The 140,501-nt window shown below is 53.8% G+C and overlaps 3 protein-coding genes across 5 annotated transcripts; 2 read left to right on the top strand and 1 right to left on the bottom strand.

Annotated features, from left to right (window-relative positions):
* Positions 1–39,017: 39,017 nt before the first annotated feature.
* Positions 39,018–46,616, top strand: Odc1 (ornithine decarboxylase 1). Its single transcript, XM_070015231.1, has 10 exons — positions 39,018–39,223; positions 41,407–41,595; positions 42,141–42,314; positions 42,474–42,646; positions 42,837–42,971; positions 43,462–43,543; positions 43,661–43,744; positions 45,093–45,255; positions 45,346–45,673; positions 46,135–46,616. Exons 2-10 carry the CDS (start codon positions 41,494–41,496, stop codon positions 46,277–46,279), a joined length of 1,386 nt encoding a protein of 461 aa, XP_069871332.1. The 5' UTR covers positions 39,018–39,223; positions 41,407–41,493; the 3' UTR covers positions 46,280–46,616.
* Positions 46,617–56,075: 9,459 nt separating this feature from the next.
* On the bottom strand, positions 56,076–131,013 carry Hpcal1 (hippocalcin like 1). Of its 3 annotated transcripts, none has more exons than XM_070015256.1 (5): positions 130,772–131,013; positions 72,894–73,019; positions 60,457–60,858; positions 58,706–58,811; positions 56,076–56,858 (listed from the first exon to the last, which is right to left on the bottom strand). In XM_070015256.1, exons 3-5 carry the CDS (start codon positions 60,832–60,834, stop codon positions 56,761–56,763), a joined length of 582 nt encoding a protein of 193 aa, XP_069871357.1. In that variant the 5' UTR covers positions 60,835–60,858; positions 72,894–73,019; positions 130,772–131,013; the 3' UTR covers positions 56,076–56,760. The 3 variants fall into 3 exon arrangements, with proteins under 3 accessions (XP_069871357.1, XP_069871358.1, XP_069871359.1); XM_070015257.1 differs by lacking the exon at positions 130,772–131,013 and adding an exon at positions 130,392–130,451; XM_070015258.1 differs by lacking the exon at positions 130,772–131,013 and adding an exon at positions 90,587–90,604.
* On the top strand, positions 129,223–130,882 carry LOC138822450 (collagen alpha-1(I) chain-like). The gene is made up of 3 exons (XM_070015211.1): positions 129,223–129,281; positions 129,378–129,611; positions 129,970–130,882. The coding sequence occupies exons 1-3, from the start codon at positions 129,223–129,225 to the stop codon at positions 130,880–130,882; spliced, it is 1,206 nt and encodes a 401-aa protein (XP_069871312.1).
* Positions 131,014–140,501: the final 9,488 nt, after the last annotated feature.

The following is a 140,501-nucleotide window of genomic DNA, read 5'->3' as shown; positions in this document are numbered from 1 at the left end:
CTAGATGTAATGTAAGATACCCAGCTTCACCAGTCCCGTGCTGATGTTCATGGGCAAGATTTCTAACCTGCAGTGGACTGGGCACAGCCCGTGGCTGGCTGAGGGTCGCCTGTTCTGTGTAATGGGAAAGCAACTCCCCGTGGACAGCCCGTGGGGCCTCCCGAGGGCTTCCCTGCCAGGAGGTCAGGTGTGCCCCGCGTGGGTCACTTGCACGGTCTCGGCTCCTCAGCCCAGCTCCTGTGAAGCAGGCTGTGCTGTGGAGACCACAGCTGCGCCCACGTGGGGGAAGCGAGCGGGGCTCAGTTGGGCTGGCTCGCGGGAGGGCTTGGGGCGGCTGGGTGGGACGGTTCGCAAATCCTCTGACGGAAGGAATCACTGTCTCTTGGGGTTTCCCCTCTGTCTGGGTGTGACATGCCTGCGTCTCCCGCCCCACTCCAGCTTTGCAGCCCGGGTTATGCAAATCACCAGCCAGGAGGCCGGTGACGGTGATGGTGACGCAGGCCAGTGACGCAGAGCCCGAGCAGACAGCATGCAGGCTGCTGACCCTGACCGGGCCTCCACCCAGGGCCTGCGTTCTCTGAGGTCCAGCTCTTGTCTTGGGTGGCTGTTCAGATCTGGAGGTGTCGGCCCCGGATCCAGCCATTTCCACTGGAGACCCCTACTCTGTGGAGCGAGGAGGCCCAGGCATCCAGGCTGGGGAGGGCACTGAATCAGTGTCTCAGCACCGGTCCTAAGATGACAGGTGCTGGTGGCCATGCCTGTAATCCAAGCTGCTCAGGAGACTGAGGTCTGAGAGACTCTTATCTCCAACTAACCAGCAAAAGCAGAGGAGGTATGGCTCAAGTGGTAGAGTACCAGCCTTGAGTGAAAAAGCCGAGTGCCCTGAGTTCAAGCCCTAGTACCAGCATGTGTACACACACACACACACACACACACACACACACACACACACACACACACACTGAAAATAATAGCGTGTCAGGATTGGAAAGGACTTTCCCAGTTACCTGGTCCCACATGCCACCTAATTTGAAGTGTGGATATTCTCTGCCTCAACTCTTTGGGGCAGCACATAGCCCTGCTTTGCTCAGAAGCTCCTTAACCTGGTGTGGTATCAGTAGGTATCAGGACTGTCTTGAAGCAGCTCATGCTGTGTGTGTGTGTGTGTGTGTGTGTGTGTGTGTGTGTGTGTGTATTGATCATGGGGCTTGAACTCAGGGCTTGGGTCATGTCCCTGAGCTCGTTCACTCAGGGCTACCCCTCTGCCACTTTGGGCCACAACACCATTTTTTGATTTTCTGGATAGTCACTGGAGATCAGAGTCTTACAAACTTTCTTGCTTGGGCTGGCTTCAAATCATGATCCTCAGATCTCAGCCTCCTGAGTAGCTGGGATTACAGGCATGAGCTACCAGCACCTTGCTAAGGAGCTATTTAAATGGCAGGTGGGGGAGTGGTGGGTGCTGTCCAATCAGTAAATATCTGGAGACCGAGGTGATGGAACCCTTCAAGTATGATTGATGATATTAATGATGATGATGCTGATGGTGCTGATGGTGGTGGTGGTGGTGGTGGTGGTGATGATGATAATGCCATCTGCTTTCAGTAAATGATGCACTTGGGTGGCAGCTTCCCAAGCCTGCAGGAGGTCCACAAGGTGCTGATTCTGAGATGGGAATCCCAGGAGACATAGTCATCTGGAGTTTCCCGGGTTAGAAGAGAGGAAATCTGATACGAGGTCAGACAGGCTCCAGGCTGAATGGCTTGACCCACCTGTGGGAAGACAGCCAGGAGTCTGAGATGCTGCCCCTCCCTTCTCTAGAAGTCCCCAGGCATGAGGGGACCTGGGTGGCCAGCAAGGGACAACTCCACACCCCTCGCTCACAGAGACACCACGCTCTCCTTTGATGGACACACAGGTAGGGATGACTCCCTTCATCTGGGAATTCCAGAGCTCTCGCTGAAGCTGAGGCCATGTCTGGAAAGTCTTCCTTCCAGAAGCCATCACAGAAATCTTACTCTGTGTGTGTGTGTGTGTGTGTGTGTGTGTGTGTGTGTGTGTGTGTGTGTGTTCCTATAGTAGGGCTTGAACTCAGGCTCCATGTTTCACTTAGCTTTTACCCTCAAGGCTGGCATTCTATCACTTGAAACAAACTTTAACTGGAAATAAAACTCTTGTCCAAGCCCAGCTCCAGTGGCTCACGCCTGGAATTGTAGCTGCTCAGGAGGCTGAGATCTGAGGATCACAGTTTGATGTCAGCATAGACAGGAAAGTCCATAAGACTCTTTTTTTTTTTTTTTTTTTTTTTGCCAGTCATGGACCTGAACTCTGGGCCTGGGCGCTGTCCCTGGGTTCTTCAGCTCAAGGCAAGTGCTCTACCATTTGAGCCACAGTGCCACTTCCGGTTTTTTTGTTGACTTACTGGAGATAGGAGTTCCACGGGCTTTCCTGCCCAGGCTGGCTTTGATCCTCGAGCCTTAGATCTCAGCCTCCTGAGTAACTAGGATTACAGGCGTGAGCCACCAGCGCCCAGCTAAAAGAGAACTTCTTTCTAACAAATTTCTAGAAACAAGAGAACTTCTCACACTCCTAAGGCTGACCGCCATTCCACACAGGAGAGAATCTTATCTCCAACGAAACTACCAAACTATTATTTGAGCACCAGCCTTGAGTAAAAAAGCTCAGGGACAGCCCTCAGACCTGAGTTCAAGCCCCAGGACCAGCACACGCACAGGAGGTGATTCTTCATCCCCGCCCCCCTCAACCTTCCGAAGCCCCTCCCCTGCCGCACATGGCACACGCCGTGTTCCGAGAGAGCATTGGGGTTACTGGTACTGTGTGGTTGGTTGTGAAGAGCCCAGGATGGGGCCCTGACCGGGCTGTGGGTCTGGCTGTGACTTTACTTCCTGGGAGGAGTTGAGGGCCTTCTCCCGGCCTGAGATCCATCAGCCTGAGATCCATCGCGGCCTTGAGTGAGGAGCCTGCCCCGAGAGCCTTTGCCATGGGCGTGGGAGAGAAGCTGATGACGTAAGGCAGGAAGGCGACACCCTCAGTCACCGGCATTCTTGCACCTGCTCAGGTGAGGGCAGTTAAATAAGAATTGTGTTGTGACGGGTGGGTGCGGAGGAAAAGCCCCTGGGTTGTGTGCTGGGAGGGTTGGCCGGCTCAGCCCCCCCCCACCCCCCACACTGCAGATTTCCATCCACAGAACCAAGTGCGTGAAGAAGCCAGAAGGCATTGGCATTTCCCTCGGTAACCAGGTACCAGCACCGGTGATTCTAGCTCCTCAGGAGGCCGAGATCTGAGGATCGTGGTTCAAAGCCAGACTGGGTAGGAAAATATGTGAACCCTAACCACAAAAAAAGCCTGAAGTGGAGGAGGCCTGGCTCAAGTGGTAGAGCGTCAGCCTGGAGTAAAATAGCTCAGGTGTCCCTGAGCTATCTAAGTTCAAGTCCCAATACCAACACACACACACACACACACACACACACACACACACACACACACACACACACACACACACACACACACACTCCCCAGGGACACTCCCCCAAGGTCATAGGGTAGGAAAAGGAGGAGCAAGGCAAGCGGTTTCCTAGGAAACGAGCCTGGCCTGTGCTCGCAGGAGCAGCAGGTGCTAGCTTACATGGAATGCGCAGTGTTGGTCCCCCAGAGGAGCCCGCTGGGCGGTCGTCAGGACTAGTGCAGCCCTGGCCACTGCTTGCTTCCCAAAGGAGACTTACCACTGACCCCCGACGTTTGCATGTGAAGGGTGGCTGCCCTGTGACCATGACAGTGACAAGTTCATTGTTAGTTAATTCATTTGTCATTTGTGGGGTTGAGTACGAACTTGGGGTCTTTTTTTTTTTTTTTTGCCAGTCATGGACCTGAACTCTGGGCCTAGGCACTGTCTCTCAGCTCTTCAGCTCAAGGTTAGCGCTCTACCACTTGAGCCACAGCGCCACTTCTGGCTTTTTCTGTTTATGTGGTGCTGAGGAATCGAGCCCAGGGCCTCATGCATGCAAGACAAGCACTCTACCACTGAGCCACCTTCCCAGCCCCGAACTCGGGGTCTTGCGTCTGCTAGGCAGGCGCTCTACTGCTTATCCATGCCCCCCCTACTTTTTATTTTTGCTGTCCTATGAATAAGGGCTTGCGTTTATGTCTGAGCCAGTCTGGACCTCAATCTTCCTATTTATACTTTTTCCTCCCCGCCTCCTGCCCGGTAGCTCAGCTGACAGGCACATGCCACTACACTTTGTTTTTTTTCATTGGGATGGGTCTTGAGATTTTTTTTTTTTTTTTTTTGCCAGTCCCAGGGCTTGAACTCAGGGCCTGGACACTGTTCCTGAGCTTTTTGCTCAAGGCTGGCACTCTACCACTTGAACTACAGCACCACTTCTGGCTGTTTCTGTGTATGTGGTACTGAGCATTTGAATCCAGGGTTCCATGCATGCTAGGCAAGTACTCTACCACTAAGCCACATTCCCAGCCTGGTCTTGAGAATTTTTTGCCCTGTCTAGTCTCTGACTTTGATTCTCCATCTGTCAAGTAGATAGGATTACAGGCAAGAGCCACCACACATGGCCTATGGTAGAAATTTTAGAAAATACAAAGAACTATGAGGAATAATAGAAACATCACTCATATCTCATTTAACATTATGAGCATCCTTTCTGGGTTTTATATGCATTTGTTTGGTGATTCTGGCGTTTCTTTTTTTTCTTGCTTTTTTTTCAGTCTTGGGGCTTAAACTTAGGGCCTGGGCACTGACCCTGGGCTTCTTTTCTTCAAGGCTAGCACTCTACCACTTGAGCCACAGCACCACTTCCAGCTTTTTCTGTGTATGTGGTACTGAGGCATCAAGCCCAGGGCTTCATGCATGCTGGGCAAGCACTCCACCACTGAGCCACCTTCGCAGCCTGATACCAGGATTTCAACTCAGGGCCTACATACTTGCTAGGCAGAAGCTCTACCAGTTGAGCCATGATCCCAACCCTTTTTTGCTTTAGTTATTTTTCAGGTACGGTTTTCCATTTTTGCCTGTGCTGGCCTCAGACCAAGATCTTCCTTCTGGAGCTGGGATTACAGATATGCATCAAGCGAGCGTCTTATTCTTGACCTGGATGTCTCGCGTGTTGCTGGAGCTGGGCTCAGACTTACCATAACCTCCCAAGTGGCTGAGTCTTTATTTTTCAAAGCAGTAGGTTTATGCTATATTGGGTTTGCATCCATTTATGCTACATTGGGTTTTCTTTTCTTTTCTTTTTTTTGGTCCGGTTGTGGGGCCTGAACTCTGGGCCTGGGCGCTGTCCCTCAGCTCTTCAGCTCAAGGCTAGCGCTCTACCACTTGAGCCACAGCGCCACTTCCGGCTTTTTTCTTTTTGCTTATGTGGTGCTGAGGAATCAAACCCAGGGCCTCAGGCATGCAAGGCACCTTCCCAGCCCAGGGTTTTATTTTCTTTAACTTTTTTTTTTTTTTTTTTTTGGTTGTGGGGCTTGAATTCTGGGCCTGGGCCCTGTCCCTGCGCTTTTCAGCTCAAGGCGAACGCTCTGCCCAGGCTGGCTTTGAACCGAGATCCTCAGATATCAGCCTCCTGAAATGATAGGCTATCATGATAGGCTATAGGCAGAGATATATATGTATTCAAGTGAGATTATGTCTTGAGGCTAACCAAGTGGGATTTGACCAGAACTGCTAAATCACAATGGTTCTTATTCCAAAATTGAAATACCAACTTTAATCAAGAGGTAGCTCTAAATCCCTCCTTCAATAACCAGGGGAATCAATCTCTACTATTTTGTGGAGAAGAGTATGTCCACTTCTCTCTCTCTCTCTCTCTCTCTCTCTCTCTTTCTCTCTTCCCACCTCCCTTTTTGCCAGTCCTGGGGCTTGAACTCAGGCTTGGGCACTTCCCTGAGCTTCTTTTTGCTAAGGCTAGCACTCTACTACTTGAGCCACAGCACCGCGTCTGGCCTTTTCGGTGTATGTGGTGCTGAGGAATTGAAACCAGGGCTCCAAGCATGCTAGGCAAGCACTCTCCCACTGAACCACCTTCCCAGCTCTCCACCTCTTTTTAACGTTCAAGTAAATGTAATTAATTGTTGGAGGTATTAGGATTTGAACTCAGAGCCTTACTAGGAAAGTAGTGTACCCCTTAGGCTCCTAGGCCTGAAGATCCCCATTTCTCTGTTTATCAAAATGTTAGTTGTGATTTAAATGGAGTATTCCACAGGCTCAAAGTTTATGACCCCTAAATCATAACAACGGGTGGGTTCGTGTCTCTTGGGGTAGGTGTGCCCATACTTGTGTTGGAAAAGCCTTGTTCCTGCCCCTCCCTGGACTCGCGCTCTCCATTTTCCACTGTCCCACGCTGGAGGGTCAGGCAGAGGCCATTAGCCACCAGAGGAAGCAAGGCTGAGCTCTCCCCAGGGCTGGGGACCGGGACGCCAGCCATCCACAGCACGGCTTTGCCAGGGGTTGAAGTGCGGGGCACATGCCCACACACTGCTGTGCGGATTGTTCCCACAGATTGAATCTTTCATGCTGGGAGGGGAATAGCAAATTATTTGATTGGATATTGTCAGCATTGTTGGGGGGGTGGAGAATTCCAGAACCATCCCAGGGATCAAGTCATTACAGAGTGGAAAAGCCAAGTGAGAGCGAGAAGCCCTGAGTTGAAGTCCCTGTACCAGCACAACAAACAGATGGGCAGTGGCGCAGACAGCAGGCTCGCTCGCACGCTGACGGCCGTGCCACATTGGCACGTGCCCAGGGCCTGACCTGGCTTCGCCTTCGGGACTCCACCTTGGAGACCTTCTGGGTGCCAGGTATGGCCTGGCTCAGAGTTCCCCAACCTTGATCTCTTCAAATCAGAGAAACAGCGGGTCATGTACCAGCCATTCTGACCTTGTCAGAGATGCCAATGTCATCCCCAAATCAGAATCCACTCCTCCATTCTGGCCCACAAAGAAACATCCAAAGAAGACACATGTGGCTGGGTGTGGGTAGCTCATGCCTGTAATCCCAGCTACTCAGGAGGCTGACATGTGAGGATCCCGGTGCAAAGCCAGCCCAGGCAAAAAAAAAGTCCATGAGACTTTTGTCTCCAGTTAACCACCAGAATACTGGAAGTGCTGCTGTGGCTCAAAGTGGTAGAAGAGAGTTAGCCTTGAGTAAAAAAAAGCTCAGGGATGATGCCTGGGCCTTGAGTTCAAACCCTGACCAACACACACACACACACACACACACACACACACACACACACACACACACACACACACACACACACACACACACACACACACACGAGTAGAACATCACACCCTTTGGGGCAAAAAAATCTTTGATCAAAGAAGAATGTTTGGTAAACGTGCCCAGCGTTCAACTAATTGGTTTGGAAGCAGATACAATCTTTGTAAGATGCTGTGCTCCTAAATTAGTACTGGTCAAGATGTTTGAAGTTCAGAGAGTGGATTCTCAGAGGAGAAGCCCATTTGAATAATTAGCATCTCGGGGTGTTCCTGGCCCTGTCTCCCAACATGCAACCCTCCTGGAGAGATGAAAGAGGCCCTGCCCCAGAACTGGTCTGGCTCTGCCGCCAGTTATATTGTACACTCCCCGGAATCTTCAGGAACAGGTGGCTAGGACCGCCCACTGCCCACTGGGGAATCTGTTCAAGGGACCAAAAAAGAAGCAGGCTGGAGGGAGGACTGGGGGGTGGGGGCTGGGTGCCCTGGGCAGCAGCAGGGTTCTCAGTTCCAGCACCTTGGACAGTTTGGGGCTGCCAGTCTGGGTAGCCCCAGATCCCAGGTGGCGCCCCTCCGTGCAAGGAAATGCTCTTCCCAACCAAAATACTTGCCTGAGAAAAATGGTCTTTTCTATCAAAGTGTGTTTCTCTGGCCTGGTGGCTACGCCGTTGTTCGGGGAAAGAGAAACTGCTTGGGGATAAGAAAGGATTTTGGAAATGAAAGGTTTGTCTTAAACTGAGTTCTTTTCAAGATGGAATTAAGATACACCTCAGATTGTACAAGAAATACCAGAGAATAATCAGGGTGTGGTGGCTCACACCTGTAATCCTAGCTACCCAGGAGGTTGAGATCTGAGGATCGCCAGCCACTCCAAGCCTGCCTGGGCAAGAAAGTCTACAAGACTCTTATCTCCAATAAACTAACAGAAAACCGGAAGTGGTGCTGTGGCTCAAGTGGTAGAGTGCTAACCTTGAGCAAAAGAAGCTCAGGGACAGTGTCCAGGCCCGGAGTTCAAGCCCCATGACCGACAACAATAAATAGCAAAGGGCGAGGATATATTTTGAGATTATTTGTATACTGTCGATTTTATTTCAAAGTCACCTTACAGAAATACATTTTACTCTATTCAAACTGGCCAATCATGAGCAGACGGTGAATCTGAGCTCAACCAATCAGAGCAGAGGGGCGGGATAAATAGGAGAGCAGCCTGCCTGCTCTGTGAGCTTGCACACACTGAATTATTTTTCAAATCGATAAAAATTGTCCTTTTCTGGTTCAGCTTTCTTTTTCATGGTTGGTTTTCAGCTATTTGAGCCATGCCTCCAGTCCAGCTTTTTGCTGGTTAGCTGGAGATGTAGCCTTCCAGACTTGTCTGCCATGACTGGCTTTAACCAGGGATTTGATGAGGGATTACAAGCTTGAGCCATCAGTGCCTGGCTAGATCATCAGTTTAATGTAAAAAACATTTATTCAACATACTTTTGTGTTTTAGGGATAGTTTGCTGTTCCTTTTAAATGCACATCTCCAAAATTGCCACAGGAAATGCAGGCATGTTCAGAGAGGTCTGATGTCCATCTTGTCCCCCTACTTCTGTAGTCCCTCCTTTAAGGCCAGCCTGACCACTGTCCCTGAGCTTCTTTTGCTCAAGGCTAGCGCTCTACCGCTTGAGCCACAGCTCCACTTCCAGCTTTTTCTGTATATGTGGTAACTGAGGCATGAAACCCAGGGCTTCGTGCATACGAGCAAGCACGCTGCCACTGAGCCTCCTTCCCAGCCCCTGGTGTTCTACCTTTTGAGCCACAGCTCTCCACTTCCAGCTTTTTGGTGACTAATTCAAGAGTCTCACAGATTTTCCTGCCTCAGCTGGCTTTGAACTGTGATCCTCAGAGCTCAGCCTCCCCAGTAGCTTGGATTACAGGCGTGAGCGCCAGCACCACATGCCCACCCTCTTAACACAAAAGTTTGCTTTCTCTTCTGTTGTTTCCCCATGAACAATAAGCAGTACGTGTCCAGCGGGACACATCTGTGCGCTTGTGCTTTTTGTACATCACAGGTAGTCGACCTCACACTCGTACTTCTTACTCACGCCTCCAAGGTCTCGTGAACATAACATGGAGGTGTTCCACGTTTCTGAGATCAAGCCTCTGTGACAGGCAAAAACACAGAGGCCCAGGAACTGAGTCTACTGGACCTGGCACTGTGGGGCAGCGGCCACTGGTCCCATCCGGGCTCCTGGCCCCCGCACTGGGGTGAGCACATACCTCCAGGCCCACTGAGGCAGAGCTGCCCCCCAAGACTGCCTCAAGACATATCTGGCCAAAGTCCTTGAGATCCCACCAGGCCCTGCCGGTCATCACAGGCCCTAAGAATGGATGCTAGAAACGGCCAAAGCAACCCAAAGTCGAACAGCAACCTGAGATCAAGCACTCCTATATAATGCCTACCTCTTCCTGACCTCTCACTCAGAGATCAGTACCTCCAAACTCTGCCTTGGGGTGCGGGGAGGGGCTCTTCCGGTTTGGGCAGAGGAGGGGCTGGGGAGATCATGAGTGTGCACTTGCTGCGTGCCTTAGCCTAGCCCCTGCCTGGCACTCCCGTGCCTCGGGCCTTCCCTGGCAGCCTGGGACCTCGGTCTGCAGATCCACTCGTCCATCCCACGGGCCGGGACCCACGCATTTCCTGGCATAGGACGGTGCTCAGCGTTTGTTTTGTTTTGTTTCTTCCCCTGATGGAGTCCATTCAGGACAAGGCTGCACACCAGTCAGTGAAAGGCGTCTGTGTGCCAGGGATGAGGATGGGCACCAGTCGGGTCAGAGGTCACCACCTCCAAGAGGGTCTGCATAGAAAGAGGGCGCAGAGCCCCCTCAGCGCAGGGCTGCCTGCTGTCAAGCCGACTTGGTCCAGGTCCGACTGGCTCTCAGGAGCTGGCCAGGCCGGGCAGCCCTTCCCTGGCCACTTCTTCCCCAAGCTGACTCAGCAGTGAGAGCCCAGAGGCCCCACTCTGCCCCTCAGCCCCGGTGCCCTCCTCCTCTGTAGAGGTGTGGGCCCTGAGCCATCGCACCTCTCAAAGGCGACCCAGACTTCCTAACCTGACTATGCGCAGGCCTAGAACCAGCCCTGCTTCTGCAGATCCAGGAGGCTGCCAAATATTATTAGTTGGAGGACAGTGGCTCACACTTGTAATCCTAGCCACTCAGGAGGCTGAGATCCAGAGAATCATGGTTCTAGGTCAATCTAGGCACAACGGTCCCGAGAGCTCTACCTCCAAAATAACCCTAAAGGAAGTGGTAGAATGCTAGCCTTGAATAAAAAGAGGCTCAGGGACAGCACCCAGGCCCAGAGTTCAAGCCCCAGGACCAGCAAAAAATTAAAAAAAAAATTGTTTCCAGGCCCTGGTGGCTCACACCCATAATCCTAGCTACTTAGGAGGCTGAGACCTGAGGATCATAGTTCAAAGCCAGCTCTAACAGAAAGTCTGAGACTCTTATCTCCAGAAAAGGGAAGTGGTGCCGTGATTCAAAGTGGTAGAGCGCTAGCCTTGTGCAAAAGAACTCAGGGACAGCCCAGGCCCTGAGTTCAAGCCCCACAATGGACCTTCCAAAAAGGCAGAACTGGAGGTGTGGCTCAAGCAAGCCAGCCAGCCAAGTGAGCTCCCACTGCAGTGATTTCTATACCAAAAGTTATTTTCTCCCAGTGTGGTGGCACATGTCCCAAATCCCAGCACTCAAGAGGCAGAAGCCAGAGAACCACAAGTTCAAGGCCAGCCTGAGCTACCAGCACAAACAAAAATTGCTCAACTTTCAGCTCCAGTCTCAGCCAGAGGGGCTGCCGGGGTTCTGGGTGAGCAGTTTCACCGATGTGTTCCATCTTGCCTCGCTCTTTTCTTGCAAGGGGATTTAGTGGCTGCTATTTCCTGAAAGCTGAAGATAAGATCAAGATCCCAATGTGTCGACTGTGGAGCTGCTCGGGGAAGGAGGAAGTGGGGGGGTGGCAGGCGTCAGCAAAGGGTGACCGCAACAGGTCCTGTCAAGTCAGGGGGCTGCTGAGCTGACGGCCTTGGCCCAGCAAGTCCTCTCTCCTCCTTCCTCTCTCTTCCTTCCTTCCTTCTTTCTTTTCTTTGTTCTCTCTCTCCCTTTCTTTTTCTTTCAGGACACTGGTTTGAATACAGGGCCTGGCCACACTCAGCTAAGTCTTTTTGCTCAAGGCTGGTGCTCTACCATTTGAGCCATACTCCTACATCCTGCTTTTTGCTGGGTAAGTGGAGATAAGATTCCCACAGACTTTTCTGCCCAGGCTGGCTTCTACCTAGGCTCCTCCCATCTCAGCCTCCTGAGTACTAGGATGACGGGCTGGCTTGGCCCTGTTTTCCACTCAAGTGGTGCCTGGAGAAATGAAAACGCTGCTGACACAGCACAGAATGAACCGTGAGGCTCCAATTCGAACCAGTCTCCTTTGAGAAACGTCACCAGGAATTGTGGGTACTTCATGTTTCTGAGGCCAGAGGCTGGGGAAGGCTGTGGCCCCAGTGTCTGCTCCCACGGTCAGCCTGGGCCCTCTCTAAAGCAGCCCTTCTTGGGGCTGGGAAGGTGGCTCAGTGGTAGAGCGCTTGCCTTGCATGCCTGAGGCCCTGGGTTCGATTCCTCAGCACCACATAAGCAAAAAGAAAAAAGCCGGAAGTGGCACTGTGGCTCAAGTGGTAGAGTGCTAGCCTTGAGCTGAAGAGCTGAGGGACAGCGCCCAGGCCCAGAGTTCAGGCCCCACGACCAGACTCCCCCCCCCCCAAAAAAAAGCAGCGCTTCTTTTACACCTGCCCCTTCAAGTCCTGGACCACATCTGACCTGTCAGACAGACAGACAGACAGACAGACACACACACACACACACACACACACACACACACACACACACACACACACGACATACCTGAAGAAGGACCTCTCCCCAGACTATAATAGGTTCTGGAAGAAGCAAGACAGACACATCCTTCTTCTCCTGTTACTGCTCATTTATTTCATGTTAAAGTTTCAAGTCCATATATATGTATATATTTATTGTTTGAGTGGTGAAATCATATAATTCATATATATGTATATATATATATATACACACACATATATATATTTCTTCATTATCAAATACACACACACACACACACACACACACACACACACACACACACAAATGAGTGGGGTACCTGTAGCTCATGCCTGTAATCCTAGCTACTCAGGAGGCTGAGATCTGAGGATCATGGTTCAAAGCTAGCCTGGGCAGGAAAGTCCATGAGACTCTTATCTCTAATAAATCATTCAGAAAACCAGCAGTGGTGCTGTGGCTCAAGGAGTAGAGCGCTAGCCTTGAGCTGAAGAGCTCAGGGACAGTGCCAAGGCCCAGAGTTCAAGCCCCATAAACAAACAAACAAACAAATAAGAGGGCATTCGTAGCTCACACCTGTAATCCTAGCTACTCAGGAGGCAGAGAGCTGAGCAGACAGGCAGACAAACAGTCCACGAGGCTTTTTTTTTTTGGTCAGTTGGGGGGCCTGAACTCTGGGCCTGGGCACTGTCCCTCAGCTCTTCAGCTCAAGGCTAGCGCTCTACCACTTGAGCCACAGTGCCACTTCTGGCTTTTTCTGCTTATGTGGTGCTGAGGAATGGAGCCCAGGGCCTCATGCATGCAAGGCAAGCGCTCTACCACTGAGCCACCTTCCCAGGTCTTTCTTTTTTCTTTTTTCTTTTTTTTTTTTAAATGCTGCTCCGCAGGCCTTAACTTGAGGCCGGGCACTGTTCCTGAGCTTTTGTTTAAGGCTCCATCTATCACCTGAACCACAGCGCCACTTCTGGCTTTTCTGAGTAGTTAATTGGAGGTTAGAGTCTCAGGGGCTGGGCCTGGCGCCTGTGGAAGTAGAGCTGTGACCTGAGTGGTAGAGCACTAACCTTAATGGAGAAAGCTGAGGGACAGCAGCCCCGCTCCCTGTCCCCAGCCCCTCAAAAAAATGTAAATTACAGGCTCGTGCCTGTCATCCTAGCTACTCAGGGGCTGAGATCTGAGGATCAGATTCAAAGCCAGCCGGGGCAGGAAAGTTCCTGAGACTCTTATCTCCAATAAACCACAGAAACAGCCGGAAGTGGGTCAGTAGCTCACCTTGAGCAAAAAAAAGCCGTGCCTAACCCCAGAGTTTGAGCCCCAGGATGGGAACAAAAAAGAAAAAAAAAGTCTCACAGACTTTCTGCCCCCACTGTGTTTGAACCATGATCCTCAGGTCTCAGCCTCCTGAGTAGCTAGGATTACCAGCGTGAGCCACCAGCTCACAGCCTGAGGTTCTTATCTCCAATTAAAGCTAGAAGTACAGGTGTGGCTCAAGGGTTAGAGTCCCAGCTTGAGGTGAAAAAGCCAAAGGAGAGTGTAAAGCCTGAGTTCCACCCCGGAACACACACCAGATTGAGGGTAGATAGATGGGAGAGAAATATCTAGATAGAGATAGATAGATAAATCCATAGATCCATAGATCGATCGATAGATATTCTGGGCACTGACTGCAGGTGCAGAGTATCCACCCTAAATATCGCAGCCAATCAGGGAGGCGCTGAGACCCACCTTCAATGCCAAGGTCATGCCCTCTCACACTGCCTCTGTGGCCCCCATTCGAGAGCCTTCCAGAGCCGTGGGTTTGTTCTGTCTGTTCCCCTTCCAGGGCTCCCAGCCATGGGACTTAATTAAACACTTCTGAAAACTTCCCGTGGAGATAAAAGCGGCCAGCAGCACCTAGCTTTTCCGTACACAGAGCTTCTCATCTCGAAACCTCAATCTATTTATCACCTATCTATCATCTATTAATTGTTCCTAAAGAAAGTTAGAGATTCTCTGCGCAGTGCCCAGGCAGGTGGAGACCTTGCTCCTTTTTTTCTTAGGAACTAGAAGCTGAGAGGTGCTGGGTGGGTGGCTTTGGGAGGAGACGGAAGTTTGAACAGGAACTAGACCTGGAGTCCTGGCAGCTGCTCATTTCCTCCTCCCTCAACCCAGTCCAGAACTGCTTCTAGCCTACCTCTGAGGTTACGTCTCAAATCCGCTCACAGACACCCTGCCCTCAGGAATTAGATAGGCTCTAAGCTCTCCTCCGAACGCTAGGAACTGGGCGCCAGTGGCTCAGGCCTGTGATCCTAGCTACTCAGGAAGCTGAGATCTGAGGATCACAGTTGAGAGCCAGCCAGAAAGTCAATGAGACCCAGTTAGCCAGCAAAAAAGTGCTGGAAGTAGAGCTGTGGCTCAAATGGTAGAGTACTAGTCTTCAGCACAAAAACCTAAAGGGACAATGCCCAGGCCTTGAGTTCAAGTCCCAGTAGGAGTATGTGTGTGGGCACACATACACACACACACACACACACACACACACACGAAGTGCAAGAACTTCTAAATTGGACAGCTGACCACCTCTCTTCCCTGTGCAGTTGGCCAGAGGGGCCAAAACCTCTCATGGGTCATTGTGTGATTCTAAGACATACTTACAGAAAACTATGCTGATGCCTGGCCTGCAGAGACATTTATTATTATTTGCTGGCATATAGCTAAACATGCTAATTATCCTGCTGCATTGATTATTGGCAGAGAAAAAAAAACACATTATAATTTTTTAAAATTACATGAATTATCCTTCAAGACATTTTTTCAAGAAAACTTTCTATGACTATATCTGCCTTTGTTTCTGCTTGTATAGAAATTAAAATTTTTGCCTTTTCCTGCAAAATTATCTTTTATAGTCTCCAAGAGCATGATAATAATACTTTGTACTCTTGCAGGGCCTTTTATCCAAGAATCTCAAAGCACTTCATAAACTTTAATTAATTCTTGCAACAAGCCCCGTGAGGGAGGTGAGCGTTGCCCCAATTTCACAGATAAGGAGAACAAGGCATTGAGAAGTCAAGTAATTGGCCAAAGGCCCCAAGCAGTGAGAAGCAAAGTCTGAACAAGACCACAAAACGCGGGCGCGGGTCCTGCTCTGCCCTGGGCTGCCCTGCCGGTCTCCTGCAGCCCAGGTCACGATGGTGGAGGGCCGTCCATCCATTGCAGGGCCTGTGTTAAATACACGATCTACAGCTTGTAGGCATTATGGGAAATTATTTGGGCTGACTCATGCTATCTCGGGCAAGCGGAGCAAAGCCTGCAAACCCATTTCTCAGATCCGAACACTCTTCCAGTGAGCCATCTCCACAGAAAACTCCTTTTAGCTTCATTTGGACTCAGCCAAGCATGTTCTGTGCACAAATCACAGCTCTTGAGCCTTGGAGGCCTGTGATTTCTTCTCAAAATAAGTAGGGGGGGGGTGGGCACCAGTGGCTCATGCCTGTAATCCCCGCTACTCAGGAGGCTGAGACCTGAGGATCACAGTTCAAGACCAGCCCAGGCAGGAAAGTCATCTATAAGACTGTTATCTCCAATTAACCACCAAAAAACCAGGAGTAGATCTGTGGCTCAAAGTGGTAGAGCACTAGCCTTGAGCAAAAGAGCTCAGGGACACGGCCCAGGCCCTAAGCTCAAGCCCTACAACCAACCAACAAAAAAAAAAAAAAGAGGGGGCTGAGAAGTGGCTCAGTGGTAGAGCGCTTGCCTTGCATGCTTGAGGCCCTGGGTTCGATTCCTCAGTACCACATAAGCAAAAAGAAAAAAAAGCTGGGAAGTGGCGCTATAGCTCAAGTGGTAGAGCGCTAGCCTTGAGCTGAAGAGCTGAGGGACAGCGCCCAGGCCCAGAGTTCAGGGTCCACGACCAGACCCAAAAAAAAAAAAAAAAAAGAGGTTCATATAGCAACTTTATGAGTAGCTATTGTTGGCCCCATTTTACAGATGGGATAAACTGAGGCTCAAAAAGCCATGTGAGGCTGGGCCCTGGTGGCTGACACCTATAATCCTAACTACTCAGGAAGCAGAGATCTGGGGCTCTTAGTTCGAAGCCAGGCCAGACACGAAAGTCCATGAGACTCTTATCTCCGATGAACTACCAAAAATCCAGAAGTGGAACTGTGGCTCAAGTGGCAGATCACCAACCCTGAGTGAAAAAAAAAAAACTAAAGGGTAGTCCTGAGTTCAAGGCTCAGTACCAACACAAGAAAAAAAAAAGAAGAAGAAGAAAAGAAACACTCAAGAAAGCTAAGTGGCGTGGCCAAGTCCCTCCAATCGAACCACTTTGAAGACCAAATGCTGGCTCAGCAAATGGTGGCTTGCTGCCACCCAGCCAGCCGACACCTGACCCAAAATTACGTTGCGAGACAGATACTGGTCCTGTGGCATCTCCAAAGGATACTAGTAGGAGAGAAAAGGGCTTTTATCTTCTTTTGCCAGCACCGAGGTTTGAACTCAGGGCCTCTGCTCTGCTCTTGCTTAGCTTTTTAGTTCAAGGCTGGCACCCCCCCCCCCCCCCGCCCTGCACTTGAGCCACACTTTTGGCTCTTCGTTGGTTAACTGGAAAGAAGAGTCTCCAGCATTTGTCTGCCTTGCCTGGCTTCGGCCCATGATCCTCAGATCTCAGCCTCCTAAGTAGCTAGGATTACAGGCATGAGCCACCAGCGCCCCACTTTTATTGTGAGGCTGAGCTGGGCTGAGCTGGTGTCTTCTGTTGTTAGATGCCTAGGACCCTCCTGTCTTCCCTGAGGAAGTCTGGTGGGGTGCAACCCCCAGAAAGGGGGCTTGGCTCTCCAGAGACCTCGCAGAAGAAGGCCTTCCTTGTCTGCTTCTGGCACCTACTCCACGCCCAGAGCAAAACCCACTCCCTGCGGCTCGAGCCACTGACCCAGCCCGGCGCCTTGTCTTTCTCTCCTCCAACGTAACTGTTAAAGTCAGACAAGCCTGGATTTGAGTCCTGGAGTTGTACTCACGTGGGGTTAATCTTGGGCAAGCCCTAACCTCTCCCTGCCTCAGTTTCTTCATCAGTAAATAGGACCTTCACAACGATCCAGTTAGTGCCTATAAATGTGAATAGCTCAGAGCCTGGAAGATCAGAAGTGCTCAGGAAGCCGGGAGTCTCCGCTCCCTCCTCCTCCTCCTCCTCCTCCTCCTCCTCCTCCTCCTCCTCCTCCTCCTCCTCCTCCTCCTCCTCCTCCGCTGCCCTTTCTGTCCTAACGCACTGGAACGATTTGGACCAGCACTGTTTGCTTCTCTTCTCTGTGGCTTCTGTGAAAATCCTAACCCAGCCGCGCTGAGCTCCACGTTCACCCAGCACGCATGTGCAGTCACGGCTGCTCCCAGGGCTGTCCTGCCTGGCAGCTCCCAGGGCCCCGGTATTGGAGGGGTCCCCTGCAGCGGGGTGTCACAGATCCCTCCTTGGTAAAGCAGAGTGCTGGAGCTAACACAGCCGCCCGCACGGTGGGCAGAGCCGCGCAGCCCTGTCTACTGCGGGAGGTGCAGCTGCACAGCTGCTGCAGGCGCTGACGTGAGAGGCCCACAGACTGAAAGACAAGCCAGGCACTGGTGGCTCACGTCTGTAATCCTAACTGCTTATGAGGCTGACATCTAGAAAATGGTAGTGTGAAGTAACTTGAGCAGAAAAGCTCATGAGACTTCGTGAACTCCAGTTAGCCAGCAAAAAGTGGAACTCCAGGTATGGCTCAAATGGCACAGCACCAGTCGAGAAAGCAAAGCAGAGTAAGTTCGAGGTCTTGAGTTCAAGTCTTGTACCGGTACAAGGAAAGAAAGAAGGAAGGAAAGAAGGGAGAGAGGCAGGGAGAAAGAAAGGAGAGAGAGAGAGAAGCCAGGTGCTGGTGGCTCATACCTGTAATCTTAGGAACTCAGGAGGCTGAGATCTGAGGATCACAGTTCAAAGCCAGCCTGGGCAGGAAAGACTGTGAGACACCTATCTCCAATAAACCACTCAGAAAACTGGAAGTGGCGCTGTGGCTCCAGTGGTAGAGCGCTTGCCTTGAGCTGAAGAGCTGAGGGACAGCGCCCAGGCCCAGAGTTTAAGCCCCAATACCCAAAAAAAAAAAAAAAAGAGAGAGAAAAAAAAGAAGGAAGGAAGGAAGGAAAAGGTAAGGAAGGAAGGAAGGAAAGTCTCATAGACTTTCCTGCCAGGCTGGTTTTGAACCGCAATCCTTAGGTCTCAGCCTCCTGAGTAGCTAGGATGACAGACGTGAGCCACCAGTGCCCAGATGGAAGTAAGAGTTTGTTTTTACCGTCATGAGTTTTTTTAGATGCTTCATGATTGTCAGGAGAGTGGATGGAATTGAAAAGTCCCACCACGCTGAGGACTATGTATTTATCATGTGGGTCTTTGTGTGGCCCAACCCATAGCAGCCACTCAATGAACATCAGCCATTTTTTTTTTTTTTTGTCGGTCGTGGGGCTTGAACTCGGCCTGGGTGCTGTCCCTCAGCTCTTCAGCTCAAGGCGATCACTCTACCACTTGAGCTACAGCGCCACTTCCGGTTTTCTGGTGGTTTATTGGAGATAGGAGTCTCACTGTCTCTCCTGCCCGGGCTGGCTTTGAACCGCGATCCTCAGATTTCAGCCTTCTGAGTAGCTAGGATTACAGGCGTGAGCCACCAGTGCCCAGCTTTTTTTTGGGGGGGGGTCTGATCGTGGGGCCTGAACTCTGGGCCTGGGCGCTGTCCCTCAGCTTTTCAGCTCAAGGCTAGTGCTCTACCACTTGAGCCACAGCGCCACTTCCGGCTTTTTTCTTTTTGCTTATGTGGTGCTGAGGAATTGAACCCAGGGCCTCAGGCATGCAAGGCAAGCGCTCTACCACTGAGCCACCTTCCCAGCCCTCATTAACTATTTCTGATATCACCATTGGTATTAATAACGGCTGATGTGGGCTGGGAAGGTGGCTCTGTGGTAGAGTGCTTGTCTTGAGCTGAAGAGCTGAGGGACAGCGCCTAGGCCCAGAGTTCAGGCCCCACGACTGGACCCAAAAAAAAAAAAAAAGTTAATGAGCCAGGCACAGGTAGCTCACACCTAGCTACTCAGGAGGCTGAGATCTGAGGATTGTGATTCAAAGCCAGCCCAAACAAGAAAGCCCAGGGTTCAATGAACCACCAGAAATCTGGAAGTGGAGCTGTGGCTCAAAGTAGTAGAACACTAGCCTTGAACAGAAAAGCTCAGGGACGGCGCCTAGGCCCTGAGTTCAAACCCTATACCAAAAAATAAAAATAAAAATAAATTAATGACCATGTAACACAAAATGTGAGCTCTAACATACACTACACGCTTAGTTAATAGTAATGTACACTGGCTGCGAAGGTGGCTTAGTGGCAGAGTGCTTGCCTCTCATGCATGAAGCCCTGGGTTCAATTCCTCAGTATTCCATACACAGAATAAGCCAGAAGTGGCACTGTGGCTCAAGTGATAGAGTGCTAGCCTTGAGTAAAAAAGAAGCTTGGGGACAGTGCCCAGGCCAAGTTCAAGCCGCAGGACTGGCAAAATAATAATGTACACAATTGATATTTTAATACTGGTTCATCAGTTATAACAGATACCTCACTAATGCAAGATGTCAATAGAAGGAAATATCAACTTTTCTGAAAGTTTAACTTTTAATTTCTTTTCTCAACTTTTTGTTGTTGTTTTTGTTTTTGTTTTTGGTCAGTCATGGGGCTTAAACTCTGGGCCTGGGTGCTGTCTCTGAGCTCTTCAGCTCAAGGTGAATATTCTGCCACTTGAGCCACAGCACCACTTCCAGTTTTCTGGTGGCTAATTGGAGATAAGCGTCTCACAGATTTTCCTGCCCAGACTGGCTTTGACCTGAGATCCTCAGATCTCAGTCTCCTCAGTAGCTCGGATTATGAGCTACCAGCACCCGGCTCCCGCAGCTTCTTTGCTCAAGGCTGGTGCTCTACCACTAGAGCCAGAGCTCCACTTCCAGCTTTTGGGTGATTAATTGGAGCTAAGAATCTCACCAGCTTTCCTGCCCAAGCTGGCTTTGAACCACCGTCCTCAGATCTCACCCTCATAAGTAGTCAGGATTACAGGCATAGGCTCCCAGTGGGGGACCTATTTTAAATTATTTTGTGGAAGTGGCTCTGTGGCTCAAGTGGTAGAGTGCACACTTTGAGCTGAAGAGCTAAGGGACAGTACCCAAGCCCAGAGTTCAAGCCCCACAACTGACAAAAAAAAAAAAAAGTTAAGCAGCAAAGCTTTGCAGACATGAACTGTTCAGCCGGATGCCAGTGGCTCTCGCCTATAATCCTAGCTACTAGGGAGGCTGAGATCTGAGGATCGAGGTTCAAAGCCAGTCCAGGCAGGAAAGTCCATGAGACTCTGATCTCCAATAAACCACTAGAAAACCAGAAGTGGCGCTGTGGCTCAAGTGGTAGAGTGCTCGCCTTGAGCTGAAGAGCACAAAGACAGCCCAAGCCCAGAGTTCAAGCCCCATGACCGACAAAAAAAAAAAAATTATTTTGTATGAGCCAAGCATCAATGGTCCATAATCAGAGATCTGATGACTGAGGTTTGAAGCCAACCCCAGGCAACAAAATTCCCAAGTTCTCATCTCCAGTTAAGCAGAAAGTGGTGGTGTGGCTCAAGTGATAGAGTACCACAGTACAGCCACTAAATAATTCATTACTTAATTATTTAAATGATTTGCAGGAGTTAAAGCTGAGCTGAAGCAAATAAAGCAGTAATAACCCTGTAAGGGAGGCAGTGGCTACTCCGGAGGCTAAGGTCTGAGGATCCTGGTCTGAGGCCAGTCCAGGAGGAAAAGTCTGGGAGATGCTTTGTCTTTTTTTTTTTTTTTTTTTTTTGGTCCAGTCGTGGGCCTGGGCGCTGTCCCTCAGCAATTCAGCTCAAGGCTAGCGCTCTACCACTTGAGCCACAGCGCCACTTCTGGCTTTTTTTTTTCTGCTTATGTGGTGCTGAGGAATCAAACCCAGGGCCTCATTCACGCAAGGCAAGCACTCTACCACTGAGCCACCTTCCCATCCCACTTTGTCTTTTTTTTTTTTTTTTTTTTTTTTTGTCAGATGTGGGGCTTGAACTCAGGCCTCGGTGCTGTCCCTGAGCTTTTGTGCTCAAGGCTAGTAGTCTACCACTTGAGTCCCAGTGCTACTTCTGGCTTTTTCTAAGTAGTTCCTTGGAGATAAGAGTCTCATGGGCTTTCCTGGCTGGGCTGGCTTCCACCGCAATCCTTCTGAGTAGCTAGGATTACAGGTGGGAGCCACCAGCACCCGGCTCTGAAGAGACTCTTATCTCGAATACACTACTCAGAAAAAGCCAGAAGTAGCACCTTGGCTCGAGTGGTAGAAGGCTAGCCTTGAGCAAAAGAAGCTCTGAGACCATTACTGGCATTTTACACGTGAACAAAGGCATAGAGCTGCAATTTGTGTAAGGCCACACAACTGCTCGCTTCAGAAGCTGGGATTCCAACTCCAAACCAAAGCCCTCCCAGGAGAAGAAAGGCTCCGGCCGGGGCTGCTGGCCGTGAGCCAACTCGCTCCCATGCACATAGCGATAGTGGTTCCCAAACCTGGCCCTGGCTGAGGCCCACAGTGCAGAGCTGCTTGCAAGCTAGAGGAGAACGCCTGCCATCTGATTGCTCCCTTCCCGAGTTAAGTCCTTTCCCTGTCTTGGCTTGATTCTTAGATCTGGAGGGATCCGAGCTTGTGAAGACCCCTAGCGTTCCTCTGGTCACTTGGCCCAGCTTCTTATTTTAGGGGTGGACAAATTGGGGTTTAGAATGGGGAAAGAACTTGGCTGAAAGTGCCTGACCAGGGCCGGGAGCCCAGACCTCCTGACTGCCAGCACGCCACCCTGCTGGGCTCGCTGGACAGGGGCTCACTGGTGCAGCTGCTCCTGCCGGGGTATGGGCCACATCCTGGCTCCTAAGGATATATGCACTGACACACGAGAGTCATCTTCAGCGCTGGGAGCCGTAGCTCATGCCTGTCATCCTAGCTACTCGGGAGGCTGAGATCTGAGGATTGTGATTTGAAGCCAGCCAGGGCAGGAAAGTCTCTGAGATGCCCATTTCTCACCAAAAGGCAAGAAGTGGAGCTGGGGTTCCAGTGGCAGAGTACCCCCCTGAAAAAGCTCAGCAACCACGCCCAGACCCTGAGTTCAAGCCTTAACACCAGCACACAAAAAGAATCCTTTTCCCCTGTGGGTGAGGGGGCCACAGGCTGCTCTGCTGGGTGGCGTCCCCGCGAGTTGTCCACGGGTGACATCACAGACGTGTGACAGTGGCACGCACACCTTCCCTGGGCTTCAGCTCCACAGCTCAGCATCTTTCCAGATGCTTCGCGCAGGTCAGCGTGAGCTTTACAATAGCTAGCTGGGTAAATGGGAGGTGAGTTAGTTTAATAAGAGGTTTGGTTTTATGAGGAACAAGAATTGCCTTTGTCCAGAGGCATGAAATAGTGGTTTCAAATGTCAAATTATGTCATGGGGTGGCGATGAATGCCGTCTCGCTGGAGTTACAGGGGTGCCTTCTTCCCAAGGGAGCCCAGAGACAAGGTTCCCACTTGCTCCGGAAGTGCTGAGTTGACAGACTGCAGGGATGGTCCCAAAGCCCGCCCGAGAGCCCGGATCGCCAAGGGTCAGATTGAAAGGGGACCACAGTCCTGGTGAGCTTGGATCTCCAGGGGTCAGGTGAAAGGGGACCACAGTCCTGGTGAGCTTGGAGTGTCTTCAAAATGCAATTACTGAGGGGCTGGGAAGTGGTAGAGCGCTTGCCTTGCATGCATGAGGCCCTGGGTTCCATTCCTCAGCACCACATAAGCAGAAAAAGCCGGAAGTGGCGCTGTGGCTCAAGTGGTAGAGTGCTAGCCTGGAGCTGAGGAGCTGAGGAGCTGAGGAACAGCGCCCAGGCCCAGAGTTCAGGCCCCATGACTGGCCAAAAAAATACAATTACTGACAGGCTCAGGTAAGTCATGCCTGTAATCCTTGATACTCGGGAAGGCTGAGATCTTAAGGATCGTGGTTTGAAGTTAGCCCAGGCAGGAAAGGTCCATGAAATTCTAATCTCCAATAAATTACCAAAACAGCAGAAATGGAGGTGTAGCTCAAGTGGTATAGCACTAGCTTTGAACATAAAAACTTAGAAACAGTACTCAGGCTCTGAGTTCAAGGCCCAGAACCAGCACACACACATACAAAAAGAGAATATGCAGAACAGCATGTATGTGTGTGTGTGTGTGTGTGTGTGTGTGTGTGTGTGTGTGTGTGTGTGTAAAGGCTCACTTTGCAGGGAGGGTAGGAAGTTCTAGAAACAGGGCTGGGAATGCAGCTTAGTAGTAGAGTGCTTGCCTAGCATGCATGAAGCCCTGGGATCAATTCTTCAGTACCACATACCCAGAAAGGGCCAGAAGTGGTGCTGTGGCTCACATGGTAGAGAGCTAGCCTTGAGCAAAAGAAGTTCAGCGACAGTGTCCAGACCCTGAGTTCAAGCCCCAGGACCAGGGTGGGGGGTGGTGGGGGGAGCAAGCAAGTTCTAGAAACAATAAGAATAGCAACAGTACATACATTGTAAGGTGCTTACTGCCCTCTGAGATGCACACTTTAAAATGGACTAAAATGGAAAATTTTATAAAGGTGTATTATATTACAATAAAAAAGAAGAAAAAGTTATACTAGATACAGAATTTTATTTTATTTATTTTTTGTTTTTGTCGGTCATGAGGCTTGAATTCTGGGCCTGAATGCTGTCCCTCAGCTCTTCAGCTCCAGGCTAGTGCTCTACCACTTGAGCTACAGTGCCACTTCCGTTTTTCTGGTGGTTTATTGGAGATGAGAGTTTCACAGACTTTCCTGCCCAGGCTGGCTTTTGAACTGCGATCCTCAGATCTCAGCCTCCTGAGTAGCTAGGATTACAGGCGTGAGCCACCAGCGCCCAGCCTGGATACAGAATTTTATAGATGATTATTTTCTTTTTCATTATACAATATCCCTAAAAAATTTATAAATCTAATTTTAAACACTAAGCAATATTTCTTCCAATGGCTATAAAATCATTTTATTACCATATTGAGGATTTGGAGCATTACTAAGTTTTGTCTGTGTGTGCTGTATTAGGGCATATTCTCAAGGCCTCAGGCTGTTTTTGGCTGTTTTGCTCAACATAGGCACTTTACCACACCCCTACTTCTAGCTTTGTGCTGGTTAGTCTCTCTATGATTTGTCTGCCCACACTAACTTCAAACTGGGATCCTCAGATCTCAGCCTCCCTGAGTAGCTGGGATAACACATGGGAGCCATGAGCTCCCACAAGTATTCCTCTTTTTTTTTTTTTTTGTCGGTCGTGGGGCCTGAACTCTGGGCCTGGGCGCTGTCCCTCAGCTCTTCAGCTCAAGGCTAGCGCTCTACCACTTGAGCCACAGCACCACTTCCGGCTTTTTCTGCTGAGGAATGGAACCCAGGGCCTCATACATGCGAGGCAAGCACTCTACCACTGAGCCACCTTCCCAGCCCCCTAATTCTTCATTACTACAAATGAAATATTGGGAAGAACTTTTGTGCCCAAAACGTGACTAGATTTTCAGGTTGCATCCTTAGGACTGATCGTAGGCTGCTGGAGGCCTCATTCCACTTTGCATCCAATGCCCTGCCTTCACTGCCCTCCGCTCCCGGCTATGGGTAAGAAAGACTCCTCACAGACCCCTGGCCTGAGCACCTACATTCTGTAAGCTCGGAGCCACGGTGGCTTCCCTCTTCTGCTGCTAGTGTCAGGCCCACCACCCCTGCGGTTCTCACAGTGCCGCTATTTCTGTTGGAAGCATGATCGTGTGATTCAGATTTGCCTCAGGGAACGTTGGCAACAGGGGACCTCTAGGTGGGTGTACAGGCGTGCGCACACCGCAGGCGAGTGTGTTCTAGAGGACGCGTAAGCCAGTGAGGTGCACATAAGGTGAAAAGGGCCCAGGGGGTAGAAAAGCAAGGTCACCTGGAGGGACAGGGGCAGAGAGACTTGTGAGCTGACCCAGGACACTTAGCAGTGATGGGGGGCTGTCTGGACAACAGTACACACCAGGCGTACCCCACACTTTGCTGTCACCTGGGATCCCATATATATAACCTAAATCAGCACCGAGGATCTGCATGGAATGGGGTGCGGGATGCCTGAACCTGGGGGCCCCCCCCCACGAGAACCTGCGGGGGGTCCCACAGGAGTTGGTCTCTGGGTGTTCTTCCATCCTAGCATTGTCATGTCACCTTGTGGTATCCTTAATCACCAACTTCCCCGCCGGGGAAGCAGAAAGCAGACAAGCCTGGCTGTGGCCAGAAGCATGCCATCCGGGAAGCAGGGCACAGAGCTCTGTACGAACATCGCCACTGCAGCGCTGGGCATTTGAGGACGTAAATTTCTTTTTCTTGTGTTGGTACTGGGGCTTGGACCTAGAGCCTGGGTGCCGTCCTTTTGCTTCTTCTGGCTCAAGGCTGGAACTTTACCATTCAAGTCACAACTCCACTTCTGGCATTTTTTTATTTTTTGGTTGATGGTGGGGCTTGAACTCTGGGCCTGGGCACTGTCCCTTGGCTTTTCAGCTCAAGGCAAGCGCTCTAGCACTTGAACCACAGAGCCACTTCTGGTTTTCTAGTGATTAATTGGAGATGAGTCTCAGGCTTTCCTGCCCAGGCTGGCTTTGAACCACGATCCTCAGATCTCAGCCTCCTAAGTCGCTAGGATTATGGGCTCCCAGCTCCTTCCAGCTTTTTTGATCCAAGTCTTACAGACTTGTGATCGATCCTCAAAACTCAGCTAGGATTATAGGTGTGAGCCACCTGTGCCTGGCTGAGAAAGTAAACTGCAACCAGAGAAGATCTCTGTGTAAGGCTTTTGGGGAGGGAAATGCACGTGGACAACGCAAAAGCAGGTACAAGGACGGGAAAGGATAAAGACTGATGAAACCCCTAGCCAATCAGGGCTTAGCATTTTACACTTCAGTTCATCACCACACAGCCCTACAACCATCTGTGTCTAATAGCCTTGAGAAAGAAGGTACAGTACCCAAACCCTGCAGCTGGCTTCGCAGAGAGAGAGCCAAGGTCTGCGCCTCCCCTGCGAGGCACCAGGCCCGCTCAGGAAGGGTGGAACACGGGTGCTGCCGCCCCAGGTGCAGGCTGTAAGGACTCGCTTTGTCTGTAGATCGTTTAAAAATGGTAATAAGCCAGACTACAGGCCGCTCCGCTGGTGATTAACACCATGCCCGGCAATTCTAAACAATGTCACTGATAAAACGCTTCTTTCTGAAAAACCCTTTTGTTCTACACAATTGCTGTGGTTACAGTGAAGTTTTAAGAGGATGCACATTTTCATTACTTACCCTGTCATGAAGTTCTTCCGCAGAGAAGTTAATTCCTAGGAGTCAGTACCCGGCTGGCTTCTGATTCACAGACTTGGCTGTGGATGTTCACCCCGAGTCTGTCTGTCTTCCTTCCTCTTTTTCTCTTTCCTCCCTCCCTTCCTTCCTCCCTCTCTTCCTTCCTTCCTTTCCTCTTTCTTTCCCTCTCCTCCCCTCCCTCCCTCCCTTCCATCCTTCATTTCTCCCTTCTTTCTTTCCCTCCCCTCTTTCCCTCCTTCCTCCCCTCTCTTCTTTCCTTCTTACCTTCCTTCCCTCCCTCCCTCCCTCCTTTCTTGTACTGGTACTGGTACTTGAACTCAGGTCCTCATGCGCTCTTACTTGGCTTCTTTACTCCAGGCACTTCTGGCTTTTTTTTTTTCTGCTTATGTGATGCTGAGGAATCGAACCCAGGGCCTCATGCGTGCAAGGCGCTTTACCACTGAGCCACCTTTCCAGCCCCCTGAAATCAATTTCAATTCTGTCATGACATCTGGAGTTGGAGGTGACATACAAACAGTGTGCATATTTTTAGTTTATATATGAAATGTTTAACTTAGGTAATATCTTTGAAATTGATTTTTTTTCAATTAAAGTTACTGGGCTACATGTGGTAGAACATAGCTGTAATCCTAGCTACTCAAGAGGCTGAGAAGCCAGGCGCCAAAGGCTCACACCTGTCATCCTAACTATTCAGGAGGCTGAGATCTGCAGATGGTGCTTCAAAGCCAGCCCGGGCAGGAAAATCTGTGAGAGACTTATCTCAAATTGACCACCAGAAAACCAGAAGTGGCGCTGTGGCTCAAGTGGTAGAGTGCTTGCCTTGAGCTGAAGAGCTGAGGGATAGCACCCAGGCCCAGAGTTCAAGTCCCACGATTTACCAAAAAGAAAAAGAGACTGAGATCTGAGGATCAAGGTTCAAAGTCAGGCTAGACATGAAAGGCATAAATGGATACCAATTAACCACCACAAATCCAGAAGTGGAGTTGTGGCTCAAGTGATGGAGCATTGGGCTTGAGCAAAAAGCTTAGCGGCTGGGTATCAGTGACCGACACGTGTAATCCTAGCTACTCAGGAGCTAAGATTTGAGAATCATGGTTTGAAGCCAGCCTGAGCAGGAAGTTCTATGAACCTTTTTTTTTTTTTTTTGGTTGGTCGTGGGGCTTGAACTCTGGGCCTGGGCACTGTCCTTCAGCTCTTCAGCTCAAGGCAAGCGCTCTACCACTTGAGCCACAGCACCATTTCCAGTTTTCTGGTAATTGGAGATAAGAGTCTCCTGGACTTTTCTTGCGCGGGCTGGCTTTGAACCATGATCCTCAGATCTCAGCCTCCTGAGCAGCTAGGATTATAGGCGTGAGCCACCGGTGCCCAGCAGTTCTGTGAAACTCTTATCTCCACTAAACTACAAAAAAGCCAGAAGCGGAGATGTGGCTCAAAGTGGTAGAGCACTAGCTTCGAGCAAAAGAGCTCAGGGACAGCGCCCAGGCCCTGAGTTCAAGCTCCGGTGCTGTCATGAGAAGAACAAACAAATAAAACCTGATTTCTGGGGCTGGGAAGGTGGCTCAGTGGTAGAGCGCTTGTCTTGCATGCTCGAGGCCCTGGGTTCGATTCCTCAGCACCACATAAGCAAAAAGAAAAAAGCCGGAAGTGGCGCTGTGGCTCATAGTGGTAGAGCGCTAGCCTTGAGCTGAAGAGCTGAGGGACAGCGCCCAGGCCCAGAGTTCAGGCCCCACGACCGGACCCAAAAAAAAAAAAAAAAAAAAAAAAAAAAAAAAACCTGATTTCTGCTCTTAACCAGGGTCTTGTAGTCAGCCTCTCACAGGCCTGTCAGTCGGCTCCACCCAGGCTGGACTCGGGGATGTGGCGGGGCGGGGAGAAACAGCAGAAAAGGAGAGACCTTTGATACCTGGGTTGTGTGCTGAGCTTGGCGTTTTATTTTTCTTTTTGTATTTTATTTTATAAAATGTTTCTATTGTAATAACGGGGATTACAGAGGGGGCCTGCGTTTTGAAGACATTATGGATAGTTCAGCAGCTGCTTTGTGGGACTGTGGGAAAATGTTTACTCAGACGCTGAAATGTCAGGTGCACATCTGATCTGACCTTCTACCCCGTCCCCAGCCATCCTTCCCCTTCCTCCAGGGAGCTCCTCCCTCTACCCCCACTAATGAGTAAATGCATACAGACAAGCAGCCAATGGCGATGCCTTTAGCGGGCCCTGCAGGAGAAGTGTCAATGGGAGCCAGGTGACCAGTGGGGACAGGCCCTGGAAGGGACAATCAAGGTAGGGCTGGGAGTGAGGGCCCCTCCCCCCCAGAGCTGGTCTCGGGACCCAGGGATTTCAGTGATGTGAGGATGCCAAGTGAAGATTTCTTGTGTGGACTTTATTTTCTGGCAGTACTGGGGACTGAGTTCGAGGCTTCCGTAGGCAAGCGCTCTACCACTTGAGCCACTCTACCAGTCCCTTTTTGCATTGGTTATTTTCAACATAGTTCCTGAGGCTGGGAAGGTAGCTTCGTGGTAGAGCGCTTGCCTGGCATGCAGGAAGCCCTGGGCTCAATTCTTCAGTACTACATACACAGAAAAAAGGCAGAGTGGTGCTGTGGCTCAAGTAGTAGAACACTAGCCTTGAGCAAAAGCAGCCCAGGGACAGTGCCCAAGCCCCATGTTCAAGCCCCAGGACTGGCAAGAAAAAACAAACAAAACAAAACAAAAACAAAAAAATGTAGTTCCTCACTTATGCCGGAGATGTAATCCTCCTTTTTTTTTCTGTCAGTCTTGGGGCTTGAGCTCTGGGCCTGGGCGCTGTCCCTCAGCTCTTCAGCTCAAGGCTAGCGCTCTACCACTTGAGCCACTACAACACCTCGGTTTTCTGAGTGTTTTATTGGAGATAGGAAGCTTGCAGACTTTTCCTGCCCAGGCTGGCTTTGAACCACGATCCTCAGATCTCAGCCTCCTGAGTAGCTAGGATGACAGGTGTGAGCCACCGGCGCCCAGCTTGTGATCCTCGGTTCTGTGCTGCCCTTTGTTGCTGAGTTGACAAGTGCGCATCGCTGTGACCAGCCACTGAGATAAAGCCTCTTAAATTCTGATGCTGTAGCTGGCCTCCAATCACAATCCTCCAATCTCTACCTCCCAAGCAGCTGGGATTACAGGTTTAAGCTACCCAGCCCAGCTCGGACCTTTTGCTTTACAGAGGCAGTCTCACTGTATTGCCCAGGTGGTGTCAAACTCTGGGCTCAGCGGGGTCCTCCCTCACCCTCCCAGGCGCTGGGCCCACAGCTTCAGGAGCATCACAGATGGCATGCTCTAGCACCAGTTCCGCTCTCCAGACAATCCGAGGAGTGCCAGGAAAAGCTCAGGATCCGCCCAAGTCACTCCCCCGTCCTGCATCCGTCTCTATAATCTAGCAGTCCTTATTTGGACAAGATCAGGGCAGAGCTCCCCCTCGCGCTACTGTAACAAAGAACCTGAAGCTGGACCCAGGCCTGAAATTCAAGGGAGGAGATGGGGGGGGGGGGATGCTTCCTGCCAATCCCTAAACGAAACTGCTGCTCCAGGCCTGGGCTCCAAGAGTCGGAGGAGTGGCTCAGTTGGTAGAGTGCTAGGCAAAGAGTGAACGCATCAGGTTCCAAGCATGAGTCCTGGTCTCAGACCGAAAAACACATGCTTGACTTACAGAGCTCCACAGGACCCAGGCTTCATATTCCGATGGTGCTTATCAGGCAAGGCCTCTGTGGGTCCCCTTGGATTAGACTCACCTTAATGACCTCATGCTCAACCATGAGAGCATCTTCCAGTTACCGCATCCCCCCTTGGGGAGCCTGAGTTAGAATTGGAGGGGGTGGGGAGAGACATGGGCCACTTCTCCAAACAACCTGGAAGGGAAGTGTCCTATCAAAAATAACTTGTTGAAGCCGGGCGCTGGTGGCTCACGCCTGTAATCCTAGCTACTCAGGAGGCTGAGATCTGAGGATCGCAGTTCAAAGCCAGCTTGGGCAGGAGAGACCGTGAGACTCCTATCTCCAATAAACCACCAGAAAACCGGAAGTGGCGCTGTAGCTCAAGTGGTAGAGCACTTGCCTTGAGCTGAAGAGCTAAGGGACAACGCCCAGGCCCAGAGTTCAAGCCCCACGACCGACAAAAAAATAATAATAATAACTTGTTGAGTCGGGCGCCGGTGGCTCACACCTGTAATCCTAGCTACTCAGGAGGCTGAGATCTGAGGATTACAGTTCAAAGCCAGCCCAGGCAGGAAAGTCTGTGAGACTCATCTCCAAGAAACCAGAAGAGGCACTGTGGCTCAAGTGGTAGAGCGCTAGCCTTAGAGCTGAAGAGCTGAGGGACAGCACCCAGGCCCAGAGTTCAAGCCCCACGACTGACAAAAACAAATAACAAATGTCACACACATGCCCCATGCACGCATGCGCCAGTCACAGAGCTTGAACTGAAGGTTTGGCTTCTTTGTTCAAGGCTGATGCTCTACCACTTAAACCACACTTCCACTTTTGGCCAGTTAACTGAAAATAAGAGCGTCTTGTACTTTTCTGCCTGGGCTGAGTTGGAATAGCAATCCTCTAATCTCAGCCTCCTGAGTAGCTAGGATTACAGACAAGAGCAGCAGGGCCTGGCCCAAGGCTTTCTTTTATCTCTAGATGATGCCTAGGCTTGGGGCAGCCACTTTGGATCTCTGAGGTAAGACATGGGCACCGAGGAGCAGAGCAGAAAGAATTCGGGCCTTTATGTTTGTGAGGTTCAGAATCACTCAAAGTGGAGCCTGCCTGGCAGGAAAGTCTGTGAGACTCCGATCTCCAATACACTACTCAGAAAAAGCTGGAAGTGGTCCTGTGGCTCAAGTGGTAGAGCACTAGCCTTGAACACAAGAGATTCAGGGAGAGTGCCCAGGTCCTGAGTTCAAGCCCCAGTACAGGCAAAATACATGCATACATGCATACATACATACACACACACATACACACACACACATACACACACACACACATACACACATACTTACATACATACTTAAAATGAAGGGGAAGCTGCCCTCAGCCTGCGCGCTCCCCAGCACTGGCCGCTCCTCAGCCAGAGGAGGAGACAGATGGAAGGAGTAGAAGTACTGTACTACCAGCCTCCCTGTGCTCGGAGGGGAGAGCAGGGCTGGAAGGGGCAACCTGTGCTCCCTGGAGGACCCCATTTCTTCACAATGGCCCCGCCTTCCTCCAGCCAGTGGCTGTCTCTAGAGGCTGCTCTCCTGGAGCCCCCCCCCCAGGCTGTGGCTCTGTGGAGACTCAACCCCCTCTCCCTCCCACCCCACCCCCACCCCACCCCGGCCGTTTTTTTTGTGCTGGTCTTAGGGCTTACACTCAGGGCCTGGGCAGTGTCTCAGAACTTTTTTTTTTTTTTTTGTCGGTCATGAGGCTTGAACTCTGGGCCTGGGCGCTGTCCCTCAGCTCTTCAGCTCAAGGCGAGCGCTCTACTACTTGAGCTACAGTGCTACTTCCAGTTTTCTGGTGTTAACTGGAGATAAGAGTCTCGAGGACTTTCCTGCCTGGGCTGGCTTTGAACGGTGATCCTCAGAGCTCAGCCTCCTAGCTGGATGACAGGCCGAGCGGCCGGCGCCCTGCTCTCTCACAGCTTTAGTTCTCAAGGGTACTTCTCTACCCCTTGACCCACAGCTCCACTTCCAGCTTTTTGATGTTTAATTGGAGCTAAGAGTCTCACAGATTTTTCCTGTCTGGGCTGGCTTTAAACTGGACCCTCAGCTCTCAGCCTCCTGAGTAGCTAGGATTACTGGTGTGAGCCCTGGTCCCGGCTCTGGTCCCCTTTTATCTGCAGTCCTAGGAAACCAAAGGCTCCCTGCAGTCTTAGACCTTCCCGTACAGTTCTGAGCTGTCTGCTTAGGCTCTCAGTGACACTGGACACGAGATGCTGGAGGAACCTTCTAGCTCCACTTTTGGCCGCTGATACCCTCTGGGCTTGCTGGCCCCACTGTCAGCATAGACCTGGCCAGGCCAAGGGAACCTGCAGGTGAAACTACCGCACATGAGGCCCAGATGGGGCTGCTCCTGGGGCTCCCTACTCCCCTCTCATAGCCCTCCCCCAAAGGAGAGCCACGTCCTGGTACCCTGAGCCCCTCAAGTCACCCCAGCCCTGGTCAAGCCTCCAATCCAGCTGCCCTGAGCTCTTTTGAATCTTTGCCCTCGGGCCCTCATGGTGGTCTGTGGCCTGTGCCCAGGTGACAGGATGTAGCAGAGCACAGGCCCCAGGACGGGTGCCTGTGACCCGTCAGCTGGAGCATGGGGACTTCCTTGGGCTCATTTCCTTCTCCCTGGCAGGGTGTGGTACAAAAGCACTGCTGGAGAGCCAGGTGTGGTGGCTCACGCCTGCCATCCCGGCTACTCAGGAGGCTGAGATATGAGGATCACCGTTCAAAGCCAGCCTGGGTGGGAAACACTGTGAAAATCTTATCTTCAAGCTGGGAAGTTGGCTCAGTGGTAGAGTGCTTGCATTGAAAACCTTATCTCCAATAAACCACTAGAAAACTGGAAGTGGTGCTGTGGCTTAAATGGTACTTACCTTGAGCTGAAGAGCTGAGGCCCAGAGCTCAGCACTCAAGCCCAGAGTTCAAGCCCCATGACACACACACACACACACACACACACACACACACACACACACACGCATTCATGGACACAGTGCTGCAGCACCCCAGCACCTCCGGTGCCTCCAGCCTCTCGTCCTCACTGAGGGGTGGGGAGCTCCCCACTCCTTCTAGGGTAGCACACACGCCTTCCAGAAGCCTCAGTTGTGCAAGGGCCATCCACAAGCCATTCCCTGCCGCGAAAGGAAGACACCAGCAGGATCTGGGGCTTCCCACAGGCGGGGCCCCGGAAGGGTAGGGCCTGGGAGGCAAAAAAAAAACAAAACAAAACGGGGCAGTGGCAAAACCCAGCAGAAGTGCTGTGACTTGCTGGGGCAGAGGGAGTCAGCGGAAGCCCGAGAGAAAAGCAGCAGGGAGGTGCTTTTCCCTGGGTAGATGGGAGGCTCTGCTGTGCCTAGAACCTGGCCCACGCGACCACCCAAGGCACTGCTGGCTCAGCACGCCCCGCACCCACAGGAGGCACCCAGCAGAGGGGCATAATGCAGGTTACTCAGGAGGCTGGGCTCGGAGGATGGCAAATACGAGGATGAGCAACTATGGGGATGAGCCAGAGGATAAACCTTTTGCCCTTCAGATTCCCGATGGCTCAGGGGGAGAGAGGCCTCTGCTCCAGTCGCTCACACAGCAATTACCAGTGACACCGTCTTCAGGACGGCTTCAGTTTGGGCATCTCTTTTTATTTTTGTGGGTTGTGGGGCTTGAAGTCTAGGCCTGGGTGCTGTCCCTCAGCTCTTTAGCTCAAGGCTAGTGCTCTACCTCTTGAGCCACAGTGCCACTTCCGGTTTTCTAGTGGTTTATTGGAGATCAGAGTTTCACGGACTTTTCTGCCTGGGCTGGCTTTGAACTGCGATCCTCAGATCTCAGCCTCCTGAGTAGCTAGGATTATAGGTGTGAGCCACCAGCACCCAGCTTTTTTTTTTCTTTTCTAGTCCTGGGGCTTGAGCTCAGGCCCTGGGCACTGTTCCTGAGCTTCTTTTGCTCAAGCCTAGCATTCTACCACTTGAGCCACAGCACCACTTCCAGCCTTTTCTGTTTATGTGGTACTGAGAAATGGAACCTGGGGTTTCATGCATGCGCTCTACCACTAGGCCACATTCTTATGCTGGTAGTAGGGCTTGAACTCAGGGCTTGGGAGTTCTGCTTAAGCTCTTTTGCTCAAGGCTGGTGCTCTATCACTTGAGCCATAGCTCCACTTTGGGCTTTCTGCTGGCTAATTTGAACCTCAATGCTCAGATCTCAGCCTCCTGAGTAGCAAAGATGACAGGTGTGAGCCACCAGCGTTCAGCTGCATTCTTGACTTGAACCTACCGACAACAAAGCCAGGCTGTAGGAAGCAGATACCGCCCAGCCATCAAAGGAGCCGCTGGAGAATCGGCATCCCTGCCACATCCTGTGTAGCTGCTCACCTGCCACCAGCCCCTCCTTGGCTCCAGGAGGCCCTGGACCAGTTTCTACCCTTTCGCCCGCTGTCTGGCTCCTTCCCAGTGAGCCACACCAGGGCTGGGGCAAGGTGTGGTCGTGATGCAACCGCTCCTTTACAAAGCAAACACCCTGCAACCTCCACACACGCATGGGTGTCTGCCGCTTCCACAAGAGCCTTTCAGAGCCATCACCGCCACTGACGCCACCATTGCTCAGAGCAGGAGAGTCTCCCGGGAAGAGGCCTTCCCCGCCCTGGGCAATCTTCCGGATTATGGGCACGGGTGGCACACTTTCAGCCTTGGAGGGAGGATTAGATTTCTGGAAACACCCAAAACAAGTCCTGGGCAAGGCTAGCGTCCTGGTGAGTGATGGTGAGCCGGAACACTATTTTTGGTCAAACATCCAGCTGTGACGAGGTCCTGTGACTGGTCCCCAATTGTACAGCTGTTCCAAGTTCCAGGACAGGTAGGAACCTAGTCCGCCTGCATCCTGGATACCATGAATCCTACTTCAGAGTCCACTCTTCCTATGCTTCTGGAGAAATCTGCTGAGGTAGAATACGACAATGGATGCCAAGCAAGGACACAAACTCATTGTCCAAAAAGTTCTGTGTCAAATATGCCAACACTGGGTAAATGAACACATAACAATGTGTCTACTACTCCCTTTTATGTTACTTCTTTCCAATGAAGGTGATGCCTTACATTTGTGATCACTATTCATTTTGTTGTTGTTGCCACTCCTCAGAGCACTGTCCCTGAGCTTCTTTTGCTCAAGGCCAGCATTCTACCACTTGAGCCAGAGCACCACTTCTGGCCTTTTCTGTGTATGTGGTACAAAGGAATTGAACCCAGGGCTTCATACATGCTAGGTAAGCACTCTACCACTAAGCCACATTCCCAGCCCTATATGTTTTTAAACCCTTTCATGTAAATAAGAAATGATGCTAAGCACTGGTGGCTATAATCCAGGTTACTCAGGAAGCTGGAATCTGAGGACCGCCATTCAAAGCCAGCCCAGGCAGAAAAGTATGAGACTCTTACTCCCAATTAACCAGCAAAAGGCTAGATGTTGGGCTGGGAATGTGGCTTAGTGGTAGAGTGCTTGCCTAGCATGCATGAATCCCTGGGTTCGATTCCTTGGTATCACATAAACATAAAAAGTTGGAAGTGGTGCTGTGGCTCAAGTGGTAGAGGGCTAGCCCTGAGTTCAAGCCCCAGGACTGGCAAAAAATAAAATTGCTGGAAGTAGAGGTGTAAGTGGTAAGAGCACCAGCCTCAAGCAAACAAAAAGGGAGAGTATGGAGTATGAAGCCCTGAGCTCAAGTCCCAGGACTGACCTTACCCCCACCCCCAAAAATTCTGCCTTCATCAGATACTCATCTGATGGTGTTAGAAGAATCTGTCAATGGACTGATACAGGGCTCTATTGGAAAAGACAAAGGTTTCTAGCATATCACTGTTGAAAACGAGGTTTTTTTCTTTTTTGTTGGTCACTGGGCTTGAACCCAGGGGCTGGGCGCTGTCACTGAGCTCAAGGCTAGTGCCCTACCACTGTGAGCCACTGCTACTCCCGATTTTCTCGTGGTTCACTGGTGGTAAGAGTCTCATGGACTTTCAGATCTCAAGCCTCCTGAGCAGCTAGGATTACAGGCACGAGCCACCAGCTCCAGGTGATAACTTGAGTTTTCATTCAGCTCAACAACCGTAGTTTACAGACAGGGAGTCGCCAAGGAGGGGACAGAGCCAGGGCTTCCTCATCAATCAGGGGCTGAGAGTCCCTAAAAAACGAGAGAAGGTTCTGGAATGTAGATGGCTACGGACACAGCTCTTAGTAGCAAGCCCAGTGTGACTTGGAGTGCTTCATTCACCCACTGTGTTTCTGCACCCCACACTCCTGGGCCTTGGGTTTCATCATTTAAAACGGTCCCATTGCCGGGGAGGGGGGCACGTGGCAAGCATTCCTACACTGAGCTCCCTCCTGCCCAGGGCTTTTTTTTTTTTTTTTTTTTGGGTCCAGTCGTGGGGCATGAACGCTGGGCCTGGGCACTGTCCCTCAGCTCTTCAGCTCAAGGCTAGAGCTCTACCACTTGAGCCACAGCACCACTTCTGGCTTTTTTCTTTTTGCTTATGTGGTGCTGAGGAATGGAACCCAGGGCCTCAGGCATGCAAGGCAAGCGCTCTACCACTGAGCCACCTTCCCACACCCCAGGGCTTTCTTCAAGGATGAAGCCTGTTGTAAATATGCTGAAAACAAAGTCCTGGGCTTTCACCAGGGGCAGATTTAGTCACCATCCTTGCCTGGCGGAGCCAGAGCCTGCCCACAGCATGCCTGCGGCTGGCAGGCCTGTGACCCTTCCCACACTTGGCCCTGCTTTGCCACATGGGTCATCAGGTGGCCTGTGCTCTGGGAAAACAAAAGGTGTCTTCCTGGAGAGCCCCCCCCCCATTCCTTCTCTCTCTCTTTTTGTCAGTGGTGGGGCTTGAACTCGGCCTGAGTGCTATCACAGCTCTTCAGCTCAAGGCCAGTGCTCTACCACTTGAGCCACAGTGCCATTTCTGGTTTTCTTGGAGATAAGGGTCTCTTGGACTCAGATCTCAGCCTCCTGGGTAGCTAGGATAACAGGTGTGAGCCACGGGTGCCCAGCTAAATTCTTCCTCTTTACCAATCCATGCAGTCCCCTATATGCTTCTGGCTGCCACTTCATCCCGCTCCATCTTTCAGGAAGAACTGAGCTCGCTCAAGTGGAGACTGAAAGGATCCATGAAAGGGTCTGTCACACCGATGCCAGGGGACCACGCAGAGGCAGCAGGCACAGGAGAAAGAGTATTACAAGGTTTATCAGAGGAGCCATATCTGCCCCATAGAGAGAGCACATGGCGGCCTTCACCATCTAGGCAGCAGCAGGGTCTGGGGGGTAGGAAGTGAGGTAGATGGGAGCTCAGGTGGGTCTGGGCAGAGAGAGAGAGGAGCCGGCTGTATGGCAGGAACTGCAGGGCTGGGAGGAGCTCAGGTCTGGGTGGAGCTGAGGACCCAAGGTGGGCATAATGTTTACAGAAACTACTTACAAGGATTGTGGAAAACTTCAGGCTCACTAGAAAAAGGTGCACAACCCATCTTTTTTCCTTTTTGTCGGTCGTGGGGTTTGAACTCTGGGCCTGGGCGCTGTCCCTCAGCTCTTCAGCTCAAGGCGAGCGCTCCACCACTTGAGCCCCAGCGCCACTTCCTATGACCCATCTTGGTCTTTGATGCGCATCCTTATCTTTTACGCTCAGATTCTAGACTACAGCTCCCCACCCACAGACACCCCCGCCTCCGGTTTCACGGAAGCCACACCTGCTCTGGGAAGACGGGGACCCTTCCTTGGCCCCTGTGCGCATGCGTTCCAGCCTGGCAGTGGGGACCCAGGTCTATCCCGAGCCCGCAGATTCGTGAGGCCATCTGCTGTCCTTAGCAGGCGGCATGGGCCACAGCCGAGGGGGGGGGGCAGAGCTGGGAGCACTGAGTCCTGCTAGGGATCCCCCCCACCGAGGACCAGGCCGGCCACCCCTTCTCCAACACGCCCTAGGACTGTCCTTAAAGTCCACGGCGAAACCTGAAAGGGAAAACAAACTCCCACGTCCAGCTCCTGCCCGGGGGGACGGCCGAGGGCGGCCGGGGTGAGGCCCCGGCCAGGGAGGCTGCAGATCGGGCACGGGGGCTGCGGGGCACGGATGAGCTGCACCCGCGGCCGGGCGGCCGGGGACGGGCAGCGCCCGCCGGGCCCCTCGGGGGAAGCCGGGCACCTGTCGGCTTCTCCCCGAGCCGGAGCGGTGTGGCGCGGTGAGACCGCTCCCCGGGGCCCGGCGTCGGCGGGCAGGTCGGGCCGCAGCGGCCGGAGTCCGCCGCTCGGGTCCACGGGGCCCGGCGCCCCGCCCCCGGCTCGCGCTCCCGCCCCGGGGCGCCGAGCCCTCCCTCGCGGGGAGAAAGGCCGCCTCGCACGCGCGGAGGCAGGCGCGGAGTCCCGGCAACCGCGGTCCCGGCCGGGCGCGCGCGCGCGGGCGCGTGCCAGGTCCCTCGCGGCCGGAAGTGCCCGCGGCGTGGTGCGCGTGCGCGGGGCCCGCCGCAGGGCGCGACGCGAGGCCGGGCGGGACGGGGGGGGGGGGGGGCCGGGGCGCGGGCCAGGCGGGAGGGCACGCGCGGGGCGGGCGGTGTCCCGCCGCGTTGACGTTTTACTCGCCCGCCCCCCCTCCCCGCCCTTCTTCCCTCCCTCTCTCCCTCCCTCCCTCCGCGCCCCGGGCCCGGGTTGGCAGCCGCCGAGCCCCCGCCCCGCCCCTCCCCCAGGCCTCCCGGCCGGAACCGATCGCGGCTGGTTTGAGCTGGTGCGTCTCCATGACGACGCGCACGGCGTATAAGTAGCGGCGCGGCGCCGGTCCGGGCTTTGTCAATCTCTGCTGCCGCCGCCGCCGGCCGCCCTCAGCCAGCAGCTCAGCGCCACCTCGGGCCGGCGTCTCCGGCGGGCGGGAGCGAGGCGGCTGACGGGCGCGGCGGCGGGCGGCCCGCGCTCCTCGGGCTCCGGCTTCGGCTTGGCTCCGGCCCGGGCGGCGGCGGCGGCGTCTCCATGGGGCCGGTGCGCGGCGCGCGGGCGCTCTGAGGTGAGGGCGGGCGGCGCGCTGCGGGCGGGCGCCGCGACCACGTGTCCCCGCTCCGGACCGACCCGCGCCCGCGCCCGCCGGCCGGACACGTGGTCAGCGGAGGGCGGGTGGGGGGGACGGGGCCCCGGGATCGTGACCTTGGGGAGCCGCGTCCTGCGAGCTCGGGGTGGGAGGAGGTAGGCTGCCCGGTCTGCACGCGGGGGGCGCGGCCCGCGCTCGGCCGGTGCCCCCGGAACCCACCCGGGCCCCGGGGCCACGTCAGCGCCGGGCTTCCGCGCCGGAAGCCGTGGCGAGGCCGCGGCTGCTCCGGCCGCTATTTCCCGTGGAGCCCAGCGGCGCGGGGCCGCGGCAGGTGCAGGGGAGCCGGCCGCTCCCGCGCCGCCTCCGCCGCCGCACCCCCGCCTCCGCGTCCCGAGGTGGTGCGGGAGCGGAGCGCAGCCGGCCCGGGCGGGGAGCCCCCGGGGCCGCCGGGCGCGGCGCGGCCCTCCATGGGAGCTAGCCGGCAGCCATGACTCGGAGCGAGCGAGCGAGCGAGCGGAGCGCGCGGCCGGCGCCGCGGCGAGCCCGGCCGAGGGCTTCCAAAAGGGCCGACCGTGTCGAGGGTCCGGAACCCTGGGTGAAGTCGGGGGGCGCCTGGGGGAAAGACAAAGGACGTGGGGGCTCGCTCGACTAACTGACGGGAGGAATTCCTCCTAAGTTGCTATCGAGTCGGCCGGGTCCCTTTGAAGGTTGCGGTCTCGGAAACCATCTGCGGGCGTTCAGACGGACTTTCTGCAGAAACCGAAAGGGCATCTTCAAGAGCGGCTCGCTGGTCTCTCTTTTTTTCCAGGAAAAAAAAAAAATCTCAGTAGAGCTTTAAACGATACAAAGAAAGCAAAGTAACTCACGGGCGGTGGGTTTCAGAGGAGAAAAGGCTTTCTAAGCCTCGAAAATGTCTAACAAGACCTTAAATAAAACAGCCCATTTGCCAGTCACTTGTAAATGGCACTTGGCTGGTTCCCCTGGGCTGAGCCGGCAGCTTGGGAGGGGGACAGGGCCAAAAAGTCACATTGGGTGGAGGCCTCAAGCCAGTTATGCCATGCATGGGTTGGATTGGTGGCAGGCCTGTCCCCCCTGGCCTCTACCTGTGGGCTGCTGCCTCTGAGAGGGGTTTCACAGAGGAAAAAAAGACCCTGGTGGCACACCTGGAATCTCAGGAGGCTGAAATCTGAGGCTCACAATTTCCAAGCCCGCTGGGCCAGGAAAGTCCTTGAAACTTATCTCAGTTAATCTAACCAAAAAAGCCCAAAGTGAATCTGTGGCTCAGATGGTAGAGTACTAGATTTGAGCAAAAAAAAGCCCAGGCACTAAGTTCAGGCCCCAGGACTGGCACCAGAAATGGGGTGAGGGGATGAGTAAGTTTTTGCTGCTCATAAGGTTAGCCAAAATGACCCCCCATGTGGTCATCCTAGATGCCATGAACACAGGTTTGGGGCCTACAAGTAGGGACAGCTAGAATCTCAGAAGTGCAGTTTGGTAGGCAACAGTGGTTAAAGAATAGCGATTTCTACTCAGTGAACAGCAACTAACAATACACTGTGTTGATTTGGAGATTTGCTTCTAAAAATACCTACACAGCTAGTACTAGCTCGTATAATTGTTAGAAAATGTATGATCGCTCAGTAATTCGATGCTTAGCTGCTTCTCTGCTGTTGGCCAAAAAAAATATTGTACATAAGACTAATGGTTGTGATGCTGGTAAGTTTCTAAGGAACTGAAGTTCTGAAAGACTGATAAACCTTCATCCATCAAACTATGTTGAGAGAAGCCTCTGCACCCTGCATGATGCAGTATTCACGTACTCTGCAGGTGTTTTGCAGGCTACTTTGAAGACAGACCACATTATGTATGGGAGTTTTAGTGTGCTCCTTTGAAAACACTGGGTTTTCAATGCAGAGTTTTATGAGGTCATGTCACTCAATGCCCAGGAGTATGTGATTCCCACACCATTGAGTGATCTACTTAAAATGTGGGCGCCTGACCTGCAGTCTCCCGTGGTGTGCTGTGTTACAAGGCCTGATGTTTCAGTCCAGTGAGATCCCCAGGTAGAGAGCACGTTCATGGAGCAGCACTGCTCTGCTGCTGCTTCACTCCCTGTGTTGGTGTTCCATGGAAGGTTTCAGCTTGCCACTTGTTTGTTGCAGGTTCATTTGTTAAGAAGAGGCTTGGCTAGAGCGTCAGAGTGAACTTCTTCAGCTGCTTGGAGCTTACTGCATTTCAGAGGCACAGCCATGAGCCACTTTAATAAGGAAGAGGTTGACTGCCATATCCTTGATGAAGGCTTTACTGCCAAGGACATCCTGGACCAAAAAATTAATGAAGTTTCTTCTTCTGTAAGTTTGTGAGGCATGTGCTGTGCTGGCAGCAGTTGGCACACCTGGCTTGTGGGAAATACCGGTGTGGTCTTGGAAAGAAAATGTAGTGATGTAATAAAGCCTATGTGTCTTGTTTTTGTGTCAGTATTGGGATTTGAACTCAGAGCCTGTTACACTGTCCCTGAGGTTTGTGCTCTACCACCTGAGCCACACAGCTCTACTTCCAGCTTTTTTGGTGGTTAATTGGAAATGAGAGTCGCCTGGACTTTTTTGCCTAAGCTGGCTTTTTGAACCACAGTCCCCAGATCTCAGCCTCCTGAACAGCTAGTATTATAGACCACTCACTAGTGTTACAGACCACTCAGTAGCACACAGCCAGAACATCCATGTGTTGTTAGGCAATCTAGAGTTTAACTGGCTGGGAACTGCCCAGTGTTAATGGTGACCACACGTCGTTGTTTATGATCTGATGGGTTCATTGAATGCTGGGAAGGAAAGGTTGAGAAGAAGCACCTGCTGTGGCTGCATGACTGTTAAGCTGCCTGTGTCCTTTACCATTGCAGGATGACAAGGACGCCTTTTATGTCGCAGACCTCGGAGACATTCTAAAGAAACACCTCAGATGGTTCAAAGCTCTTCCCCGAGTCACTCCCTTTTATGCAGTCAAATGTAATGACAGCAGAGCCATATTGAGCACCCTGGCCGCCGTCGGCACCGGCTTTGACTGTGCCAGCAAGGTAAGCAAAGAAAAGCAGGGTCTTTAGAGCTTTTTCTAGACTGATGGTCCTGTGTTGGTGGGGAGTTAAGAGTTGAGGAGGATGCCCAGGAGTTCCTATTTATTGTGTTTACCAGGCCCCACACACAGGAAGCCTGACACTGATGAGTTTTTTTTTCAGACTGAAATACAGTTGGTGCAGAGCCTGGGGGTGCCTTCCAACAGGATCATCTATGCAAACCCTTGTAAGCAAGTGTCTCAGATCAAGTACGCGGCCAGCAGCGGAGTCCAGATGATGACTTTCGACAGTGAAGTGGAGCTGATGAAAGTCGCCAGAGCACACCCAAAGGCCAAGTGAGTGCTCCTAGCACAGCGGCATGGGGTTCTAGGCACACGGCCGCCAGTTTATAGCTCTATACCTGACAAAAGAGGTCAAACCCTCAGCTGATGTTAAAAGCCACGTCAGCTCCAAATCCGGAGTGTCTAGCAGCGGTACTGGGGGCCATTTCTCTTGATTTTTGACCTTGGCTCTTCTCACTTCCAGGCTGGTTTTGCGGATCGCCACTGATGATTCCAAAGCAGTCTGTCGCCTCAGTGTTAAATTTGGTGCCACACTCAAAACCAGCAGACTTCTTTTGGAACGAGCAAAAGAGCTAAATATTGACGTTATTGGTGTCAGGTAAGATCTTGGCATACTTGGAGGTTAAGACAGTAAGCAATGTAGCTAGTTCTAATGTCAGTCATGGGGCTTGAACTCGGCCTGGGCGCTGTTCCTCAGCTCTTCAGCTCAAGGCTGTTGCTCTACCACTTGAGCCACAGCATCACTATCAGCTTTTTCTGCTTATGTGGTGCTGAGGAATTGAACCCAGGGCCTCATACATGCGAGGCAAGCACTCTGCCACTGAGCACCTACCTCTTTGGGTTTTTTTGTTTTTTGTTTTTTTTTTGTCATACCTGGGCACTGTCCTGAGCTTCTTTTGCTCAAACTTAGTGTTTTACCTTTTGAGCCACAGCGCCACTTCAGGCTTTTTCTGTGTATGTGATACTGAGGAATGAAACCTAGGGCTTCATGCAAGCTAGGCGAGCACTCTACCACTAAGCCACATTCCCAGCCCTCCTATTGGAATTTTGAGAAGCGTAAGACATGGTGTCTGGTTTTCTCACCTCAGCTTCCATGTGGGGAGTGGCTGCACTGATGCAGAGACCTTCGTGCAGGCTGTCTCTGATGCCCGCTGTGTCTTTGACATGGGGGTGAGTACACGTGACCCGTGAGGATATCGGCTCCCAACCTGGGATTTCCTGTTCCAGACATCTGGACCGCATTGCGGTTTCCACGCAGTTACTTGACTTGGGCTTTCTTCACTCTAGGCTGATGTTGGCTTCAGCATGCATCTGCTTGACATTGGTGGTGGCTTCCCTGGATCTGAGGATGTGAAGCTGAAATTTGAAGAGGTAAGATAAACAGGAAAAGTAATTGTTTGGTGTAACAGTGACTTCTGTCATATTTAAACCTGCTTGATAGTATTTTCTTCTCCCCTTTGTGGTTCTGGAATTTAAACTCACCTACTTACTAGAGGCCAGTGCCTTTACTGCTGAGCCATATCTCCAGCTTCAGTTTTTTTTGCCTGTGCCTGAGCATCATCTGCTTATTTAGGCTTCCTAACAGATCTTGTCTAGCTGGGGTAACAGGTGTGGTACCATTTCTAGCCCTGAGTCAGCCCCCTCTCCGTCCCCCACCCCCCAACTCCCGGTCCGTTGTGGGGCTTGAACTCTGGGCCTGGGTGCTGTCCCTCAGCTCTTCAGCTCAAGGCTAGTGCTCTACCACTGGAGCCACAGTGTCACTTCCGGTTTTCTGGTGGTTTATTGGAGATAAGAGTCTCCTGGACGCCCAGGCTGGCTTTGAGCCGCAATCCAGATCTCAGTCTCCTGAGTGGCTAGGATTACAGGCTTGACCCACCAGTGCCCGGCAAGAAGTCTTTGAGGTAGTGATTACACATTAGGAAATTAAGCTACGCAGGCCAGGCTGGGAAGGTGGCTCAGTGGTAGAGTGCTTGCCTAGCATGCAGGAAGCCTGGGTTCGATCCCTTAGTACCACAAACACAAAAAGCCAGAAGTGGAGCTGTGGCTCAAGTGGTAGAGTGCTAGCCTTGAGCAAAAGAAGTTCGACGACAGTGCCCAGGCCCTGAGTTCAAGCCCCAGGACTGGCTAAATAAATCGATGGACGCTGTTACAGTTGTGTGGCTTAGGCAGAGTTGAAAGTTGTTTTTTTTTTTTTTGGGGGGGGGTGGGGGTGGGGGGTCGGTTGTGGGGCTTGAACTCGGGCCTGGGCGTTGTCCCTTGAGCCTAGTTATTGTCAAGGCTAGTGCTCTACCCCTTTAACCACAGCGCCATTTCTGGCTTTTGAGTGGTTAATTGGAGATCAGAGATTCATGGGGACTTTTTTTCTGCCAGAGCTGGCTTCGAACCTCCATCCTCAAGTCTCAGCCTCCTTATATAGCTGGGATCACTGGCATGAACCAAGAGTGTCTAGCTGCAAAGCTCTTTCTAAATACCATATTGGCCTATATTTGCTAAACAAGGCTTTTTGGCGTGTGGACACTTGAGTGTAGTAGTTTATGCTGTACTGTTATTGGCTAAAAGCCTGCCCAGGACATGTGAAAGGGTAGAGATGTACCAGGTGGGAAGCAAAGTGGGCACTAGAGCTATGCAGGCTGCTATCCAGGGAGATGTTTGCAGACCTGCAACCTTCCTTCCCCAGATGAATTCCTGTAATGAAAGGTTACTTTCTCCTGTGCATTAGATCACCAGCGTGATCAACCCAGCCCTGGACAAGTATTTCCCATCAGACTCTGGAGTGAAGATCATAGCAGAGCCGGGCAGATACTATGTTGCATCTGCTTTCACACTGGCAGTTAATATCATTGCCAAGAAAATTGTGTGGAAGGAGCAGAGTGGCTCTGACGGTATGTATGATGACTGGGAGAGGCGTGGCAAGGGTAACTAACTGGACGATAGGGCAAAATGTGGTAATGTGGATGAATCTGTTTCTCTAGATGAAGATGAGCTGAATGAGCAGACTTTTATGTATTACGTGAATGATGGCGTATATGGATCCTTCAACTGCATCCTTTATGATCATGCACATGTGAAGCCCCTGCTGCAGAAGAGACCCAAGCCCGATGAGAAGTACTACTCGGCCAGCATTTGGGGACCCACGTGTGATGGCCTTGATCGCATTGTTGAGCGCTGTGACCTGCCCGAGATGCATGTGGGTGACTGGATGCTCTTTGAGAACATGGGTGCCTACACTGTTGCCGCCGCTTCAACTTTCAATGGCTTCCAGAGGCCAACGATCCACTACGTGATGTCACGGCCCATGTGGTGAGTGAGGCCCAGCTGTAGAGCATTTGTCTGTGCCTGGGTTCAGTCCCCAGCACCATGCAAAAAGGCAGGGGTCACAGAAAGAGAAGAGGTACCTTATTGAATTTGTGCTTGCCCTTCCTTGTCTAATTGAGTAAGAAATCATTTATTTGCCTTGGATTGAGTTACATACAGGAAATTCCTTTGGTTGTGCTGGTCTGTATTTCTTGTTTTTTTTTTTTTCCCTAAGAAAAATAGAACTGAAAGAAATTTCTAGTGAATAGCTCATGCCTGTAATATTTAGAGTAATGTGAGCTCGTGTGTGGAGTTTCCTCGTTACCAGCACTTGCTTGAGAGATCTGTTCAGTTAGTTGATTGCTAATGGTGTAGAAACCAAGGAAAGAAGACTCTGGTGAATAATTGTTCTGAAAGGCCGCCCCCCGGGAGCGGCAGGGTTCTCAGTGTACCTCTTCTCGTCTCAGGCAAGTCATGCAGCAAGTCCAGAAGCACGGCTTCCCGCCCGGCGTGGAGGAACAGGACGTCAGCACGCTGCCCCTGTCCTGCGCCCAGGAGAGCGGCTTGGAGCGGCGCCCGGCGGCCTGCACTTCTGCCAGTATCAATGTGTAGAAACTTCTTGTAGCTGTCAAGTGCAAGTGTAGCTTGAATTAAGGGATTTGGGGGGACCACTTAACTTAATTACTGCTAGTTTGAGCGTCTTTGTAAGAGTAGGGCTGGCACAGATGCAGCAATAACGGAAGACTAGGAGAGAGGGGGGTCACACTTTTCTGTGTTCCTATGGAAACTATTTGCATATTTGTTTTCTATGGATTTTTATTCACTTTTCCAACATGCTATAAAGAGTGCCCCTCGGCTGCCTAGCAAGCGTTTGTAGCTTGTACAATGGCAGCGAGGGTCAGAAGCTTAGTGTTGGGACTTGTTTTGAAAATAAAGTATCTTGAAATAATGAGACACTGGACAAGTCGTGCGTCCATCAGAGTGTACCTGTGCTGTGGGTTCACCGTGCATCCGTCAAAGTGTGCCTGTGCTGTGGGGTCGCTGGTCCCACCTACGTAGAAAGGAGCGGAGGGCGAGTGAGCAGCCATGTCCTGACTCGTGCAGCACAGATGACGTGCGCTCACCCACGGCTGCGCGGGCCGCTGGCCTGGGGTGGCCTGGTCAGCGCCCCCTCTCGCCTTCACTCGTCACCAGTTGCCATCAGTGACTGCGTTGTAGGAGCTTTACCTTCTCTGACCTTGATACTGGCCTGTGTGTGCTTTTGACTCAGCTTGTACCTCTGCTTTCCCAAAAGGTGGCCGACTCACACAGACTGCTGCAGACTCCAGCTTTTTGAACTCCTTGAGCCACCTTCCCAGCCCCCTATATGAATTTTTTTTTAAGCAGCAAGGTGCCAGTGGCTCATGCCACCAGCTACTCAAGCTCAGTCCTTGAGTCTGAAAGCGAATGGACAGTGCCCAGGCCCTGATGTGCAACCCCCCCCCCCCGCCCCCCCTACAATAACCACTCTGAGCATTGTGGAGTCTTGCAGCCCTACTAGAGGGACAGAAAGATGAAGTGGAGGGCTGGGAAGGTGGCTCAGTGGCTTGCCTTGTATGCATGAGGCCCTGGGTTCTATCCCTCAGCACCACATACTCAGAAAAGCCAGGAGTGGCGCTGTGGCTCAAGTGGTAGAGCACTAGCCTTGAACTGAAGAGCTGAGGGACAGCGCCCAGGCCCAGAGTTCAAGCCCCACAACCAACAAAAAAGTGGAGGGCTCCTGCCCCCTGGAGGAGTCTGTCCTGAGGAGGGGGGGCGGGGGAGAGCATTCCCTCACCATGCAGTGCGACCTAAACAGGCTGCTGGCCAGCCCTGGTTGTTTCTTTGATTATGAAGACTCCAAGCTGTGGCGCAGCACGATCACGTGAGATGGGCATGGTGGGAAGAAGAAAAGCTGTGGCAGTCACCGCAGCGTGGCAGCCCCGCACGGGGCCAGGCTTCTGCAGTGGGCTCACCTGTCATGAAGGAATGGCAGTGATGTTTATTCTGCAAGTCTGAGCTAGACACCGAACCCTGGGGAATGTAGGCCTCCATTTAAAAAAGATCCACAGGGTCCACTCGATAGGAGTTTACATTGAAAGGGCAGAAGTGTTCGCCCAGAAGGACTCTGGCGGCTTGGAGACCACCCGCAGCCCACCAGTGCTGTGACCAGAGGGGCTGGAAGCTTCCTAGCTAATCCCATCCTCCTGTCACTGTCCAGCACAGCTCCTGTCCAGCCTGGCCCAGCCACTGGGCCCAGTGTGTCCAGATGCTGGCAAAACTACACGGCCCGGGGACCTCTCCCTGCCCTTGAGTGTGGCGGTAGACAGTGGGCGTGGCTAGGGATGTCAGCGGCTACAGCTGGCCAGCCACTGGCCAGAGCTGCTCGGCCATACCAGCACTGCCCTCCGCTCTTAGGTTCTCATTTGCAGGTGTGTGGAGGCAGCGCTTCGCCCGCTTGCAGTACTAGAATGTCTACATCTAGGCTATGAGGCTGGCGCAGCCCACCGAGGGTCTGGTACAGACTCTGCCTGGGGGTGCTGGGGACCCCTGGCAGCCTCCTCTTCCACAGGCAGGGAGCCCACACCACTGTGACCTTGATAGCTCAAGGTCAAGTTTGCTGGACTTCACCTCAGACTAGATGGGGTAACTATTGGCAATGGGGTAATTGCCATGGATAAAAGTTTCCAATACAACGGATTGGAAGCATTTGAAATCAAAGGGACCAAAGGAAAATGGAGGCCGGGCTCACTGAGGATGGCGGTTCAAAGCCAGTCTGGGCAGGAAAAAATCTCTTCTCTCTATAATTAACTACTAGAAAACTGGAAGTGGCACTGTGGCTCAAGCGGTAGAGCATTTGCCTTGAGCTAAAGAGCTGAGGGACAGCGCCCAGGCCCAGGGTTCAAGTCCCACAACCGACAAGAAAAAAAGTGGGGGTGGGGGGAGAAAATGGCAGAATATATGGGAAAAACTCATTTCCTTCATAATGAACATCCATAAAGTAACATCCCACAGAGGGTGGGTGACACGTGCCCTGTTTCGCATGGCAGCACATACCTGTCCTCCCAGCTACTTGGAAGGTGAATGTAGGATTTTTTTGTTTGTTTTTTGTTTTTGCCAGTCCTGGGGCCTGAACTCTGGGCTTGGGTGCCGTCCCTCAGCTGTTCAGCTCAAGGCTAGCGCTCTACCACTTGAGCCACAGCACCACTTCTGGCTTTTTTTGCTTATGTGGTGCTGAGGAATCAAACCCAGGGCCTCATGCATGCAAGGCAAGCACTCTACCACTGAGCCACCTGCCCAGCCCAATGTAGGATTGTTGTCTGAGGCCAATCCGCAAAAACATAAGACCCTAGATGAAAAACTAAAGACAGAGATGGCAAGGTGGCTCAGTGGTAGAATGCTTGCTTGCCTTGCATGCATGAGGCCCTGGGTTCCATTCCTCAGCACCACATAAGCAGAAAAAGCCAGAAGTGGTGCTGTGGCTCAAGTGGTAGAGCGCTAGCCTTGAGCTGAGGGGCAGCGCCCAGGCCCAGAGCTCAGGCCCCAGGACCAACAAAAAACAAATACTAGAAGACAAAGTAGTGCTGTTGCCCAGTGATTCAACCCCCTGTACTGCCAAAACCAACAAAACTTTTTTTTTTTTTTGTCGGTCGTGGGGCTTGAACTCTGGGCCTGGGCGTTGTCCCTCAGCTCTTCAGCTCAAGGCGAGCGCTCTACCACTTGAGCTACAGCACCACTTCTGGTTTTCTGGTGGTTTATTGGAGATAAGAGTCTCACGGTCTGTCTTGCCCGGGCTGGCTTTGAACCGCGATCCTCAGATCTCAGCCTCCTGAGTAGCTAGGATTACAGGTGTGAGCCACCAGCGCCCGGCACCAACAAAACTTTTTGTTGTTGGTCATGAGGCTTGAACTCTGCTTGGGTGCTGTCCCTCAACTCTTCAGCTCAAGGTGAGCACTCTACCACTTGAGCCACAGTGCCACTTCTGGTTTTCAGGTGGTTTATTGGAGATAAGAGTCTCACAGACTTTCCTGCCTGAGTTGGATTTGAACCACAATCCTCAGATCTCAGCTTCCTGAGTAGCTAGGATTACAGGCATGAGCCACTGATGCCTGGCCCAACAAAACCCTTTTTGAACATGAAGCAATTTTTTTTTTCCTTTTGTGAGTGTGTGTGCACATGAGTGCATACAAGTCCCTGAGCTTTTTCACTCAAGACTAGCACTCTACCACTTGAGCCACAGCTCCACATCCAGCTTTTTGGTGGTTACTTGGAAATTAGATTTTCCTGCCTAGACTGTCCCTTTGAACTCTGATCCTCAGATCTCCGAAGAGGATTACCTAGGATTATAGGCATGAGCTACTAGCACAGGCTGGCAAGCAAATTTTTGACTTTCGATAGAAATTCCTGTTTTTCTTGCTTGTCAGACTGGCTAAGAGTTCTCAATATACTGAAGGCAGGTGTGATCAAACCACAGGTGGGAAATAAGGCATGATCTGGATTGGTAAACATGCGAATATAGAGAAAGTCACATTATCTTTGATCCAGCAATTCTAGGAATTTTTCTGAAACATTCTTCGAGACAACGAATTATGGCACTGTTTGTAGAAGAGTTGTTTAGACGCGTCATCTACTTGAGAGGGTACGGATGACATTGCTGGCTTGTGATGGATCTTCCTGTAGCAATGGAAAGTGTCAGCCACTGTTTGAACTAGCAGGGTGAGGAAACGCGTGTGCATCCCTCCTTAACACGTACTCAGAACATTTCTGGGAGAACTTACAAGAACCGGAGGCCTGGTGAGGAGAGCGGCCCAACCTGCGGTTCCGCGGCCGTGCAGATGTGCTGGCTTCGCAGGGAGGCGGAGATGCGCAGGAGGACAGCTTGGCCACAAGTTCAACTTGTGGACATGGACGCAGCGTTCAAACCACGCCTGGGACTCCATTATGCTGGTGTTCTTTCCTCCCCCTTGATCACGCTCTGAAAGCAGTGGAAGGAGTGGCCCGTGGGCTGGCTCGGGGAGGAACTGGCCAAGGCCTGGTTCTCATCTTTGCAGGGCTGGCTCATGCTAACCCAGCTCAAGAGATCAAACCCCAAGGACCAGAACATTTTGCTCCTGTGTCAGCCGATGGTCCTCCCTGCTGTCCCTAGAGAACATGTCCGCTCGGTCAGACCCGGAGGGGCAGATGTGGCCAGGGCACTACCCCGCACAGCCAGCCTGCGGCCACCAGAAGAATCACGCTTTTTGCAGCCTTCCCCCTAGCTCCCTGACCATGCCTTTGCCTTCCTGTGGGGGCCCACCAGCATTTCCAGGCCTCACGTGGGGTGTCCTGGGCTCAGGTGCTCCTTGTAGGCCACACAGTGAATGCTATGGTGGGGGCTGCACCGCCCTGTCTTCGCAGGTTTTCCTGTGTGTGTGTGTGTGTGTGTGTGTGTGTGTATGTGTGTGTGTGTGTGTGTGTGTGTGTGTGTGTGTGTGTGTGTCCTGGGGCTTGAACTCGGCCTGGTTTTCGTGTGTGTGTGTGTGTGTGTGTGTGTGTGTGTGTGTGTGTGTGTGTGTGTGTGTGTGTGTGTGTGTGTGTGTGTGTGTGTGTGTGTCCTGGGGCTTGAACTCGGCCTGGGCACTGTCCCTGAGCTTTTTTGCTCAAGGCTAGTGCTCTACCACTTGAGCCACAGCACCAATCCTGGGTTGTTGTTGTTGTTGTTTTTGAGTAGTTTATTGAAGGTAGGTCTCACAGACTTTCATGCCCAGGCTGGCTTCAAACCATGATCCTCAGATCTCAGCCTCATGAGTAGTTAGGATCACAGGCATGAGCCACCAGCACCCAGTTGCCCGGGTTATTCTTTGAAGAGTAGCTAGCTGGCCATTTCCGTTAGGGGCCAGCTGTTCTATACCTCACCTCCCTGCTGGGTGTGGGTCTGGCTCTTTCTTTGAGCCATCTCTGGACGAACTGGAGGAGAGGCAACCTTTCCCAAACAGCTTCCTGCCAACAAGGGATGTGGAGCAGACTCAATGAGCAGAAAAGGCTTCCGCTCTACGCCTAAGAGGCATCAGCAGAGACTGGCCTGGCCACTGTGGGCCTGGGGCTCTGGAGCTTGGTACCGGAAGCCTCATTCCTTCTGGGAACTGAGCCAAGTGCTGGACAGATCCAGCCCATCCTGAGCTCCCCCTTTTGGGCACAAGGTTCCACCACGCCGCCTCCTTGTCACAGAGGAAGGGGACAGGACCTGCCTGGCAGCCTCTTGTGGGACCCATAACATAGCAGATGGAGTGAAATCCCTGAGAATATCCTGCTGACAGAAGGAGGATTTCCCCACTCTCTGCTGGCTTGGGATGGGGAGGAAGCTGGCCACGGGGCGGGGAGTTTCCAGAGTGGGAGCCCGGAGCTGGGGCTGACAGGCAGGGCAGTAGCTTCATGGGTATGGGTATGTAGGGTCCTGGGGCGGCTCTGGGCCTGGTCTCTCCAGGTCCTCACCTGTCCTAGCCCCGTCGCAGGCTCAGCCTTGTGGCTTGATCTATAACAAGGTGGCTAAATTTAGGAAATAAAAATGAGATACGGCCTGGGACCTAGGTAAACCAAAACATTGTGATTTGTCTAACAGTCACATTTCTTCAGAGCCCTGTGTTCTATCTGGAAACACTACCAACCAACAAGACCTCTGAGGTAGGGGTGCCAGAAACCCCATCCTAGCTTCTAAGTGCTGTGTGGGCGATGCGGCAGACCTCTGGCTTCTAGGCCACAGCAGGCCAAGCTGCTGAAGTGTAGGCCGTGTTCCCAGTCATGACCACCAGGTGGCAGCAGCGCCTTGTGTTTTAAGCGTAGTTAAGGCAGCCTGGGCTCGGCGTGAGCCATGTGCTCTGTGAATGGAGACCCCTCATGGCCAAGGACTGCGGCCTCCAGAGAGGCCTGGACCCAGACCCAACGGCCGGGCACCTGGGGCTCTTAAGGAAGATCCGACAGATTCATCCTGATAAGCCTTTCCAAGCTCCAGTGGCCCTCTGTCCCTCCCCAAGCAACAGTCTTACAGGAAGAGGCCGGGAGGTCCTGTCTGGCCTCTGTTCCATTGTCCTTCTGCGACCTTAGCCATGGCTCCGAGAGCTGGCCCAGTCCCCCTACTGAGCCTGCCGCCCCACTGGGTGTCAGGCCTCTGTCCCGGGCTCCTGGTGCTGAGCTAGAGACAGGCCACCCGCCCTTGGCCAGCAGGCCTCCACATCCCTCCTGGAGCAGGGTCCCCTGGACTCGGGCTGGTACCCCCTTGGCCCTCAGTACTGAGCTCACGGTCCTTCCTCTCCCCCAGGGCACCTGGCCGACACCTCAGCTCGTAGGCAGGACCCCAGGCCGTGTCCAGCCACCATCGTGTGGCTCATTCAGCCAGCTGGAAGTAACATCCGGGTCTCCAGGCATGTGGTAGGCACAGGGTGCGGCTGCAACCAACGAGATGGGTACTGGGGCAGGGAGGAGCAGGTGGTGCACAGGGAGGAAGGAGAGCTGGAGAGCTGGGCCCATCCTGAGCAGCCTCAGGGCACACCCTGAGCTTGGGTTTGCAGGACAGGCCCACGGGAGGCCAGGGAAACGCACAGGCCCCACCCAGAGCCGCCTTCCTGACACCATGTGCAGTCCTTGCACCCCACGCTGCCTGGCGTGGGAATCTGGATGTCTACCTGCTGTACAAGGGACTCGCGTGCAGGTCCCATGGCACGTCTCCAGCCCCGTGACCCATGTGGAGCATGAGTGTTGCTCATCCTGCCTTGAAATTAGGACTGGAACTACTCAGCTCTTCTGGTCACTGCTTGCCAGTGGCAGAGCATGTGATCTTTCAGCCTCCAGAATCACATTTATTTATTATTTGTGGGTCATGGGGCTTGAACTCTGGGCCTGGGCGCTGTCCCTGAGCTCTTCAGCTCATGGCAAGCACTCTGCCACTTGAGCCACAGCACCACTTCTGGTTTTCTAGTGGTTAATTGGAGATAAGAGTCTCATAGAGGGCTGGGAAGGTGGCTCAGTGGTAGAGCGCTTGCCTTGCATGCATGAGGCCCTGGGTTCAATTCCTCAGCACCACATAAGCAAAAAGAAAAAAGCCGGAAGTGGCGCTGTGGCTCAAGTGGTAGAGTGCTAGCCTTGAGCTGAAGAGCTGAGGGACAGCGCCCAGGCCCAGAGTTCAGGCCCCACGACCGGACCCAAAAAAAAAAAAAAAAAAAGAGTCTCATAGAGTTTCCTACCGGGGCTGGCTTTGAACCATGAGCCTCAGATCCCAGCCTCCTGAGTAGGTAGGATTATAGGCGTGAGCCACCAGCACTGGGTGGCTAGAATCACATTTATTAAATATTATTTATTATTTATAATATTATTTATTAAATTAAATTTATTAAATAAGTTTCCCAGGATTAACCACCCACTCATCATTTATCCATCTACCTACCCATCTCCCTCCATCCATCCATCTATCCATCATTTACTCACCACCTCTCCATTTACCCGTCCCTCTCCACCCATCCACTCTCTCCAGCTACCCATCTCTCTGCATCCATTCATCCATCCACTCATCATCCATCCACCCATCCACCCACCCACCCATCCACCCTTCCACCCATCCATCCATCTACCCATCCAACCACCCACCCATCCACCCTTCCACCCATCCATCCATCCACCCATCCAACCACCCATCCATCCAATGTCACTGCTTCTATTTCTCTGAAAAACCCACAGCGCTCATTCTATGTCCTTCCATGACTATTTCCCGTAGCGGCCGTGGCCCGCCCCACCCAAACCCGCATCTTAGCCTCTCTCAGTCTCAGTAGTAGCCTTGTACACTCCCAGCACCTCAGGAATCTTACCCCTCCTCCAGGCCGGGTCGCCTGAGTCAGCAGCACCTTGCCTCTGTGCTGGGTCAAGCCCAGCCCCAGGCACCTGGTCTGGTCCTCTGTAGCGCCCCGCCCCCAGCCCTCCCCCCCGCCCCCCGCTGGGCGGCTGTGGAGGGGGAGGCTACTGGGCAGATCAACTCGCCCTTGCCGCTAAGAGGTGTGGACAGGAGCAAAGATGACCAGCCAACAAAGCAGCGAGCGCTCGCCACGCCATGCGGGACTGTGACCTCCCCAGGCCCTGGGCGGGAGGCTCCGGGGCGGAGGCTCCGGGGCGGAGGCCAGGGCCAGTGGGCAGCTTGTGGCCGCCAGCGTGGCCTGACTGGAACTGGGTACCTCCTGAGCCAGGCACCTCGAGCCTTTCCAGGGCGCTGGCCCGAGGGCGCCGGAGAATGGTCTCGTTAGTGAGGCCGCCGGGGAAGGTGCTGGAACATCGTCCTTCCTCTCAGAGGAAGGTCAGCGGCGTCTTCTGCCTCTGTACCGCAGCCCCCGGCAGCCGTGGGAAGAAGAGTTTGAGGACAAAAGCTGATTGGACATAGCTGTGTGCACCGTCTGTGTGCACACGTGTGTGTCCCACCCTGAAGGTGTTCAGTGACACACTGCTGATTAAAAAAAAAAAATCAGCCACACCCATGATGTGCCCAGGGACAAGCATGCCCCCACGAAGCCTTCTGTGGCTTCTTTTGTGTGTGTGCCAGTCCTTGAACTCAGGGCCTGGGCGCTGTCCCAGAGCTTTTGTGCTCAGGGTTAGCACACTACCACTCGAGCCACAGCTCCACTTCTGGCTTTTGGGTGGTTATTTGGAGATCAGAGCCTCACAGAGTCTCCTTCCTGGGTTGGCTTTGAATCATGATCCTCAAATCTCAGCCTCCTGAGTAGCCAGGGTTACAGGTGTGAGCCATCAGCGGCAGGCTCTGTTGAGTTTCTCTGTGGCTGAGACTAGATCCACAAATGACAGCAGAAAAGGTCTGCCACCTTGTGGCTGTGCTGACACCCCTGGCCACACGTCTCCTCAGGCTGTGGGTTTGCCACTGTGTTGATGATTAAACTTTGAGGGAGAGAACTGGGGCCAAGAACAGACATCTCTTTTTTTTTTTTTTTTTTTTTTTTTTTGTCCGTGGTGGCCTTGAACTCTGGGCCTGGGCGCTGTCCCTCAGCTCTTCAGCTCAAGGCGAGCGCTCTACCACTTGAGCCACAGAGCCACTTCCAGTTTTCTGGTGGTTCATTGGAGATTAGAGTCTCATGGATTTCCTGCCCGGGCTGGCTTTGAACTGTGATCCTCAGATCTCAGCCTCCTGAGTAGCGAGGATGACAGGTGTGAGCCACAGGCGCCCAGCTGGGAGCAGCCATCTTGTATTGCCACAGATATTTCTTGGTATTAGGCAGATATGAGGGCCCACGATTTGAAGCCACGGTGGAAGGGAGAGGCCACCTTCCTTAACAGCAGGGACACTGGAAACCCTGCTTTTGCTGGAGAGCCCTGACCGCACAGACAGAGCCCCCGCCACCAACAGAATGCTCAGAGGACTCTGTTTATTTGATCAATTTAATACGAGATTCCAGACCAATCAACAGGGAAGACGGAGCACACACGGCGGGCCGCGGCACGGGGGGCTCGGGGCAGCCCGGCACGCATGCATCTCTTGGTGAATAGGGCAGACCGTGTATATAAATACCACAAGACAACCGGGCTCAGGAACCACAGGCCAGGAGACCACCGGGCTCAGGGGAACCACAGGCCAGGAGGGGAGCATGCTGCAGAAGCAATCCGAGGCATTAAATACAGGACCTACACGTCACATCTCACTTCACCAGACACATAACTTATATATTAAAAGAGAGGAGACCACGGACTATGTACATGCGAGCGGCTTCGGTGGGAGGCGGAGCGAGGGGCGGGGCCATGCGCAGGAGGGACGTGGCCAGGCTCCTCCCCACCTGCCTTGGTCCCCACCTATCCCACAGTCTTCAGCCCCTGGGCTGAGGCGAACTACCCATCATGCCCTCGCTGGGAGTGGCCCTGGAAGGGGCTGGGCGGGCGGGAGGGGTGGATCGCACTGGGCAGGGGGAGGAAGGAGGCGCAGGCCCGGCAGGCACGGCCACCGGGACCCCCGGTCCCGGGAGAGCGGGAGTGACTGCAGGATGCAGCCACTGGTGCAAGCGAAGCTGAAACGGCAACACGAGGCTGTTTCTCCGCACTGTCCACAGGCCGCGGCCTCAGAACTGACTCGCGCTGCTGGGGTCGCACTGCAGCAGCCGCACGATGGACGGGTCGCTCTTGGCACCTTTGATGAATTCCTCCAGTGACAGCTTGCCTGGGGGTGGAGACAAGGGGAGACGGGTTAGCCAGCTCTCCGTGATCTTTGTAGAGTGTGTGTGTGTGTGTGTGTGTGTGTGTGTGTGTGTGTGTGTGTGTGTGTGTGTGTGTGTGTGTGTGTGTGTGTGTGTGTGCTGCTTTTTTGTTCAAGGCTGGCACTCTACGACTTGAGCCACACCTCCACTCCTGGCTTTTTGCTGCTTAATTGTAGAGGAGGATCTCATTGACTTTTCTGCCCAGCCTGGCTTCAAACTGTGATCCTCAGATCCCAGTCTCCTGACTAGCTAGGATTACAGGTGCTTGAACTCAGGGCCTGGGCGCTGTCCCTGAGCTTCTTTTGCTCAAGACTAGTGCTCTACCACTTGAGCCATAGTGCCACTTCCGGCCTTTTCTGTGTATGTGGTACTGAGGACTCGAACCCAGGGTTTCATGCATGCTAGGCAAGCTCTCTACCGCTGAGCCCCCTTCCCAGCCCCAGGGTTATCTGCGTGAGGAGCGCACACCATACACAAACAAACCTCGCAGGGCAGTGGACCTCTGACAAACACATTCTGTGAGGTCTGGGGGGACGGCCTCCGCTGTGGGGTACCCCGTCCTGAGCTAAGGGCCCCGGAGGCATCGTGCAGCCTCTCCACCACTGGGCCGGGCCGGGCCCGGTTTCACGGAGAAGCTAAGGAAGCTGAGAAGGAGGGCCGGCACAGGCTCCTCTTGCGATGCACATTTTGAATCTGTCGAGGCAGTGAGGCGGAGGCCGTGCAGAGCCTGCGGGAAGGAGTCTGCGCGTCTCCCTGCGTCTGGAAGCTTCTGCTCCTCCAGGTCGGCAGGGCCTCGTCCCCCTGCTGGGCTCAGTCCTTAACTCACCTGCCAGGGCACTCAAGACTCTACAAAGCACTTTCTTCTGCATTAGCGTGTTTTTAATCTCAGCACAACCCAGGGAGCGCATTCTTCTCTTAATGCTGCCTTTCTTTGTGGGTTAAAAGCAAATGAGTCCTGGCTCCCCGGCCAGGGACAATGAAGGCAGCCCAGGGCAGCCTGGCCGCGGAGGGGCTGCGGCAGCGGCAGGGCATGTCCTGGGCACAGCCCCTCTGAGACCGGCTTTTCTTTTTTTTGTCCGTTGTGAGGGCTGAACTCTGGGCCTGGGCGCTGTCCCTCAGCTCTTCAGCTCAAGGCTAGCGCTCTACCACCTGAGCCACAATGCCACTTCCCGCTTTTTCATGCTGAGGAATCGAACCCAGGGCCTCATGCATGTAAGGCAAGCACTCTACCGCTGAGCCACCTTCCCAGCCCCAAGACTGGCTTTTCTGACTTGGGACTCCAGGTCCCAGGCATGCAGCCTTAGGCTGACGAGAAGAAACGAGACCGGTCCTGCCTGACAGTTCCCTCTTAGATTCTCGGGGTATCTGAGCAGCCCTGAACCTTGGGGTGATAACCAGAGAGACCTGGTCAGCATCTCATGATCAGTCTCAGGACATGGTACCCTTCGATCAAAGTCCCCCATCCTGTAGCCCTGCGCACGCCTGCCTCCCCTCCCCCAAACACACCCGCGTGCCCCTCGCAGACAGCGAGAGGACCAGTGACATGCCCTCAGCCACGAGCAGGGGACAGGATGCGGGGCGGAGGATCCCTGATCCTGAACCCCACTCTCCCCTCAGTCTAGCCACAGCAGGGCTGCAGAAAGGAGGAGGTCCCCAAACACAGTACCTGCACCTGTCACATGCACACACACACACACACACACACACACACACACACACACACACACACACACACACACAGAGCGCCGCCCCTGCGCATGCGCACACAGCCCCAGGCTCAGCCGCCCACCCCTCCCCTCCCCACCCCTACCATCGTTGTTGGTGTCCATCTGCCTGAAGATCTTGTCTGTTCGCTTCTCCGGGGTGGACTCATCCTCGGGCATTTTCATCACCGATGACACCATTTTGTAGATCGCCTGGAAAGAGGCACACAGGTGCTCAGAGGATCTTCCTGGGTGGTGGGCCTTCCGCCCGGCACACGTGGACGGGGAGGGGCTCCCTGGAGGCCGGGGTCCTGGCCTCAGCAGGAGATGGGACGGGAGGGAAAGGCACCCAGACGTGTTAATGAGGTTCAAAAGCATGGGGACCACCCGGTCTGATGGTGAAGGCCGGGGGTGGGGCGGGGCCAGGGCCAGGAAGGCACGTGAGGAAAGGATGGTGCTGGCTGCCCTGGACCACGGCCGGCCCTCCGATCTGCAGGCCTGACCACTAATCACAGAACACACTCAGGAAAAAGAAACCACATCTGTATAAAACACACAGCTGCTCTCCACTGTTAGTAGGTGCAATCATAATTACTATCATCACTGTTTGTATCAGTAGCAGAGCTTGAGCTCAAGGCCTCACGCTTTTGTTTGGTTTTTCTTGCTCAAGGCCTGCACTCTAGCACTTGAGCCACTTCTGGTTTTTGCTGGTTCATTGGAGTAAAGGGTCTCTTGGCTCTGCCCGTCTGGACTGGCAGACAGATCAGATCTCAGCCTCCAGAGTAGCTAAGGTGTGAGCCACCAGGGCCCGGCTTGGCTGTTATTCTCTAAATGACACTGTGTAACAGCCATTCACAAAGCATTTCCATTGTTTCAGGTATCTAAGTCATGTGGAGATGATTTAAAGCATAAGGAAGCTCGCGTAGGTTGAATGCAGGTATTACACCATCACGCTGATTACCCACCATTCCATCCATTACCCTGACATTCTGGTATCTGCAGGGGGCCCTGGAAGTAGCCACCCACGGACCCAAGAGATGAGTGTAATTCTTAGCTTGGTAAATTCTCAGAATCATTTCTGAGCCTTGGATCTCACGCAATGCAGAGAGCAGAAACTGGTCTCTGAGCTCAGCTAGGGCCTCCTGTATTAGTGACCAATAAAATGCCTTCTTTTGCCATTGGTCTTTGCAAGGACCTATCCCGTCAGGTGACAGCTGGCAGGTGGCAGTAGCCAGATCATGGTGAATATAATGAGCACAGAGACAGCCTGGCTTGGCACGGGTGGCTCATGCCTGCAATCCTAGCTACTCAAGAGGCTGAGATCTGAGGATCTAATTTTGAAGCCAGCCCAGGCACTAAAGTCCATAAGACTCTCATCTCCAATTGACCACAAAAAAGCTGGAAGGATAAGCCAGGTGCTGGTGGCTCACGCCTATAATCCTACCTATTCAGGAGGCTGAGATCAGAGGATCACAGTTCAAAGCCAGGAAAGGAAAGTCTGTGAGACTCTTATCTCCAATTAACCACGAGAAAACTGGAAGTGATGCTGTGTGGCTCAAGTGGTAGAGCGCTCGCCTTGAGCTGAAGAGCTGAGGGACAGAGCCCAGGCCCAGAGTTCAAGCCCCACGACTGACTAAAAAAAAAACAACCCAAAAATTGGAAACGGAACTGTGGCTCAAGTGGTAGAGCACCATACTTGAACGAAAAAGCTAAGGCCCAGGCCCTGAGTTCAAGCACCAAGACCGGGGGTAGGGGGGGTAAAGGCTGGGGGTTGAGGGATGAGCTGGTCTCAGGGAAGCCCTGGTCCCCGGCATGCCAGGGACGTCCTGACCGTGTGTGCCCGCCCCCTCCCGGGTACCTGCACGATCTCCAGCATCTCACTGCGGCTGATGTAGCCGTTGCCGTCCAGGTCGTACATGCTGAAGGCCCACTTGAGCTTCTGCTCCAGCTTGCCCCGGGAGGTGACGCTGAGCGCGATGATGAACTCCCGGAAGTCGATGGTGCCGTCCCCGTTGGTGTCGAAGGTGCGGAAGACGTGCTCGGCGAACTTGGAGGCGTCGCCGTAGGGGAAGAAGTTGGCGTAGATCTTCTTGAACTCGTCCACGGTCAGGTGGCCAGTGGGGCAGTCCTTGAGGAAGCCCTTGTACCACTCCTGCAGCTCGTGGTCGGTGAACTCCGTGTTCTCCCGCAGGTCCTGCAGCACTTCGGGCCGCAGCTTGCTGTTCTGTTTGCCCATGGCGGCCGGCAGGGGTGACTACACCTGTAAGATGGCAGGGGTGGGGGAGCGTGAGGCCTGGCTGTGTGTCCGGTTCCACAGGCTGGAGGGACACAGACAAGACCACCATTGTGCAAACACCGGGTTACGTCGCCACTCAGGCCCTCTCTCTCGAGATGATGCTCTAGCAGCCTGTCGCCAGGATGCTTCAACTAAAACCACGCCAGGCCACTCTCGCGCCGTGGACTGACTGTCAAGTTCCCTCCCACTGGGGATCGACAGAGGAACCCTCTCCCTCAGCAGCTCAGGGCAAAGTGACTGCATCCACCGACCCAGTCTCTTTGTTCTGAGCAGTTCTTTTGGGCATCATGATATGTTTTCATCCTTAGAAGGCATATCCAGTGAGGGCCAGTGTGGTGATGCCTGCTTGTAATTCCAACTACTTGGGAGGCAGAGATAAGAGAATCTGGGCCAGCAAGGCAAAGCACAAGACCCTATCTGAAAAATAAGCCAGGCATGGTGTGGCACTCCTGTGATGCTAGCTACTCAAGAAGTAGACATAGTCATCTAGGGCCAGGCTGGCGAGACAGCAGGAGACCCTATCCAAAAAAACACAACTAAAAGCAAAAGGAAGGTGCGGGGCAGTGGTGCATGCTTGTCAGTACAGTGGGAAATAGGAGGATCACGGTCTAGGTGACCATTTGGTCAAACAAGTGAGACCATATCTCAAAATAATGTGTGCACAAAAGGGCTAACAGCATGGCTCAGCAACAGAGCACCTGCCTGGTAAATACAAAGCTCTGAGTTCAAACCTCAGTCCAACCAAAAAATAAGTAAAGAAAATCAAACGAAAGGACTTGAGGCACAGATGAAGAGGTAGAATACAAGCATGAAGCCCTAAAACTAATCTCTAGTACCATATGCGCACGTACGTGTAAGCGTGTGTGCGCGTGCGCACGCACACACACAATCCAGAAGATTTTAGAAAATAAATGACATAATTGGCCTTTGGAATCCTGCTCTAGGCGGGGTTCTGTGCTGCGCTGACGGTTCATGGTAGGAGCGGGGTCCCGAGGCTGCAGGTCTGGGCTGCCCCTGGGAGCAGCTGTGGGGGCGCAGCCCATGAGGCCTGGGTATCGGGCAGATCTGGGGACGTGTGGTGAGCGGCCCACGCCACCTCATCGCTCTGTGGCAGCGGCTGTGACAGCTGCGCAGGGGGCCATCGCTTCTGGGGCACACGGGAGAAGGAAGAGGGGAGATGCCTCCTCCCCCAGCTCCAAAGGCAGCGCGGCCAGTGGCGTCTGTGCGGACGCAGAAACCCCGAGCCGCAGGTGCTGGCTCTGTTGACAGCCAGGAGCCGCGCCCCTCCCCGTTGCTGGCGCTTCCCCTCCTTTATTCACCTTCAGCTTTTATGGTTTTGTTACACCTGCTTTCTGGATTGTTTCTGCTTATCTGTATGATTTCTTTTTGAGTTTTTTTTTTTTTTTTTTTTTGCCAGTCCTGGGGCTTGGCCTGGGCACTGTCCCTGAGCTTCTTCTTGCTCAAGGATAGAGCTCTACCACTTGAGCCACAGAGCCACTTCTGGCTTTTTCTGCTTATGTGGTACTGAGGAATTGAACCCAGGGCCTCATGCATGCAAGGCAAGCGCTCTCCCACTGAGCCACCTTCCCAGCCCCTCATCAAAGTCTTCAACAGGTTGATTCTACCAGACAATCTCCACATGACCTGACTGTTTCCCGTGGGGGCTGAGTTTGGCAGGAAGTCTCCATGGCAGCTACAGCCAGCTGTGAACGTGCAGCCTGTGGCCAGCTGTGAACGCGCAGCCTGCGGGCCAACTCACCAGCTGCAGCCAGGGGCACACGCGGAAGGGCTGGCCCAAAGAACCCCAACAGAGCACACACGCCCAGGGCCCCAGGGTGGGGTGGAACTGGGGGGCTGGAGGAAAGCAGCTGAGGGGGGTGGGGCTGAATGCGAGGTGACTACTTTTTTTTTTTTTTTTGGTCCGGTCATGGGGCTTGAATCTGGGCCTGGGCGCTGTCCCTCAGTTCTTCAGCTCAAGGCCAACGCTCTGCCACTTGAGCCACAGCGACACTTCCGGCTTTTTTCTTTTTGCTTATGTGGTGCTGAGGAATTGAACCCAGGGCCTCAGGCATGCAAGGCAAGCGCTCTACCACTGAGCCACCTTCCCAACCCCCGCGAGGTGACTTCTAAAAGGGCGTCTGGGTGGGGGAGCGCCCCTCACAATCTGCATGAAACAAGATAGTGTTGGGACTCCACAGAGTAGGGTGGAGGTGGGCAGGGCAGGGTGAGAATAGGGAGCAGGGAGAAGATTGTGGGGTGGAGGGGGATGGCAGGGGTGAGGATAGAGAGGTGGAGGAGGACACGGCAGAGGTGAGGATGGAGAGGTGGAGGGGTCATGGCAGGGGTGAGGATGGAGGGGAGGAGGGGGACATGGCAGGGGTGAGGATGGAGGGGGGAGGGGCACGGCAGAGGTGAGGATGGAGAGGTGGAGGGACATGGCAGGGGTGAGGATGGAGGGGAGGAGGGGGACATGGCAGGGGTGAGGATGGAGGGGAGGAGGGGGACATGGCAGGGGTGAGGGTAGAGGGGACACGGCAGCGGTGAGGATGGAGGGAAAGAGTACTCAGCACTTCCCAGCACTGATCCTCTGAGGGAGTAGGCTTTGCAGGTATCCAGGCTGCTGTGGCGCAGACGTGCACAGAACGAAGGATAAAGGTGATGTGACCTGGGTAGGGCTGCGCGCCAGGGACTCCCACCTGGAACCCTAGCTCCCCGGGAGACTGAGATCCAGAGGATCAAAGCCAGCCCAGCAGAAAAGTCCCAGTGAACCCACTGCCAACTAACTGGCCAAAAGCTGAGCTAGAGGAATGACTCAACGATCAAGTCTGAGGCCCCGAGTTCAAACTCTGGTACGGGCAAAAACAAAAAGAGAAGACAAGAAGCAGGACTCCCGATGCGCCATTCTTCCCTGGGTTTCTAGGAAGATGGCAATTAGAGTCAAACCACCAGCTATCCAACAGCTCACGCCTGTAATCTTAGCTATTCAGGAGGTTAGAAGCCAGTCTGGGCAGGAAAGTCCATGAGACTCCTATCTCCAATTAACCTCCAGGAAACCGGAAGTAGAGCTGTGGCTCAAGTGGTACAGCATTTATCTTGAGCAAAAGAGCTCAGGGACAGTGCCCAGGCCCTGAGTTCAAGCCCCACAACCAACAAAAACAAAAGCAAAAACTGCAGGACAAGCAGGGTGCTGCTGGTTCGCACCTATAATCCCAGCTACGGGTGATCCTCATCCTGGATTGAAGTCAGCCTGGGCAGGAATCTGTGAGACTCTCATCTCCAATTACCACCGAACAGCTGGCAGTGAACCTCTGGCTCAAGTGGTTAGAGCATCTTGAGCAAAAAAGCTCAGGACAGTGCCCAGGCCCTGAGTCCACCCCAATCCCAGCATCGTGACAAAACAAAAGTAAAATAAACAAACAAAAACTGATGGAGGGCAAGAGGGTCTCAAAGCCTGCTGGTGGCTGACCCTCCCAGGCCACGCCCAGGGAGGGCGGGACAAGGAGATCCAGACCTGGACGGGGTCCCACAAGGTGCGGCCGAGAGCGGGCAGCACCATCCTATCTCAAGGCAAAAGACCAAGGCTTTGGGGAGGCCGGGGCCGGTCTGCAGCAGGGTGCGGGTGAGGATGCCAGGACGGGTGACTGTAGGGCAGGGGTGGCCTCCACCTGTGCCTGTGCCCCCGGGGTTGTCAGCTGGCCTCTGCCCCTGCTGAGCTGTCAGGACAGTGTGGTGAGGCCTTCCTATAGTAACTTATACAGATGTCAGGATGGAGCCTACAAATGCCAAATAAAGCATTTGCCTCAGGCGCGGTCCCTGGGCAGGCAAGTCACAAAGGCCCTGTGAAATGTCACATGCAAAGGGCCTTATCTGGGCTCCCCTGGAGGCTCCCAGGCAGCAGCAAGGAAGGCAGGAGAGGCAGAGCTGCGACTATGACCCCATTATTAATTGAGCACATGAGCCAGTCTTATTGACACTCAGCTGTTTGGGAAGATGGATGACCAGAAGCAAGCTTTTCTGGGGTGACGCGAAGCCACGGTGCCAGCTTCATTGATCAGTGTGGCTTTCTTCTTGGGGGTGAGGGGCACCCGCTTCCTTCTCAGCGTCAAGGGGCTCTGAAAGGCCGCAGGCTTCGCAGCCCATTAAGGACCAGGCTGCGCGTGAACTCTGGGGCGGGGAGGGCGTTAATGCGGCTCTTAGAAGCATCTCTCCGAGTCTCAGCTACTCAGTTATTATTCTTAATGTGCTAAATTGTAAAGAAAAGGAAAAATAAACACACAGCCAGGGACCCCCAGAGTCGATACTGCCCTGCCGGCAAATGAAAGCCTTACTAATGGCAGAGTTGTAGCTGCCGCTGGCTGAGGCCGCAATGGCCCTGGGCCTGGCCCACTGCTCCACGGGTCAGCTCCAAGGCTCAGAAGACCGCCACACTCACACACTTGGAAGGGAGATGAGGGGGGACAGGGGACACCCAGACCTCACGAAGACCAGGGCTCAGGATGAGGTGGGAGCATTGATCTGTGTGAATCTGGGTTTGTGAACATGGGGACCTGGAGGCAGGAGCTAGGATGCGTTTAGCCCATCTTAGCTCCTTCTCTGGCTAAGATACACGCTTCCTGGGTTAAATGCCTGCCCTAGGATGGACTGTATTTCCCCCCAAAGAACGCAAACCTGTCTCTTTCTTTCCTCCAACAGCCCAGGCCCTAGTGCAATTCTCCCAGGAAAGAACTCAGTTCTGTCCAAGGGGTTTCCAGGAACTAGGTACCAGTGCGGTTGGTGGGAGGGAGGCTGCAGGTAGGTAAGTGGAGATGCATCTGGGGCCACGCAGGCTGCCATGTGATCAGGGAGACACTAGAGGGCACAGGAGAGCATGCTCTCCAGGCCTAAGCTCTGACACACCTCCAACCCTACTCTGCCACAGCCAGGATGGTGCCTCAGTTTCCCTATCCATAATCTAAGGCTGTTTTGTTCCATAGGGCAAACCACCAGTTCCTGAGCCCTGAAAAGGTGGCTAGTCTGAACTCCTATGTGTCCTTCGCATAACACAGACATTGTGGAATCTCATGAAAACTTTCTACCTTGGTTACATGTACAATAATAAATGGTTCCCTTTGGGATGCAGTGGGTTAAATCATGTTGTTAACATTAATTGTACCTTTTGCCTCTTACTTTTTTAGTGTGACTGGAGAAAAAAAGTTAAGAGCTCATAGACACCGAATGCCGGTAGCTGGAGCCTGGAATCCTAGCTACTTAGAAGGCTGAGATCTGAGGATCGCATCCAAAGCCAGCCCGGGCAGGAAAGTCCCTGAGACTCTTAGCTCCCATTAATCTCCCCCCAAAAAAGCCAGAAGTAGAGCTGTGGCTGAAGTGGTAGAGCCTAGCATTGAGCAAGAGAAGTTCAGGGACAGCACCCGGGCCCAGAGTTCAAGCCCCTGAACAGGGAAAAGAAAATCCCATATGCATGTGTTATTATATCTGTGTTGGTATATCTCTACTGGATGAGCTGGGCAGAGGTAGAGTATTAAGTGGCTGAAACTGGAGCCACCAAACAGGAACTCTTTTCAAGTTCATTAGCACTCTGTGGTGTCTTCTACTTGTACTATCCCTTAGTCACTTGAGTAAAAGATAAAGTGTTTGTATTTCACAATGCCTGTGAGTTTCTATTTCCAGATGCAGGGCACTTTGGGCCTCTACAAGAGGTCAATAGTAATAGATCTGAGGCCTGAGGCCTGCCAAGGTGTGGGGAGGGGCGTCAGCCACAGTGGCTACCCCACCTCTCCAGAGCAAGCTCAGCCAGTGCCCAGTCATCCTGGGGAAGGGAGGCTGGACCATTCAGGTTTCTGGTCCTCAGAGCTGCTGAAGAACATGTGGCTGCAGGCTGGACTTGTTCCTGTTTTTGTGCCCGTCCTGGGGCTTGAACTCAGGGCCTGGACCCTGTCTCTGAGCTTTTTTGCTCAAGGCTGGTGCTCTATCACTTGAGCCACAGCTCCACTTCTGGCTTTTTTGGTAATGGATGTAAGAGTTTCACAGCTGCTGGCTTTGAACCGTGATCCTTACATCTCAGCCTCCTGAGTAGCTAGGATTATAAGTGTGCGCCACCAGCGCCCAGCTGGACTGGCTCTTGTGAAACCTTCCTGGCCTTGTGCTCATCTCCAGTAGCTCTATCCCTGCCTCGTGATGCCCCAAAGCCTCCAAGAATACAAGACAGGGTGGAGACAGCCAGGCACGGCCCAGAATCCCCTCCCCGCCCTCGTCCACCACCTCCCTCCCCTCTCCGAGCTGAACTGCCCTGAGGTGGGACACACACACACACACACACGCACGCACGCACGCACGCACGCACGCACGCACGCACGCACGCACACACACACACACACACACACACACACACACACACACACGGAGAAAATTCCCTTGGGACACCCTGTGCCTCAGCAAACACAGGTTCATCCATGGTCAGATCCCTTCAGTCCTGCAGCGAGCTTCTATCCATGCGCCAGCACAAACGCTACTTCCCCAAGATACATTTCCAGACCTGCTACCATGGTCCGTGCCTTGGCAGTCCAACACTATTCTTCATTTATTTCTATGGTGACGTCCATTTTTGTGACATCATTTATCTTTTCCCTCCATTATGTCTTGAATGAAGAGAATGCTTCATTTACCCTAGGACACCCTGAGCAGCAGGTTCCAACCCCAGGGCCTTTGCATTTGTGTTCCCTCCACTTCTCTGCCCTTCCTTCCTTCCTTCCTTCCTTCCTCCCTCCTTTCCTTCCTTCCTTCCTTCCTTCCTCCCTCCCTTCCTTCACTTCCTTCCTTCTCCTTCCTTCCTTCCTTCCCTTCTTCCCTTCCCCTCCCTTCCTTCCTTCCTTCCTTCCTTGCTTCCTTCCTTCCTTCCTTCCTCCCTCCCTTCCTTCCCTTCCTTCCTTCCCTTCTTCCCTTCCCCTCCCTCCCTTCCTTCCTTGCTTCCTTGCTTCCTTCCTTCCTTCCTTCCTTCCTTCCTTTCTTCCTTCCTTCCTTCCTTTCCTTCCTGGTCAGGCGGTCCCACAGGTCTTGAGGCTCAGTCCCTCAAGCATTCGTGCTTCTTGAAAGGCTTTCTGGGGAAGCCTCTTCTAGGACCTCATCTCAAGTCACAACCGCCTCCCGCTCGGGTCCCTCTTCACACTTCCTCCTGGCTGGGGACGCATATGTGAACTGAATGCAGATCCCACTCCAGCATGGAGCTTGAACTCTGGGCTTGAGCGCTGTCCTTCAGCTCTTCAGCTCAAGGCTAGTGCTCTACCACTTGAGCCACTTCTGTTTTTCTGGTCGTTTATTGGAGATAAGCATCTCACAGCCTTTCCTGCCCAGGCTGGCTTTGAACCGTGATTCTCAGATCTCAGCCTCCTGAGTAGCTAGAATTACAGGCGTGAGCCACCGGCACCCAGCTAGCACCCAGCTTCTTGTTCCTGGGGGCCCTGTGCCCGGACACAGGGAGGAAGGAAACCTCTGGGTTTCTCCCTTCTCTGAAGGGAACTAGAGGCCACAGAAGGCTGCAGCTTGTGGGTGGAGGTCGGGACGCTCAGGGCAGGCAGCCCTGGCTTGGCCTGGCTGTGATTCTGGCTCCAGGTGCTGGAGCAGCTTCCTGGGGCTCTGGTGCTGGCTGTGTGGAGTCCTGGCCAACCCTCACCTGGGTGGGACAACCGGCATGTGCGGCCAGTTGTCTCGGCGGCACTAAGATGCTCAGTCAGGATGTGAGCCACAGCCTCTTCCCAGAGAGGAGCGAACTCAAGGCTGCCTGGCTCTGTGCGTCCAGCCAGAGCAGGCACCAGACACTGGCTGAGCACAGGCCGCCGTCCTGGGGTTTGAGCAGGGCCTGAGTCACGTGGCTGTGCTGGAGCTCCTAACCTGCTCTCGCCATTCCAGACCTCTGCGTGGCCCTCTGGAAAAGGAACCTGCAAGTCAGGTGCCAGTGGCTGACACCTGTCATCCTAGCGACTCAGGAGGCTGAGATCTGAGGATTGCAGTTTGAGCCAGCCTGGCAGCCTGGACAGCAAAGTCCATGAGACTCTTATCTCCAGTTAACCACCCCCCAAAAAAGCTGGAAGCGGAGCTGTGATTCAAGTGATAGAGCGCTAGCCTTGAGCAAAAAGGCTTAGGGACAGTGCCCAGGCCCTGGGTTAAAACCCTAGGAGGACTGGCACAAAACAAAACAAAAAAGTCCTCAGCTAGGCGCTAGTGGCTCACACCTGTAGTCCTGGCTACCCGAGAGGCTGAGGTCGGAGGATTGTGATCTGCCTCAGCAGACAGAGCTAAGAAACTCTTATTTCCAAGTAACAGCAAAAAGCCAGAAGTGACAATGTGGCTCAAAGGCTAGAACAGTAGCTATGAATGGAAAAGCCCAGCGAGAGCAGGAGGCCCTGAGTTCAAGCTTCAGTGTTAAAGTGAAAATGAGTGGAGCGGAAGGAGCTCAGTGTCCCAGCGGCGGGCGTGAGGGGAAGCAGCTGCTTGTGGTGCCAGGTGGCCTGGGACCACGCGTTTGATGACAAAAGTCCCTTCTCTCACGGTGCGTGGAGTGTGGGGGGCGTCTGTGGCTGCTGCCTGGTTTGGGCCCTTTTCAGGAAGGACAGAGAATCTTCAGACACTAAAAGGACATTGAGAATTACCTAGCAGCAGCTCCTGCTAAGGAAAAACTGAAGGCAGATCTGAGATGGACCGGACAGAACCTGAATGTGTATGGACACCCACCGATACCACACACATCACGTGCACAACTCTATCTACAAACATCCATTTCCCAAACCCACCCCCCCACGCGCGCCGGACACACCCATACCAGACACACACACCATATACCACAGCACAAACTACGCATACACTACACCTCCCTCCTATCGTACGCACATCTGTACAGACATGCACCAACACACAGCACACATGAGCCTGGCCCCATTACTGCTCGATGGTTCTTTCTGGCACCTGGCCCTTCCCGGCCAGCCAGGGATGGAACAGCTGGGATTTCAGGCCTGGAGCTCTAATCCCTGGAGAAAATAACATGGGCCACATTCCCGTCATCCCGTCAATTCACTCGCTGACTGTTCTCACAGGTGTGGGCCGCCAGGGGTGCATGCGGCCTGCAGGCCTGCAGAGGACCTGCACCTGATCAGAGCCACCTGGGGCCTGCCGTGGAGGAGCGCACCCTGTGCCCAGCTCCGCAGAGCCGGCGGGAGGCCTCGGAAGTGAAAACTGCTCGCTGGCACAGGGAGGGGTCCCCAGGGAAATCCAGCATGCTGCCCACAAGAGGGAATGGAAAAGTACTGTGCGACTTAACGGTGCAGACACAGCCAAGCTCGGGTTCTCCTCCTGGGGCGCAGGGGCCCCGCACAGCAGCTGGGCTTTGTAGATCAGCAAGTGCCTCGTTGCGAGGCACACTTCTGAGCCCATTATCTCTTTAGACCCCTCAACAGGCAAAGAACAGACTCCAATATAGAATGTGAACCATACAAAATAGAACAGACATGAACAACGCGGAACAGTCTAGAACAGTAAAGAACAAAATGAAATGAATGGAAGGAAGAACTGTCCTTTCTATCAAGATGTGTTGCCTAAAAGTTTCTGCTTTGGCCTGGTGGCTTGGCTCTTATTAAGGAGAAGAGGAACTGCTTTGGTGTGAGGAAGGGTTTTTGAAATGTAAGGTTTTGTCTTCAACTGGTTTCTTGGCAAGGTGAAATTACAACACATCCCAGACTGTTCCAAGAAATAGCGGAGGGTGTATGTTGAGATGGCTTGTAAACACCTTATGTAAATACATTTTTATTCAAACTAGCCAATCATGAGCAGACTGTGAACCTGAGCTCAGCCAATCAGAGCAGAGGGGCGGGGCCTGCTGTGTTAGGGAAAAATAGGGGAGCTGCTTGCCTGCTCTGTGTATTTGCTTGCCAGGTTTTTAGCTGATGGTGCAGCTTCCTGCAGAAGTGAATTTTACCTTGCTGAGATGATTTTTCATCTTCATGCCTATCATTGTGACTCCAGTAATTCTTTTTTTTTTTTCGGTCGGTCGTGGGGCCTGAACTCTGGACCTGGGCGCTGTCCCTCAGCTCTTCAAGCTCAACTCTAGTGCTCTACCACCTGAACCACAGTGCCACTTCTGGCTTTTTCTGCTTATATGGTGCTGAGGAATCAAACCCAGGACCTCATACATGCAATGTGAGCACTCTACTACTGAGCTACCTTCCCAGCCCCTCCAATAATTCTTTTTGCCAGTCCTGGGGCCTGAACTCAGGACCTGGGCATTGTCTCTGAGCTTCTTTTGTTCAAGGCTAACAATCTACCACTTGAGCCACAGCACCACTTCTGGCTTTTTCTGTGTATGTAGTACTGAGGAATGGAACCCAGGGCTTCATGCATGCTAGGCAAGCACTCTACCACTAGGCCACATTCCCAGCCCTCCAGTTGATTCTTGAAGATCATATTTATAACAATGAACAAATGTAAGGCATAGAGAGGAAAAGTGGAAAGAACAAAGAACAACAGGTATCATCCAACCTAGGAATTTGCTTTGCTCCTGTCCCTAGAAACTAGTGTCAGCCGGAACTACCGCTTTGCTCTTTTCCCCATCAATGGCAGAAAGCTGAACTTCTGCCAGGTCTCTGCTAGAGTGATGGAAGCATTCTCAGTTCATGGACCGCACACACCCCTACCAACATGAACTGTGGCCAAGTTTTGAATCCACGGCCCCCACTGAATGAGGTTTGGCCACATTCTAATAGGTGTTGGGTAGAAGTGACTATCCATGAGAAGAAAGGGCACAGTAAGGTTTACATGGACAGGATGGCTTCAATCCCCATCTACCCCTTCTCTGTGGTGTCTGGGGGGGGGGGGTTTAACAGGCTGACAGGACCAGGACAAACCTGCCAAACCTGCGCTCTGACAAGGGCAAACCTGTGAGGTGCTGTGTGGGGCACAGACCCAGAGGCTCAGCCCTGGCCGGTCATAGGAAGCCAAGCCAGGAGTCTCTTCCCACAGTCCAGAAACTTTCTCTTGTTTTGATAAACTTGGACACAGTGCCCTTCTCCCCCGACCCCCCCGGAAGCATCCCATTGCTATCTGACTCCTGTGTCTTTGGGAAGAAATCAAAGCAGGAAGTCACCCCCCCTAAGCATCAACCTCACAGCAAGTGCCGCTGGAGCCCAGGAGTGGGAGGTGCCACTGCCCTGGGCAGCCGTGGCCGCCGTGGCCATGAGCTTCACTACAGTGCTCACGTGGCCTCTCGCCATTTCTATTCCTGCACTCAGACAACGCGAGCCACAGACAGTGCAGGGAGTGCTGGGGCCCACACACGCACCCGCACAAGAGCGCTGGTCAGCACACACACCCACCGCTGCTCCGTGAACTCGCACTGTGAATTCACAGCGCTCCCAGGCTGGCCACATGAACCCCTTCTTTTCTCCCCTGACTGCCCAATCGGGCATGGTGTTCACGGTGAAGAAGGGAGGCAGTAATGCCAAGATGTACCAGCGGACGGGCGCCCTGTCGCTTCTGGGCCCGCCCACTCCCCTCCTGACCCTTCTCCCCAAGGACACGGGGCTGGAATCCACTTACACCAGGCGCAGCCACGAATGAGCCCCAAACCAATTAGTACACAAGCCAAGCACAGGAAGTGCAGTCATTGTGTGATGGGAGGGAGAAGGGAAGGAAGGAAGGAAGTCACAAGGGAGGGACCTCCAACCTCTGCAGTGGCCCAAAGTGGGGTCCTGGGTGCCCTCTGAGGGTCCGCTTCCTTGTCTTCGAATCCTCCAGCGGCTTTTCTAAGTCAGACAGCCCACTTAGGTGAAAACCCACTTCCCGGAGACCCCCCGAGACTTCAGGAATAACCCACTGGCAATACCTGTCCAATGCCGGCTGTGTTCTCAGTGATTCGTTCTGGGCTGAAAATCTGCACATGGAGTCTGTCAGGGCTTAGGTATTGAGGGTCACAACACATCCCAAAGCCAGCCCTGCACCAAGGCCTCGTGCTCACTCACCTGGGGCGGAGCGGAGGTCAGACGGAGTAGGGGTGGGGCCGGGTCGGTAGGGGTGGATGTGCAGAGCAGGGGCCGGGCTGGGTCGGTAGGGGTGGATGCGCGGCTGATGGCAGCTAGATCATGCCCCTGGAAGAGAAGAGCGGGTCATGAGGGATGCCGTGCCCACGCCTTCCTCTGCACTCGCTTCCCCTGTGCCCATCAGGAGGCAAAGTGTGGGCCACGCCAGCAGACGCCTGGTGAGACACTAGCCATCTGAAGGAACGCTGCCCCCCAGCCCCTTCCGGCCCCTCCGCGGCTGCTTCTCAATTGGCACTACGAGGGGGGGGTCCTCCTCACGCCTGGACTCTTCCTCGAGGGCCACATTGCCCAGCCGAGCCCCCACTCACTATGGGTGCTACCACACCCACCCCGAGTGCCACACTCCCCCCGAGTGCCCCACGCACGCCGCGCTCACCACCAGTGTCAGGGTCACCGTGACCCACACCCTGACTGTGATTCACCACCCCACACCATGAACGCCACAGGCCCCTGTCCGGCTGTCCAGCGCCACTCCCCACCCCCCCCCCCCCCCGGCTTCAGGGGACAGCCTGTATCACAGGTTCTTTTTCTTTTCTTTTTTTGTCAGTCTTGGGGCTTGAACTCTGGGCCTGGGCGCTGTCCCTCAGCCCTTCAGCTCACTCTACCACTTGAGCCATAGCGCCACTTCCGGTTTTCTGGAGGTTTATTGGAGGTAAGAGTCTCACAGCCTTTCCTGCCCAGGCTGGCTTTGAACGGTGATCCTCAGATCTCAGCCTCCTGGGTGGCTAGGATGGCAGGCGTGAGCCACCGGCGCCCGGCTTGCATCCCATTTTCTATCGGGGCTGTCCCTGTGCCTCTGGCAGCCGTGCCGGCTTCGGGGAGGTGCTGGGAGCTAGGTGGGCCGAGGGAAGCTCCTGGCTCCTGGCTCCTCCCTGCCTCTGCTCCTGCTTCCCCGGGCACACCCGCTGACCTCGGCACGGCCAGCGTCCGCCTGCACACAGGCAGGGCGAGGCGCCAGGCTGGGGCCGGGCGCGGGGGACACCCCTGGCAGCGCTCCCTGCCCCAGCGCCTCCGGGGCTCCCTGGGAGCTCCCTTCTCTTGAATTGCAAATTTGCTCTAGCACTGAGCCACGGGACCGCCAGCCACCAGCCACCAGCTTTTCGGTGGCAGAGAAAGGTGACAGCCACGGCAGGAGACAGCATGAGGGAGCAAGCAGAGCCATCGTGTGGGAGTGATCAGGCTGGGTTCTGGCTGGTGGCTGGGACTGTCTTACAAGACAATTGGCGTGCCTGTCTCCTTCCAGAAGAGCCCAAGGCAGAGGCCTGGGTGATACATCGAGAATCACTGAATGTGCCCAGCAGGCTGGGCAGGGAGACAGAGGCGAAGAAGACAAAAGCCCCGGGGAGGTGATGGGACCCGTGAACCCGTCCCGTGAACCCCCTGCCTGACACCCCACGCCGGCCCTTGGCCACCTCATTTCCAGTTATCAAGGAAGTAGTCCTGACCCCCGGGCACTCCAGCTCCTGGCAGGGTGGCCCGGGGCCACTCAGGGACAGCCAGAGGGAGAAGAGCAGAGAGGGGGTGTGCGCCTGCCCTGGCTGGCTTGCTCTTGTGATTTCCTATTTAAAATGATCCCAAAGGCCAGGCCTGCAATCCAGGTCTGAGGATCACAGTTCAAAGTCAGCCGTGGCAGAAAAGACTGAGAGTCTTATCTCCAATGAACCACCAAAAAAAGAGGGCAGTAGAGCTACGGCTCAAATGGTAGAGCACCAGCCTTAGGTGGAAAAACCAAGTAAGAGTTCAAGCCCCAGCACTTGCACAAAAAAATAAAGTATGCTAGCTAGAGTAATTAGGACAGAATAAATAGATGACATCTATAGTGAAAAGAATCTTCTCTATTTTCTTATTTCATACTTTATATATAGCAAGTCCTAAGGCATCTAACTAAAGAGCTTTCAGAACTATTGTATTTCTATACTCTGTGACTCAGAGTCAGGCGCTGGTGGCTCACACCTGTAATCCTGGCCACTCAGGACACTGGGAACTGAGGAGCAAGGTTTAAAATCAGCCAGGACAGAAAAGTTTGCAGACTCTATCTCTAGTTCAAAAGCGAAAAGCTGGACAGGAGGTGTGGTTCAGTAGTAGAACACCAGCTGTGAGTGAAAAAGCCAAAGGAGAGCATGGGACTCTGAGTTCAAGCCCCTGTACTAACATACATGCACACGTGCACACACACAAATATACTCGCAAGTCAAAAAAATTGAGAAAATAATTCCAGATTAATAGCAATAAAAGACTAAAATCCTACAGAATAAATCTAATGAATGAAATGCAAAAGTCCTAATCTAAAAACTACAAAACAGCACTGAAAGGAATCAAAGCAGCTCTAAATAACTGGAACAAACTCCATCCTTATAAATCAGAAGACAAATCTACAGCAGATTTTATAATTCCACAAATCATAATTGGATTACAAGTCATTATTAAGTTGCTACAACTTCTCAGACTGATGCAGATTCAACACAATTCTCAACAGAAGCCCAGCTTATTTTTTTATTTTTTTGTCAGTAGTGGGGCTTGAACTCTGGGCTGGGCACTGTCTCTGAGCTCTTCAGCTAAAGGCTAGGGCTCTACCACTTGAGCCACAGCACCACTTCCGGTCTTCTGGAGAGTAATTGGAGATAAGAGTCTCATGGACTTTTCTGCCCAGCCTGGCTTTGAAACAAGATCCTCAGATCTCAGTCTCCTGAGTAGCTAGGATTACAGGTGTGAGCCACCAGTGCCTGGCTCCAGCTTACTTCTTAGATACAAACTGAAATGTTGATTAAAAAAAAATTACATGGAATTGCAAAGTGGCCTGAATAGCCAGAACAATTCTGGAAAGGAAAAAAAAAAAACAAAAAAACAAAGGACTTGCAACTCCTCATTTCAAAGTGTACCTTTGGTAATGATAATCAGGATGGTGTGGTACTGGTGCAAGGACCAGCAGTATAGAACAAACAGAACCGCATATCTGTAAATAAAGCCACATTTGCGGTGAACTGACTTTTAAGGGTCTCGTGGCTTTCCAAGGGGAGAGAGGAGCTTTTCAAGGAACAGTGCTGAAGCACTGCACTGCGCATGCCAGAGAGCCAGAGCGCTGTGTGGGCCTCGTCCAACGCCGTGCACAGAGTTAACTCAAAATGATGCTGAGGAGGGGATCTGCTGGGCGCAGGTGGCTCACACCTGTAATCCCAGCTGCTCGGAAGCTGAACTCCGAGGATCAAGGCTCAAAGCCAGCCTGGGGAGGGAAAGAGCATGAGATTCGTACCTCCAATTAACCACCAAAAAGCCAGGAGTAGAGCTGTGGCTCAAGAAGTAGTAGAGTGCTAGCCTCGAGTGGAAAAAGCTAGGGAGCAGCAGCTGGGCTCTGAGTTCAAGCCCCAGGCACCCCCAAACAAAAGAAACCTGCTGAGGAGTCAGCCTGGAGGAAAGGCTCAGCTTCCTCCTGGAAAGGGCCGGTGTGGGCCAGGACACCGAAGACCCAGCGAGTTCTGGTCTTGGGGCGAGCACTGGGCCAGGTCCTCACGGTGGCCCAGGAGGCTGTGGAGCCTGTCATCTTGGCCAGCCAGCCCTGGGGGAAAACACCTAGAAAAGTCTTTTCACGTTGGGCGTGGCCTGGCCAGGCCTGGACTTCCCACCCCTGGCTGCCACCAAGACCTGTGGGAAACCGGAAGCAGCCCGGCTGCGTGCTGGCACAGGGCGTGTGTGCGCTGCAGAAATGACGGACGGCCTTAATATTCGAAATCCAGCTTAGCGAGGAAGCAAAGTCCTGCAGGGAGAGACACAGCGTGGGCCTGAAGCCAAAGGACAGCTGGGTTTTTCTGGATTGTGGTTGTGCTGAGGTGAGTGGAAATGACTCATTCCACCAGGCCCCGGGTATCACGGCCCCTGCCACCTTCTGCATCACGGAGGCCGTTTTCCATGGCTCAGCTCAGGACAGCGAAGACGCTGTGGCCCGCACAGGCCTCAGAAGCCCAGAGGACACAGGGAAGCTAGGTTCACACGAGACCCCTAGGCTACACGCTTACCTACACAGACGGGGCTAGGCCGGGGCAGGTGGCTCATGCCTGTAATCCTATACTCAGAAGCTGAGAAGTTCAAAAACCAGCCTAAGCAGGAGAGTCTGTGACTTTTCTTTTTGGTCAGTTGTGGGGCTTGAACTCAGGGCCTGGGAGCTGTCCCTGAGCTCTTTTGCTCAAGGCTAGTGCTCTACCACGAGCCACAGCGCCACTTCTAGTTTTTGAGTGGCTAATTAGAGATAATCTCACAGGGGACTTTTCTGCCCAAGCTGGTTTTGAACCACAATCCTAAGATCTCAGTCTTCTGAGTAGCTAGGATTACAGGTGTGACCCACCAGCACCTGGCTTGTGAGACTCTTATCCCCAGCTAACTACCCAAATGCTGAAAGCAGAGCTGTGGCTCATGTGGTGGAATGTCAGCCTTGAACACAACAGCTCAGGGAAAGCTCGGGCCCGAAGTTCAAGCCCCAGAACCAGCATACAAACACACAAAAAACAACAGCTATATCTGGACTAGAGAACGCTACAGAATTACCAGGCCCCACAGAAACAGGCCCTCAGGACACAGAGAACTGAGGCCTGAAGACCTGACACCTCTAAGCTCCAGCCGGCTTCTTCTGCACGAGGGGGCAGGAGACAATAGCTCCCTGCCATCAACACAGTCCCGGCAGCCTCCTCCAGCTACAGCTACTCAATGCAGAGGACCCTGGGCCAGGGCTCTAAGAAAGATGGAGACTGCTTGGTACTCTTCACCAATATTGTCAAAGAGCCCAAGGTGTTCACTGGGCAGACGGAGTACTCCCTTCAACACGGAGGAAGCCCAGTGCACGCTGGTGCTGAATTCCAGTAAGTCACTTGGCGGTCCTGGGCTAGTCCCCTTCTGGCTTTTTTTGCTGGTTAACTGGAGATAAGAGTCTCATAGACTGTCCTGCCTGGGCTGGCTTTCAACTGCAATCCTCAATCCTCAACCTCCTGAGTGGCTGGGATTAGACAGGAACACCAGTGCCTGGCTCTATGGCTCTCTGTTGTTGGTTTTCACATCCTCATTGCTGGCCTGCCCTCCCACCCAGGCCCTGGACAGGGACAAGGAAGGAAACCAGCTTCCTGGAAGAGAGGAAAGGACGCTCCCGACGCAGAGGGGCGCCCTGACAGGTGGCAGTGAGGGCCGTGCGCAGATGGATGGAGGGCCTACACCACCTTCAGCTCCCAGCTCCCGAAGCCACTTAATCAGGAACTTCAGAGCGCACGGGGCTGGGCTGCGGCGGCACGACACAGGCTGAGCCGTGTGAAAGACACATAAATTATTCATTGCCCACAAATGAGCAGCTTCTGCCATCCCGCGGCAGCCGCGGCGCCCCAACACCCCAAGTGCCAAGAATTCCATTAGTGACGGCTGGGCTGGCGGGCACAGGCACTGGCGGGGCTCGGCCTGGCTGCAGTCAGCTGGCCGGCCCTGCCCACGCCGGGGGCCAGCTCAGCCCCAGGGGGGCGGGGGGGGGCGGAGGGGGGGTGGAGGAGCGGTGCTGATTTTGTGCAAGGATCCGGTCTGGCCAAGGAAACCACGTAGAGCCCACAGTCATTCACATGCAGAGTCCCAGGCCCGGCCCTGTCCTCCCCAAGCTCAGGTCGGCCCTGGATTCTGCATTTCCATGAGTATCTGAAGCTGGGGCTGGGAGCAGGGGGATCCCGCAGCCACCCCAGAGACCATCCTTGCAGAGGGGCTCCGTGGATGCCGGGAAGACAGCAGACATGAACACAGCAAGGCCTCCTCTGCTGCTCCATTTTTCCACCTTCTGTGTTGCTTTGCGGCCAGTGCTGGGGCTTGAAGTCAGAGTCTGGGTGCTTCCCTCGAGTTGTTTTGTTTTGTTTTGTTTTTTGCTCAGGGCTGGCACTCTACCCCTTGACCCAACTTCACTTCTGGCATATCTGATGGTTAACTGGAAATAAAGTCTCACAGATTTTCCTGTCCAGCTGGCTTTGAAATGCAATCCTCAGATCTCAGCCTCATGGGTAGCGAGGATTACAGGTGTGAGCGCTAGTGCCCAGCTCTTTCCCTTTCTCTATCTTTTGTTCCTTCAGCAGAGTTCCCCCCTCTCTCCTCCCTCCTCCTCCTCCTTCTTTTTTTGATGATTAATTGGATTATAAGAAGCTCTCGTACTTTCCCACCCAGGCTGGCTTTGAACTGGGATCCTCAGGTCTCAACCTCCTGAGTAGCAAGGATTACAGGCATGAACCACCAGCGCCCAGCTTACTCATGGGGACTGTCAAAGGCGACAGGACCTTGGCCAGCACACTGCAAGCCAACAGGGTGCTTCATGAAGGGGGTCGGGTGTGCCGGGACGCTGGGACGGAACCGGGCACACCCATTCTTCACGCTGACTACGCCACCCTCCTGGGCAGTACAGAGGTGTTGGGGACTTTGTCCCTCTTCCCTGTGCCTCCATGAGGGGACTTGTGCAAAGTCACACCTGCTGGTATCCAGCCTCCTGCCCTCGGCCCCCATTCTTCCTCTGGAAGCGGCTTGTCTGTGTCACTAAGGAAATGGCCTCTGAGCCCGGCCGGCGCCTGTGTGTGGAGGTTCGCGGTGGCGATCTGGCCACCTGGGGCTGTGACATGCACTTTCAAGGTTGTGGGGATGAGGATTCCAGCCATAAAGGAAGCATGCCAATCCAGAGCTACCAGCAAAAAAGGCTGTCATGTGTGTGCACGCACATGCACACTCCCATACTTGTACACACTCTCACGCTTCTTCACCAGAGATTGCTGTCACCTTGACACCTCTTGCAATGCCAGACATTCTTGTCACTAGAACTGGGCAGCGGGGAGAAGTCCACTAGGATGTCCACTGGCCAGTGATGCTGTGTCAGTGTGGACGTCCAGCTCAGAGGACACCCGCGTGCCTCCCACCCCCATGGTCGCCTCTTGGACTTGCCTTTTTCCCAACGATTGGAACTATTTTCAGATTCCAGTGGCAAAGGACATGTGTTGGCCAGCTTTCTGTTACAGTGCCCAGGATGGCGAGCTTGTGAGGAGGGAAGGTCTGTTCTGGCTCACAGTTTTGGAGGTTTGAGTCCCTGGTCTCTTGTCCTGGCGCTCTGGGCCTGTGACAGCACCACGCATCAGGTCAGGAGCGCGCGGCAGGCGAGGGTGTCTCCCTCATGGCAGCCAGGAAGCAACGGCAGAGGAAGAGGCCAAGGTCCCCAAACCCGCTCCAACGCCACGCCCCAGTGACCTCACTTCCTCCCACAAGCCCCATCCCTTAAAGGCTCCACCACCTCCCAACCAGAGCTGCAGGCTGAGAACCCAGCTGCAAACACGAAGCTTGGGGCGGGGGGGGGGGGGGGGACACATTCTATGATCTAGACATACCCTCTTGAAGGGGACACCCAAAATGACGTCACTTCTCTCTACAAAGGGGGAAGGGGGCGCCTCAGCCAGCCCAGGCAAGGCTGGGACACACAAGGACTCGGGGCTCTCTGTCCGGCATATGGTGGGGGCAGTGCAGGAAGCAGCCACAGCCTACTGGAGACTCCCCAGGAAGCTGCCCGCCTGGCCAGGGAAGGCAGGCACTGGGAGGACACAGGTGGTCAGTGGCGTCTGTGGTCAGCCCAGCTCCCTGGGTCTGAACAGATCACAGCTGGAGGCTTGGGCCTGCTGCCCAAGGCTGGTTCCGGCAGGCTGGCCAGTGCAGGCACAAACAACAAAGTCCTGCCCTCCCCCTCCCCCAGCAGGCCCCTCCCCCCTCAGCCACACCCGTGGCTTGCTGGCCCACCAGCCCACACACCCTCTGGTCAGCTGGGGTGTGGCAATGCTGTCTCTGAAACCCAAGCAAGGCCAGGACATTGCAGAAGGACTGCTGGATTCATTCCGTTCGTTAGTTTTCTGTGGTACTGGGGTTTAAACGCGGCTTTATGCTTGCTAAGCAGGCACTATTTTTCATTTTGTCAGTCGTGGGGCTTGAACTCAGGGTCTGGGTGCTGTCCCTGAGCTCTTTTGCTCAAGGCTAGCGCTCTACCACCTTGAGCCACAGCGTCACTTCTGGGTTTTGAGCTGTTTATTGGAGATAAGAGTCTCATGGATTTTCCAGCCTGGGCTGGTTTTGAACTGCGATCCTCAGATCTCAGCCTCCTGAGTAGCTAGGGTGACAGGCATGAGCCACCGGCGCCCGGCTTGGACTTTTTAAAAAATTACAAAGTCACTGCGGCAAAGGGCAGAGCAGCCAGGGGCTGGGAAGGTGGCTCAGCGGTAGAGCACTTGCCTTGCATGCATGAGGCTCTGGGTTCGATTCCTGAGCACCACATAAGCAAAAAAGAAAAAATCCGGAAGTGGCGCTGTGGCTCAAGTGGTAGAGCGCTAGCCTTGAGCTGAAGAGCTGAGGGACAGCGCCCAGGCCCAGAGTTCAGGCCCCACGACCGGACGAAAAGAAAAAAAAGAAAAAGAAAAAATGGGCAGAGCAGCCAGCAGCTGTACACCCGGCCTGGCACACAGTCCCTGGGGGCCGTTACACCTGCACCGTGACACGTGTCCAGAGCTCTAGTGAGGCGTTAAATCTGCCCAGACCCCAGAGAACCTGGGTCAGGAGGCACACCCTCCCAACGAGGGGGTGCTTAGTTCAAGGTGCCAAGCCAGCCCTGACTGCAGCCAGGGCTGCGGTGGCCCCGCAGGAGCAGCTGAGCGTGCAAGCCGCCCACCTCGTCTGCCTTTCTCCAAACCAAAGTGCCAAGCCTGCCTTTCCTCTGTCTGGATCCCCTTGTCAATCTGCCAGAGATCCTGGAAATTTTCCAGGTATTTCAAGGCTATTTATCTATATATATTTTTGTGCAAGTACTGATTCTTGAACTTAGGGCCTCACACTGTCATTTGGCTTTTTCACTCAAGGCTGGTGCTCTACCACTTGAGCCACAGCTCCACTTCCAGCTTTTTGGTGGTTAGTTGGAGACAGTTTCAGAGACTTTTCTGCATGGTCTGACTGCGAACCATGATCCTCCAATCTCAGCCTCCTGAGTAGCTGGGATTCTAGGCAGGAGCCACCAGTGTCCAGCTTTTGTTTGGTCTTTTGTAATAGTGTCTCATTATTTAGCCTCAAACTGCATTCCCCTGCCAGAGCCTCCCAAATGCTGGGGTTACAGCCTGCGCACCACGCCCGGCTCCCCCTGGAGTTCTAGCTGCTCTCCAGCTTTGCAGCCTTGGCCACTGTGGTAAGCATGACACATGTTATAATGCGGCTGATGACATTACTGATGTGGTCAGGACAAAGTCATCGGGCATGAGATGTCCAGCCCTGAGGGTGACCCCCTCAAGGGCTCTGACGTAGAGCCACAGGACTGTGCGGTCACCTGACTGCACCACTGCCCTGTGCAATTTCAAGTATTTGGTCCGCAGCCAGGAGAAAACCTGGTGCATGAACCCGAGTCCAGCCATGTTGTTCAAGGGCCTCACACCCACCCCCTGCTGCCAGAGATTTCCACAAGACACCCCTCCCTCTTCTTCAAAATGTCTTTGGGCTGAGCACCAGGGGCTCACCCTGTAATCCTAGCTACTCAGAAGGCTGAGACCTGTAGAGCAAGGTTCAAAGGCAGCAAGGGACAGAAAAGTCCATGAGACTCTTCTTTCCAATTAGCCAGCAAAAAGCCCGAAGAGGAGATGTGGCTCAAGTGGCAAAGTTCCAGCCTTGAGCATCTGGCTGCTGGCTAAAGAGTGGTCTCTAGGGTGGCGTCTAGTCCCAGTTCCTGGCTCTATCCCTGGAGGGAGGGTGGCCTTCCGGGCAATGCAGAGGCTGGACTGAATCATGTCCAAGTCTGGACACTTCTACGATTTACCATTAAAAGTTATAGATATGGGGAATTTTAATGACATGGGAACTGGAACGGTATGGCTGTAAATGGAGAATGCGGGACATGAAATGAATATACACTGTGACGACAATTACATTTCCCCGCCTCTTCAGCCCTGTAACCAAACAGTGTCTACAAGGAACAGACCAGATGGCTGCTGCGGTTATCACCGAATTGCAGGGTGGCGGGTTACAGTTGCTGATTTCTTTTCTGTATTGTCCACATCTTCTATGATGAGCATTTGTCATCAATAAATGGCCCAGGGGCCCAGGGGACAGCAGCCACGCTCCAGCCCAAGTTTCTGGCCCAGACAGCACCGAATGGATGGATAGCTGTGCCCACATGTGAAAGTAAGTCTTAGCGAGGCGCTGGTGGCTCATGCCTGTAATCCTCTCCTAGGAGGCTGAGATCTGAGGGTCATGGTTCGAAACCAGCCTGGGAAGGAAAGTCCACCAGACTCTTATCTCCAACTAACCACCAAAATTCTGGAAGCGGAGTTGTGGCTCAAGTGGTAGAGAGGCAGCCTTGAACCAGAAAGCTAAGGCCCTGAGTTCAAGCCCCTTGACTGGCATGCATGCATGTGTGCATGTGCAAGTGGGCACCCGCACACCCATATTCAGACCATGAACGCCTACCTCGGCTGGACAGTGTGCTCCTTGTGGGCAGCCTGTGTGTACCCGAGAGAAAGACCACCTCTACAATCCCCAGAAACCAGCCAAGAGGACAACGCCGTGTGCATCCAACACTGAAGAAGAAGGCAAACACACAGCCCCGGGCCACAGGGCCACAAGGTCCCGAGTGGTGAAGGAGCCTGCCACCCGTGACTCTTTTCAACCCGGTTATTTTTTGCCAACTTTTGGGCTGATTGTTACATAACTCCTATAATGAACCTGTCTGATACAGTCTGTTGTCCCTGGGGCCCTGCCACGCTGCCCCCTCCCCCCCTCCCTGCCCTGAGGAGCCAGGCCGGGCTGGAGGGGAGGATCTGGAATGCTCTTCAGGAAGGAAGGAGCAGGGAGCATTTGGAGCTCGTGGGAGAGCGGAAGTGTTGCCTGGGAGCCTGGGCAGGCTCAGGCCAGGTTTCTCTCAGCTCCTGGGACTATAGGACTGGGCTGGATTTTCCTAGAGCCCAAGGCAGGAAATTAGACCTTTGTGCTGGGCGTGATGGTGCATGCCTGCAATCTGGCCTTAGGAGGCTTAGGCAGGAGAATCACAGGGTTGAGGCCGGCCTTACTATACAGTAAGACCATGTCTCCATTATTAGAAGAAAAAGAGGGGCCAGGGGCAGGTGCCTCACACCTGTAACTCCAGCTACTCTGGAGACTGAGATCTAAGGATCAAAGTTCTGAGCCTGCTTGGGCTTTTCTTATCTCCAATTATCCACCAAAAATCTGGCAGTGGCACCATGGTTCAAGTAGTAGAGCATTAGCCTTGAATTAAAAAGCTCAGGGATAGCACCAAGGCCAGAGTTCAGGCCCCCAGAACCCCACATACCTATGTGCAAGTACCCCTCCCTCCCCGCTTTACAATGTCAGGCCACAGCAGCGGGTGAAGGGACACTTCCGGAGGAGATGCTTCCAAGGACCTGAGATCCCAAAACTGGGCACAGGGCAGAATCCTGGGGACAACAGGAGGGCCCTGAGGGTGGGCCTAGGCTTCCTCTGGCATGAGGAAGGCTGGGGGTAGGTGTGGGTGCTGATGGCCCTCCGGGGAGGCCTGTCAGTACAGAAGGGCTGGGAGACAGGTGGTCCCTGGAGACTGGAGGTGAGGCCCGCCCCCACTACCCCCTTCCCCCCCTCCCCGCCCCGTCCCCTGGGAATGAAGGCCCTTTCTTTCTTATCCTTGGCTAGGAGCATGAAACATGGAGAGCCCACTCCTGGGGCCTTGGCGTCTGATAGCATCTACCGAACGCCACCCGCCTGCCCGCCGGGCCGGCCGGCAGACCAATCTCCGGTTTCTAGGAACATTTCTGTCACTCGTCACTTTGGATCACTTTAAATTTTAATTTTTCTATTATCAATTCAGCCGATAATGATGACACCGTACCCTCCCCGCTCATGTCTTATTCATGCAGAAGAGCAGTGCTGGGAACAGGCCGCCTGCATGCCTCTTCCCCTCCAGGCCCGGTTTTCCCAGACCCCTGGGACCCCTGGGCCCAGGCAGGATCTAGCTGTGCCTGCCCCCTCCCCCTACACCGCCCCCCACCTGTTCAAGGGTCAGGCCGGCTGGGGCGAGCAGCAGGGCCCAGGACAGAGGAAAGCTGACTGCCCGCTCCTGGGCCCCATGGGGCCTGGGCTGGTGATAACTCACCCCCAGGCTCCTGGTTCCGTCCGCAGGCAGCAGGCAGCCGCCATCCAGTGGGCAGCATGGGGAGGGGGCGGGGCACGGCTCACCTTCCAGGCAGATGGAGAAGCAGCGGGCTGGGCCTGCCAGCCTCCTGCTGCTGTGCCGTGCCTCTGCCTCGGTGACAGAGCTTGTCCCCTGGCCATCCCCTGGTTGCTTCCCTCCCTACCCAGGGAGCTCCCAGGGAAATCAAGTCAGGTGTTGGGCCACAGCCCTGGACACAGTGCTGGGAAACAATGCATGCTGAGTAACTGGAAGGAGGCATGGCGGGGGGGCGGAGGGAGGTGCTCAGCTGACTCCCAAGGAGACACACAGGTTTCTCATCCCTCACCTCAACCGACATGGCCCAAGGGGCTGCACTGCTTCCTACTGGGGCTCAGGTCCCCGGATGGGGCTTTTCTGACATTTAGCTTCAGCTACAGAATGACTGGACCCAGAGATAAAGTGACAATAAAATGAGCTGAGCTGGTGAAATAGGAGATGGATAGAAACTCAGTGTGAATGGACACGAAGCGACGTGTTCCCAGGCCTCTACACCGGCCACGGCGGCCACGGCACGCATCCCTCCACGTTTATCAAAATCAACAGGGCAAGGCGGGCACTGGTGGCTCACGCCTGTCATCCTGGCTACTCAGAAGGCTGAGATCTAAGGATCACGGTTCAAAGCCAGCCTGGGCAGGAAAGTCCACGAGACTCTTACCTCCAAGTAGCTACAGAAAAGCTGGAAGTGGCTCAACTGATAGTGCTAACCTTGAACACAGGAGTTCAGGGACAGCACCTAGGCCCTAAGCTCAAGCAAAAAGGATGTGAAATGGCCTTCCAAGAATGAGAGATATGTGCACACGGCCCACAGACTCAGAAGAGACAGCTGGACATGCCGGACTCCCAAGCCAGAAGAAGCAGATGCCGAGGGGAAGCCGCCCGGAGCCCGGCTGCAGTGGGGCGCAGCCTCAGGAGGACACCCCTCTCTAGCCTGTACGCTCCGCCGCCAGCCCCTGTGGCATTAGGACCAAGGGGCCTGCGAGACCCCTGGAACAACTTGTCTGAAGCCACCAAGCCCAGGCAGAAAGGCACAGACCGGGGGAAGGGGGGAGTTCACGGCCATGGACAGATGTGGACTCCAGGGCTGCGGCTTCCCCTCCAGACCCCGAGGACAGGGCTGAGACGTCAGGACTGAAGCAAACGCGTCCCCTCCCCCAGCACCTCTCCCGAGCCCACGGGACACCCCTGCCACCTGCCACTCTCTCACGTCCCGCTTACCCGCTCCCATCTGGGCCTCACAGTCTGAGCCTTGGGTCCACGGCCAGAGCCCTGTGGTGGGGTACTGCTTTTACAGCTGAGGACAATGAGAACAGGGCTGAAGACCAGCCAGGAGCAGGTGGCAAAGTCCCCTCTGAGCCCAAATTCACGCACAACACTATCATAGCCGGTACCCCCAGAAGCATCGGCCCACTCAACGAAAGATGTGTCCCAGATGTTTTCAACAGTACAGAGGTTCGTGCACCTCATGGGGCACCCCTGAGTCGATGGACACAAGGCCAGGCCAGTGGTCACTTCGCACTGCCTGGCTAACGTGTCCAGGTATCCTACAACAGCCTCACCTGAGGGCCGCTGCTGGGTTCTGACATGAAAATCACCCCAAAGTGATGGGTGCCGGCGAATCATGCCTATAATCCTAGCTACGCAGGAAGCTAAGGACTAAGGGTCAGAGTTCAAGACCAGCTGGGGCAGAAAAGTCCATGAGACTTCTACCTCCCACTGGCCACCAGAAAGCTGGCAGTGAGCCTGTGGCTCAAGTGACAGAGACCAATCTTGAATAGAATGGCTACGGGGCAGCTGCCGGGTCTTGAGTTCAAGCTCCAATAGCGCGCGCGCGCACACACACACACACACACACACACACACACACACACACACACACAGCAGGACTCACCAGAGGCCAGCACCTTCTCTGCTCCCTGGTGCCTTCCCTGGCAGCAGCCAGCTGAGCGCTTCTCACCTCACTCTTACAGAAGGGAAGGGAGCCACAAAGCAGGCGGAGGGTGAGACCCAGGCTGGACATCCTAACCCCATGGACTCCACGCATGCGCCCCTGGGCTCCGGCAGGCCTGGCTGGTGAACAGCGCGGCTTCTCCATCATCTCCCCCATCACAGACACCCCACCCCGTGGATCAGACTGGGAAGACGGAAAAGCAGAGGGAGTCCGGGAGAAGGTATCACCCACCATGCAAGGGAGGGAGACACGTAGACATGGAACCAGGAAAGGGGTGCAGGACTCACCCTGCACCCCCCAGTGATCCACCAAAGAGCACCAATGCTGAAAGAACACCGCCATCCCGCCACCCAGGGCCTAACCCGGCCGTGGCTAGAAGATAAGTGGACCAGGTAGGCGCCTGTGCGTGGAGATAAGGCTATACATAGACGGCCAAGTTGATTTTTCCAGGATGTCAAGAAGCACGCTCCCTGGGAGGATCAGAGGTTCGTTTCAAGGACACGTGGCGGTGGCGAGGCCAGAACCTTTTCCCTTTCCAAACTTCTGAGTCCAACTTCTTAGAGAATGGCGGGCTTGCGCTGCTGGCATCTGGGCCTCCTTTTAGCACCAGCTTGCCCTGGTGGATCCAGACATCACATATGATCACTCAACAGGCAACTGGTGGCAGCTTCCAAAGTACATTGGCAGACATACCGACCACCTCCTCCAGGCAGGCCTCGGGGGTGCCTCCTAGGGTCACCCTCAGGTCTTAGGAGAGCCGGGCACACACCTCCCTCTGGGCTGGGTGCCCCTCCCTCACAGGCAATGGTGATTTGCCACTCCTGAACTGGCCAGAGGCAGGTGAAGGCCTGTCCAATGAGTCTGAGCTAGGAAGCAACCACGGCCCAGGCACGCAGCGCAAGTATCTACAGCCACCCAGCCCCTGGAGCACCGCGGGCTCTAGACCAAAGGCCCTTGTCCCCGCAGATACCCCGAGGCCAGGGTAAACATCGGAGACTTCTCCAGAGATCAGCCATGGCGGCTGCCAGAAGTGACAGCCCCAAAGTGAACAATCCCATGAACGCAAAAGAGGCAGAGAGACCAGGCCACGGGTGAGCACTGGAGCGAGGAGCAGGCAGCGTGGCAGGCACCGGCCGGGCCATCCACGCCAGGCGGGAAGCGGGGCCAGTCCGAGTGTGGCTCTGCCGATCGGGGAGGAGCCTGCGGCTGCCGCCAGCTCAGGAGCTGTGTTGTTGGGAAAATCAAGTAATGACGGCTTCCTCCTGCTGTCTCTCCCACTTGGTTTAGCTGTCGGCTAAGAAAACGAAGACGGCTGTGGCGCTGACTTCCAACAGATGTAATCAAATAGTCTAGTCCTGGATTCTGCAGGCACTGAGACGTTGGTAATTCAATTCTTAAAATGTCATTGTGATGCCGCGGGCACAGGCTGAGAATGTTCAGGAAACACACATGCTTGTCTGGGCGCGCGCACACCGACTGACCTTGAACCCCAGCCCTGCGGTGTGGGAGGCCGGGCCCCCTGCACATGGCCACCACCGGAGGACCCAAGACGGGGGACAGTGGGGACAGTGGACAAACCCCATTCCTGGGGAGGGAGGTGCTCTGAGTCAACAGCACCAAGCCTAAGGGAGGGAACTCTCAAGCCCGGCTTACTGCTAAAATCCAGGCCAGGGCTGGGTACTGGGGACACCTATGATAGGGACCGCCTGCTCTTAAGCAGTCTCGTCTGCTGGAATACACACACGTGCACGCACGCGCACGTGCACGCGCGCGCGCGCGCGCACACACACACACACACGAACACAATCTCCCCCTCAATACCACCTCCTATTCACTCTGCAAATGTGAGATAGTTAATAACACGAATGAGATCACACTTGGAGACCTTTGCCCTTAGATGACAGAGAACTGGAAATCCCACTGGAGCCAGCACCATGCAGCGCAGGCCCCATTCTGTTCCCCTCCGCGTGTCTCGGGGCCTGGTCCTTCCGCCAGGCCATCCCCGAGGTGTCCCTCACTGGGTCAGGACACCCGTGTGTCTGTCTGCAGACCTCGCAGGCCTCTCCCTCACATGGACTGACCAGGTTCGAAGCTCTCTGGCCTCCTCATTGTGCCCTGGGAGTCTGGGTACCCCGTATCCAGGAGTGTACTTTTTCTGGGGATCGCAGCAAGCTCTTCCCAAATGGAAGCCTAGTGGTCCTCGTGCAGTCTCCGTCCTCCTCCAGGCCCGCTCTGTGACCCTTCCCCTCCAGGCCGCCCCACACCACAGGCACCCTAAGTCACCCCAAATCACCCTCCCTGTGGCGCTCACCAAGCCCAGGAAAGACGTCACTCGCTGCGCATGTGCTGTGAACCCAGCTCAAGCACTGGAGATGAGCGCACCAGCCAGCAAACCGCTGACGATGATCGCTGGGCTTCCGGGATGAGAATAAAAGGCCCACTGGCCACACTCAAGACTTCCATCAATCCCCGCTCCAGTCTTTCCATCGCCCAGCCCGCAGGAGCTCACACAGCGGCTGACCTCGGAGCTGGCCTGAAGACGCCTGCAAAAGCGGATCCCAGGCCCCTTCCCTTAGACCCCTTTCAGCAGGTGGGAGGGACCCCGTGATCTGCAATCTGCTGCCAGCAGACACACGGACCCCACTTTCCAGAAGCAGCCCATCACCTCCCACAACATTGGAAAGCCCAGGTAGGGTTGGGGGCAAGATGGATTGAGACATATTCATTCTGAGCCAAGCACCAGTGGCTCACACCTGTAATCCTAGCTACTCAGGAGGCTCCGATCTGATGATCATGGTTTGAAGCCAGCCTGGGAAGACAAACCCTGGGCTCATCTCCAACAAAGAACCCAAAAGCCAGAAGTGGTGCTATAGCTCACGTGGTAGAGTGTCATCCTTGAACAACAACAACAAAAATGCTAAGGGAGAGGACACAAGCCCCAAGTTCAAGCCTCAGTATTATTATGCGCGTGCGTGCGCACACACACACCACACACACACACACATAGAACTGATCTATTGCCCAATCGTTCACTCACATGGGGAGAGGCAGCGAGATCCTCGCCCAGTTCCTCCCTTGCAATAACTGAAGGCAATTAGTCAGCGGACAGCGACCCGCAGCAGAGCCTGTGGCTCCCGTGATCATCAGATCACAGGCCAGAGCCACAGCAGAGCACATGGCTCACAGGACATGCTCATTAGATCACAGGCCAATGTGAAAACCAGCTGCCTATCAGGGTTGGATCCACCAACCCCAGCTAGCTCATGAGCCCAGCACCCGAGAGGCCTGTGGATGAGCCAGGATAACCTCCCAGGTCACCATGCGGTGTCCTGGGACCACACGCCAGGTGTCGGAGCCGCGGGCAGGAGTGGAGTCCCCAGCCTCAGGGCAGCAGGGCCTCGGCTCTCCCTCCCACACTGCAGCCCCCCGCGGTGCAAGGCTCACCCGGCATTCCCAGACATCTGCTGCCAATGCTGCAGGTAAGGAAGCAGAGTGTGACTGGGCAAGTCCAAAGGCATGTGAGGGCAAAAAAACAGAGAGAACACGGGGCCGGGGAGGGGCCACGTTCCTTTAGGAGCGAAGCCACTGTCTTCTTTCATTGTCGTCTGGGGGTTGCTGTTGTTTGCTTTTGATGTCATTGTGCCAATTCTGAGGACTCAGGACTTCACCCTCTTGCTTGGCTTTTTCATTCAAGGCTGGTTAGTGCTCTAGGACTTGAACCACAGCCTCTCCTTCTGGCTTTTGGGTGGCTAATCGGATCTGTCTGCCTGGACTGGCTTCAAACCTGGATCCTCAGATCTCAGCCTCCTGAGCAGCGAGGATGACAGGCGTGGGTCATCAGTGCCCTTTCAACTTCTCCTCCCAGTCTTCTCCCAGGAAAATGAGGTGAGAAGAACCAGCAACAGCAATCCACCAAGGTCGGACAGCCAGCCAGCCAGAGAGCCTGGAGGCTCCTCCCCGCCCCCCGCATGGCCACCTGTCCCTTTGCCCACTCGACAACCACTACCGTGTTCCCAAGAACTTCTGAAAGCAGAACATGTTCCATAGCATGTTGCACTTCTCTTCTTCTACCTCCTACTAAAAGCCAGGGCTTGATTGGGCTATCTTCACCCCCAGATAATAGCTTCTGCTGATTAAAGTAGGACCAGAAGTCTTGAGCAATCAGGACAACGTTCTTAGTCAGAAACTGGAGCCACACATGCTCCCTTCCACAGAGGTGGCCACAGCAAGTGTCTGCAAGGTGGAAGAGCCCTCAGTGGGGCAGTGAAGCCGCAGGCAGGAGCCAAGCCCGGGATCTCCCGCAGAAGCCGAGGCCAGGCACGGCCCTTCCCCTCTCCTTCTGACATTTCCTCTTCTTCCGCGCTTCTGGTTTCTGTCTGAAGAAGTTGCTGCTATTTCATAACAGGAAGATAGTTTTGTTGTTCTGATTCTGGGGACGGGATTATGAAGGGAGGAAAAACACGATCCCTCGATTTTCTTCTGGAAACAGTAGGTGGGGAAAACAACAGGCGAAACTAACCACGCTCTCTGCAAACGCCTCGTGGGGCAGTCGTGACGTTTAGAACATGGGCTTTGTGCCGGATCTCCGGATCTCCGTTGGGGGGGATCTAATGATGATACCAGGGGCGGCTCTGCTCCCTTAACATCCTCCTGGCAGCCAACGCTGGGGTGGGGATGCTTGAACCAATCAGGGCAGGGCTCTGCCCACAGCCAGCCCCTGGGCTCCACCCCCTCCACAGCTACCTGCATTGGCTACAGCCTCCCGAGCCAGGTACAGATGGCGTGTCACACAGCTCACACGGCTCCGGAAGCAGCCAGATAAAGCAACACCACAAAATACATATGCAAGGGAGAAAGAACGCAATAGCTGACTCCAGAGGCCAGGCGAAGGGTTTGGGAACCTAGCCATGTGGCTATCACCTGCTGGTGGGGCCTCCGGTCTGCACACCTCTCCCATCCCGCCCCAGCCACCCCTGGCCTTCAACCTAAGGAGGTGTGAAGCTGTCCCCGGGCAGAGCAGAGCAAGGGGAGCAGGAAGTACAGGCAGGAGGCTCCCTGGCTACAGAGGAAGACAGCGCTGTTTTACTCCCTTTCACAAGGATGTTGGCGATGCTGTCCTGGCTGGCCTCCAACTCCTGGGTTCAAGTGATCCTTCTAGTATAGCCTCCTGAGTAGCTGGGACTACAAATGTGAACTACCTTGCTCAGCCAGTATCACTGTTTTTACATGTACAATGAGCTGGAAGCTGGTGGCTCACACCTGTCATCCCAGCTACTCAGGAGGCTGAGATCTGAGGATCACCGTTCAAAGCCAGCCCAGGCAGGAAAGTCAATGAGACTCTCGTCTGGAATTAAGCACCAGAAAACCAGAAGTGGCACTGTGGTTCTACGTGGTAGAATACCAGCCTTGAGCAAAAGAATTCTGAGACAGCGCCTAGACCCCAAGTTCAAGCCACATGACTGACTCAATTAATACTGTACAGAATGGAGAAAACACCTGTCTCACAGAATTGTTGTGGAATTAGAAGAGCCAATGAATGAGCAAACCTATGAACGGATGAGTGAATGAATGGATGAACCCGGCACACTCAAGGTGAACACTTCCTAGGTGCTGGCAATTGCGAGCACTGAAGCCATTTCAACGTGGCTGGTACCCTGGAGAGTGCACAATGTGTTTCCTTCCACAGAGGAAAGAAAGGAGAACAGGAATTATTCACACCACCATGTAACCAACTCTGCCAGAGAGCTGACACCAGATTTCACCTCGCAAAGCATGGAGAGTATTCTCGAACCGCCCTGGCTCCGGGGTGTCCCCTGTGGGGCTCTGGGCCTGGGCAGAGGGCAGTTCTAGAGCAGGGAAAGCTGAGCCCACCGCACACTGGACAGGAGAATGGACAGGAGAAGCCGCCTGTCGGCTGGGGAAGGGTACGGCCAGGGACTAGGGCTCAGCACTCAGGAGCTCCGCCCAGGTGACCCACAAAACTGCTTCCCAGGGTAGAGGAAGGCCACGCACACAGTGACGCAGGATGCACGCCTCCCTCGCTCTCCCTCATGCTGTCTGTCTGTCTGTCTCTCCCAATCTCTCTCCTCTCATTCTTTCTCTGTCTCCATCTGTCTTCTCTGCCCACCCCCATCTGTCTCCCTTTCCCTCTCTTTCCTCCTCTCCTTCCCTGCTTTCTGTCTCTGTGCCTCTCCTTCTCTCCCGCCTCCCCCCTGCAGGTCTCTCTGGAGCTGCTTTGGTTCTGTCTGCGTCTTCACATCTGGAGAACAGAGCGAAGCAGGCCGTGGCCTCTGCCCCGGCAGGAAGGTCTGTGGGCCAGTTCTTCTGCCAGCCATGTGCAAGGATGTTTTGCCTACAGACCCACAAATCAACACTGTCCAACTGCAGTTCCGGAAGGGGCGCCATGGCTCACCTTCCCAGCCGGGACCCTGCCCCCAGACAAGAGGAAAGAAGACTGGGGTTCTCAGGGGCCAGTGGCTCTCGCCTGTCATCCTAGCCACTCAGGAGGCTGAGATCTGAGGATCTTGGTTCAAAGCCAGCCCAGGCAGGAAAAGTCCATGAGACTCGTATCTCTAATTAACCAGCAAAAATTCTTGGACTCTAGGCTGGCTTGGAACTACGATCCTCAGATCTCAGCCCCCTGAGTGGCTAGGATTACAGGCATGAGCCACCAGCACCCGGCTGACTTTTTTTTTTTTTTTTGGTCGGTCATGGGGCTTGAACTCTGGGCCTGGGCGCTGTCCCTCAGCTCTTCAGCTCAAGGCTAGCGCTATACTGCTTGAGCCACAGTGCCACTTCCGGTTTTTGGTGATTTATTGGAGATAAGAGTCTCATGGACTTTCCTTGCCCGAGCTGGCTTTGAACCATGATCCTCAGATCGCAGCTTCCTGAGTAGCTAGTATGACAGGCGTGAGCCACCAGCACCGGCTGATTTTTTTTTTAATGTCATGAATACTATTCACTTTAGAAGGTTCTTTTCTTTATGCTACGCACAGAATGCAGAAGACGGATGTGTACCTGGGCAGAAGGCTGAGGCAAAACTAAGAACTCCTGGGGCTGGGAAGGTGGCTCAGTGGTAGAGTGCTTGCCTTGCATGAGGCCCTGGATTCGATTCCTCAGCACCACATAAGCAGAAAAAGCCAGAAGTGGTGCTGTGGTTCAAGTGGTAGAACACTCGCCTTGAGCTGAAGAGCTGAGGGACAGTGCCCAGGCCCAGAGTTCATGCCTCACGACCGACAAAAAACAAAAAACCTAAGAACTCCTCCAAAGGTTCCCCAAGCCCTCGCTGAGCAGGAGAGTCTGGGCTGACAGCAGGAGCGCCAATGAGCCCCTGGCCCTCACCTCCCCAAGGGGCAAGAAGTAAGGGCGGGCGCGGCAACGCAACCCATCTCAGGCCTCCCAGAGGGCGGCAGAGGCAGGGCCGCAGGCTCTGCTGGCGCGGATGCATTTGAGGGTGCAGTCACCCGATTCCAGGACAGGAAATCAGCCCGTGAGGAATGAGAAAGAGATGTAAGACTAGCCTACAGAAGTGGTCATGCAGGGGGAGGGATCGTGGTACAGTCAACATTCTGATCGGAGGACTGAGGAGGAGAAAAGGCAAGGCTGAGGGAAGAGCCCTTCCGGTCCGAGCTGAGATGGGGAAGGAGACACAAACGGGGCGGAAGGCAGCGCCGCTGGTGTCCAAGTTCTTGTTTTCTGGTTCATTTTGATAAAAGCTTCATATCTCACACACACACACACACACACACACACACACACACACTACTCACCTATCAGTGGCTATGGAGTCGGGCAGCCATCACCATGATCAATTGCAGAATCTGCTTTTTGGCAGTCCTGGGAATTTAACTCAGGACTGCTCACTTGCTAGGCAGATGCACTACCACTTGAACCACGCCTCCAGTCTCTTTATTGATGGTTATTTTTGGTACGGTACCTTGCTTCCTGCCCCGTGTCACTCTGGGGATGGCTGGGGTACACCACTGTACCCAGACTTTGTGATTTCCCTCACAGCTAAGATGACAGACGTGTGCAACCACACCCATCCCCTCTGGGATGCAGTCGCCAAGAACTTTTACCCCAGAGTTGGTCTCAAACCACAACCCTCCAATCCCTGCCTCTGACCAGCGAGGATTACAGGCTTGAGTCACCTCACCCAGCTAATTTTAGAACTTTGTATCTCCCTTCAAACCAACTCCATGCCCGTTTGCAGTCACTTCCCATGTTTTCCCCGAGCAACCGTGGCTCCTTGTGCTACCTCTGGTGGCGAGGTCTGTGGAGGAGCGAGCTTTCTGATAAATGGAGCCGCACAATGGGCGGTCTTTCCTGACTCATCTCCTAAATTCATTCACTTAGCAATTTAGCATATGGTTGCCACGGTAACAGCGCACCGTCCAGATGGACCACGTTTCGTCTATCCAGCACTCACTGACCGCCACCCTCCATTACAAGAAGTGCTGCCATCAACGCTCAGGTCCAAGTGTTTCTGTGGGCAGCGGTTTCCATCGCTTGGGCATCTGCCAGGGTGGAGTTGCGGGGTCACGTGGTAACATTATAGCTAAACTTTTGAGGAACTTCTAGGCTGTTTTTGAAAGCAGTTAAGAGTTCTGTTTCCATTTCTACCAGCAGAGAACTGGAGGAGGGGCGTGCACTGCATGACTTTCTCAGATGCCTGCATTGCGCAGTCTGAGTGGGTCTGAGGCAGAATCTCCCTGTGGATTTTTTTATTTGTGCTGGTCCTGGGATTTGAACTCAGATCCTCACACTCTTCTTTGGCACTTTTATTCAAGCCTGGTACTCTACCATATGAACCACAGCTACACTTTCTGTTTGTGGGTGGTTCACTGGAAATAAGGTCTCACAGACTTTCCTGCCTGGGTTGGCTTTGAACCATGATCCTCAGATCTCAGCCTCTTGAATAGCTAGGAAGACAGGCATGAGCTTTGAGCCCCAGTTTGAGCAAAAAGGCTCAGGGACAAAGCCCAGGCCTTGGGTTCAAATTTCAATACCAATACTGATAACAACAACAACAACAATGAAACTAGTTTGGGGAGGTGGGTGGGTGGGACGTGGAGAGGGAGACAAATGTTCAAAGCTTCATGTCTGTGCGCGGCCCTGCACCCCATCAAGGAGAGGGAGCGGTGGGGGGGGAGGGGGGGGCCACAGTCATGTGCACATTCTCGTAATACACGTGGCTCTGCGGGCGGACACGGCAACGCACCATGTGGGCTCAGGGACACAGTGGCAGCCGGTCCCGGGTCTATGGCTCTTGGCTGGCTGCCCAGTTATTCTGTGGACGGCCACAGATTATTTGCCCCCTCTTGGTTCAGGGTCTCGGGGAATGAAGAAGACAGAGGGGCAGGTGGGGCGGGCAGAGGAGTTACTATCGAGGGAGGCCTCTCCTGAACCCCCATTCAGCGGCTGGAAGGCCTGCGGGCCGGGAGGGGCAGTGGGTGCCATCCCTGACCACATTTTGCTCAAAGCTAGTGCTCTACCAGTTGAGCCACAGATGTTTGGGTGGTTGACTGGAGTCTCACCAACTTTCCTGCCCAGGCTGGCTTAAAGCCATGGTCATCAACAACAGCCTCCTTAGCAGCTATGGTGACAGGTGTGGCCACCAGAGCCTGACTCCTTTTCTAATATACACACACATACACAGATATGTGTGTGTAAATATACGTATATGTGTATATCTATATGTATACACACACACACGCGCGCACACGCGCACACACATGCACAGACACTTCCAGCTTCTTGGTGGTTCACTGGTGATGAGTCTCATGGATTTGTCTGCTCAAGGTTGGCTTCAAACCTTGATCCTCCGATCTCAGCCTCCCCAGTGGCTAGGATTACAGGCGTGAGCCACCAGGTGCCTGGCTCATGTATCTCATTTATATTCAGAAAAGTGTCCGCTTACCTAAAGTCTCCCGAAGACAGACAATAAAGGCCTCTGAGGAGGGCACAGTCTTGAGGGGCTGGACCACACGGCCAAGCAGCGGCAGTGACACTGCCACCCGGTCACAGGAAAGCCACCAAGGATGTCCGGCCCAAGGCCGCCAGGCTGGCAAGGGGCAAAACCTGAGCGTCTGTCTCTGCGCTGCTGGGGGAGGGGGAGGCAGCTAGGGAGGGGGAGTGTACGGAGCGGGAGAAGCTGTCTTACTCATTTGATTATAAAATATTTCTGAGCCACCAGATGGTAGGAGAGCGGCGCAGATGCCCGATGGCTTGTCTTGCTTCTCACCCAGGGCTCCACTTCAGGGCCTGCGCAGTGGCGTCCTGGTGCTTCTCCGTTCCACCAAGGCAGCCACGCCAGCAGCCACGCCGCTTCCCCAGCAGGGCTGCACGCTGCACCACCCTACAGCCGGGCGCCCCTGCTCTTCCCAGATAACCGGGCTCCAATGCGAATCCTGCCGCACCTGCACCTGAGGGGCTCTGCCCCCCCCCCCCACTAGCACACAGCCCACCCAGGCCAGGCTGCAGATCGAGGCCCTGTTACATAATTCATCCTTGGTGCTGAGCCCCGCCCCCCACACGGGCTGTCCCGGGGCGGAGACCCTGCTGGAACCCCGCTTCCCCTCCTGTGTGGGCCCCCTCGCTCCCCTTCTCAAGCCACCCCAGCAAAGAGGGACCCCATCTCTAAACCCCTGGGCAGGGAGGGGTTCTGTCTGCGTTCTTCTAGGTTAAGTCTGGTTCCAGCCTCATCCTTCAGACCTGGCACTGGCCACGCCCACCCCAGCCTCATCCTTCAGACCTGGCACTGGCCACGCCCACCCCAGCCTCATCCTTCAGACCTGGCACTGGCCACGCCCACCCCAGCCTCATCCTTCAGACCTGGCACTGGCCACGCCCACCCCAGCCTCATCCTTCAGACCTGGCACTGGCCACGCCCACCCCAGCCTCATCCTTCAGACCTGGCACTGGCCACGCCCACCTGAGCATCCTGTGTCAGGGACAGCCCCACACAGGCGCCACTCGAAGACACGCTTTCCGTGACAATGCTACAGGCATCAGGAATCCTCCAACTTCAGAAGCAGAAGGGAGGAAGGGCCTGGAAAACGCAGAAACAGCCAACATGGAAGCCTACCAGCGGATGCCCACCTTCACCCACCAGCTCCTACACTGGGCGGGAAGGGGGGAGGGGAGGAGATAGGGTGCTGTCAGTCCTTCACACACTAGTCTGAATTACTTTCCAGACTAGTATCCCCAGGAAAACGCCATTCAACGGGCCTTCTTAGTAAATGGGAGAGGAAAGGAAGTGGTTTCAGTGGGTGCGTAGGAGAGAGGAGTCTTTGGCAAGAAGGGCACATGAGCGCAAGGACACCACAGAGAATGTGAAGGAGCCAGTGCTCCCTTTTTTGTGTGCCAGTCCTGAGGCTTGAACTCAGGGCCAGAGCTCTACCACTTGAGCCACACCGCCACTTGCAGCTTTTTGGAGGCTGATTGGGAATGAAGAGTCTCTCGGACTTTCCTGCCCAGGCTGGCTTGCACCCACTCCCAGAGCGGCAAACCTTCTGTCCTGTAGGAGATGGAGAGCCCCCTTGCCTGCCCCAGGGACCCGGCACCCTAGGGACAGGGCGCGCAGGCAGAGGCCACGGGCAGAGCAGGAGGGGAGATGGGGTCCCCGGGAGCGAGCGAGCACCCAACGGTTCAACAGCCAGCTGAGCCATCTCTGCTCTGGCAACGATGTAGCCGGGCCACTCGGGGTGGAGGGGCGGGCGGAGGGAGAAGGGGGGGCAAGGGCCTGGAGGCAGAGAGGAGGCCGATGCCACAGGACGCACAATCACCCAGGGCTGGGCCCCCATTCCCATCCTACAGGCAGGCGCCTGAGGCTCAGGCCAGGCTTTAAACAGAGGGCAGCGCATCGCCGTCACAGCACGTACCTCTGGGGTCTGGCCTGGCCCTGAGAGGGCCCGAGGGCCCGTGGGTGCCTGTCCCCAGCACCTGCGGTGCCTCAGTACTGGCATGCTTTTGCACATTCCGTTCCTGACGCCTAGACCCATTCCTCCCAGGCCAAAAGTCCGAGGTCCCGAGAGGCCCAGAGAAAGCCCCGCCCCGGCCCTGGAAGGTGCCACCCCTGCCAGCCCCGCCCCGGCCCTGGAAGGTGCCACCCCTGCCAGCCCCGCCCCGGCCCTGGAAGGTGCCACCCCTGCCAGCCCCGCCCCGGCCCTGGAAGGTGCCACCCCTGCCAGCCCTGCCCCGGCCCTGGAAGGTGCCACCCCTGCCAGCCCTGCCCCGGCCCTGGAAGGTGCCACCCCTGCCAGCCCCGCCCCGGCCCTGGAAGGTGCCACCCCTGCCAGCCCTGCCCCGGCCCTGGAAGGTGCCACCCCTGCCGCCACCCCCCTCAAGTGGGCTTCTCGGTCCAGGAGTGTTGGAGCAGCGCTGTTTACCCAGTCCTCCCTCCCCCACCAAGACCGAGGGCAGCAGGCCAAGGCCTTGGCTGCCAGCCAGGGAGGACTGGCCTGGGCCTAAGGCGGGGCGGGGCACCTTCCCAGAATGCAGCGGGCCCCTGGAGGTGTGCAAGGCCCCCCGCCTCCCCCCAGCCCGTGTCCCCGCATGCTGACTTCCTGATCTCTGCTGAGCACCAACAATCCGTCTCCAGACCACAGGCTCCACCGGAACAGGCCAGGCCAAGACTCTTCTAATACCGGACCCTCCCACTCCGAACTTCAGGGAAGTCCTCTCACCATCCCTGTTGGAGATGGGGTCCCTTCTCCATCTTGAGTAAGTCAAACTGGCTTTGGAATTCTTCCCCACCCACAGCCCCAGAGCCGGACCCCAGGAAGACCAGAAAGCACCTGGAGATGTGTGTGTGTGTGTGTGTGTGTGTGTGTATATGTGTGTGTGTGTGTGTACATGTGCACCCACATACACAAGTACATGGGTGCCATTCCTGGGGCTTGAACTCAGGGCCTGGGCTCTGTCCCTGAACTGTTTCATTTGAGACTAGTGCTCTACCACTTGAGCCACAGCTCTACTTTGGCTTTTTGTGGTTAACTGGAGCTAAGAGTCTCACAAACTTTCCTGCCTGGGCTGGCTTCAAACCACGATCCTCAGATCTCAGCCTCCTGAGCAGCTAGGATGACGGGGTGAGCCCTAGCGCTGGCTCGATGTCTTTTATACATGCAGACGCTGGAGAGACGGGTCCAGCGGGGTGCGGCGCCGCCCGGTGCACAGCTCCTCGGCCGGGTTCACAGGAGCTTCGCGTGTCGTTGATTCTGAATTCATTACCCATCCAGACGCGTGGAGCTTTCTAGCAGATGGTCTGGGAGGGAGGTGGTAAGGGGGCTGTAGGTCAGAAGAGCCGGGTCCTCCCTGACCCCTGGTGTGAGGTGGAGGCTGCAGCCCCACAGACCTCAGGTTCCTGGGGCCACAGGAGCCCTGCGAAAGGCCACCCCCAAACCCACTTCCGCTGTGCTACAGATTCCAACTCACCCAACATAAAAGGCACGTGGATAACTAGAACTTCCCTCTGCAAGCCCCAGAAATGAGATGCAGTTTTCAGCAACATAAAAAAGAAAGTGGGTTCTGAAGGTATGAGGACAGACTCCATCCAGACACCGCCAATCACACGCCTGTCATCCTCGCTACTCAGGAGGCTGCGAGCTGAGGATCGCGGTTCAAAGCCAGCCCGGAGAAGGAAAGTCTGTGAAACTCTTATCTCCAATAAACCACCAGAAAACCGGAAGTGGCGCTGTGGCTCAAGTGGTAGAGCACTCTCCTTGAACTGAAGAGCGCAGGGACAGTGCCCAGGCCGAGTTCAAGCCCCACGACTGGCAAAATAAAAATAAATAAAATCAGCCATTCATATTTGTTTGTGGTCCAATTGACAGACTGGAACAATTATCTAATGTATCAGATGTATCACCACTATCTAAATCCAAAATTATTTTCATTATTCTCCCTCCCCCCAAAAAAAACCTCCAAAACGTTTCGCAGCCACTTCCATCCCCCTCCCCTCCCTGATCATCTCTGGTCTACTTTAGAACTCTTGAGATTGGCCTGGGCTGACAATTTCATTTCATGACACGCTGCGCGGTCTTACTGCTGGCTTCTCTCATGCAAGTCTGCAAGTTCTTCCACACGGAAGCATGACCCGTGCTTTCCCACAGCTGCAAACTATTCGCTGGACGAGTAGACCACGTTGTGTTGCTCTGTTCAGCTTGTTGGTAGAAAGCTGAGTGGTTTCCACTCTGAGATTCTACAGCTTTGCTTCCAAGTGTCCGAGACACGGCTGAAATAGAACTGTGGGGCCATTTCTGTGTTCCATCACTGGGGGTGTGGCCCTGCTCCCCAAAGCAGCTACCGCCCTCATTTCCCTGCCTGTCAGCAACGCACAGTGATGCCCTTTTCTCCAGATCTTTGCCAGCCCTTGTTCCTATCTTCTGGGTCTAGACATTCTAGGGATATACTCACTCACACTATAGGCTCTGTGTATGTGTGTTTCTGTGTGTGTGTGGGGGGGGTACCCTGGGGCTTGAACTCAGGGTCTGGGCACTGTTTCTGAGCATTTTTACTCAAGGCTAGTGCTCTACCATTTGAGCCATAGCTCCACTTACAGCTTTGGGGTAGTTAATTGGAGAGAGAGTCTCTCAGACCTTCTTGCCTGGCTGGCTTCGAACCGTGATCCTCAGATCTCAGCCTCCTAGTAGCTAGGATGACAGGCGGCAGCCACTGGAATTACATGTTTTTTAGGTGAGACAGAAAAAAGGAAAATAATCAACCTCCTTGGAAATTAAAGCCCAAGTTACTATTATTCATGAGTCAATTTCTCCTCTGATCTAGGGACCAGAGATTAGCATTTGTACAGTAGTCTACAAAGGAGTTGTGTAATTTAATTTGAGTTTCCATAGATTTCTGCCTCTGGATAAATCTCACTAAAGCCTATCAACGTTGGTCCACTCTGGACATTTTCATATAAATGGAATGATACAACACAGGACCTAAATGTGTCACTACTAAAGGAAAGTCACTGCTTTCCATAAACCGCACACCTCTGGGTGCTGTTGGCTAACAGGATTTGTGACGCTCCCTGACTTTTGCTAAAAATAGTTAATCCCTTCCCCCAGTCCAATGGCGCCCAGCCATAACTTAATACAGATTATGCCCTGTGCCCAGGGCGGTTCCACCCCCAGAGGGCAGCCCTGAGGTGCCGCAAGGATACAGCCAGGGTCCTGAAGGGACCCCAGGGCCCCCCTAAAAGCAGCAGCTGGAGAAGAGTTTGTTCCCAGCCTCCCAACTCAGGGGAGGCCAAGGAGCCGGGGCCGGGCCTTGCTCAACAGCAGCTCAGCTGCCCAGCCAGCCACGCCCTGGGCGCTGACCAGCTTCCAGGTTCACTGGCTCAGTGCTCACGGACTCCTCGCCCAGAGGCTGCCTCCGCCCTGGGCCTCCACTTCCCAGAGAGAGGGTGAGGAGCGGGGAGTGTAGGTCGGTAAAGGAACACTTCCTGGGGTCCACCCTGGTACCACAGGTGCTGGGGGCTCATGGCTGTCATCCTAGCCACTCGGGAGCTGGGATCTGAGGAATGCAGCTCAAAGCCAGCCAGGGCAGGAAAGTCCAAGAGACTCTCATCTCCATTTAGCCAGCAAAAGTCACAAGTAGCTGGGCACAAGGCTCCCACCTGCCATCCTAGCTACCCGGGAGGCCGAGATCTGGGGATCACAATTCAAGGCAGCCTGGGCAGGAAAGTCCACAGGACTCTCTAATTAACCATGAGAAAACCAGAAGTGGCACTGTGGCTCAAAGTGGCAGAGTGCTAGCCTTGAGCAAAACAGCTCAGGGACAGAGCCCAGGCTCTGAGTTCAAGCCCTGGGACCAACAACAACAAAAAAAACTCAATGACTTGCAACAAATCTGTTCACAAAGTCGTCGTCGTCATCATCATCATCATCATCATCATCATCATCATCATCATCATCATCATCATCATCATCATCATCATCATCAGGCAGGTACCTGTGGCTTATAGCTACAATCCTAGCTACTCAGGAAGCTGAGATTTGAAGATCCTGGACAGAAAAAAAAATCCCAGAGACTTTTAATCTCCAACTAATCAGCAAAAAGCCTGAAGTAGTATGGCTCAAGTGAGAGATAACCAGCCTGGAGGGGAAAAACAAAGATCTAAGAGAGAGGCCTTGAGTTAAAGCCCCAGTACACATACATGCACATGCACACACATGTATATGCACACACATGTACATGTCAAGAGCTGGAGATACAGCTCAGTGGTAGATCTGTTGCCTGGCATGTAAGAGGCCCTAGATTCAATCCCAGCCCTGGGGAAAAAAACAAACACACTGAAATCAAGCTCAAAACCGCAGTGGCCAGGGGTGAGTCTCACATCAGCCTTGCAGGCGGTAGGCTGCGGCCTTTCCCATGGCTCAGGGACTGGCTCCGACCCGGCCCACTGGCCCAAGTCCCCAGAGACCTCCCCGACAGCAGGGGACAGAAAGGTGCTAAACCAAGTCCCTCTGAACAAGCGCCCATAAATTAATTATGGCCAATTAATTATGGCCATCTGATTTATGATCCAAGCTTATGTCATAGAGGAATCAATACATTTTAAAATGAGGAGCATCTTTATCTACAACCACGGTGCACAGGAGTCTGCTGGAGCACCAAGCTCAGAGACCACGAGCAGGGCTGGTCCACCGGCCCCAGACAGTGCCCACAGAGCCCTGGCAGAGACCCCCTGTGTGCTGGGAGCTGCTGAGGCCTGGACCTGGGCAGCAGCTGCAACAGAAGGATGGTTCCAGGGAAAACAGACACCTACTGAGGTGCTGAGCCTATTATTAACAAACCGGTCAGAGCTGGTGCCGTGGCTCATGCCTGTAATCCGGACTACTCAGGAAGATCTGAGGCTAGAGGTTCAGAGCCAGCCCGGTAGACAAATCCGTGAGCATCTCATCTCCAGTAACCAACAGAAAACTGGAAGTGGAGGTGTGGCTCCAGTGGCAAAGGGCCAGCCTTAAGCTAAGAGAGAGTATGAGGGCCTGAGTTCAAGCCCCTGTACTAGGAAAGAAAGGACAGGGAAAGGAAGGAAAGGAAGAAAAAGAGAAAAAGAAGACAGCAGACAGGCAGAAAGAAAGAGAAAGTGAGAAAGAGAAGGAAGGAAAGGAAGGGGGTGGGGCAGGATTCTACCTGGTAATGTTTAGATGGAAGAAAATAGCCAGTGTCTTAGGAGATGGGGAAAATGGAAAACGGATCTAGGAGGTCAACTTCTGATGGGCAGGGCTGCCGTCCCTGCTCTGCCCCTAACCCTGAGTGACCTCGGTAAAGTCACTTCCTCTCTCAGGACCGTGTGCCATCTTCCACAGAGCAGGCAGGGGGGAGAGGAAGCAGACGCCATGTTGAGTCCCTGACAGTCCACAGGACAGGGGTCCTGCACCTGTCCTGGGAGGCCAGGACACATTCCTGTGGATGACAAGCGAGTGACAAGGTAAAGCCACCATGGCCACGGCTGGTCTCCACAAGCTGGGGGCGGTGGGGGAGGGACACCGATTTCCCAGATGCCTTTGGGCCTTTTGTAGATGCGCACTTTTTTAGCTGGTGTGCCAGCTCGGCGGCTGGCTGGGCTTTCTCTGGGTTGTGTCTGTCACCAGGGCTGGAGACACGGGGCACCTCCCTCAGGTATCCTGCCACCCCGGCTCAGGAGGGCAGCCCAGGTGTCACTGAGGGCCTTCCCCACGAGGCTGAAGAGAGGCACAGCCCCAGTCCAAGGCTTGGCCAGTGCCTGGCACAGAGGGAAAGCTCCTCCCAACCCTCGGCCATGGAGAAACTGAGGTGGGCAGGTGCCAGGGACAATGTCGGTCCCTCTGTCCCAGGTGAGGCCCCCCTCCACTGGTGACTTCCTTCTTGGTCACGCAGGGACCCAGCTCCAGGACCTCCCAGGATGGCGCAGCCGCGCCCAGCACCAGCGCTACAGCTTGAGAGGCAAGCAGGGGGGAGGCGGCCTTGGCCAGCGAGCTGGGCGGGAGGCGCCAAGGCAGCAAGAGGCAGGGAAGAGGGGCAGATGGCGCTTCCTAAACCAGTCAGTGGGCCTGGAAGACACACGGAAAGGGCAAACTGCCAGACCACCCAGCGAGCCTGGCGAGGCCCAGGAACCTGCATTCGCACATAAACAGGCAGGAGTCCCCACAGGGACAAACAAGTGACAGATGGGGCATCCAGAGGATGAGACGGGCCTAGAAAAGCAGCTCTAGAGAAATGAGTTCTTCAGGGCAAGTGCATCATTCTCCACGGACCCTCTTACAGGGTGCACATTCCCTGCCAAGGGAAATGGGCTGAATGGGGGGGTGAACCCCCAAATCCACGCATTAAAGGCCTTCGACTACAGAATGCCCCTACACTAGGACAGGGGTTCACTGAAGCGGCAATGGTAAAACCCGGTCACCAGGGGATCCTAATCCAGCGGGGAAGAGACCAGGGCACTCAGCAGCTATGAGACGAGATGGGGCCTGCCCGCGGATGCAGGCCCGCCGGCACCATGACCTGGACTTCCAGCCTCCAGGACTGGGGGGAAATCACATCTGCTGTTTAAGGCGCCAGTACGCAGGACCAGGGTCCCCGGGGCAGGCTAACTGCAAGGCGCTCAGGGGGCGCCTCCGAGGGACCCAGACCCCCAGTCTTCCTGTGCTCTAAAACCAACCTCCTTGTTGGTGGGCAGAGGGGGGCGTACTGAGTCTTGAACTTAGGGCATCATGTGCTCATTTGGCTTTTTTTAAAGCTCAAAGCTGGAACTCTCCCAGTTGAGTGACACCTCTACTTCCAACTTGTTATAAATACGCTCTTCAAGAACCATCGGAGTCACAATGATAGACACAACAATTAAGAATCATCTCAGCAAGGCCAAATTTACTTCTGCGGAAAGCTGCACCATCAGCCAAAAACCTGGCAAGCAATTACATAAAGCAGGCAGGTGGCTCCCCTATTTATCCCTAACACAGCAGGCCCCGCCCCTCTGCTCTGATTGGTCGAGCTCAGGTTCACAGTCTGCTCATGATTGGCTAGTTTGAACAGGGTAAAAGAGTTCACAAGTCATCTCAACATACACCCTCACCCTCCGCTATTTCTTGGAACAGTCTGGGATGTGCTGCAATTCCATCTTGCAAAGAAACCAGTTGAAGACAAAACCTTACATTTCAAAAACTCTTCCTTATGCCAAAGCAGTTCCTCTTCTCCTTAACAAGAGCCAAGCCACCAGACCAAAGCAGGAACTTTTGAGCAACACACTTTGATAGAAAAGACAGTTTTTCTCACAGGCTTTTTCAAAATTGGAAATAAGAACCTCGTGTGCTTTTCAGGGAAGAATCGTGATCCTCCTATCTCAGCCTCCTGAGTAGCGAGGATTATTAAGCTGGAGCCTCTGATGGCTGGCTAAAGCCAGTTTTTTAACCACTATCTTTAAGGCACCTCGCAGAAATATACATCCAGTTAATTATTAAAACCCTGCCTGATTGCCTGGTGGCTCACAACTGTGATGCTAGCTCCTCAGGAGGCAGAGATCTGAGGATGGTGGTTTGCAGGCAGCCCAGGCAGGAAAGTCTATGAGGCTCTTATCTCCAGTAAACCACTCAAAAATCAGAAGTGGCGCTGTGGCTCAAAGTGCTAAAGCGATAGCTAGCCTTGGGCAAAAGAACTCAGGGACAGCACCCAGGCCCTGAGTTCAAGCCCCAGGACCAACCAAAACACAAAACAAAAGCCAATTGCAGAAAGTCCACAATGAGCCATCTGCCCTCCTCGTGTGTGAAAGAACCTTGGCTGGGATCTTCTAAGCAAAGCCCACAGGCCACTGCCCAGGGACACCCGCGCACAACCCACTCGGAGACCACCAGAGCCAGGCTGAGAAAGGCGAGCCTGCAGCTTGCCACACGTGTCATGTGAGTCTCTGCTTTAAGAGGGAAAAAAGAAAAAAGAAAAACATCAAAAGGACCAAGATTTAAATGGCAGGAAGCATTTTGTGGACTACCGACCATCTGTGCAGGTATAATGAGAACACGAATTCCTGGCCTGGAGCCAGTCTCGGACCCTGGCCTGCCGGGGTAGGCCACACCCTCTGCCCTACGCCGGCCCATGAGCGACCCAGGGACTCAGCGGCAGATTTGAGGCCCAGCTTCTGTGACTAGCGCTGCTGAACCTGCACTGTCACCCCCTGCCGCTGGGAACCCGGGCCTGAGAAAGCAGGGAGGAAATCCAAGGCCGCGACAGAGTCTGGTGTTTTCTATCACTCCTGGAACAAACCACTGTCAGCTTCGTGTGCTACACACCATGATTTTACTTTTGATCAGGCCTGTCAAACGGACTTGTCTCCTGGGAAGGAGGGATCTGCGGGGGCCACATTCATTCTGGATGCTCCAAGCCTTTCCCAACTCCAACAGGCTGCCCACATTCCTTGACTTGTAGCCCCTTTCTCCACCTACAATGCTAGCAAGGTTGCACATCTTGGAATACATCCATTTGTCATACTTCCATTAGGCTGACTACAGCTGAGACAGGTGTGTGTGTGTGTGTGTGTGTGTGTGTGTGTGTGTGTGTGTGTGTGTGTGTGTGTGTGTGTGTGTGTGTGTGTGTGTGTGTGTGTGTGTGTGTGTGTACGCGCGAGCGTACTGGTATTGGTACTTGATAGCAGCACCTAGACACCGACCCGTGGCTTTTTTGCTCTAGGCTGGCACTCTACTACAACTTTACTTCCAGCTTTTTGCTGGTTAATTGGAGATAAAGAGTCTCAAGGACTCTTCTGACTGGGCTGGCTTCATTGACCTGTGACCCTCAGATCTCCACCTCCTGAGTAGCTAGGGTTACATGCATGAGTCACAGTGTTAGTGCAAAAAAGGGAAAAAAAAAGATTTACAATAAGCAATGAGCGCAACTCATTACAGAGGCTGGGAAGTTGCTATGTGTAAGCTGGGAACAGGAGAGCCAGTGGTGCGGATTCCAGTCCAAGACCCAGGGCCTGAGCATCAGAGCTCAGTGTGAGAGAGAGACACCGAGAGAGAGGAGTCGGGTGCCAGTGGCTCATGTTTGTAATCCTAGCTGCTCAGAAGGCTAAGATCTGAGGATCGCAGTTCAGTGCCAGCCTAGGTGAAAAGTCCATGAGACTCTTACTTCCAATGAACTATTCAGAAAAAGCCCAAAGTAGAGCTGTGGCTCAAGTGGTAGAGTCTAGGTTTAAGCAAAGAAACTCAAGGACAGTGCCTAGGCTCCGAGTTCAAGCCCCAGCACAAAAGGAGGGAGGAGGGAGAGCCAAACTGGTCATTAATCATTGGTGACAGCAGCTCTCTCAGAGGTACTGTTTCAAGTTCGGATACACCCAAATTTTGTTACCTGGGGACTCAACCCTTGGGCTAGTCTTTTAACCTCTGGGGCCTCAAGGTCCTCTGTGAAATGGGGTCCTAGCCATCTCCTAGCCATCTTCTGTGGTGCGTTCCTGGGAGGTGGGGGGCGTGGGGAGGGCTCTTCCCACAGCTGTCCCGCTCCAGAGCCCCGTGGGACAAATGACCTCCACGTAGGCCCATCACACTTACTAAATCTAATAGGCCATTGTAAATGAAGCTTCTGGAAATGAAAAATTATGGGTCTGGTGTTAGTCATAAATCACCCACTTGGGGAAGACATATATAGTAAGTCATTACCGCTACCACCATCTGCAGAGAACGCTTCCCAGAGGGTTAAGAGCCCAACAGCTTGGCTCCATAGAACTCCATACTTTACGCCAAGGTTCTGAGCCCAACGAGCCCAACGCCCATGGTGGCTTTGATCGAACAGCTCCTGTCCTAGTCTTAAAAATCAAATAGAGTGGTCACACCTGTAATCCTAGCTACTTAGGAGGCTGAGATCTGAGGATCGCGGTAAAGCCTAGCTGGGCAGGAAAATCCATGAAATCCTTACCTCCAATGAACCACCAAAAAGCTGGAAATGGAGCCTTGGCTCAAGTGGTAGAACCAGTCTTAGGTGAAAAAGCTAAGGGACAGCACCCAGGCCCTGAGTTCAAGCCCATACTAGTCTCTGTCTCTGTCTGTCTCTCTGTCTCTGTCTCTCTCTTACACACACACACACACACACACACACACACACACACACAGAAAAAGTTGACATAACCCTCCTACCAGGTTCCTCAGGCCAACACACCTTACATATTGGGGAATGGAAGTGGTGTGCTGGATGCAAGCCGCAGGGCTCAGCTCTGCCGGCTCTGGGCTCCACGGGACTCTCCTCCCCCCTGCAGGACTCTCCTCCTCCCCCCTGCAGGACTCTCCTCCTCCCCCCTGCAGGGAGCCCTCACACATTCTGAACAGCACCGCTCTCCGTGCAGTTCTAACACAAGCAGGAACAAAGCAAAGAATTCCTCCAACTTCAGCCAAGGCTGCGGACCACAGGAGTGCTGGGGATGGTAGCAGAGCCTTCCACGGCCGGCTGCTCGAAGGAGCAAAGGAGCGTGGGGCCTCAGGGAGGAGGAGACCCAGCGGCGGGGGTGTTGTAGCAAAGAGGCTCTAGTTGCCCATTCTCCATGATGTAGGAGCCCCCCCACACCCCCTGTGTGCCTGGCCACCCAGACACAAGCACCCCCTCTGCCTTCCTCCCTCCAGTTTCCCGGCAGAGCTGATGCCTGGAGTTGGTCTTCAGAGAAGGCGACACACGGGGCAGCCGGCTGGGAGGGAAGGGCAGCACATTTGGGGATGGCGGTGGTCCAGCACACGGGGGGCAAGGCTGCAATGGCCAGCTGCCCAGCCGGGGGCCTCGAGCATCTGCTGAGGAGCACGGGCCAAGCCTAATGGGGGAGGACACTGCCCAAATCCCGCCCAAAGGGAGAAATCACACACGTATCATTTACTGATGAATGCTGTGGAAGGCGGAAAAGCCCGGGGAGGCTGCGTGAAATCCTCCCTCTCACCCAGGGCTTGGCAGGCCTCTCTGATCTTACCCAAACTGGGGGGGCCAGTATCCTTCCTACCCTCACAGAGGGCAGCACCGGCCCGGGGGATCCCCAGCCAACGCCGCCTGACTCACGCCCAAACTCCAAGGAAGTCTATGTCAAGGTTTTGGTTTGGTGTGGGGAGTGTGAGTGTGTGTGTGTGTGTATGTGCGCGCACACACACACCAGTACTAGCATTTGAACTGAAGATCTGGCATTGTCTGCACAAGGTTGGCACTCTACCCCTCAGCCACAGCCCCACTTGCTGACTTTTTCAGGGGGCGGGTTAATTAGAAATTACCATCTCACAGACTTTCATGTCCAGGCTGGCTTCAAATCACAGTCCTCAGATCTCAGCCTCCTGAATGGCCAGGATTGCAGCCAGGTCAAGGTTTTGAAACCAGTGCCCACGGCAGGAACTCTCTAATGGGAGGGCGGTGTGCCAGGTGCCAGCCTCTCTCAACACCCACCCCCCCCCGCATTTCTGGGATGGGTGCAGTGCACCCCACACGCCCTGCAGTGGCCCCTATGGGCAGGGGACCCTTATTTAGAGAAGAAATATGGTGTATTGATTTTTCACACACAAGCAAGCCCAGAAACAAAGCTGTCTTCCCTGCCGCGGGCAGCCGTGCTGGCTTGCTCTGTGCAGGTGTTCTCACTGAGCGCAGTGAGGCCGCCAGGGCCCTGCGATGGCGTCTAGCCACCGCACGAGAGGACAAAGGGCAGGCCATCCTTTAGTGCCATGGCCTCTGTACGCCCAGGCCCACACTGCCGGATACATTCACAGACTGACCTGTGGATCATTCCTCACAGTTAAAAAGCTTCAACTTCTTCCTTTCCCATTAACTGCTTCCATGGGGGTGGGGAGAGGCCGCGCCACGTTCACGGAAAGGCAATGGACCGTGGGCCGCTGGCGTGGACCCCAAGGGAGCCGGAGCAGGGAGACTGAGGCGAGGTGCAGGAAGCCGGGAGCAGACGCAGATGTTTACAGGGGCGGCAGCTGCGGTGGTCCTGGCTGTCTTGAAGTCTCGGGGTGTCAGGGAGGCATTTGGCAGAGACTCCCAAAGACGTGGCAAGGCACTCAGTCAGCAGAGAGAGGGCAGAGTACCTGGTGGGCTCACCTGAGCAGGGGGAGATGAGGCACAGAGAACAGCAACCATCCCCAAATCTGCCAGCCCACCTCGACCCTGGCACTGCCACCCGGAGCCCAGAGTCTGGAGACAAGTCACCACCCGAGCCTCAATATCCTGTCTATAAAAATGATAGGAAAGGAGGAGTCCCTTGGAGTTCAAACCCAACGACCCAAGAGAACCATCCGCCCCGGACAGGTGCGGCTGACCTGCCAACTGTCACCAAAGTACAGCTGGACAGCTGGACAGGCGGGGCAGGCCGAGCACGTTCTCTATCTCACCTTTCGAATTCAAATTTCTCCCGTGTGAGCTGAAAACAGGACACACCAACAAGTCCAAATTAGCCGGGCACTTGCGGCTCACACCTGTAATCCTAGCTACTCGGACGCTGAGAATTGAGACTGGGGGGGGGGGGGATGGGGGCGGGGAGTTTGTAAGACTCGAAATCTGCAGTTAACCACTAACAGCACCACCAAACAAACACAGAAGTGAAGCTATGGCTCAAGTGCTACCACAATAGCCTTAAGCAAAGGTCAGGGACAGCCCCTAGGCCTTGAATTCAAGCCTTAGGACCAATACACATACACACACACACACACACACACACACACACACACACGCATGCACGCACGCATGCATGCACGCGAGCGCACGAAACAATTCAGTGAATTTGGAGACACCGAATAGCCACATTACACTCTAGCTGCACAGGAGAGCTGGACTAAAGCAAATAAATGGAGTAGAAGGTTACTGTGGTGCTGGATGAGTCTGGTCTAGACTTCGTGGGGTCCCCTTTCCCCCACCCCACACTGACAGCCCAGATGCACCTGCCCAGCTGGCCAGGGAGGACCCTGCTCACGGACCACTCTCCATGTCGCCCTGCTGCCATGGTAACAGCGATCTTCCCAACTTTGGCATTAACACAACCTCAGAGGGATCCAGGGCTCAAAATTAACATGACAATGAATCAGTATTTGCATTTAATTTGTTTTAATGGACTTGTACAGAACCTGAGGTCTGGGTTTCACCCTTCACAGGTTCCCCAGTGCTCCACACACTGATGTCAGCAAGATGCGGCCAGCACTGCAAAAACTCACTCTTAGTTCAAATACACCTGACTCCATTACCACCCCCTACACACACACACACACACACACACACACACACACACACACACACAGGCAACTTAAGAGATGCTTCCTCACAATCCTGGGAATTGACCCCCAACCCCCCACCTTTGCAGCTGTGCCCTCTCCCCTATTGTCTGCCGCAGTCCTTTGCACCCCCCGCCCCCATGTGCAGGAGGAAAGAGGAGATTCCATGAGCGTCTGGTGGAAGGCTCGCTGCCCCCCAACAAGCAGTGGCTCCTTCTTGTTTTTTTTTTGGGGGGGGGGAGTCCAGTCGTGGGGCCTGAACTCTGGGCCTGGGCGATGTCCCTCAGCTCTTCAGCTCAAGGCTAGCACTCTACCACTTGAGCTATAGCACCACTTCTGGCTTTTTTTTTTCTGCTTATGTGGTGCTGAGGAATCGAACCTAGGGCCTCATGCATGCAAGGCAAGCGCTCTACCACTGAGCCACCTTCCCAGCCCCCTTCTTGTTGTCTTAAGGCAAACAGGCACACCCTCGGGAGAGCATCATGTTCCTGCTCTGTCCCAGCACTGAAGTGACCGCGGCTCTCCGGAGCGCCTTCTGGGACAAGGCCTGAGCTCCAGGTCACTCTGCAGGCCTTCCTCACCCAGCCCCCAAGTCTCCCTGCTGAACCCCAGGCCACTGTGGCACCCCAGGCCGGCTGCAGATGTGCTGAGCAACAAAACCCCTGGAACAAACCCCTCCCCCTCCCCGTGTTTCTTCAGTTGGCACATGGGGGTGAGGGGCTGGCCCTAAGGTCGGTACCTGGACTTTGGGTCTGGGGTCTCAGAACCTGGATTCAGGATGGGAATGTTCAAGGTGTCTCTGTGACAGCGGAAGTCCCAGGAGGCCAGGGCTCCCTGTCCCTCCTGTGCGTCCCTAAGGGGTGCAGTGGACACACCACGGACACGTGTGGAACGAGGAGTGTGGGGGTTTTGGAGTTACTGTGCACAGATCCTGGTGGGAGGTCAGGTCGCGGTGCGGCTCTCCTCTCTCCCGAGGGGGTGGGGTGGCTGGAGCAGGGCACTTCCGGCCAGTGAACTCCCGGTCAGCTCCAGGACCAGGCACAGGAGGCGGGGGCCGCACCTGGCATGGGCCCGGCATCGCCCCTGCCACCCACCACCGCAGCCACCTCCACGCCAAGGGCCAGGCACCGGCCCCCTGAGACCTGACCCAAAGTGGAACACAAACAGGTTTGGTTGCTGCTCTCCAGGGACTCTGTCTCCTGGGAAGACACTTCCCTTAGGAAATGTCACCCTCCCTTCCTCCACCCCACAAGGTCCCCGGCATGGGGACCAGCTTGTTCCTGAGGGACAGGGGGTGCTGTCCAGGTACAGGTGGATGAGACCAGAAACAGAGAAGGAACAGCAGAAGGAAATGTGCTGTGCAGAGGCCTACAGTAGTGCGTACGTGGTAGGCAACTGCCAGCAGGGCCCAAGATGTTGAAGGAAAACATCAGCCAACTGGTTCAGGCCAGCATGGCGGTGCCAACCGGTGGCCGCCACCCAGGGGAGGGCCTTACTTCTTTCAAACAAACCAATCAAAATCTGACAAACTGCCAAAAGGGAGAGGGAAAAAGGTGGGGAGGGATGACATACAAGAGCCGTCCAATCACACGGCGGACACCCAGTCCTCTTTACAACCATGCTCAGAGTTTCGGGGTTTATTTCTTTTTTTTTTTTTTTTTTTGTCGGTCATGGGGCTTGAACTCTGGGCCTGGGCGCTGTCCCTCAGCTCTTCAGCTCAAGGCGAGTGCTCTACCACTTGAGCTACAGCGCCACTTCCGGTTTTCTGGTGGTTTATTGGAGATAGGAGTCTCACGGTCTCTCCTGCCCGGGCTGGCTTTGAACCGCGATCCTCAGATCTCAGCCTCCTGAGTAGCTAGGATTACAGGCGTGAGCCACCAGCGCCCGGCTGGGGGTTTATTTCTATACCACCAGAGAACACATCAATGCATCCAAGTCAGTCCAGGGGAGACACTAACCCTGGGGGGAGGGGAGCCCCTCACGAGCAGCTTGCTGGGCTAGGAGGAAACAGAGGCACGGAGCACCCACCTGGATGGTTCTTTCTTCATGACTTTTGGGTGGGATCACCAGGAAAAGGACGGGGGGGGGGGGGGAGCCATGGAGTCAGTCTTTTTCTGCTTCACCATCCTAAGCACGCACAGCTCAGTCAGTCCCAGGGTTACAAGGGCTGTTCCATTTCTGGAAATTCTATGAGCCTTCCAGGCAGGAAGAAGAGAGAGCCACCCAAAGTCTCTATCTTGGGCTTTGTGCTTCCTTCTCAAAGAGAAGCACTTTTAACTGGCCTTGAAATAACATAGCAAAGCCAAAACTCTGGGCTGGGGTTTTGCAGTCATAGAAGGAGCTTTATGCCTGCCGTTCCCTGTGTCTGAGGCCTCATGCCTGTAATCATAGCCACTCAGGAGGCTGAGATCTGAGGATCCCAGTTCAAAGCCAGCCTAGGAAGGCAAGTCCCAGGGATGAGACTCTTATCTCCAATTAAGCACCAGAAAACTGGAAATGGCACACTAGTCTTAAGCAAAAGCGCTCAGGGACAGCACCTGGGCACTGAGTTCAAGTCCCATAACCAAAAAAAAAAAAAAAAAGGAGCACTGCCCACTAGCTATGAGAACAGCCTCAAAAATCACACCTGCGCCGGGCGCTGGTGGCTCACGCCTGTAATCCTAGCTGCTCAGGAGGCTGAGATCTGAGGATCGTGGTTCAAAGCCAGCCCGGGCAGGAAAGACCGTGAGACTTCTATCTCCAATAAACCACCAGAAAACCGGAAGTGGCGCTGTAGCTCAAGTGGTAGAGCACTCGCCTTGAGCTGAAGAGCTGAGGGACAGCGCCCAGGCCCAGAGTTCAAGCCCCACGACCGACCAAAAAAAAAACAAAAACAAAAAATCACACCTGCTCCCCCAAACTGGACTCATGGAAAACGGGGCTTTCGCTAAGCCCTGGGGCCCGTGTGCTGAGGGCAGCAGCATCCTCCGGGGCTAGCAGACAAGGCGCCCCAAGTCACTGCTGCCCACACTTCCTCCACGTCACCCAGGCCCGGCTCAGCAAATGTCCTCAGACAGGTGACACGATCGCCACCAGTGACCAAGCCGGGGCGTCAGCAGCCCCTGGCTGGCCAGAAGGCCTCAGGAAGGAAGAGCAGAGCAGCCCCCCCCGACCCGCCGCCTTTGCTGCCTTGATGTCCAGGATGCTGTCCCAGCTGCCGAGCTGAGGACAGGAGGAAGGAAGCCACCAACATTGCACGACCTGGGTACCCCAGGGCGCTCTGTAGCCACCAACCCCCCCGCTTCCCCCCGCCCCCCGTGAAGGCAGAGGGGACCTGAGGAGACCCACGGGCCGACTGTGTCAGTGACAGTCTATAAAGCATGGCTGCACAGCGGGAAAATGCCCGTGAATAACACTACGCCAGGGCACAGGCACATGCCCCACTTCATACAACACCGCAGGAAAAGGCTGGCAGGCTGGAAGCAGGCCGACCAGCCCAGGGCCTCCCCGACTTCATGCAGTCGGTCACTGAAACAGTTTTAGATCTTTTTTTTCTTTTCTTTGTGCTGGTCTTGGGGCTTGAACTCAGGACCTGGGCATTAGCCCCGAGTTTTTGTGCTCAAGGCTGTAGTGTTCAACCACTTAGGCCACAACTCCACTTCCAGCTGTTTTGGCACTTAATTGGAAATAGGAGTCTCACAGGCTTCCTAACCATACTGGTTTTGAACCGTGACCCTCAGATCTCAACCTCCTGAGAGGATTATAGGCGTGAGTCACCAGCACCCAGCTATAGTTTTGGATCTTAACTGTCTCTCAGAAGCCCCTAAAACTACAGACCTGTCATCCGCTAGGCACAGCACTAGTTGATGCTGAAGCCCTTAGGAGACGGGAGGAAGAGGCATCATAGTAGCATGCCTTCAAAGAGATATTGGGACCCTGCGTCCTTCCTGCCTGCCTGTCCTCCTCTAGTACGGGCTCCTGCCATGAGGTCCTGTGTGCCACAGGTCCAAAGTGACAGGCCTTGATTAAAACTTCTAAAACCATGGGCCACAATAAACCTCTCCTCACCGGGTGGCTCATGTCTGTAACCCTAGCTACTCAGGAGACTGAGGATCTGAGGATCATGGTTTGAAGCCAGCTGGGGCAGCAAAGTCCATGAGACTCTTATCTCCAATGAACCACCAGAAAACTGGAAGTGGTGCTGTGGCTCAAGTGGTAGAGCGCTAGCCTTGGGCTGAAGAGCTGAAGAACAGCGCCCAGGCCCAGAGTTCAAACCCCACAACCAACAAAATAAATAAACCTCTCCTCATAGGTTGTCACCAGTATTTTGTCCCTGTCCAAGACAGCTGGCTCACCCAAGGCCTGTGCCCACATCACAAACTCACGAGCACAGCCCCAGCAGTCCCAAATTAAGGCTTGGCATACAGAATGTCATTGTTGAACTAATCTGTTAATTCCAAAGGGGACACTCATCACTCCTGCTAAAGCAAGCATCTCTAGCTATATTGAAAGATTTTATAGCTAGGCTCCAGTGGCTCTTGCCTCTAATCCTAGCTACTAATAAAGCTGAGACCTAGAGGATTGTAGTTCAAAGGCAGCCAGGGCAAACAAACCAGGAAAGTAGAGTCGCTGAGTTTAAATCCCTATACTGGCACAAAAAAGAAAGAAAGAAAAGAGAAAAGAAAAAAAAAAGCATTCAAGCTGGGCTCTGATGGCTCATGCCTATAATCCTAGCTACTTGGGAGTCTGCAATGTGAAGATCCTAGTTTGAAACCAGGAAAGTTTGTGAAGCTCTTACCTCTAATTAACCAACAAAACCAAACAAAAAAACATAAGTTAACTGTGGTTCAAATGGTAGAGTGCTAGCCTTGGGCATAAAAAAAAAAGCTCAGGAACAGCAGTTATGCCCTGAGCTCAAGCCCCAGGACCAGCATGGAAAGAAAGGGAGGGAGGGAGGGAGGGAGGGAGGGAGGGAGGGAGGGAGGGAGGGAGGGAGGGAGGGAAAGAAAGAGAGAAAGAGAGAGAGAAAGAGAGAAAGAGAGAGACAGGGAGAGAGAGACGGAGAGAGAGGGAGGGAGGGAGGGAGAAAGAAAGAAAGAGAGAGAGAACAAAAGGAACAAAAAGGGCTGGGAAGGTGGCTCAGTGGTAGAGTGCTTGCCTTGCATGCATGAGGCCCTGGGTTTGATTCTTCAGCACCACATATGCAGAAAAAAGCCAGAAGTGGCGCTGTGGCTCAAGTGATAAAGTGCTAGCCTTGAGCTGAAGAGCTGAGAGATAGCGCCCAGGCCCAGATTTCAGCCCCCACAATGAACACACACACACACACACACACACACACACACACACACACACACACACACACACACACACACACACACACACACACACACACACGGCAAGAAAGAAGAGAGAGTAACCAGAAAACAGAAAGATTTCATTGCAGTTTTGGACAGACAGTCTTGATGCATTTACCTTTTCTGGCAGGAAAAGGAAGGTTATATAGAATAATAAAACAGAACTGAGGGCAAGATTGTGTCAAAAATCACCATGTAAGTCAACTAAAATGTCTGACCTTTGTTTAGAAAAGTAGCTTAATTCACAGACACTTTTCAAAAATATCCCCTAAAGCGAGGTTGGTTCTTCCTCCAGGATGGTTGGGATACCCAGGAAACGAGGGACACACCTGGTCTCCATGGCAACATACCTGTCTCCAACCACAGGCGAGCAGGCTTCTTGCCTTGGTGTGGGATCCCAGAATGATCTGAGGACGCAGCATTTGAGGGAACCATTTTGAACAAGAATGGTTTTATTTGAAATTGAGTTTCCTTATGGTGAATTTCCTGAAGTTAGGTCCCAGCAGTGATGGAATTCTGCTGACAATTTTAGGGTTGTTTTTTATTTTCTCTTCAGATCATAAATACTCATTGTACTTGTAAAGATGTGGTTTGTTACGTATCTCTTGCGAGTCATTGAGCTGGTAGAAAAAAGCAACATGGGTTTCCCACATTTTACAGGGGTGCTACCTGCCTGGGGAGAGGGGAGCCGCCGCAGCCCCCTCTCTCTCCCTCACACCGCCATAAATCGTCCCTATTAGCAGGTTTCTCTGATAGCTGTCTCATTTTCCTAACTTCCCACTCCCGACTCAATATCCTAGACTCAAATTAAACCTCTGAAAAACAAGAGGAAATAACAAGCCTTGGGAGCAACGCCATCTGAAGTCAGGCTGGGCCGTAACAAGGGCAGAGATGGCCCTGCTCCCAGTCAGTGGATACATGCAGCCCAGCCGGCCCCAACTAGGCAAGTCTGTGAGACTTTGAGCTCCAATTACCCCCCCCCCATACACACACACGCAAAAGCTGGAAGGGTTGCTGTAGCTCAAGTGGTAGAGCACTAGCCTTGAGTAAAATGCTCAGGTACCAAGGCCCTGAGTTCAAGCCCCAGGGCAGGCACAAAACAAAACAAAAACATAGAAAATAGCAGGATCCACAAAGCCACTTCAGGGTCAGGAGAGTAGGGGAAACTTAAATTTAAGCAAACAAACAACAACAACAAAATACGTAGTGAATCATGAGCAAACCCTCCCTCTGCCACAGTGGAATGGCCATTTCTTGGCAGACTGGGACAATTACATTTTATACGCGGTTAGTGCATTTGCTCAGTATTGGATTTAGATTTGTTGAACATATTCTAATGACATATTAGAGTAAATGCCCATTAACTCAAGGAGTTACAAGTGTAGAGTGATGGGTTCCAGTCAGTCTGAGGACAAAGAGGAAATATGCCAAGCAAATTAAGAAGATAAGCACTGTGGGTAGGGATGGGAAGGAAAAACTGGGAGAGACAAAAGGGCTGACATTGTCCAAAAGGAATGTACTCTTTACTTGACGTACAGAACTGCAACCCCTCTGTACATCACTTTTACTTTAATTACAAAAAAAAGATAAGTGACTAGGAGAGGAAAAAGGAGTGGATAGTTGGACTTCCTTCTAAAACCACTTTTCCTTTCAAATTACAAAAATAATTCATGCCCAGTAGGAAATTTGGAATTATGGAAATACAAAAACAACAGAGAAAAGAGCCCAGTGGGCTCACGCCTGTAATCCCAGCCACTCAGAAGGCTGAGATCTGAGGATCCAAGCCAGCCCAGGCAAGAAATGCCTGTGAGACTCCAATTAAGCACCAAAAAGCCAAAAGTGGAGCTGTGGTTCAAGTGGTAGAGCACTAACTGAGTGAAAAAGCTGAGAGCGGGTGCAGGTGGCTCATGCCTGTAATCCTAGCTACTCAGGAGGCTGAGATCTGATTGTGGTTCAGTGCCAGCCTGGGCAGGGAAGTCTGTGAGACTCCTATCTCCAATTAACCCAGAAAACCAGAAGTGGTGCTGTGGCTCAAGAGGTAGAACACTCTCCTTGATCTCAGGGACAGCACCCAGGCCTCAAATTCAATCCCCACAACTGACCAAAAAAAAAAAAACCTAAGAGACAGCGAGCCCAGGCCCTGAGTGCAAGACCCAGTGGAAGAATGAGTAAATAAAAAGATACATACATACATACATACATTCAAACATACATACATACATACATACATTCAAACATACATACATTCAAACATATATACATATATACATACAAGAAAGAAACGTCACCCACAAGCCCATCACATTCAACCACTGTAACAGCTCAGTGTATTTCCTTCCCATTGGTTTTCTGGGACTTTTCCCCACCCTACACAGCAGTGACATAAAACTGTGTAATTCTCTATCTTGCTTTCTAGCCCTACACTTAGCAGAAATGCTTCCGCTCCTGATTTTCAACCCCTCTGCTAATTACTACTGTCTTACTACTGCAAAACAAGTTTTAGAAATTCACTAGACAGACCAATTTGAGGCAAAATCTGGCCAGTAGTGTGCATACTAAATATACTTTTGTCTGAAAATAATACGAATGACTCTGTGCTGTGCAACACTTCCTAGGTGCCTTTCTCTCTAATTTGTAATTATGGGAAACAAGGCGTGCAGTCTGCCAGTCTCCTGGATAATCAGAGGTGCGACCTCCTGAGAACACACAAGCATCATTAGAAAGAGGAAGCCAGCATCCCGGGGGTGGCAGGTCTTGCTAGACCATCCTGGGGAACAGGAAATCGATTCTAAAGAAGGCTGGGGGTGCTGAGTCTGAGGACTGAGCGATTCTAAAGAAGGCTGGGGGTGCTGAGTCTGAGGACTGAGCTCACCTGTCTTCTTCATCTCAGATTCCTGGGGACAGGAAGTTAAAATACACACAGCCCCCCCCAACCCCATTCCACACATCCATCTCTCAGTACTACCCATTCCTTCTGACTCGAAATGTCCTCTCTCTCTCTCTCTCTCTCTCTCTCTCTCTCTCTCTGCCGGTCCTGGGGCTTGAACTCTGGGCCTGGGTGCTGTCCCTGAGCTTTTCAGCTCAAGGCAAGCACTCTACCAATTCACTCTACCAAATCACTTCTGGCTTTCTGTTGGTTCATTGGAGATAAGAGTCTCACAGCCTTTCCTGCCTGGGCTAGCTTTGAACCACGATCCTCCGATCTCAGCCTCCTGAGTAGCTAGGATTACAGGCATGAGCCAGGGCGCTCGGCTTTCTCTGCTTTCTTTCTTATGCTAGTACTAGGGCTTGAACTCTAGGCCTAGGTGCTGTCTTCTATTCTTAGCTCTTCACTCAAGACTGTTGCTCTACCACTCGAGTCTTACTTCTAATTCTGGCTTTTTGGTGGTCACTGGAGATAAGACTCTCGCAGACTTCATGTCCAAGCTGGGTTTGAACCACAACCCTCAGATCTCAGCCTCCTGAGTAGACTACAGGAAACAAGCTACCAGCATCCAGCTCGAGATGTCACTTAACACCACAGTCGCCAAGGTGTCTACATTTTCTAAGACGCTCATTTTTTGGTAGTTTAGCTACGTAAAATTCTCTGCACTCTTAAGTCGGATAGATCCTGAGTGCAAGTTACCATATTAAACTTTTCTTTTCTGAATTGCAGAATAGAGGATTTGAGACGTTAATGAGATGGGGTCACTCCTCCAACCCATAAAGCCTTGATTGAAAATCGTGCCACAGGTTTAACCAATGCACAGAACAAGCACGCATCAGCCGATGCTGCGCCCTGCTCCCTAGTCTGGACACTCAGACCTGCCAGGTGGGTGCTGCCACCAAGCTGTGCAGATGTCTAAATAATTCAAGGCGGGCTGGGAAGGTGGCTCAGTGGTAGAGTGCTTGCCTTGCGTGCATGAGGCCCTGGGTTCGGTTCCTCAGCACCACATAAGCAGACAAAGCCAGAAGTGGTGCTGTGGCTCAAGTGGTAAAGCACTCGCCTTGAGCTGAAGAGCTGAGGGACGGTGCCCAGGCCCAGAGTTCAGGCCCCACGACCAGCAAAAATAAATAATTAAATGCATCAGTGTCCTAACACACACACTCTCTCTCTCTCTCTCTCTCTCTCTCTCTTTCTCTCTCTCTCTCTCTCTCTCTCTCTCTCTCTCTCTCTCTCTCTCTCTCTCTCTCTCTCTCTCTCTCTCTCTCTCTCTCCCCTGGGCATCCATCACGTTCCAGGCTCTGGGCTGTCCTGGAGAAATCCTCAGGCTCTACCTGCAGAAGCTCAGTGCCCCTGGGAGAGGTGGGCAGGCATGGTGGACAGGAGCCGTCAGGCCCCGCCTAGAGGAGCAAAGGGAGTGGGGAACCCTGGCCTGCTCCGGGGCCCCAAAAGAATGCGATCATTTTTCCCCAAGGCTGCCAGATCAGTAATTCTCATTAAGCCACTTCCAGAATCCAATTCCACCATCCATCAGGTGTTCCAAAGTCTACAATCACCTGTCCCAACCTCACTAACAGCTCCCCAAACAGGGGGCAGGCCAAAAGAACATCTGGAAGAGATGTAACAGCCGCCAAAAGCAGAGTCAGTGCTGAGACTAGATGAAGATGATGGTGATGACGACAGTGATGATGATGATGACGGTCACCCCAACAGTGATGACGTTGTCTAGGAAGCTGACTACTGGCCTAAGACAAGTTACAGGGGAGGTGCTGCGGGCTCGGGGAGCCCCTCGTGTTACACGGGCCCCTGGCGTCCTGCACGTCCCCTCCCCAGTCCTCACAATGATGGGAACAATTCCCAGATGCACAACCCTGCTGGGATGGGGGCAGAGCACAATTGCTGCAGCTGTGTATCACCAGGCACACGTGCCAACAAAAGCGGCGATCCTGGCTCATCTTCTACGTGAAATGAACAGCACCCCCTCCCCACGCAAGTCAAAGCTGTGGCATGAAGAACCAAACCCTCTGGCATCCAGCCTGCTTCACCTTTCACCAACCCAGAAGAAGACATCCCAAGGAAGCTCAGTTCACAGCCCACAGCACACCTGCGGAGGCCCAGCCCCTGCCACGCCGCACTGCCGGGCTGCACCACGGAGCTCAGCGTGTGGCCCCTTTAAAGGGCTTTCACAAAGTACATCCACCCTGCAGCTGTTGCCCTGTGCTCCGTGGCCCTCCACCCTGCCTGGGCCCCAGGCCGGGCAGCGCTCCGGAGACCCCTCATCCATCCAGCCAGGAAGTGTTCCTCCAGAAAGCCACACAGCACGGGGAAATGATTTATTATTCTAAACGCAGGTGATTGATTTCAAGAGGTCTGCAGTTCTCTCCAAAAGTGGACCTCAGGGCGACAAATGGAAAAGCTGGGGTGATGGGGAGCAGCTGGGACGGGGCTGGAGTCTGGGGGAACATCTGTGCTGTGCACAGAGAGCGGGCCAAAAGTTGGGCGGGGGGGAACCACACTGCAGTGCGCATGCACTGCTGGAAAACGCAGCCGGGCCTGCAGCCGCCTGGCATCCACATTCAGCCCTGGCCTTCCAGCCTCCATGGGGCTGAGGAGTCACCTGCAGACCACCCTGAGCGGCCCCCAGTGACAGGGACACGGTGAGGCGCATGGGGAGCCCTGAGCGATGCTTCTTAGGAGGTGTGAGGCTGAGACCCAAAATGGCTCCCTGCACTCCCAGCCGCGAGGCCCTGGCTGGATCCCTTCCACAGGCCGCCACATGACACCTGTCACAGGCTCTCAAACAGGAGGATCGAGCGCAAGAGAGCACGAGGACGAGCACCCCGCACACGTGGTCGGAACTCGCCGGCAGGTGATCACAGCCACATATCCTCCTGGATGCTTGTGCGTGTGGTACTAGGGCTTGAACTTGGGACCTGGACACTGTCCTTTTAGCTTTTTCGTTCAAAACTAGCATTCTATCACTTGATCCACAGCTGCTTAGTTGGAGATAAGAGTCTCACAGACTTTCCTGTGTGGGCTGGCTTTGAACCTCCATCCTCAGATCTTAGCCTTCTGTGCAGCCAAGATTAAGGTGTCAACCACCAGAGCCTGGTCATATATACTTTGATTGTCTAGGTGGCCTGGAACTCTTCTGCATATGAGCAAACAGATTCAGAAAGCATCTGAAATGCCACCAAGGACTCTCCCATCCCCCATCTGTTTGCCAGGAGACCTCGCTGAGCACACAGGCACAGAGCCACAGCCCGCTGGCCGTTTGTGGACTAGCACGGGGGCAAACCCTGAGCAGATGAAGACACATCCTGGATCACTCCTGCCCCAAAAGGCCATTCCATGACTTGGCAGAGATGACAGGACCTGTGCAGGAGATGCAGGAGAACCTAACAGCCGCCCAGGCTAGGCCACAGAGGACAGGTAGTGATGACCAAAATAGGGGTGGAAGAGAAAGTGGCCTGGTTTCATTCTTGGCTCTTCTCACTTCCTGCTGATCCTAGTGTTGGGTTATTATTTTGCTCTGGGTCTCCTCAGTTTTCTACTTTAAAAAATAAGTTTAGCCAAGCACGGTGGCTCAAACTATAATCCTAGCTCCTTGAGGAATGGAAGGGGCTGGGGGGGAGTGCTATGCTTCAAAGACCAGCCCAGGCCAAAAAAAAAAAAAAAACAGTCATGAGATTCCACCTCAGCTACTGGTTGGGTGCACTGACACTCACCGGTCATCCTAGCAACTTGGAGAAACAGGCATAAAGTGAGACCCTATGTCAAAAACAGCCAATACAAGAAGGGCTGGAGGCGTGTCTCGAGCAGTACAGCGCCTGCCTGGCAAGTACAAGGTCCTGAGTTCAAATAAACACCACCAAAAAAACAAAAAAACAGTTTTATGCCCTTTGTCTCACATGTTCTTTGTGAACAAGACAAAGAACGTAGCAGATGCTGTGCACGTCCTGTATTCCAACTTCTAGCACTGCTAGATACTCAGAATAAAAGTACATGAGAAAAGCAACTCCAGTTGGTCCAGCTGATATGGTCTGGGTACACAGCAAGCGCCAATGCTGTGCAGGCAGGAAGAGAGCTCACCATCTCAAAAGAAGATGGCCATGGCCAGGCACCCAGCTCCCTTCCCTAGAACTGAGTAAGGATGGATCCAAACCAGAAGACTCTAGGACAGCTTCTGGGAAGCGATCCCTGATACAAACCTAGGAGAGAAAGGAGGAAGAAGAGGTAAGGCAGCCCAAGGGATCGTGGCTGCCTGGGGCAGAGAGCACCCCTGAAAGCCAGTCATCCTGGGATGATGCACAGCGCAGGAAGACGGTGATGGATGCGCAACTCTGTAGCTTTACTGAAAACCATGAACTGATGTGAGTTATTATATACCTTGACACATTGTTACTGAATAGGGCCAGGCTCCAGAGGCTCACACCTGGAATCCTAGTTGCTCAGGATGTTACAACCTGAGGATCACAGTTCAAAACCAGCCTGGGCAGTCTGTAAAGCTCTCATCTCCAATTAACCAGCAAAAAGCTGGAAGTGGGGCTGTGTTCAAGTGGTAGAGCACGGACAGCACCCAGGCCCTGAGTTCAAGCCCCAGGATTGAGGTGTGCACATGCCTGTAAGTATAGGAATGCTCCAGAGAAAGCAGTGTGCGTGAAAGAGAAGACAAGACATGGAACCATCCAGTCCCACCTCCGCCCTCCACTGCCTGCTTCCTCTCCCCCGGAACCCAGGCAGGAGCCACCATCCCTGGTCCCTCAAGCTCTAGGGATCACAGGTCCCCCTCCACAGCCACGGCTTCGGGAGGGCCAGGCGCGGCTTTCTCAGAACCGGGCCTGGAACCAGGTCCTGGGCAGGTGTCGGAAACCTCGTGGGGCCGAGGGCAAGATGGTGGAGCATGTTTTCCACCGAGAGGTGCTGTGGGGAAGGAAGCGGGAGCCATGTTCCAGGCTAGGGCTCAGCAGGCTCCTCCCTCTGCTGCCTGGGAAGCGGAGGCTCAGGCTGAGGAGTCTGGGGCTGGGGAGGCTCGGGCTAGGGTGACGAGCCCAAGGCCACAGAGAGCACAGGGTACACTAGGCAAGTGAGACGAGGAAAGGAAAGAGCTGGGGGTGTCTGGCTTTCCCAGCCAACCCGTAGCTGAGACTCAGTTTCCGCCACAGGGGAGCATCCTGGAGACCATCCCAGAGGAAGGCAAGTATGGGGGCGGGGGGGGGGGGGGCGACACAAGCGTGGGTCACGTGCCACTGCAGCGGTGTAAGTAAGCGCACACAGGCTGACAGACAAGGAGACCTGTAGCGAAGGAAGCTCTCAGCCAGGCCCCAAGGAGACAGACAGAAGCAAAACCAGGAAAGACTGAAAAAAAGCATCTCCCTCCCCCCACGCCAGGGCCTTCTTCCTTTCTTTAGAATTGTGGCAACCTTAACCAGGCAATCTTAAGTCTTCCTAGCCAAAGGTCAGAGACCCAAGGCTGGGCCCTCCTGGGAGAAAACTATATAGCTAATGAGGTGGGGGGGCTCACTAAGTCTCCCCCGCAACTCCACCCCCAAGATCCTGGCCTCCTAACAACTTGAGTTGTGCCTCAAGCATTGAAAAGAAATACATACAGAGCCATGCGGGTGGCACACATCTGTAACACTAGTCACTCAGGAGGCTGATATCTGAGGATTGAAGTTTGAGGCCAGCATGAGCAGGAAAGCCCATGAGACTCTTGTCTCCACAATAAGCTGGAAGTAAGCTATGGCTCAAGTGAGATACCCTTGAGGGGAAAAAAAAAAAGCCCAGGCATGAATACAAGCCCCAATATTGGCACAGATACATACATTCACACACACATGTTTGTGTGTAAATATATATGTATATATGAAGGCAGGGACCCTGGATCAGTGAGCACGGGGTGTACCAGTCTGAGGTTGAGGAAAACAGCCCCAGGTCCTCTTTCCTGCACAGACAGGCGGGGGAGAGCCACTGTCTCCGGGAAGGGTGTCTTTGAGTTAGTCATGCCTCATAAATACACAGATGTGAAACGTTGCCTCTGAAATTCAATTTTACTTGAAACGACATGGCCAAGGTAGAGCTCTCCAAAGGATTTACTGTGCTTTGCAGATGATAAAAAAAAAAAATTCTCTAGACTACACCTCGCTCATCAGCACCTAAGAAATGTTTCACCTGTCAAACTGTATTGATTACCTGAAGTTATCTTTCAACCTGCACCAACAGAGCCCAGCCAGTGTGTGTGTGTGTGAAAAATGGACTGATAGAAACACTACCACCACCACCACCACCACCACCCAGCAAAGGGCATTAGGAGAGCCCTAATTTCCATGTGCAACTGTCCCTCCATCTCGCCTCTATTAGTAATTCAACCCAGGGCCAGGAATGTGGCTTAGTGGTAGAGTGCCTGCCTAGCATGCATGACACCCTGGGTTCAATCCTTCAGTACCATGTAAACAGAAAAAGCCCGAAGTGGTGCTGTAGCTCAAGTGGCATAGCACTAGCCTTGAGCACAGAGAGGCTCAGGGACAGTGCCCAGGCCCTGAGTTTAAGGACCAGGACCAGCAAAAAAAAAAAGAAAGAAAGAAAGAAAGGGAAGGAAGGAAGAAAGGAAGGAAAGAAAGAAGGGAGGAAAGGAGGGAGGGCAGGAGGGAGGGAGGAAGGGAGGGGAGGGAAGGAGAGGGGAGGGAAGGAGAGGGGGGAAGAGAGAGAGAGAGAGAGAGAGAGAGAGAGAGAGAGAGAGAGAGAGAGGGGAGAAATTCAACCAAGAGAGATACAAGTTCAAGAGCCACATGAGATTCACACATGCTCCACCTTGCCTGTGACATAAAAACAGTAAGACTGTCGGGTACCAGTGGCTCACACCTGTAATCCCTCCTACTCAGGAAGCTGAGATCTGAGGATTATGGTTTGAAGCCAGACCAGGCAGGAAATAAAAGCACCGAAAATCCAGAAGTAGAACTGGGTCTCAAGTGGTAGAGCACTAACCTTGAGCAGAAAAGCTCAGGGACAGCGTCTAAGCCCCGAGTTCAAAACCCACAACCAACACACACACACACACACACACACACACGAAGACTGTGGGAGAATGGGAAGCCTCAAATACAGCACAATTCAAATCTACAGGATCTGTTCATCTAAACTCTGCAGAAGCCCTCCCACCCCAATCCATGACATCAGCTCTGACAAATGAACAAAACATACATAATCCCCTATCAAGCCTGGACCAGCAACTCATAAATCGAAAGGCCTTCTCCCACAACAAGCAAGCAGCGTTCAGAACATGCTGGAATGCAAAGTCCTAAGACAAACCTGATGCCAATCTAGATAAAAAGGGAGCTGCCAAGACGCTGAATCTTCTGACCAAGCACACTCTAGAGTTCCCTGTGGGTTTCTTGAATCATCAATGGATTGTGGGGTGCCATGGAACTCTACCACAAATAGCCATACCAAGTCTCAGCAAGACAGGGAATAATGGAGCGAGAACCACCCAGCGTACTTCGAGGGGTTGCGGGCACTGCCCTGCGTGGAACTGATGAACAGCGGCCCTCGGCCACGCTGCAGTCTTGATGCTAGGAGGTGAGCCACACTACCTGGCAGACAAACCCATGGCACATCCGGGTAGGAACAGAGCCGGAGGACGGAGGCCCTGGGCTGCATGAGAGATCTGGACCAAAGTGAACTCATTCCTTTTGCCATGGCGTGGCTTCCTCCGTCTGCAAAGCCTTGTGCCTAGAAAGGCACTGGGATGAACTGGAAGCAATTTGGCCTGAGTTCTTTTTGTACGTGTGTGTGCTGGTACTGGGGCTTGAACTTGGGGCCTGTGTGCTATCCTTTGCTCAAGGAAGATGGTCTGTCATTTGAACCACAGCTCCACTTACAGTTTTGTAGCAGTTCACTGGAGACAAAGAGTCTCGCAGACTTTCCTGCTCAGGCTGGTTTTGAACCTCCCTCTTCAGATCTCAGCTCTGAGTAGCTAGGATGACAGGCAAAGCCGCAGGCAGCTGGTGTGCCTCAAGTTCTTCATTTCTCTTAGAATCTTTCTCTCTTGAAGAGGGAGGGCTTGATAGAAATAAATGTTACTGGTAGCTTTGGGGCAAATCTATGTGGGGGGTGTGGCCCACATGTCAGGTTTCTCCTCAGATCCAGTAACCTCCCCGTTATGGTTCCTAAAGCTATGGCTCCCAAACTTCCAACATATGTACAGTCACGCACCCCCTGAAAGACAGAGCAGAAAAGCAGGACACAAAGGCACAGGAAAGGCCAGGAGGTCCCGGAGCCAGGCCGAGGTGCAGCCCTGGGCCTTCCCTAGACACATTATCCAATAAAACCTCAAGAGCTCAGTAATTACAGGCACTTTCAAAAGTGAAACAGAAATAGATCTGGAGCCAAAATCTGGTTTGCTTGAGAGACAAAGGGCTTTAACTCAGAAAAAGGAAAAACAAAACAGTTTTGCGTTTTGTCAACCGAGAACATCATCATCATCATCATCATCATCATCATCATCATGATTGAACCTGACTACGGGGGAGAACAGGATTCAGATCAGAACCCTTTCCTCTTTCCGGACGTCACACCAGCAGCTGGAGCAGAGCACGAGGGGCGTTCCAGGCGAGCCCCGGACATGGAATCCGGATGCGTCGCGGCTTCGGTGGCTCGGCTGCCGCCACCACGCCGAAGACCTCGGGCTTTCGGTCCAGCTGAGGGCAAACCAAGGGACCTGACGACGCCAGGCTGGGGCGTCCGAGCCGGCTGGGGCCCCCGGCTGGTCGGGGCACATTATCCGGCAGCCCCGGGGCCTTGGGGAGCCCATCCCGCAGCCAGGGCGACCAGGTGTGCGCCCCGCCGGCCCACGCCACGCCACGGCTCCGCCTGGAAAGCCCGGGGCCTCCGGAGGTGCGCGGTTCCCGGGCGGAAAGGCTGCGCTTCCCAGCTGGGGAGGAAGAGCGGGCTGCGGCGGCGGCGCGGGGCCGGCCGGGGCCGGCGCGGGGCAGGTGCGGCCGGGCAGCGGCGGCGCGGGGCAGGTGCGGCCGGGCAGCGGGGCGCAGGGCAGGTGCCGCCCCGGCGGGCGCCTCCCGTGGTGTAGGACCCAGGCCTCAGGCTGGGGGGGGGCACGCTGTATCCCCGCGGCCGGATCGGGGGCCAGCGGGGGGCTTCGACGTGACCAGGCCGGCGGGGAGCGCCCGGTCACTCTCCCCGGGGACGGGGGCGGTGGGGACTTGTTGAACACAAGCCCCCCCACTCGCGGTCGCTACCTTCCGGCCAGGTGAGGCGCCCCAGCCCCCCCCCCCCGCACCCCGCACCCCACCCCGGCCGAGCGCCCCGGAGGGCGGCGGGCAGGCGACGTAAAGCCGGCAGCTGAAACTTTCCCGTGTCTCCAAGCTGCGCGGTTGAGTTGAGGCCACGAAAGAGGCGCAGAACCCCGCAAGGGAGGCCCCGCCGCGGCTCTGCGGGCGAGGAACGCAACGCGGGACTGCTCACCGCACGCAGCACCTACTGTGCGCGCGGCGCCGCGCCAGGAGCTATGTTTAGTGCGCCCCCATTCCATCACCCCCCGGGAGGCGCTGTCCCCATTAGAAACACCGGCGACCGCGACCCAGGCAGGTGGCGGGGCCGCCGCGGGTCGCGGGGCGGGTCGCGGCCGGGCGGATCTCGGCTTCTCCGCCCGGGGTCCCGGGGGGAAGGACGCGATCGCCAGCGCCCCTCGCCCCCCACCCCCACCCGCCAGCCCGCAGACGACCCACGTGAGCCGCACGGACCTGCCTCCCGCCCCCCGCCCCCCCCGGGGGGGTGGACCCCGGTACCCGAGAAGCAGACGCCGGTGCGGTCGGGTCCCAGCCGTCCTCCTCAGGGCTCCGCACTGCGCCGACCCGCGGAGATCCGGGGGCTCGCGCGCCGCGCGGTCCGGCCCGCCCACGCCCACCGCGCCACCCCCGCGCTGCGCACGGCGCGGCTCCCACGACACCCGCCGGCCCCGGGGCCCGCGGGCCGCGGCGCCCCGACACACCATTCCGCGCACGCAGTCCAGAAGGTGCGCGCCCGCACCCCCACGGGGCCACGCCGTTCCAGACGCACACCGCAGCCCGCGGCCACCCGCAACTCACCGCGCAGACACGCGCGTACACTCGCAGACACGCGGATCCCGCCCGCGGCCACGGCGCCCCGCCGCCCGCCCCCTTCCTACCGGCTCCGGCGCAGGACGCGATCCGCCGGCTTCCCGAGCCCAAGTTCCGCGCCGGCGGAGGCTGCGACGGGCGCTGCCCGGGACGAGCGCCGAGGCCGGAGAGGAGGCTAGGAGCGCGGGCGTCCGTGCGCCCGCAGCCGCCGCGCTGGCGCTGCGCTCATCGCCGCCCGGAGAGACAAAGGGACGCGGACGGCCTGCAAGGGAGCGAGGTGTGGGCGCCCGCTGGCCCGTCGGTCCGCCGCCGCCGCCGCCGCCGCCGCCGCCGCCGCCCGCCGCCCGCCGCCGCCGCCCGCCAGCCCGGGAAGGAAGGGACGCGAAGGCGGGGCCCGGAGGCGGGGACATGGGCGGGGCCCGCGGCTGGGGGCGGGCGCCCAAGTTTCCTGCGGTCCCGCCCCCGCATCGACCACGCCCCCAGCCATAGCCACGCCCTCCGACCGCTGCCGGACACGCCCCCTTGGTGACCACGCCCACCTGTGTCCCGGGTGCTCATCATCACCATCGTCATCTTCACCACCGTCCCAGCCATTCGCTGCACCCCAGGTCTTGTCCGGGTTCCGACCCCGCGTGGATTTCGGGACGAGGGCGGATGTGAGCACCGGCCCCGCCTCCCTAACCTTTAGCCTCTGGTCTGCGGGTGTGGGCGAAGCCGAGAGGCGGGGCCCGGCGGGGCGGGCGGGGCCCCGGCGCCCCCACCCCTCCAGGCCCGGGCAGGAAGTGCGGCCGGGTGGCCTGGGAAGGGGAAGAGGCCTGAGTCGCCCCGGGCGCCGGCCCTCTGCCTCCCAGCTCTCCGGTCCACCTCCGCAGGCCTGGGGGGGAAGCGCCCCGCCGGGCTCCGCTTCTGTCAACTCACTGGGCAAGACCCATCGACTCCCCCAGCTTTGGTCTCCCCACCGATAAAACGGCGGGGAGGGCAGCCCGATGGGGTCTTTCCTTCCCTGACGCCCCTTGGCTGAGGCTGGGTTGGCATCTCTATCAGGGACTGGTGGTCTCCTGGGTCTCAGGAAGGGGCAGACTTCCAACATAACCTGCCAGCCATACCTGCCCTGCCCGCCCACCCTTACATCCCAGAAGACAGGTAACCACAGAAACAGCCGTAAATGTGGAGCTGGGTGATCCTGTAGTGCTGAGACAAAACTGTCTTTCTGGCGTCTCTAGGGACCTCCTCCACAACCAGGAAACACACACACACACACACACCACCGTGAGTGAACTCCTACTTCGCAGGCTGTGGTGGCTGAGGAGCTTTGAAAAAGCAGGTAGGCCCAAGGGTTCAAGCCCCTCTCTCTCCCTCCTCTGTCTCTCTGCAGGTTGAACGGATTTAGTCTCCAGGATGAAATGAATTATCAGTGAAATGTAATAGAACCCATTCCTTTCCCTGTGGGGTCACAGTGCCTTTCTTCCTAGCAGAGCTGAGTAGCCAAGATCATTCGTGGCTTCCTCTGACCCCAGAGACCAGGTAGGATTACAGGTGAGACAGCTTCACCACACACCCAGTGGAAGCCCCGCAGCCAAGTGGTCAGGTATTGGGGTCAGCCTGGGGAGGTTCTGCAGACCTGCCATCCCTGATTTGCATCCAGGTTACAGTTCAACCAGAAAGGGGAGGGCTGTCCTCAGGCATTGAGGAAGAAGCTTCTTTGGGGTTTCAGCATCCTTACTCAAGACTTTCTAGGCCCTCCTGGTTCCTCGGCTTCCAGTAAAAGAGGGTTCAAAGGGATTATTAAGGAATTGGGCCTAGAAACCCTGAATTCGCCAGAATTCAACACGTGGGAGTTTGGGTGCTCAGCTCAATGGTACATATGTATGGAGGCTCTGGATTCCACAGCCAAGTAAATTCACACACTATGAAATTAGTCATGTGGCCCTCTCTGGGTGCAAGGGACTCTGGGAGTTACAATCTCTTGAGTACATAAGAGAAAACAGAGCCAATCTGTTGAGGGGTATCCTGCCAGAGAAACTGCACACAGGTCTCCCAAGCACTGCGCCATGGATGTCCGCACTAGCTCCATAATTACTGTCCTGGAGGCCTGGCCTGTGACTAGCAGCAAGATGAGGCCTTAGGGGAGAAAGTCACAAAGGCTCACCAAGGAGGTGACTGAAGCCAGGCCCCACCCAGTCTCTGCTGGACCCACAGAGGCTCTGCTGAAAACACTATTTCAAAAAAGAATTACTTATAGTACTTTAATTAACCCGAGTGTGTATTCTACTAGGAAATACATTTCAGAGAAACATGGTTCTAGTCCACCCACCCCTGCTCAGGAATGTATGGAAGCTGCCTCTAGGTCCTCCTAGGATCCTATCTGCTCCCTTCCTTTATTTGTAGTGGCAAAGTATAAAAATGTGGCTCTAGGGGCTGGGAAGGTGGCTCAGTGGTAGAGCGCTTGCCTTGCATGCCTGAGGCCCTGGGTTTGATTCCTCAGCACCACATAAGCCAAAAGAAAAAAGCCGGAAGTGGCACTGTGGCTCAAGTGGTAGAGCGCTAGCCTTGAGCTGAAGAGCTGAGGGACAGCACTCAGGCCCAGAGTTCAGACCCCACGACTGGACCCAAAAAAAATAAAAATGTGGCTCTGAGGGTTAGGGTGCATGAGGCTCCCTCCCTGTCAGGCTCTGTGCCCCGCACCAGCCTCAGAAGCTCACACATCAGGCAGCGGTGAAGACCAAGGAAAACCCCAGAAAGGGGAAAATCAGGGGGGCTATCTTGAGCTCCTAGCCAGCACCATTGCTGGCTCCTGCCCTGCATCATTAGATGGGCCAAGGCTGGGAAAACTGGATCATTAGGCCATCTGTTTATCTCCAGGCCCTGCAGAGGCCAGAAGATCTTAACGGTGCCTTGTCAGATGCTAAGACTACAGCTCATCCAGTGTGACCAAGAGGCAGGTTCTGATGGGGATCCCTGGCCCCCTTTGTCTTTGCAGGCTCCAGGAATCAGGATAAATGAAGGCACTCCCTCTCCTAGAGCTTTTGCCCTGCTAGGGGCTGAACTGTGGACACCTGCACACACACACACACACACACACACACACACACACACGCACACACACGCACACACACACCCTCAGGTCAGGAAGCACTAAGTTCTCATAAACTGTTTTTGGAGAAAATACAGCTTTTAGGAGGTATGTTAGTCTGCATTGTGTTTCTCTAACAAATACAAGCAACTTATAAAGAAAGCAGGTTAGCTGGGAATAGCTCAGTGGTAGAGTGCTTGCCTCACATGCATGAGGCCCTGGGTTCGATTCCTCAGCACCACATACACAGAAAAAGCTAGAAGTGGTACTGTGGCTCAAGTGCTCAAGTAGAGCTCTAGCCTTGAGCTGAAGAGCTGAGGGACAGCACCCAGGCCCGGAGTTCAGGCCCCACAACTGAGAAAGGAAGGGAGGGAGGGAGAAAGGGAGGGAGGGAAGAAAAAGAAAATATGTCAACTTAGAGTCCAGAGCTGGGTGCTGGTCCCAGCCTTACCATGCTGGATGGTGTCACGGGACAAAGCCCCTTCCTTCCTTGCCTGCGTTCCCCTCCTCAGAGGACTCTGCCATCAGATGACCAGAGCGAGGGAGTCAGATACATCGAGGAATGGGCCATGGCTTTGTCAGCTATGAACACACTTAAGCCATGGCGAATGGTGATCCTGACATCGTCACCCCAAGAGTTGCTAGGTTGGGATGAACGCCTTGCACACTGGGGGCTCATGCAGCCCGCTGGAGGAGGAGCCCAGGGGCCCCCACTCATAGAGGTCCCTAGTGGGGACAGGAGGGGAAAACTGGGAGAGAGCAAAGAAAGGGATGACATTGTCTAAAAAGAAATGCGCTCTTTAGCTGACTTTATGAAACAACAACCCCGCTGTACATCACCTTTATAACAATTTAAACATTCGAAAAATATAGTGAAGAAGGGAGAGAGTGAAAAATAAAACCCCCATCCTGGGACTCTGCCCCTCTTTCGCTTGTCCTGGAAAAATGAGAGGAGTACCCAGGGTCTGGCTGGCCGCAGATCACCCGTAAAGCACAAACCCCAAGCCAAACACAAACATGGCTTTGACTGCTCTTCAAACCAGTTTGAACCAGAAAAGGCTGCTTCCCTTTCCCAGCTCTGCTTCCAGTGGCTTCACTTCTGGGAAATACGAGCTGTGTGTGCCCTGTTCAGGACATGGGGGACATTTTCATGACACACCGCATCTCATGGCTTAGAGGGGGAAATGGCTGGCACCGCAGCCCTGCCAGAATCCCAGCGGAAAACGCAGCCCACGTGCACGACTGCCCGCGTGTGAAAAGTAAAAACACACAGGTGAAATAAATCTTAATGACACAATTTATTTGGTGCTATAAGTACTATTCTTCAACGTGTCATCAGTGTTGTGAATGAGATGTTTCCTAGTCTTTATGAATGGAGTGTTTTCATCATCTGCCGTGTTTACTCTTTGAAATTCAATGTGTATGTTGTACTTACTGCACATCTGTTTGGGCTGCAATTCCAGCACGCCACAGCCATCCATACACGTCAGCTGCTGTCATTCTAGATCTCGCAGCTGTGACGCAGTGACTCACGGACCTCAAGAGTCCCACCAAAGCCCTTGAAGGGCTGGTTAAAACAGAATGCCCTGGGCCCAAGTGGCTCACACCTAACTATTCAGAAAGCTGAGAGCGGGAGGGTTGCAGTCCAAAACCAGCTCAGGAAGATAACCAGCAAAAAGCTGTGGTGTACATAGTGGAGCAATAGCCAAGCAAGTTTGAGGTCCTGATCCCTGGGACCAGCAAACACATAAACAGAAACAAAAACAAGAACAAGCATTGCCAGCTCCTCGCCCCAGAGTTTCAGCTGAAGCAAATGAGCCACGTCTGAGAATTTATAATTCTATTATATATATATAATATAAAATATATAATACATCTCTATAAATTTATATTTACATTGTATAAAGTTTCCAGGTGATGCCAGAGGTGGGACTGGCCCATGGCCACTGGTACTGCCGCTAACCAAGGCGGTCCTCTGAGACAAGCAATGGAGGAGCTTCCTGGTTTATGTCTTAGGAAACTATGCCATTACTCCAGAGCCGTAGTGATTAAGACAGGATGGTGACAAGGTGAAGATCAACATCTGGAAGAATGGCATAACATCAGGAAGTCCAGAAATGGACCTTCCCACTGGTCAACTGGCTTTTGACAAGGATACCAAGGCAGCAGAATGGGAGAAGGGTAAGTCTTGTCAGCAAATGTAGTGAGGACAACTAGACCACCAACTATAAAAGAACCAGCCTGGATGCCTGCTTCACACCATGTCCAAAATGTCCCTCAAAGACCTTAATGTGAGACCTCAGAGCTCTCAGACTCTTCGAAAAGAAAGCAGGGCACCTCTTCATGGCCTAGGATAGACCATGGCTCTTTAGAAATGACACCCCAAATACGGCAACCAAAAAAAACTGGATAGGTTGGAATGACAATATCAAGAAAGCAGGGGGGGAGGGGCCCAAATATCTGTAAATCATAGATCTGATAAGAGACTTGCATCTGGAACATAAACCGAAGTATTGCAATTCACAAAAAGATAATGCAATTAAAACTGGAAAGGATTGGAGCCAACAGCTCTCCAAGAAAACCATATGCAAATGACCAATAAGCATATGAAAGAAGCTCAACATCATAAACCCTCTGGGAAATGCAAATGAGAACCTGAGTAAGATGCACTCCACACTTACTAGGACGTGTAGAGCCAAAAGGACAGTAACTGTTGCTGGTAAGGACGTGGAGATGGAACCTCCCTAAAGTGTGAGCAGGAACATAAACTGTTGCCTGGGCTATGGAAAACAGTACCGTCGTTCTTCAAAAAACTAAGCAGAGAAGTCATCAGGTGACCAACCAGTCCATTCCTAGGTTTATAAGCAAGAACATCTAAAATGTCTGTCCAAACAAAAATTCAAATGTGGTTGTCCTACAAAGTGGAAACCACTCCCAAATCTATCTACTGGGGAATATTGAGCTTTGCTACCATTGTGATAAGTGAAAGAAGTCAGACACAGAGGCCCCATATGGCAGGATCCCAGCTATAATGGAGAGACAGTAAATTTGTGCTAACCAGGCGCTGGCAGCACCCAGGAGAGCAAAGCCATGGCTTGTGAGCACAGGGATTCTTTTGAGATGTAAGTGGTGATGATGGTTGCACAACTTTGTGAATCTACTAAAAGCCACTGAATTGTGCACTTACTAAATAAATAAGCTGAGGAAAATCAGGAAGACATTTACCTTCAAATCATAAATAATAAACGTTAAGTGGGAGCTAGTCCCTGGCCTACAAATGCTGAGTAGATTACCCCCCACCACTAGGCTTGTGTGCCTTCGCTGTCATAAATACTGTAAGCAGGGGCTGGGAAGGTGGCTCAGTGGTAGAGCGCTTGCCTTGCATGCCTGAGGCCCTGGGTTTGATTGCTCAGCACCACATAAACAAAAAGAAAAAAGCCAGAAGTGGCGCTGTGGCTCAATTGGTAGAGTGCTAGCCTTGAGCTGAAGAGCTGAGGGACAGCGCCCAGGCCCAGAGTTCAGGCCCCACAACCGGGCCCCCCCCCAAAAAAAAAATACTGTAAGCACATGACATTAAAAGAAACCCAAAGGGCAAAATCTTATAAAATGAAAAAAGGAATTTCACAGAAGAGAAAAGTCCAAATGGGTCCAGCCTCATCCGGGGTCAGGACAGGCAAATGACAGCAGACTGAGGTGGAATTCACCATCGTTGGTCCAGTATGGTAGAGGGGATGGGCCATGCCCATGTGCTTAGGGGAGGCATGTGACTGGATGATCATTTACAAGAGGAATGCGATTGGATGATCACTTTAGAAAGTAATTTGACTATATAGAGTAAAGATGAAGAGGGCATTCCCTCCCCCCCAGCAGTTGCGTCTCTAGTTACATATCCTTAAGAAAACCATGTGGAAGTCAGAAAGCCCTGTGCGAGGATGTTGTTGTCGCAATGTTGGAGGAGTGAACATTAAGAGAAAGCACATTATAGCACACTGTATGGACTATAGTTAAAGTCGGTTAGTGGCCGGGCTCTGGTGGCTTACGCATATCATCCTAGCTACTCAGGAAGCTGAGATCTGAGGATCGGGGTTCAAAGCCAGCTTGGGCAGGAAAGTCTGTGAGACTCTTATCTCCAATAAACCACCAGAAAACCAGAAGTGGTGCTGTGGCTCAAGTGGTAAAGTACTGGCCTTGAGCTGAATTGCTGAGGGACAGTGCTCAGGCCCAGAGTTCAAGCTAGAACCAACAAAAAAAGAGAATGTCATACATTCAGGTTAGTGACTGCATCTGAGACAGGAAGCATAGGCAAGGGACTAAAGTGACAGGAAGGAAACTTCCAGTGTGCCTGATGGAAGCAAATATGAAACAGGAAGCAAATATGAAATCTTTTTTTTCTTTTTGTCAGTTACGAGTTTGAACTCAGGGTTTGGGCACTGTCCATGAGCTTTTTTGCTCAAGAGTAGCACTCTGCCACTTTGGGCCACAGCTCTACTTCTGGTCTTTTGGTGGTTAATTGGAGATAAGAGTCTCATAGACTTCCTTGACCAGGCTGGATTAAACCCCAGTCCTCAGATCTCAGCCTCCTGAGTAGCTAGGATTACAGGCATGAGCCACTAGTACCTGGAAAATATGAAATCTTGATTATGAATTCATCCATATCTGATACAGTACTCTTTTTACTCCTCTGTGTTTAAAAAACAAGGTTTGTTTTTAAAGTATGATGAATAAACTAGACAGACCATTGGCTCACACCTGTAATCTCAGCTACTCAGGAAGCTGTGATCTAAGGATCACAGTTCAAAACCAGCCTCGGCAGAAAAGTCCATGAGAATCTTCAGTCAATCATCAGAAAGGCAGAAGTGGTTGCTGGGTGTTGTGGGTTGTACTTGTAATCCTAGTTATTCAGGAGGCTGATATCTGAGAATCATGGTTCAAAGCCAGCCTGGACAAGAAATTCTAATTTCCAATCAACCACAAAAAAGTGGGAAATGCCGCTGTGGAACAAGTGGTAGAGTGCTAGGCTTGAGCAAAAAGGCTAAGGGACAATACCCAGGCCCTGAATTCAAGCCCCACCTCAGAACAGGCACAAGGAAAGAAAAGAAAAGGCAAAAGTGCAGTGTGGCTCAAGTAGTAGAGCACCAGCCTTGAGGAAAAAGCCAAGCAAGGGTTCAGGCCCTGAGGAGAAGCCCAGTCATCGCTAGCATGAGTAACCTGCCTCAAACCTCCTTTTCTCTTTGATTCCATTTTCTCTAGATTCCATTTTCTGGCAGTACCCAGCTCATTTGAGAGTCAAAGTGGCCGAGATCACAACCATTTGGAAGAAAACCCTCAACCCAGGGAGCGGGAGGGCGGGGCTCTCGGTTGGGGGAGGCAGCTGTTGTGCTGAGCAGGTTTAAAAAAAAGAAGGCAGAATTCTAGACACAAGGAATGTTCCAGAATGTCCAGTGTCTCCGAAGGAAGTCAAATGTCACATCTTGCAAGAAAGACCCGTGAAATCACCACCAAGCTTAACATAAAGAAGAAGCAGGACAGGGGAGCGCAGACAAGAGTCGCACAGCGGGGAGGAAGTCAGAAGTGACAGCCGCAAGACACTCAGCCCCAGCAAAGGTCGGCCGGCCGAGACAAGGATGGGAGAAAGTACCTGCAAGCCCAGCCTCTTAGGTGGGGGTGGCGGGGAAGGAGGGTGACGTCAGGAAGGCCAGGAAGCAGACAGCGTTGGAGAAATGGACTTGCTTTGGACAGCGCAGGGCCCTGTCTCCCAGCCAGCCGGTCTGTTCTCTTCAAGCTCAGGACCTACAAAGAGCCAGATACCGGCTCAGGAGACACTGGGCTCACAGCGCAGGTTGTGACGAGGCAAATCCATGGAGACTGACAGGCGAAGCCTGGTTGCCAGGGGCCTGGCGTGGTGGAGAGTGGGATGTGATGGCTGCTGGGTGCGATCGGCTCATACACATATCTACGTGGCCCAAGAATGTGTGCTCCGCCGCCGCCCCTTGGACGGCTGGTAACGGTGCTCCTTCCCTGTGGCCCCCTCTGTGTCTCAGAGCTGAGTCCCTCCCCAGGAACACACGCCTTCCCCTAGAAAAAGCTCTGAGCCTCCGATTCACCTATCCCCAGGGCCAGCCCACCTCTCAAGACGGGTCATTCAGAAGGGAGAGTGCGAAAGCCAAGACCAATACAGGATCCTATACAGGATCACCTCAACCCTAGTGTGTCCTGTGAGGTAGACCTGTCACCCTGTCCTGTACCCCTTACTTTACACACAGGTGTGTCCCCAGACAATCTCTTGACTGTAGATCTCATCTGATCTCCAGATCTACTGCCCAGCACAGAGTAGCCAGGCACTGTAGCTTACCCCTGAAATCCTGGCTACTCAGGAGGCTCAGATATGAGGATCTTCATTTGAAGTCAGCCAGATAGGAGGGACTGTGAGTCTCTTATCTCCAATTAACTACTAAAATGCTGGAAGTGGAGCTGTGACTCAAGTGGGTAGTGTGCCAGCTTTCAGCAAAAGAGCTCAGAGACAGCACCCAGGCCCTGAGTTCAAGCCCCAGTACCCCCTCTCCACCGCCACCCCACACCCCGAGCCACTTCTCTGTTAAAAGCCCAGAATTGCCTGGTCTTCTCACATGCCGTTGTGAACCCTGTGTCTGCGCAGGAATTCCAAGGCCCCTGTCCCGCATCCCTGCCTGGCTGGAGACCCTCATCCCCGCTGCACAAACACAGCC

This window comes from Dipodomys merriami, unplaced genomic scaffold (assembly GCF_024711535.1).
Source record: "Dipodomys merriami isolate MVZ:Mamm:240054 unplaced genomic scaffold, mDipMer1.0.p SCAF_110, whole genome shotgun sequence".
Classification (NCBI taxonomy): Eukaryota; Metazoa; Chordata; class Mammalia; order Rodentia; family Heteromyidae; genus Dipodomys; species Dipodomys merriami.
Note: the sequence above shows the minus strand (reverse complement) of the source record. Positions and strands in the feature narration are given on the sequence as shown.

Excerpts from the sequence above, each read along its gene's own strand:
- Odc1 (XM_070015231.1), top strand. The coding sequence starts at position 41,494 with ATGAGCCACTTTAATAAGGAAGAGGTTGACTGCCATATCCTTGATGAA. Across the intron at positions 42,972-43,461 it reads ATTGACGTTATTGGTGTCAG|CTTCCATGTGGGGAGTGGCT; the intron begins GTAAGATCTTGG and ends TTCTCACCTCAG. Across the intron at positions 45,674-46,134 it reads GTGATGTCACGGCCCATGTG|GCAAGTCATGCAGCAAGTCC; the intron begins GTGAGTGAGGCC and ends TTCTCGTCTCAG.
- Hpcal1 (XM_070015256.1), bottom strand. The coding sequence starts at position 60,834 with ATGGGCAAACAGAACAGCAAGCTGCGGCCCGAAGTGCTGCAGGACCTG. Across the intron at positions 58,812-60,456 it reads AGATGCTGGAGATCGTGCAG|GCGATCTACAAAATGGTGTC; the intron begins GTACCCGGGAGG and ends GCCTCTTTCCAG. Across the intron at positions 56,859-58,705 it reads GATGGACACCAACAACGATG|GCAAGCTGTCACTGGAGGAA; the intron begins GTAGGGGTGGGG and ends CTCCACCCCCAG.
- LOC138822450 (XM_070015211.1), top strand. The coding sequence starts at position 129,223 with ATGCGTCGCGGCTTCGGTGGCTCGGCTGCCGCCACCACGCCGAAGACC. Across the intron at positions 129,282-129,377 it reads CCGAAGACCTCGGGCTTTCG|CCCCGGGGCCTTGGGGAGCC; the intron begins GTCCAGCTGAGG and ends ATTATCCGGCAG. Across the intron at positions 129,612-129,969 it reads GCAGCGGCGGCGCGGGGCAG|CTGCGCGGTTGAGTTGAGGC; the intron begins GTGCGGCCGGGC and ends CGTGTCTCCAAG.